General features: G+C 35.4%; 4 protein-coding genes across 5 annotated transcripts in view; all 4 read left to right on the top strand.

Moving 5' to 3' along the window:
• The first annotated feature begins 2,057 nt into the window (after positions 1–2,057).
• Positions 2,058–13,532, top strand: LOC138712143 (glutathione S-transferase 1-1-like). Its single transcript, XM_069843614.1, has 5 exons — positions 2,058–2,320; positions 7,475–7,533; positions 7,836–7,977; positions 8,900–9,061; positions 13,266–13,532. The coding sequence occupies exons 1-5, from the start codon at positions 2,180–2,182 to the stop codon at positions 13,428–13,430; spliced, it is 669 nt and encodes a 222-aa protein (XP_069699715.1). The 5' UTR covers positions 2,058–2,179; the 3' UTR covers positions 13,431–13,532.
• A 13,628-nt stretch (positions 13,533–27,160) lies between these two features.
• Positions 27,161–51,285, top strand: LOC138711647 (uncharacterized). The gene is made up of 10 exons (XM_069842778.1): positions 27,161–27,374; positions 29,298–29,356; positions 29,659–29,800; positions 32,839–33,000; positions 36,270–36,431; positions 38,296–38,571; positions 39,775–39,833; positions 43,325–43,466; positions 47,752–47,913; positions 51,018–51,285. The coding sequence occupies exons 1-10, from the start codon at positions 27,234–27,236 to the stop codon at positions 51,180–51,182; spliced, it is 1,470 nt and encodes a 489-aa protein (XP_069698879.1). The 5' UTR covers positions 27,161–27,233; the 3' UTR covers positions 51,183–51,285.
• Positions 51,286–54,031: 2,746 nt separating this feature from the next.
• Positions 54,032–97,906, top strand: LOC138711648 (uncharacterized). The gene is made up of 10 exons (XM_069842779.1): positions 54,032–54,277; positions 59,355–59,413; positions 60,612–60,753; positions 62,546–62,707; positions 64,572–64,719; positions 74,077–74,273; positions 78,081–78,139; positions 86,311–86,452; positions 93,197–93,358; positions 97,658–97,906. The coding sequence occupies exons 1-10, from the start codon at positions 54,047–54,049 to the stop codon at positions 97,805–97,807; spliced, it is 1,452 nt and encodes a 483-aa protein (XP_069698880.1). The 5' UTR covers positions 54,032–54,046; the 3' UTR covers positions 97,808–97,906.
• A 29,057-nt stretch (positions 97,907–126,963) lies between these two features.
• The window catches only part of LOC138712131 (maltase A1-like), an 18,078-nt gene continuing 862 nt past the window's right edge, over positions 126,964–144,179 (top strand). For both annotated transcript variants that reach the window (XM_069843590.1, XM_069843589.1), the window contains exons 1-9: positions 126,964–127,234; positions 130,361–130,540; positions 130,707–130,864; positions 133,684–133,809; positions 136,234–136,472; positions 137,573–137,771; positions 138,846–139,101; positions 142,327–142,522; positions 143,497–143,637. In XM_069843590.1, coding sequence (XP_069699691.1) covers positions 126,979–127,234; positions 130,361–130,540; positions 130,707–130,864; positions 133,684–133,809; positions 136,234–136,472; positions 137,573–137,771; positions 138,846–139,101; positions 142,327–142,522; positions 143,497–143,637 — 1,751 coding nt within the window. In that variant the 5' untranslated portion in view covers positions 126,964–126,978. The remainder of the gene's footprint in view (positions 127,235–130,360; positions 130,541–130,706; positions 130,865–133,683; positions 133,810–136,233; positions 136,473–137,572; positions 137,772–138,845; positions 139,102–142,326; positions 142,523–143,496; positions 143,638–144,179) is intronic.

A 144,179-nucleotide genomic window follows, 5' to 3' on the forward strand; every position in this document is an offset into this window, starting at 1 on the left:
AAACTCTTGTCACTGAAGTATCTATGTCTGCAGTGAAGGGATCTATAAAAATCCTAAGAAACCATCTCTACAGTTATATAGATTGATCTCTTTGCTATGGCGATCTGCTCACTTAAGTTGAGTTTTGCAACTAGTGCTAAATAGACGAATGTGATCACCCAATAGCTAATAGATACTACGAAATTTTATGTTTCTTCTGGAATTAATCATGTTTTGTTTAGTCTTTTCCAATTATTTCTAATTGTGCTATTTCTTATTCTCTTTCTTCTCCATTGTTTTCTTTTTTTTCCATTATAACAACAATTTTATGGTAAGCTTTGTCTTCTAGGTAGCCTTCACTTGGAGGAAGCTGAATAAAATTTATTCGAAATAAACTTAATCTAAGGACAGTGCTACCATCAGTAGCCTAACGTCATCACCCTTACACCGGGTTTCTTAATCTAGCTTATGACGTGAGTTGCTAAACAAATTCACATATCATGCGCCGTGAAGGAAGAATTGCAGAATTGCACGCATTGTATTCTTCACCTGACATAATTAGGAATATTAAATACAGACGTTTGAGATGAGCAGAGCATGTAGCAAGTATGGGCGAATCCAGAAAGGATGTCCTTTACCACCTGCACTATTTAACATCTACTTGGAGGATTTAATAAAGAACTGTTTTCAGAACATGGGAGGAGTGATAGTAGGAGGAAGAAGATTAAACTGTATAAGATTTGCTGATGATATGGCGTTGTTAGCAGAAGAGGAAATGATACTAAAGGATATGCTACTGGATGTAGCTATGACCAGTATGGGATGAAGATAAATGTCAACAAGACGAAGACAATGGTTCTAGGAAGAAAAATACAGAAGAAAAACTTGCGAATTTTTAATGAGACAGTAGAACAAGTGAATAGCTTCAAATAATTGGGGTGTATTACTATGAGAAGTAACATGAGCTGCTGCCAGGAAATCAAAAGAAGGATAGCAATGGCCAAGGAAGCTTTTAATAGAAAAAGGAGCAGCTTCTGTGGATCTCTGGAAAAAGAACTAAGGAAGAGACTAGTGAAGTGCTTTGTATGGAGTATGGCATTGTATGGGGCAGAAACATGGACAATACGACGAAATGAAGAGAAGCGAATAGAAGCATTTGAAATGTTGATATGAAGAATGGAACGTGTCAAGTGGACAGACAGAATAAGAAATGAAGCTGTGTTGGAAAGAGTGGATGAAGAAAGACTGATGCTGAAACTGATCTGGAAGAGGAAAAGGATTTAGTTGGGTCACTGGCTGAGAAGAAACTGCCTACTGAAGGATGCACTGGAAGGAATGGTGAACGGGAGAAGAGTTCCTGGTAGAAGAAAATATCAGATGATAGACGACATTAAGGTATATGGATCATATTACGAAGACACAAAGAGGAAGGTAGACAATAGGAAAGAATGGAGAATGCTGGGTTTGCAGTGAAAGACCTTCCCTTGGCCAGAACACTGAATGAATGAATGAATGAATGAATGAATGTGTTACACAAGAAGGTAATTCGACTGCTAATGAAGCAATTGAGATACATGTTTTTCCAAGAACAGAATGTGGAGATATTACGCCACTTTTTCTCAATAATTTTATTCAAATGAATATTTAAAAAAATATTGATGTACAATTTCAATCAGGAAGCGAGTGTTATGAGCGAGAAAGTCTCAAAACACGAGTCAAAAAATTACCTAGAATCAAGTCTAGTTTTCCTATTTCCCATATTTATTTATTTATTTTATTTATTTATATTGGGTACCTGTTTTCCCTAAATCAAGGAAAATTCCCTTAGGGTTGATAACACTAATTGAATATGATTCAAGAAAATGAAGTGAGAACTGCAACATCATTCACAGGATATGACACAACGTGTTCATGCACTGTATTTCTCAGCACGTAATAAGACGATAAACGTTATCACACCTTCTGAAAACGCACTTTCAGTTGTGTTGCCTGAAACGTAACTCTATTTGCTGTAGATAACATGCTTGTGGATTAGTTATCTAGCGATCGATGACATTACTTAAAGCTTTTTAGACTTATTTCGTTTCATCTTGTTTCGTTTTCTTTCTGTCATGCTCTGTCATCAATTAAACGCTACAAAAGAGCTCAAATTCAGAGATTTGAAACAGTCGTGGAAGCATCATCAGAGCAGCTGACCAAGATGAAAATTGATCTCTATTACTCACCTGGTAGCCCTCCTTGCCGGGTGGTGCTGCTGCTTGGAAAAGCACTTGGCTTGAATTTCAACTTGAAGTCGATCTCTGTTCAAGCCAAAGAAAATATGACGCCCGAATACCTCAAGGTAAGACACTACTTCACATTACGGAATATAGTGACAAGTATCTGCTACAAATCTGGTTAAAATTCAAACACAAAATATTCCGAAATATAATTTTCTTGTGCTATGTATGCTGCAAGTTTTTCAAACCTAGTGTGGAACAGCATAGTAAATGAAAACCGTATGGAAAATTACACTTATTTTGCTTCGTTATTTTTCATAAGCATGGAAAGGTCCCACCAACGCATTTGAAGCAGATTTTAAAGATGTAGGTTGTTCCTCCCCTCCGACTTCAGAGATCTTGTGAACAGGGTGTACCAGCGCGCATCTACCCTACACTCTTACTACAGTCGCCGCATTCATTTGTTAGGCAGGCGGGTTCCTTTGCTTTTTGATAAGTATTTTTTGGACTGCTAGGTATCCAAGTGAGGATGACAATGTACATGGTATTGGAAAACGCTGAACTATTAATGAGTAATAACCAGAGATGAAAGTGCAAACACCGAACCTATGAAGTCAACTATGTAGCGTGTTATACAGGGACATCATTTTATTTTTACTAAAATTTTTAATATTAACCTCGCTATATCTTTTGATTAAAGATCTAGAACCGGAAACACCGCTTGCTCCCCCTTCCAAGACTGGAGTTCGATGATACTGGCGTAAAATACAAATCACTTTACCAGGTATAAGAGGGAAGAAAAGTAGGTCATCCATTTACGTAAACTACAAATATCGTAATTTTGAGTTTGATAATTTTCATTAGGTTTTTGTTCAATCAAAATACAGTACTCTATTAACACTTAGTGTTTTTACTCACGAATTGAGCTATCCATTCGGACGTTATTATGCAGTGTATATTGTACTGTTACAGCACATTAGCGTACAACATAGAGAGTGAAGTTAAATTGAAAAATAATCATAATACGGATATTTAAACACATTTTTGAAAATGGTGGCCGTTCATTTCGATACAGGCTTCAGTTCTTTTGTGCATATTATCGCACTATAGATTATTGTACCTAATTACAATTACCAGTTTCGTCCTTCGTACGAGTAACTCATGTTGAAATAATTCCATACCTACTCTATAAAAGAGTACCTTCCGTACTGTAAATTTAATCTTCACTTCTGCCCGATCCGAAAAGATAAAATTACTCAGAAATGCTATCTACTGTCCGTTTAAGTGGTTTTGTCGCAGGGTCGTAGAAAGGGGGGCAGAATCACGTGACAGTTAATTACTTAACGAGGCCCTTGTATTTAAGTTATTTTAAACATTTGTATAATATTACGTAGACGTCCAATTCCTAACAGAAATTAATGTTTTCAGAAAGGAGCTAAGACAGCCCAGCTACTAGACTTTACAGAGAGGCGAACAGAAACAGGTGGGGGAAACCGGGATGCGACGTAGGCAAACGGACGACAGTACCTGTGCGAAAATATGAATCAATATTGGAAGCTCTTTCGTCACTGGAAAACGCATAGATATTTCTGGAACGTACTATACTCACTAACTCAGTACTGCATACGCGGCCTCGGTTCTGTGTGGAGAACGGTTGGAAGTTTAGTAGTAGAAGGGGTGGGAATGAACTACATTAAAAAACTCAGGTACAATAAAAATTGAAGTAAAAATAAAATGATGACCCTGTATAAGTCGTGTTGTTTACATCAACTCAGGGTGGTACAGTGACTTGTTCAGAGCACTGCTCTGCTTGAATCGAAACATTGCTCGGTATAATCAGGTGACCAAAACGAATACGATATAACACTCAATTAGTAAAGTGAGTTACCTCATTTTCTTCTTTGTACAAACTGGTAATACAGTTTAAATAAAAATAAATGTTGTACTTTAATGTCACTAATTTTGTTGCAATGTACAACCGTGTACATTTGTAAATGTCAATATAAATCTGTTTCGATTGTCGCTCAAACAAGAAAACATTCTTTCAATATCACACGAAGTTATTGGTGCGATTTTGAAATAGTTTTATTTATTGTAATGTAGTTGTGTTTTATCTTGTGCCTGTTTACTATGCAGTTCATAAAGCACTTAAGAGCGTTTCTAATATGCAGGATTTTTTTTCAAGAACACACTTCAGTTTCAGTTTAATCCTTTTATTGTTATCGACAGCTGATCGTATAGAATTTAAAGTTATTTCAGAACACGAGAGTAAGTATTATGTATGCATGGTTGTTTGAGTCTGCAATTTTCGAAACGTATACTTTGAAATCGAGTGTTTAAAATGTGGATTCTCACGTTTATGGAACGGAATATTCGCACATATCAGCATCAGGCAGACACAAGACGCTATAAAATTCGACTGGTGCCAAATCAAATCAATAAACAATTTCAGATGTTCAATGTTTTTGTAAATCATGACGCTTATTAACTTTTATATCTTACTTACACACTTTACACCATTCGTCCTTTACTGAAAAATAATAATCATCTCCAAAGTCTTTTACGAGCACAGGTAATAGCCCTTCGATTCCAACTGTCAAAGTACTGGAGGGAATACTTAAAGCCGGTTAGTCTGCCTGACCGTGGGACGAGCGGGAACCGGTTCAAATCCTGGTTAGGACACGATACCTAGTTGAGATTTTTCCAGGGTTTTCTCTCAACCCATTAAGAGCAAATGCTGGGTAACTTTCGGCGCTGGACTCATTTCGTCGGCATTATGACCTTCATTATCATACAGATGCTAGATGACAACAGCAGTTGATAAAGCGTCGTAAAATAACCCAGTTAAAAAAAAGAAATGCAATGAAACCAACAGTCTTTTACATGAAGGGTGATTCACGAGGATTCACCGTCCCTTATGGAGCTTATTTCCGAAGACATTCTGAGCAAAAAATATCATACAGTTCTGTCCTAATCTCAATATTTTCAAAGTTACGTTAATTTGAAGTTCTTAGCAAAATGCCTTTTTTCTTTAGTTTTAAGGGTAAAAATATTACAAATAGAGAATGAACTATTCAGAAGTGTCGTTTATTTAATTGGCTAGTGTTCTGAAGCTAAAAATGTGTCGTTAATTGTTTTGTACAAATTTCATTTTTCAATTTTTAACTAAAATTGACATCATTCTTACATATTTAGGCAATCAAAAAATTGTTACAAATCATACGACTTTAGGAACTTGATTCTTTACAGATTAATTATGCATCCTAATGTACAGTCTTAAAGAATTTACAAGAGTGGCGTGATTTGTAACAATTGTTGTGATAAATGCGTAAGAAAATATAATTTTGTGGAAAAAAAAAAAAATCGAAAAAAAATCTGTACGAAGCAACTATGGAATTCACAACACATTTTAATCTTCAGAATACTAGCTAATTAAAGAAATTATATTCCTGAATAATTCATTCTTTATCTGTAACATTATTTTATCTTTAAACTCAAGAATAATGGTATTTTACAAACAACTTCAAATTAGCGTCATTCTGAAAATATTGAGATTAGGGCACATGTTCATATGACAGTTTTTGTTCAGAATGTCTTCGGAAATAAGCTCCTTAAGGGACGGTAAATCCTCGTGAATCAGGCTGTATATGCACATTATTTAAATCTGAATTAAAAGCAAAAGGGCGAAAAATTGAAACGTCGACTTAAAAGAAAGCGTGAAACCACTAGTATTGCAGCTGATAAATTTAAAGACGATTTCGGCCTTGAATGGCATTACCAGTTATGCACAGATGGATATTATATTAAGACATTTTCCAAAATATAGAAATTTTGATGTTATCTTGTAAATACAGGTAGCATATATTCTTTTCGTGAGGATGTTTTATGTTAAAAACCAAGATATACTTATTACTAATAAAAACATTCCTGATTTTAATAATATCACTAATCAAACCTTCATCTATATTTTCTTAGCCTCTCAAGCAAACCTTCCAATGGGGATAGAAAAAGTTATTTTTTTTCCACTATGTTAATAATGCCAAAACAAATGCTTATACAGATTTTGGCCACTCGAGCGCAATTATGAGGGGATCCACAAAGTAAGTAACCTTGGGACCGTTTTGAGGAAGAAAACACAATTTCGTGGAAAGATTTATTGGAACAGGAACAAAACACAATTTCGTAGAAAGATTTATTGGAACAGATACAGCAAATGTTGAGCTATTTTTCAACATAATACCCACCGGAACTGAGACATTTGTCATAGTATGGGTTCAACAGAGAGGTACAGATTGCTGTCACACACTGGTTCCGATCCCAGGTGGGAGACTTCAACAACACAGAGATACAAAAGTTGATCTCATGGTATGACAAATGTCTCAATTCAGGTGAGTAATATGTTTAAAAAAATAGCTCAATAATTGCTGTATTTGTTCCAATAAATCTTTCCGTGAAATTGTTTTCTTTCTGTAAACGGCTCAAGGGTTACGTACTTTCTGGACGGACCTCGTAACTGCACTCGAGTTGCCAAAATTTTTATAAACACTTCTTTTGACGTTATTAATATGGTGGAAGAAAAAGAAATAACTTTTTATCTGTCCCCATGAGCGTGTTTGCTTGTCAGCTGTTATAGAAAAAGAGTTCACTCTTCATGCATTACGGTCTTAAATACATTGCCCTATTTTCTTAAAGCTTTTAAGGGACAAGAAAAAAGATTGAGAACATAATTAACAAAATTTCTCCACACTCATAAAATCTACTCAACTGATGAATAAAAGTTTTGATGCTTGTAAAATGAACTAATCTACTTCCTATGTATTTCATATTTTTGTATAACGTTTGACTTATTCCACATTTTAAAGCTATAATGCTGCTAGAAGTTCTATGGAATCTATAAATAAAATAATATAACATAAAAATTCATAATATGAAGAGTTCACTGCAAGAATGATGGATGCCATTTGGAATACATTTTTCAGGAGAAGCAATTGAAAGTTTGAAATGCTTAGCACTTAAAGCTTAACTGTGATTTTCCGATCATTACTGGACAATGACTATCAGTGTTAATGCCATATAACTCTCTATATACATTTTATATGTCTTAAGCTATGCATTGACAGTCTTGGTTCATTTTCGACAAGAAAGTGACATCCATCATTCTTGCAGTGGACTCTTCATATATTATTCACTGCGTCACTATAAGTTGTAACATTGTACCACCAACAGAATTTAAAATATTTTGTTACTGTTGATCCAAAAATTTACAACGGTTTCAGATTAACCCTCAACACTGCATTCCAACAATCGTTGACAACGGACTAATCCTTTGGGAAAGGTAATCAACTGTCTCTTATCTTAAATCTTATGTAAGATCTTCTGTATGTTATATTTATCTATTATACACTTCTTAAATATTAAACGATAACAAATATTATTTGTACTCATTTGTGGTTACTACCTTCGAATCGGAGATAACGTAACTAAAACGTGCAGATTTATTTCTTAGAACTTTAATGTCTTATCTAATGTGATGTCAGAATAAGAACTGATGTGTTATTCATACATGTGCTGGTTTGTCACGTCTAGGTCCATACTAAGTTACTGAAAAATTAAAATGGTTTATTCTGTGTATTTCAGTCGCGCCATCATCACATACCTCGCAGACCGATATGGAAAGGACGATTCATTGTATCCAAAGGATTTGAAGAAGCGCGCTCTTGTGGACCAGAGACTGTATTTCGATATGGGCACCCTCGTTTCCTCCATGAGGCAGTATTTCGTAAGTGTAAAACCATTGAGTGTAATAGATTGGAACTTTCAAAAACATATTTCTTAAATTAATATAAAACAAGAAAATATTTTCCTAAGGATTGTTTTTAACTTTCCAGACGCTTATCCCGAAAAAGAGAAAACGCTTTTGAATAGACGTTTCTTAGTTTGAAGGGGAAAAGAATGGCTTTCTTTATAGTAAAATCACACGATGATGGAAAAAGTTTCTGCTTTCAATTAAAACCAAAAATTTTGCCTGAAATATTTTTTTAGAAAACACTTATTTTGAAAAAGAAACAACAAAATATAAAGAAATAAAGAAAGAGAAATTAGTGCACCGTAAATCTTTGAAAGATTCTATCTTAGATTTACATTCTTACCTTTCCATGCTTTATTGGATGATTAAATTCAATGATGTAGGAGGACATTAAATCTAAATGTCAGCAAACTTTATAATTCCTACTGATTATTTATATTACCCATTCATAATCTGACACATTTTTCGCTGCAATTATGTATTGAGAGTCGTTGTTAATCGATAACAATGTCAATGTGGCTTTTCAAACAAATCTCGGAAGAATGGTTCAATTTGACCCAGTTATTAGTGGCAGCATAAACAAATGCTCAGATGAATCAGTACATTACTAATATCCGAATATCATATTGTCAGTGACAAACATATGCCTATATGTATAGATTTATTGCATATTATGTGAATATAAACTGATGAATTTTATATAATATTACAACATTATAATAGCAATAATAATATTTCTCTTTCCGAATTACCTGCTTTGATTTGAGTATTAGGTAAAAATATGCAAATTTTTACTTGGTGGCTTTGCACTGATTGGTATAAATGAACTACATTTATATTCCTGGGTTAGATTTCTAGATTTTGTTCACGTAATTGAATGGAATTTAATTTACAGACGAAAAAAATACTTGGAAGTAAACTTGAAGCAGACGACATTACAAAATTAGAGAACGCATTCGAGTTATTGGATAAATTCCTCGAAGGTGAAGAATGGGTTGCAGGAAGCAACATCACCGTAGCTGATTACGCAATCGTGGTGAATGTGTCGATTACGGAGGTAAGCTTCAATAAATTGTGTACATAATTTTCTTATTCAAGAAAAATATTTATTAAATTCAAAATCAATATTGACCTGCGATATCTGGTCAATTACGTTACAATTTGTGAGACAATTTTATAATATACGTAAAATGTAATATACGTAAAATATGCGTATGATTTCATAAGTTTAATTGCAAAAAAATGATTTAAAACATGTGCATGTTATAAGAGTTTAATCATTTTCCTATTTCGGCTAAACAAGTCATTGAAATGAGTTGGGATCTTTCCCTTCATCACATGTAAATCCTCCCATTTCAGAAAGTTTTCATACGTGTAAATAATGTAAAGATCACACTTTAATCTACAGCAGATTTGTGTGGTCTATAATTCACCATTTATCTAAGTGAGTATCTACAATGTTATGCTGTCTTTGAACACTAGCAAGGAATTTCGCACCTCATCTCTCGGTAGAAATCTGGTATGATGTAGATGCAAAATGGAAGAAATTGAGTTTATATTTGCTTTAAAACATATCTGATGAAATTTCTGGCTCACAGAGGACCATGTCCACCACGGGTATTCCAAAAATATGATAATGAAACTATGCAAATTGTTGGTTTAAGCTATTTTGAACCCTGTTTTTCTTTGGCCTCACATTTCCAATTTCCAGGTGATTCCTTAGTCGAAATTTCCCTATAGTATTCACCCATTTCGGGTTTTGAACTTAATGGCACTGGAAAGTTTCTTTCTCAATCACAAATTTACAAAGACGCTGTGGAGTAACGATTAGTATATCTGTCCGAAAAATGAGTGGGCCCGAGTTCAAATCCTGATTGAAGTAAGTTAACTGGTTGAGTTTTTTTCCGGAGGTTTCCCTCAACCCATTAAGAGCAAATGTTGGGCAACTTTCGTCGCAGGACCGTGGACTCATTTCGCAATATACTGGTTATCAGTTTTGGAAGGCTCTCTTTTCGGCCAAAATTGTATGCATAAGAAAACCCGCCGACCGGACGAGCAATGTTCCTGCGATGGACAGGCGTGTGTAATGTGTGTATCCAAGAACGACATTGTGAGAATTGATGTTTACTACATTTTTCTGCTAGAAATATGGACGTGTATTGGCGCTATTGACGTCAAAGACTTCCTCGAGTGACAAATAGTCATGACCAGAGCTAGGAAGTTGGTATCAAAACTATTAAGTTGTGTTTGCTTGGACTACATCTAATAATAATAATAATAATAATAATAATAATAATAATAATAATAATAATAATAATAATAATAATAATAATAAGAAATAATTGCAATTATTAAAAATCTAAAGTCAAAAAACTCCTCAGGGTATGATGAAATAAGTAGCAAAATATTAAAAGCAAGTTCACATATTATAGCTGGGCCATTAAGTTATTTATGCAACTATTCAATGTTCAATGGCGTATTTCCTGAGATATTAAAATATTCAGTGGTTATTCCTATCTTCAAAAAGGGAGAAACAACGTCTCCAGAAAATTACAGACCCATATCACTTCTACCAGCCTTCTCCAAAATCTTTGAAAAAGTAATGTAAAAAAGATTATATCATCATCTAGAAAGATATACCATTTTAGTCCCAGAACAATTTGGATTTAGAAACATTTAGTTTAACTGACAAAATTCTGGAGGCAGTTAATAAAAAATTACAAGTTGGAGGGATTTTCTGTGATTTATCCAAAACATTTGACTGTATAAATCATAAAATGCTGCTAGATAAATTAGATTATTATGGAATTAAAGGTGTTGCACACCAATGGTTTCACTCATATCTCATAGATAGGAAACAGAAAGTTGAAATCAATACAACTATGAAATCTGCATCGACATGGGGAACTATTAATAATGGAATTCCTCAAGGATCAATATTAGGTTCCCTACTTTTTCTAGTGTTCATAAATGATCTTTCCCCCCAATAAAAGATGTAGGTCATCCTATATTATTTGGAGATGACACAAGTATAGTAATTACAGCCAATAACTCCAACACATTCCAATCTTCAACAGAGGAAATTCTCTTTAAAATATGTGACTGGTTCTCAGTCAATAAATTAGTATTAAATTGTACCAAAACTAACATAATTCAATTTAAATCCTGTCCAAATTCAACGTCGAAAATTTCTAGCGCAATAATTAATAATAGATCCCTATTAGAAACAACAACAACCAAATTTCTTGGCTTAAAAATCGATATGTGTTAAATTGGAAAAATCATATTAAAGAAATTACCCCAAACTAAATTCAAATTGTTTTTTCTATTAGATCTATGCTAAAGATAGTAAATATCAATACCTTAAAAACAATATACTTTGCATACTTCCACTGGGTAATGAGTTTTAGAATAATATTCTGGGGAAATTCCACAGATAGTAACAATATATTTCTGTTACAAAAAAGAGTAATCAGAATAATAGTAGGTGCCAAATCTAGGGAATCGTGTAGGGCTATTTTCAAAAAACTACAAATAATGCCCATGGCTTGTGAGTATACCTTTTCATTAACAGTCTTCCTGATATGTAATCGTGAAAACGTTGTAACTAATTCAACAGTTCATAGCATAAATACACGTCAAAAATGACTCTCATACTCCATCGGCAAGTCTATCGTGCTATCAAAAAGGAGTGCGTTTTATGGCAGTAAAAATTTTTAATAGCCTCCCTATCGATATAAAAAATGAAACTCAAAACATAAAATTATTTAGGGCCAAATTAAAGAAGTACCTAATTTCTCACGCCTTCTATTCTGTAGGTGAATTCATAACAGTCAATAACGCTTCATGAAATTGATACTAAAACTATGTCTTGTACTAGTAGACTATATTGTAAATCTCTTCTGTATATATTCCAACTAGACTGTGACTATAAATTAAGATTTTATAATAGTATTAAGTTTTTTGACTTGTTCCATATTCTAGCTGTAAGCAATGTATGAATACCATGGAATGTTAATAAATACAATACAATACAATATAATACAATCTCTGCCGAATGAACAGTAGTAATGCAACATACCAACATTAATAGCAATATCGAAAAACATATGTATACTTGACTCAGGTTTTAAAAAGACGGTTTCCCTTCATTGCTGTATTTCCATGTAAATAGAGGTGTTCTGAGTGTTTTTTCATAGCACAATGTTCCTGAACTACAATTCCTTTTATAGATTAAGTCCGCATGATATAATTTTCAGTAAAATGTTTCTCAATTTGTTACTAAAGTTACCACCAAATTCTAGAAGTTTTGCATTCACATTCTTGGGATTGGAGGATTTAACGTTTGCCGCGTTGAGAACTGCTCATTAAACTGCACGACTCCATTGCGAACGTTAGTACATAATGAAACTGCTTTTTTTTTATTTGGTTATTTAACGACGCTGTATCAAATACTAGGTTATTTAGCGTCGATGAGATTGGTGATAGCGAGATGATATTTGGCGAGATGAGACCGAGAATTCGCCATAGATTACCTGGCATTCACCTTACGGTTGGGGAAAACCTCGGAAAAACCCAACCAGGTAATCAGCCCAAGCGGGGATCGAACCCGCGCCCGAACGCAACTTCAGACCGGCAGGCAAGCGCCTTAACCGACTGAGCCACGCCGGTGGCTCTAATGAAACTGCTTCTCCACTTGCGTATTATTGTAATGTAACGAGTCGTCCACCCATAGTTGCAGATATATTATGGGTTATTCATAAGAACAAAGTATAGTACCGTATGTTAGTGCAACAGATCTATGTACGTAGCTGCACTCAACCTGAAAACAATGTTTTTGTACCGAGTTCCAAAAACTTGTTACGACTGGAAATGTACTGATCCCTGTTAATATAGTACCACTGGCTGAGCTTTTTTTTGCATTGTTGCCATGTTCTGTCATAAATAAAATCGCAATTTCGCACACTATCAATAAATTCTATGCCTAATGTAAAGCTATGTTCCCATCTACGAACATTTCTTATCTAATGTAATTTCCGCATGGACGGACAACAATGACAAGTGCCATCTACATCAGTGACGAAAATGTTTCAGTTGAGATTCCCAATAAAAAAAGACCAAAATTATCCCTGCACCTTTGATCTTCCTTTCATAGACAATTAAAATGGGGAAATTCTGAGACAGCCACTGCCTATTATGTTAAATGGTAATGTGATTTGTAAGTTTTTAATACAAGTTCTTTTTTGTTCGGAATTTCGTAGGCCTTTGGATCACGGGGTTTGGACTTCGACATCAGTAAATATCACAACGTCACCAGATGGTTTTCGAATGCGAAGAAGACAATGGTTGGATTCAGCGAAATAGAGGGAAAAGGAATCGAAGAATCGATGAAAAGGATTGATGCTCTCAGAGCGCAAAGGAATTGAACACACTCTAAGAAATCCAAACTTCCACATAGGTGTAATATTTATGAATTATATATAAACTATGTACTCTTAATGATCAAAATAGATTGATACACATATCTACTAAGTCTTTTAATTTACCTTCCTAAAAAAATAAAAATAATGTTATCCAATGAACAACGTGACTTTGGAAATGGGCGCTCCACTGTAGACTGTGTTTTTATCCTCAAACAATTAATTGAAAAAAGGAGGGAATATATTTTACAAACCCATATGCTTTTTACAGATTATGAAAAAGTCTTCGACAAAGTGATTCGTCCTAAATTGTGAGATATTTCAATGAATAAAGGCTATCCTCACCATCTAATAACTGTAATAAGAAGTTTATATAGAAATGCGAAAATTAGCACAAATAAAGGAAAAGGTGTGGGAAATTTAAAAGCAGAAATTAATGGAGGAGTTAAACAGGGATGTCCACTGTCACCTGTTCTTTTTAATATTTATTTAGACGACGCCATTCAAGAATGGCAGGATAATTTGAGAAATAATTTTAATATACAGTGTATAAAATTAAATAGTTTGCGTTTTGCGGATGATGATAAAATAATAATTGCCAACTCAGAGAATAAATTACAACAAGCAGCACACACCAATTGTGGTCAGTGACGAAGAAATTCAATTTAAATATATCTATTCAAAAATCAAAGGTAATGGCTTTCAAGGTTCCCAGCATAGATGATCAAAAACTGTAATAAATTCCCAAATAATAGAACAAATATACGCAGCAAAATATCATATCAAAAGAATATGGACATTGAAGATAAATTAACAAAACACCAACATATGTGTGGGACAATCAGACGATGTTTGAGGAGCAAAACGAGACTAGATACTCAGTTGAAGTTTTACCAAACGATAGTCTCGACTCTCTTTTATGGTACAGAAACATGGACACTAACAAAGAAAGAGATAAGAATAATAGAGTCTACTAAAATGCGCTTTCTACGGTCCGTAGCTGGGATTTTACTCTTAGAATACCAAAGGAATGAAGATATAGGACGGAAACTAAATATATAATATAAATGACTGTAAATAACACATAGAAAGAATGGATGAGGAACGTTTTCCGAAGGTAACACTTCAATACAGACCAAGAGGAAGACGGAACATCGGTAGACCTAGACATAGATGAAAGGACCAATGAGAAAATACAAATTCAACGGGGTCGGAACAGGTCTAAGGCCTATACCACAGTCTAGTATATACAATCACGAAGCTCAATACGTAGTAAATATGCAAACATTAGGTAGTTGCTCACCATTAGGATTGCTAATATCGCCTCATTACAGGCAATGCAAAATATTACTGGCACAGTCTAGTGTTTCTAGCACCCTCAAAACTCAAACTTCGTGACTGTATATAGTAGACTGTGCCTATATCGTGATGATGATGATGGTGATGATGATGATGATGATGATGAAGATGAAAAAAGGGAGAGAGAACAATCTTGGAACCTCTTTTGTTTCTATTATACGTTAATGTTATGTTAAATATAAACTAATGAATCTACATTGCATATTCATATGCAGATGATACGGTAACTATATTCAATAGTTTGTCTGAACAAGAAGCATATAAAATTATCATGCAGGTCTCAAAATTGATTAAAAATGGCTTGGTCCCAACTTCTTTTCATTAAATAAACTTCGGTTCCTGTTTCCATTAATGACTACCGGTATTCTAGCATTAAACAATAATTACAAGTTTGTGATGAAGAAAAAGTATTATATATAGGCCTATATACATATAGGGTAAGGTTGCGTATATCGCACCACTTTAGCATTTATAATTTTTATTGAACAACACAGTTTTTATTTTCTGCATTCCTTTACATAAATACATTCCCAGAACATTTACCTTTCATGTAAAAAAGAATCCTTGAATTTAATTTAATATTTCTGAAGTAGAATGACATTTTCGAAACACTTGTCAGTGGTGCCATTAGGCAACTAGTTTCCTAAATAGCACCTGCGGTTTCTTAAATCGCACCTCTTTAACTGTAGGGAACAGGATGAAGGAAAGCTTTTAATATTGAACACATTGAACAGTATTTAATATGAATAATGTAATAAATGCAAATTACAAGTTTATTGAAATTAATGAAAGAGAGTAACGCATCTTCAAATGAAATTTAAAAAATAGAGCATAAATTATCGAACATTTAAACTTCCTGAATGCGTTTTTTTATTGTTACACATTTGCCATGTGCTTCACCATGCAGTTTAAACTGTAAACTGCGTCACCTTTTCTTCACGATTATCTCGAAGCCACCTAAGAACTGCTTCATGATTTAGCTGTCTGAAATGGTTTGAAGATAGAAACATCTAAAGGCTGGGCCTCTGAGTATTATGACGAGGAAGCTGAAATAGGAGCACATCATTTTCCCGAGATAATCTAGCTTCTAAATAAGCAGCACTTTTTTCTATGGCAGGTATGAGTGGCAAACAAAATGTTTGAGCTATTCGACAAATACATAGTTCACTGTTGATGTAACCTGAACCAGAGCAAACAAATAACGATCCTGGAATAACATCAGCTGATAATGTAGGATGCACTGTTTGACGTTTAAAAATTTTCATAGGTGGCACAAAATATCTGGTGCGCTTGTACAGCACACAGTTGTTGTATTAACGTCCTTTTCACCACTTGATATTGCACCCACCTGATGCATTCCTCGTTCAGTTAAAATTTTTGGGCCTTCTTTTTTACGGCTAGAATTGCTACAGTTGCTCATATCGCACCGGTGAGAATTAGGCACCTACAAAGTGGTGCGAATTAAGAAACTACGTCAAAAGTTATTATTTTCTTCATTCTAGTCTATAATCACCACATGTTCGAAAATCGTACCAAGTTAAATGTTCTTTAATATTTCTTTTAACCAATAACATCTTAAGATTATGGATTTCTTTGCCTACAAATCCGTTATTTAGTTGCAAAATGTTAGCTAAATATACATCCACCTGAGCGATTATATTAAATAGGCCTACTCTATTACCACGTTGCTAGCACAAAGAAGTGGCAGAAACCAAGTGACGTGGTGGAAGTTCATATGGTAGATTGTAACAATACCACTAGATGTTACACTACTACAGTAATTTGTTTTAACCTAGCAGTGGTGCCATTTAGGAAGCGGTGCGAGTTATGCTACTCTACCCTATATATTGGATTTATAAAATAAAACCATCTGCCCTTCAATAAGTGTGACCACAAGAATCCAGAAAACAAATACATATATAAAAGTTTACAATGAAAATGCATATATTAAATTTCAAAAGAAAATTAAAGTGAATCATATTACTTGAAATAGAGATGAAACTGCAAAAATTGAATTGAGTCCTTTAGAACTTCTCTAAGGATTTTCTCAACATTGTAAAGTGTGAATCCCTTTGATTTTAAAAAGTTTTAGTTGTATTTGGAAATGGTACCACGAACTCCAAAAAGAAGTCCGTGTACTGACCAACGATTAGGCGTGATGTTATACATACTTACTTACTTACAAATGGCTTTTAAGGTACCTGCAGGTTCATTGCCGCCCTCACATAAGCCCGCTAGAGACCGGCAAATCAGACACGTGCTTGCCGTCAGGCTTGGGTTCCGGTGAAGCTACAAAGCAAGTTAACTTCTAAGACTGAACCCATTGTCCCCAGGCGGGACCCAAGAAAGCCTGCCTGTTTGCTCGTATTATAAGGTAGAGTGACTTGCATTCACGGAAGCCAGTCTGCACTGGTTAAGATGAAACAGTACTAGTTTGAAATCTAAGTTCGTTGGCTATTTAGTTACTTCAAAAAATCTTTATCTTATAGTCCAACACGGCAGATAATTCTTGATTAAAGAAACACAGATTTACGATTTATTGCGCTACAGAATTCATACAATAATAAGACAATATTATAATTTCATATTCCTGCAAAGTGTATCTGACTCAACAAAATAGTAACATTTCATAATTTGTGACTAGTTGAGAAGAGAAGAGAAGAGAAGAGAAGAGAAGAGAAGAGAAGAGAAGAGAAGAGAAGAGAAGAGAAGAGAAGAGAAGAGAAGAGAAGAGAAGAGAAGAGAAGAGAAGAGAAGAGAAGAGAAGAGAAGAGAAGAGAAGAGAAGAGAAGAGAAGAGAAGAGAAGAGAAGAGAAGAGAAGAGAAGAGAAGAGAAGAGAAGAGAAGAGAAGAGAAGAGAAGAGAAGATATTACGTTGAAAAGATATTGGTAACAATTATTATGAATATCAACGACTATTATAGAAAAATATTTCATTTTAACTTCTTTCCTTATCAACAATTAAAAGCCTCATGAATACTTGTAAAATGTATAAAAGTTTTTCGTTCTTCAGAATATTGATTTGCTATTTAACTTCTGAGGGACAGATTTCTTTTTATTTATGAAGCTGAAAGTTTGAATGGTTTGCATTAAATTTATATTACTACGATGAAAAGGAAAGTGCCAGTAATTTATAACTGTTGGCATTTAATGGATATTATGTTGACGAGAAATAGTTTTCTTTGTCTTTATTAACGGTACATTTCAGAAGACAACAAATTAAGTTTTCAGTAGTTTGTATATATCTGTAGGTTTCTTGTCAGGTTTGAATGACTTGGTTCATATTTATCACGCATCTGAAAGCAGCACAGTCTGGCGCAGGTCGGCGGAACCCAACAGTCCTTTCGGGTCACTCTTAGGACTGTTTGGGAGTCACGTGCAACCACACTGCCTGCCAGCTTGTGACGGAAGTTTGTAGGCGGGCGAACGTTACGAAGCGTAAGCCCGCTCACGGACGTAAACAGTCATGGGCAAACCTGATAGACATTTTGCCTGTTTCTAAAGCGCGCCATCGGTCCCTATCCTGTGCAAGATTAATCCAGTCTCTATCATCATATTCCATCTCCCTCAAATCCATTTTAATATTATCCTTCCATCTACGTCTCGGCCTCCCCAAAGGTCTTCTTCCCTCCGGTCTCCTAACTAACACTCTATATGCAGTTCTGGATTCGCCTGTGATGTTATACTGCTTGCTAAAATAAGGAACGTAAGGTTCATTTAGATGATTCTCTTTTCATCATCAGTAAGTTTTGGCTATTGTGCATCTCTGTCAAACCTAATATTGTTCCTGTGTTGTTTTTTCTTTCAATGACAGTATCTGCTCCTCTTGTTCAATTATCTTCCGAGATACAATGCACTTCTTCATGGACTTCTAAATTTGTTGAATTCTTCTCTCTCTTATTATATCATCATCATCATCATCATCATCATCATCAACATCATCATCATCACCATCACCATCATCAATGTTTATGTTTCCCGTAAGTGATAAAGAAATTATAACTATTGCTAAAACTTTAAAAAATAATGTGGCTCCGGGTGTTGATGGCATCACTACTAGAGCACTCAAAATGATTATTGAACCCATATCGAAACCACTAACCCATGTCTTTAATTTGTGTTTATTACAAGGTGTATTTCCAACTGATCTTAAATGTGCTGTAGTAATACCTATATACAAATCTGGTGACAGAAACAATCTCAGTAACTACAGACCCATCTCACTCTTACCAAGTCTCTCTAAACTATTAGCAAAATGTATTAAAAGCAGGCTAATTAATTTCTTAGAAAAAACAGTCTATTAAGTCAAAAGCAGTTTGGCTTCCGTACTAACATGAGCACGGACGACGTAACATCAAGGATTATCAAAGAATTAGACTCGGGTAAAAAATGTTTGGGAGTTTTCCTAGATATTCAAGAAGCCTTTGATACTGTAGACCATAATATACTCACTTCTAAACTTCATGTCTACGGTATTAAAGGAATCGCTTTAAACTTATTTAAGTCATACTTAAGCAACAGATCCCAATTAACGAAATTTAACGACCAACACAGTGAAATTCGTAATATAAATATAGGTGTGCGACAAGGTACAGTTCTAGGCCTACTAATATTTTTAATATAATCAATGACTTGCTAAATATTGATATAGGAAACACATCTGGAGATATATTTGCATATGCCGATGATACAGCCGTAATTTTTAGTGGATCGAATTGGAATGATGCCTACCTAAATGCTAATAGAGGTATAAATGTAATTAAAAAATGGTTAGATGAAAATTTGCTCTCATTGAACATTTCAAAAACAACTGCAGTTCCTTTTACATTAACGGCTTTTAGTCTGAGAAAAATCAAACTCGATAAGGATACAAATTTAAAAATACACAATTGCAGTAACATAAACTTGATTGATTGTAATTGCTCTTCCTTGACAGAATCCACGCAAGTAAAATACTTAAGTGTTGTCATTGATCAACATTTAAGATGGAATAAACATGTAACATATTTATGTAATAGGTTACGGAAAACAATTCACAACTTTGTAACCCTTCGTGCATATATGCCTATCTATGTTCTCCGTGTAGTTTATCTAGCCTTGTTTCAATCAGTCATCCAATACGGAATAATAGGATGGGGTGGAATGACAAAGACTATCTTAACTCCATTAATATTACTACAAAAACGTATCATCAAAATTTGTCTGCATAAACCACTTGATTATCCGACACAATTTATTTATTCTGAATTTCAAGTACTAAAAATTGAGCAAATATATAAACATACATTACTAACTTATTTTCACAAAAATCGAATGAATTTTATAACTGAAAAACATATACATAACACCAAAAGAAATGTCCCAACTCTTTTGGCAGAACCTAAATGCCACACTACAGCTGGATTAAGACACAGTAGGAATTATGGACCAAGACTATACAATTCAGTATTGAAAAATAATCCAGACCTAAGCAATTTACACATTCCTAAGTTTAAAAATAAAGTGAAAATGTTTGTATGATATTTGATAAATTTCATTATTATTTTAAGTGTTACTAGCATTATATGTTACTAATATTTATTGTATTTATCTGATGCATGTACCCTATAAGATAAAACATTGTAATACATATAAATAGATCATTTTCTTAATTAATAACAGTGTATATCTCCAATAAATGATTCCTTAGCATCGCCACATATACACTTGATTGTACTTGTCACTATATCTTGTCACTAGTAAGTTATTTAAATTTATATTTTCCCCGCCATTCATAAAATATTTTGATATGATACCTCTTGCACAAAAGAAGAGTTCTATAACTGAAACTCGATTAATATATTTCAGTATTATTTATATTTATCCTGGTAATAATGAACAGTTTGACTCGTAGACATTTTGTTTTTTCAGCATTAACTTCCCATGATTTTACGAGAAGTTTAGAAGAGAACGGCAGTTACGTAGACTTTCAGCTCCCCACTACTACCATTAATGCACAACACAATGTCAATACGGCGGTTGCTGTCGTCTGCGATACAACGAACTTTTCTGTTGATTTTCGAGTTTGGCATTTTTTCCGGTTATTATATGCTTATTTAAGTTGTGTTAACTCTCGCTAGTGGTTTTATATTTTATTTTATCCGTCTTAGTATTTATTTTATTATTGTAAATATTTTTGTTTTATCACTATCACTATTATTATTATTATTATTATTATTATTATTATTATTATTATTATTATTATTATTGTTACTATTATTTATATCATCAGCATTATTATTTGAACCCTGTAAAATTTATGTAGACTACTGGACTGTACCCGAGCACGAGCATATGCTCATTTCGGGTATCTATTCATATGTATCTATTCATATGTATTCAATTCAAATTATGTGTGATATTTCATTTTTATTTTACTTCGTAATTTATTTCTCAATTGATAATAATTTTAAACTCAGATTGAACACAAGATCGAACTGTTCATTCGATCCTCTAATTGGTAAAAATTATTATATTCCCTATTTTCGTTATATTTATAATAATAATAATAATAATAATAATAATAATAATAATAATAATAATAATAATAATACTAATAATAATAATAATGTTATAATTTTCAATAAAACATATAATATTTTTAACTAGACAGTACACTTATGATATACAAATGCCGAAACTGCAGTGATGATAATCACGATAAAATGAATTCCTTTAATTTTGAAAAGCGGATTCTTGAAACGCTTGCACCTTATTTTCCTCCCTCATCTGCAGTAGTGTTGGACAATGCACCGTGCTAAAGGCGGATAAACCTTCCCCTCGATATGATCTCAAATCAACCATGATAACTTGCTTCGAAAATTAAGGTGTTCAGGTTGAAAAAAAGGAAGTGAAAGTAATAGAACTGTATACTTCGGTTGAGAAAATTAACTAAAAGAGAAAATATTCACAACTGACACTTATTTACGGTCATCGGGGCATTCTGTTGTTACCTTCCACCTTGTACAATGTTTGTGATCTAAAATCCATTGAACTGGCATGGAATAAAACAAAGCGGTTAGCTAGGAGAAGTACTGTAACGTGTTTTTTCTTTAAACAAATTACGTGACTTACACTGCGAGAAATTGGTTCAGTCACGAAAGTCGAAAATTATTGCAGGTATATGGTAAAATAGGGGATCAGGCCTACTGGAAAAAATATATAAAATTGCCCGATGTGAAGAACAGAATTGCCCAACAAGACGATAGTGGTTCTTCGTCGTCTGAAACTACAACAGCGAGTTAATTGGACTCTGCAACAGCGTCGGAATTAGAACCTCAACAAGATAAATCTAATGTTTAATGTTATAGTAGTTTAGTCTAAAGACGATCATCCAATCCTCAACGCCATCTCACTATCTAGTGGATGTCTTATCGGAACATACGACATATTTCCATGCGCTGTGATTATTTCTAATGGTATTTCCCTATTTAAGAAAATTTATTCTAAAATGATATAGATACTGTATTACAGCACATTAAGGATTTATAATGACGTTCTATGCACAAAGTTTCTTGGTTTAGAATTGGATAATCACTTGAACTGGAAAACGCATATAGAATGTATTACTCGTAAATTGAGCTCTGCCTGTTATGCATTAAGATCCTTATCTACTATTGGTGATATAAACTTACTTAAAATGTCATACTTTGCATATTTTCACTCTGTAATGAAATATGGATTAATACTCTGGGGTAACTCGTCTGAAGCTAAACACGTTTTTGTTTTACAAAAGAAAGCTATAAGAATAATGGCCGGTGTGCATAGAAGGACCTCATGTAAAAATATTTTCCGAAACTTAGAAATCTTGACTTTACCTTGTGAATACATTCTTTCCCTAATGATGCTGTATATTAAGAACCAAGATAAATTCAGTACTAATCAAGACATTCATCATTTTAATACAAGACATAAATCAGATCTTCATCTACCCTCTGTTAGTCTAAGCTGTTTTAAAAAAGGAGTTCGCTATTCATGTATAACAGTCTTCAATGCACTGCCTAATTATCTTAAAGATTTGAAGAACAACGAGAAAAGGTTCAGAAAAGAATTAACCAAATTTCTACATACTCATACCTTCTACACAATTGATGAATTGTTTATGCTTGTGAATTGAATTATTCTACTTAAATGACATGTACAATTTTATATAGCTCAACTAAAATATGTTTTTATATTGACTTAATCTGTTTACTATGTATTGTATTTTTTGTTTAGCATAACTGATGAATTGTATGTACTGTAAATTGAATAGTATACTGTATAGGTCAACTGATGAATTGTTTAAGCTTATAAATTGAATTAATCTACTTCATATGAATTGTATAGCTTAACGAAAATAAGTTTGTAAATTGAACTAATTTGATTGTATATGTTTGTATAGTTTGGCTGATGAATTGTATATGTTCTTAAAATGATTACTAGTCAGTGTAGCTCTACTGATGAATTGTATATAGACCTACTGTAAATTGAATGGTAATATGTATAGCTCAACTGATGAATTGTTTATGATTATAAATTGAATTAATCTACTTGATATTAATTGCACAAATTTGTATAGCTTAATGAAAGTATGCTACTTTGTACTGTATATATTTGTATAGATTTGGCCGATGAATTGTATATGCCTTAAATTGAATAGTAATCTATATAGCTCTACTGATAAATTGTTTGTGTTTGTAATTTGAAGTAGTTTGCATGATATGTATTATCAATTTCTGTATATCACAACTGGTTGAATTGTTTATGCCTTAAATTTAATTAAATTGTTTTGTATTATAATATAGCTCAACTTATGAATGATCGTTTGCGTTTGTAAATTTAATAATCTGATTGGCTATGTATTGTATACTTTTAGTAGAGCCATCGATGTTGGTCAGTCGACAGACTCGCTGGGCTGCTGATCCGGAGCTGCGTTCGGGCTTGGGTTGGATCCCCCTTTGGACTTTGGTTTCTTCGGAGGTTTTCCCCAGCCGTGGGACTGAAGCCGGATGGTCTATGGCGAGTCCTCGGCATCAACCCCTTTGATTTGATTACCCCCTTTGATTTGATTACCTGGTTGGGTTTTTCCGAGGTTTCCCCCACCGAAAAGGCAAATGCCGGGTAATATTTTGGCGAATCCTCGGACCTCATCTCATCTCACTACATCTCGCCAAAATGTAAAAAAATGTAAAAAAATTGTACAAAATTGTAAAAATTGTAGAAAATTACTAAATTGTAAAACTATAAAAATTTGTAAAAATTGTAATTGTAATATTGTAAAATGTTGACATGTTCCACATCTTAAAGCTTCATTGCTCATGTAAGATCTATGGAATAAAATAAATGAATGAATGAATGAATGAATGAATATTATCGTCTCTTTACGTAACATTAATGTCACTTTGATTAATCTTCATAACAATTACTACGCCTGCGTCTGTGCGAATTCACTCACGCATAACACATATTATTTTTGCTAAACTGTAACTAAATGATATTTACAGCTAGTGGTTATTTATCCTTAAAGAAGACGAGGAGGGACAAAATCTTAAACTTATATACTAACGGAAAATAAAAGTAACTCTATAAGTAATGAAAATGAATTTCTACTCCCCAGTTCCCGTTTGTGAATACATTATTTTCCATACAAAAGGTGTCCACTCAAATCTATTTTTAGAATTCCCTGCGATTTCCCTGTTTTCTAGACACAGTCATTTTGCACCTGACGTTACAATTATTTATAAAATGAAGCTAGAAGTAAAGTAGCTGCCCATTTTTTTTCCAATTTAATATTAAGAATATAATTATGACTCTTAAATGAACTACAATTAAATTATTGCAAAATGAAGCACGTGGAGAAGAATTGAAGCTACGAAACAAGAATAGACTATAGCGATATGACGGTTAGAACAAAATTTGGTTAATGCGCGCTCTGCCGCATTTACTAGAAGCTAGAATAACAGTCGCTCTCTAACGTGAAGTTATTTCCATGTTGCCAGATTGCGTCTTAACTAACCTACATCTTATACAGTATAAATGCAGACTGTCTCTTAACTACATAATATACCGAATGTTTATGCAATTTATTATATAGATTTTCAGGGATGATAAAGAAAGACAAAGGTATCAATTTTAGACAAGAAACCCCAATCCTGAAACGCCTCCATCTCAAGTTTCAAGCCAAAGCCGTTTTTCGTAGGTTGCAGACGATATAGGCCAGTCATGTCAATTGATGCCCATGGGTGCCAGCGCGCGCTTTAGCGCCTAGGAGAGCCTGAGCGCTTTACAGTGGAAAGGAAAGAGACAGACGAATGACGTAGTGTATGTCGCTTGGTCGAGCTATATTCAGGGATGGCCAGCATTGATTCAATGGACAAAAGGAAGAGAACTTATTAAAACTGTATCCATTTTAATTTTTAGATTTGTCTGAGAAGTATAAGTGCATTATTAGAATGTAAGTTTTAATTTTAATGCTCATTTTTCACAATTTTGTTTTTTTTATTCAAAAGGAATATATTTTTTCAATTTTTGTAGAAAAGTGAAATTTTCAGGTATAGGCCCATTTATTTAGTAATCCTACAGGTTCTGAAATAATGTTTTCGTAAATCTAATATACCGTAAATACGTATTACTGAAGATAGTGTATTAGAAATTTTGAAAATATTCGCATGGAAAATTAATGTTTGTAAGGAAATAAATTAACAAAGCAACTACTATGACATCATAAGCAAAAGATATGTGCCTATATGTTATAAAAACGTCAGTCCTATAGCTTCAGCAGATTTCGAGAAAATAATTTAATATTTGATGATAGGAAGTTACGCACCAATATCAACTTAAAAGCATAATGCGATAAGAGTTTTGTTATGGAATATTAGTTACCCTTAAAACATACTGCAGTGTCTAGGTAACTTTGCTTTGTACTATTATATATTTTTGATTAGTTCATTGATTACGTTTATAAGGCTAAAGATACCATCAATATCAATTCCAACTTATCATGTCATACTCAATCACTTTTTTTTGGATATCGCTTTCTTAATGAATTATGTGTTTCATTCACTTAGTACAGTATAGTTGTACTAATATGGATTTTATGTGGATATTCCTTCTTAACTCTTTATTATGTTGTTAAAATTTAAAACACAACTGCAATATTAAGAAATTGGTATTAGTACTTTTGTTTTACAGACAATATAGAAAATATCAAACACAAAGACGCCATATAAAAATAACGACATAAAATTTCATGTTCCGTTTGAAGTTTGTGCACCACTGTTTTCTTAATCCAGCAGGCTGCTTATTCCTCCTTCCATTCCTAGCGCTTGATGCCCGCACACAACGTCAAGGTCAGAAAAATGTGCTTGCTTTGACATCACTGATATAGGCTAACAATAATAAGGGTAGGCAACCCGACCAACATCATGACAGGTTGGGAAAGAACGTCAGGAATGCTATGCAGATGGTGTCAGTTTTTAACGTTAATACCGTAGTCCAATGAAGGCGGCATGATGTGGTCATTCCTAATGTACTAGCTATAAGTCATTAGACTGCAGTCTGTGTTTACACGTTGGAATGTACAGTACTTTGGATCAACCCTAATGAAATGGTGTTACAAACGTTCAGGGATGATGGCGGAGGGTACATGTATCAATTTGAGATAAGGAACCTTGGTCCGGAAATGACTAAGTCGAAAATTATAAGCAAAAATAGTTGTGTGGAAATGGAATTGTAATTTGGCCCCACGTGCCCTCCTTCCCTTAACTTTTGGAACAGTCGTGGAAAAATGGTATGGGCCGGATGTCTCCTACGTTGGTACTTGCCCCATACAATCTGCGAGCTTGACTACTGTTCCCATTGGCTCATCCGAATTCGAAAATCAGGTCTGCTTATTCCGCTCTCGTGTACTCCTCCATTTCACTAGGACTGATCGACTGGACACTGCGAGTGTTATGAGCGAGAAAATCTCAAAACACGAGCCAAAAAGAATACTTAGAATCAAGCCTAGTTTCCTTATTTCCCATAGTGCGTACCTATTTTCCCTAAATCTAGGAAAATTTCCTTAGGGTTGACAACAGAGATTGAATATGATTGAAGAAAATGAAGTGAGAACTGCATATGGCACAACGTGAGTCATGTTCATGCATTATTTTCCATAGCACGTAATATGAAGATAAACGTTATCACACCCACTGAAAACGTACTTGCTGTTCTGTTGCATGAAAAGTAACTCTATTTTCTGTAGATAAGATGCTTGTAGATTAGTTATCTAGCGATCGATAACATTACTTAAAGCTTTTTAGGCCTATTTCGTTTTATCTTGTTTCGTTTTCCTTCTGTCATGCTCTGTCATCAATTAAACTCTACAAAATAGCTCAAATTCAGAGACTTGAAACAGTCGTGGAAGCATCATCAGAGCAGCTGACCAAGATGAGAATTGATCTGTATTACGCACCTGGCAGCCCTCCTTGTCGGGTGGTGCTGCTGCTTGGAAAAGCACTTGGCTTGAATTTCAACTTGAAGCCGATCTCTGTTCAAGCCAAAGAAAATATGACGCCCGAATACCTTAAGGTAAGACACTACTTCACATTACGGAATATAGTGACAAGTACCTGATGCAAACTGGTTAAAATTCAAACACAAAATATTCCGAAATATAATTTTCTTGTGCTATGTATGCTGCAAGCTTTTCAAACCTAGTGTGGAACAGCATAATAAATGAAAACCGTATGGAAAATTACACTTATTTTGCTTCGTTATTATTCATAAGCATGGGAAGGTCCCACCAACGCATTTGAAACAGATTTTAAAGATGTAGGTTGTTCCTCCCCTCCGACTTCAGCGATCTTGTGAATAGGGTGTACCAGCGCGCTTCTACCCTACACTCTTACTATAGTCGCCGCATTCGTTTATTAGGCAGGCGGGTTCCCTCGAGCACAATTACGAGGGCATCCACAAAGTACTAAGTAACCTTTGGACCGTTTAGAGGAAGAAAACACAATTTCGTGGAAAGATTTATTGGAACAGGAACAAAACACAATTTCGTAGAAAGATTTATTGGAACAGATACAGCAATTGTTGTGCTATTTTTCAACATAATACCCGCCGGAATTGAAACATATGTCATAGTATGGGTTCAACAGAGAGGTGCAGACGGTTGTCACACACTGGTTCCGATCTCAGGTGCAGACTTAAACAACACAGAGATACAAAAGTTGATCCCATGGTGTGAAAAATGTCTCAATTCAGGTGAGTAATATGTTTTGAAAAATAGCTCAATAATTGCTATATTCGTTCCAATAAATCTTTCCATGAAATTGTTTTCTTTCTGTAAACGGCTCCAGGGTTACGTACTTTTTGGACGGACCTCGTAACTGGACCAAAATTTTTATAAGCACTTCTTTTGACGTTATTAATATGGTGGAAGAAAAAGAAATAACTTTTTATCTGTCCCCATGAGCATGTTAGCTTGTCAGCTGTTATAGAAAGAGTTCACTCTTCATGCATTACGGTCTTAAATGCATTGCCCTATTTTCTTAAAGCTTTTAAGGGACAAGAAAAAAGATTGAGAACATAATTAACAAAATTTCTCCACACTCATAAATTCTACACAACTGATGAATAAAGGTTTTGATGCTTGTAAAATGAAATAATCTACTTCCTATGTATTTCATATTTTTGTATAACGTTTGACTTATTCCACATTTTAAAGTTATAATGCTGGTATAAGTTATATGGAATCTATAAATGAAATAATAATAATAATACAATAAATGCGCACAAGTCGTGCATAAGGTAATTAAGCTACATAAGATACATATTGAACTTAGCACTCTGTTGCTCACATTACGTATTTGTTCTCAATGTTCTACCGGGGATTTCCCTCTAACTGTTCATCTTGTTCATTATTCACAGAATTCTACCAGGGATTTCATTCGTTTTTTGCACGTGGTAAATTAAATAATAGAACATAAAAATTCATAATATATTATTCACTGCATCAATATAGTCGGGACGCTGCTATTCCTGGCGTGGCTATTCCTCTTTGCTTACGTCTTAGGAAGTCAAGGCTCTATAAAGTCTAGGTAGGTAGTATCGTTCGCCATTTTTGTTCTTTCGTTGCCGAGTTACCAGACGAGGGATCTATTTGCCACGCCGTTAAACATTATCATGTCGTAACTCCTATGATAATAAATCAAACGCACTGTAATTCAGCAAATAATTGAACGGCAAATAACGTTCTCGTGTGCTTTCTGCGAACGCCAACGAAAGAGCCAAAATGGCGGGAAATTATATTAAGTATTTATCCAGCCTTAGGAAATGCTTAACATCATCATTAGCGAATCACAACACGCACACGTTTAAATGTAACCGACTTGCAACGTGATTGGCTGCCGGAAATTAGAGCGACGGGACTAAAGTTGTAACATTGTACCACCAACAGAATTTAAAATATTTTGTTATTGTTGATCCAAAATTTTACAACTGTTTCAGATTAACCCTCAACACTGCATTCCAACAATCGTTGACAACGGACTAAACCTTTGGGAAAGGTAATCAACTGTCTCTTATCTTAAACCTTATGTAAGATCTTCTGTACGTTATATTTACCTATTACACACTTCTTAAATATTAAACGATAACAAAAATATTATTTGTACTCATTTGTGGTTACTACCTCCGAATCGGAGATAACGTAACTTAATCGTGCAGATTTATTTCTTAGAACTTAAATATCTTATCTAATGTGATGTCAGAATAAGAGCTGATGTGTTATTCATACATGTGCTGGTTTGTCGCGTCTACGTCCATACTAAGTTACTGAAAAATTAAAATGGTTTATTCTGTATTTCAGTCGTGCTATCCTCACATACCTCGCAGACCGATATGGAAAGGACGATTCATTGTATCCAAAGAATCTGAAGAAGCGCGCTCTTGTGGACCAGAGACTGTATTTCGATATGGGCACCCTCGTTCCCTCCATAAAGGAGTATTTCGTAAGTATAAAACCGTTGAGTGTAACAGATTGGAACTTTCAAAAACACATTTCTTAAATTAATATTATAAAACAAGAAAATATTTTCCTAAGGATTGTTTTTAACTTTCCAGCAGCTTATCTCGAAAACGAGAAAACGCTTTTGAATAGACGTTTCTTAGTTTGAAGGGGAAAAGAATGGCTTTCTTTATAGTAAAATCAGACGCTGATGGAAAAGTTTCTGCTCTCAATTAAAACCAAATATTTTGCCTGAAATATTTTTTTTAGAAAACACTTATTTTGAAAAAAAAAATAACAAAATATAAAAAAATAAAGAAAGAGACATTAGTGCACCGTAAAACTTCGAAAGATTCTATCTTAGATTTAAATTCTTACCTTTCCATGCCTTATTAGATGATTAGATTCAATGATGTAAGAGGGCATTAAATCTAAATGTCAGCAAACTTTATAATTCATTCTTATTCTTTATATTACCCATTCATAATCTGACATATTTTTCGCTGCAATTCTGTATTTAGAATGCTTTTGAATCAATCATAATGGCAATGTGGCTTTCTAGACTAATGTCAAAAGAATGGTTCAATCCAATTCAGTTATTAGTCGCTGTATAAACAGGTGCTTACAAGGAAGGCTCACCAAGTGATAATGGATTTTCACAACGATTTTGTCCCCATACGTTCCATTTGAAATGAGAAGCCTCTATAAATTTCTACATCCGGAAAGAGCCTAGTTTTCGAGATATGATTTTTTCAAATTCTTTAATTCGGAGCTATAACAGCTAATGGAAACAGTGCAATGTGCTAGATATATCAGACAATAAATCTCATTTAGATGCATACTTAGGCTGCTGGCAAAATCTCATTGAATAATATGAGTTATGAAAATGACATATCAGATATATAATATTCATAAAATTGACTATAGAATAGTCTATGAAGAAATGGTAAGCAAAGGTGAGGATATCTGAAAATACTCACTGTAGTGATCATAGCAGTGGAAATCGTTGTAGAAATTCTCAAAACAGAGTGTGGACTTTGCACACGAACATTTTTCAGAAAAGTAAGCTTTTAGCAGACAACTTTAGAGCAGTACTGCACATCAACGTGAAAACCGAATTCTACAGGAATCACAAATTTATCAGGTTTGTTGTTATGGTGCCCTGTTTTATGACAGTCATAAGTTATTTAGGGGAGAGTCGGGAAGTATCGGACATCGGGTAGTATCGGAAAGTGCGTTTTTTTCATCTACCACGATATAGTACCTGAATGACATGGTTACGTTTCTCTATGCATCACAGAAACGTAACCACGTCAATCAGATACTATCATCGTGTGGTAGATGAAAGAAACTCACTGTCCGATATTACCCGATGTCCGATACTACCCGACTCTCCCCTAAACATATTCATTTATCTAGAATATGATAACTGATTATCTGTTAAGGATTGCAATTTCATGACATTATATCTCTGATGCAATATAATATGTGTGTCAAGAACAAAACACTGTCAGAGAACTTCTGAATGAAACTTTTCCAAGGCCTAAAGCCATAAAATTTCAAGAGGCTGAAAAATCTCAGTTGTGTGCTTTGGAATTGAAGAGTCCACTGCAAGAATGATAGATGTCACTTTCTTGTCGAAAATGAACCAAGACTGTCAATGCATAGCTTAAGACATATAGAATGTACATAGAGAGTTATATGGCATTAACACTGATAGTCATTGTCCAGTAATGATCGGAAAATCACAGTTAAGCTTTGAGCGCTAAGCATTCAAACTTTCAATTGCTTCTCCTGAAAAATGTATTCCAAATGACATCCATCATTCTTGCAGTGGACACTTCAATTGTTAACACTTCCACCGTTTTAACTTCTGGAGTTTTAAGCTTCTTTGATTTTTAGTGCAATGCTAAACATTTTGGGTCTTAAACATTTTCTTTTTTACGATGGGAATGGAGATATGAGACTTAAATGAGTGTCAAACGATTATTTTGAAAAATGATATCTCGAAGGCTAGGCCTTTTCCGGATGTAGAAATTTATATGGAGGTCTATTATTTCAAACAAAGCGTATGGGGGAAAAATCGTTGTGAAAATCTATTATCACTTGGTAAGCCTTCCTTGTCAGATGAATCAGTACGTTACTAATATCTGAATATCATAATTTTAGTGACAAACATGCCTATATGCTAGATTTATTACATATTAAGTAAATGTAAACCGATGATTTTTATATAATATTACAGTAGTATAATAATAGTACATTATGCAACGAGCCTATAATGATAGTAATTAAGACGCGAGTATGTTCGTTTATGAAACGAGCGCAAGCGAGTTTCATAATTTTCATACGAGCGTCTTAATTACCATTTTAGGCAAGTTTCATACGAATTTTTATGCTCGACCATATTTCTAACTTGAAATTATTCAGAAGTATTCATTTTATTTGTATCTAACTGAAGAGTGGAAGTGACCTTGTGCATAGTTCCTAAATTGTGAGATGTGCGCAGACGCGAAAGTATTGATTTTTTTCGAGGAACAATAATGTCATTGACCTTGTTATAATCTACAGAATAACATGAACTAATTTTGATATAACCTGGAAATTGATTTAGAATTGAAAAACAAGATGACAAATTGAATTTATTTGAATATTATTTACAATTAACGCTACTTATTATAGTAACAGAACATAAACTTCTGCGACAGTATTGGATTTCCAGCCTCCGTGACGTTTCCCTCTTTGTCTTTCGATTGGATATCCGAGAATAATCGAAAACCTGACCTTTAATGAATAGGTGTACTTTAATGACATGCATTAAAGGTCTGCTACCAGGTGTATAATTACTACATTTCGGCATGGTCGAGCATAAAAATAATAATACTTTTCTTTCTGAATTGCCTGTTCTGATTTGGGTAATACGTAAAAATTTGGAAATTTTTGCCTTGGTGGCTTACACTGATTGGAATAAATGAAAGACATTTATATTCCTCATTTGATTTCCAGATTTTGTTCGAGTATTGAATGTAATTTAATTTATAGGCAAAACAAATTCTTGGAAAGCAACTCGAAGCAGACGACCTTACAAAATTAGAGAACGCATACGAGCTGCTGGACAAATTCCTCGAAGGTGAAGAATGGGTTGCAGGAAGCAACATCACCGTAGCTGATTACGCAATCGTAGTGAATGTGTCGGTTACGGAGGCAAGTATCAATAAATTGTCTACATAATTTTCTTCTTCAAGAAAAGTATTTATTAAATTCAAAATCAATATTTACCTGCGATATTTGGCCAATTAAGTTACAATTTGTGAGGCAATTTTATAATATACCTATATGTATAGGCTTGTGTATGATTTCGTAAGTTTAATTACAAAAAATGATTTAAAACATTTGTATATTATATGAGTTTAATCATTGTTCTATTTCGGCTTAACAAATCATTAAAATTAGTTGGGATCTTTCCTTTCATCACATGGAGAGTTCACACGAGTAAATAATGCGAAGATCGCGCTTTAATCTACAGCAGATTTGTGTAGTCTATAATGCACCATTTATCTAAGTGAGTGTCTACAATGCTATGCTGTCTTTGAACACTAGCGAGGAATTTCGCACCATATCTCTGGGTAGAAATCTGGTATGATGCAGATGCAAAATGGAAGAAATTGAGTTTATATTTGCCTTAAAATGTATCTGATGAAATTTATTGCTCACAAAGAACCACGATCCACCACGGGTATTCCAAAAATATGACAATGAAACTACGCAAATTGTTGTTTTAACTTATTTCAAACCCTGTTTTTCCCTTTTGGTTTCACATTTCCAATTTCCAGGTGATTCCATGGTCGAAATTTCTTTATAGTACTCACCCATGTCAGGTTTTGAAATTGATGGCACCGAAAGTTCCTTTCTCAACCAAAAATTTACAAAGACGCTGTGGAGTAACGGTTAGTAGGGCTATATCTGACCGAAAAATGAGTGGTACCGAGTTCAACTCCTGGTTGGAGTAAGTTAACTGGTTGAATTTTTCCGGGGGTTTCCCCTCAACCCATTAAGAGCAAATGTTGGTCAACTTTCGGCGCCGGACCCTGGACTCATTTTGCTGATATTATCATCTTCATCACAGTCAGACACTAAATAACCATTGCAGTTGATAAGTGTCGTGAAATAAATAAATTAAAAAAATAATAAATATCCTGGTTATCAGTTTTGGAAGGCTCCCTTTTCGGCGAAAAATGTATGCATAAGAAAACCATCCGACCGGACGAGCAATGCTCCGAGATCAGTCTGCAGTGGACATGCGTGTGTAATGTGTGTATCCAAGAACGACATTATCAGAATTGATGTTTACTGCATATCGCTGTTATAAATATGGACGTGTATTGGCGCCATTCACGTCAAAGACTTCGTCGAGTGACAAATAGTCATGACCAGAGCTAGGAAATTGGTACCAAAACTATTAAGGTGTGTTTGCTTGGACTACATTTCTACCGAATGAACAGTAGTAACGCAGTTCTAAACGTCAATAAACCAGCACAACAAACATGTACAGTCGGGTGGTAACAAAGCTTGTCTTTGTGGCAATGGTCATGGCCATAGAACAAGAAACATTATAAGCAAGTGATATAAAATGGCACTAATTATTTATTGTAACATTAGAAAATTCGTAAATTTAAATCTAAAATAATTTACGGATACGTATAAAAGTAACAAATCAAATATATAATGATATCCTATATGTTTCTAGACATGGTAGAAAGCTTAATGTAGCCTTCTTTTTCAGTTTATCGAAAGAAAACCTCCTCCTACTGTAAGTTCAGAAAAACCCTTCTATTGTATGTTCAGAAAAACTATTTGTATGCGGAAAATGTTCCTTCTACATCATAATATGTGACTGGAGAAAATATATAATATGATACAGTAGTATTTCGTACTGTATCATCAGATGAACAATAGCTTTCTGAATCAAATACTACATGGCGTAAGCTGCACATTATATTAAACTCATAATTCTATTCAAGGACACTTTTAATATTTGCTTTAATAATTGTTAGAACTTAGATTAGTAGGCCTATATAGGCTATAATCCAGATGTCTCGCGGCTTCACTCATTTCCACAATTCTGGACTGCAGCAGAATGACTGTTATAGGCAGTTCAATTGGACGGAGTTACGCAATAAGAGACCAAGCGCCAAAAACCTGTTTCGAGATAGCCTATTCGCCATTGAAGTAAATCTGTCTTTTTTTATAAGACATTTTATGCAAGAAGTATTATAACATTCATACTGTTACAAAAAAATAGCACAAATAATACCAAAAAAGACTAACCGATTTTTGATAAGAGACCACCAGTTGAATTAATATTTTCAAAGCAAAGTAAATAAATTAATTTTATGCAATAAACGAATTTTTGCTTATAATAGCAACAAAATTCAGATATCGCATTCTTGATTTTTTTCCCAGTTAAATTAGTCTGCCATCAACAGATTTGCGCAAATACTTCATTTGTTTTTAAATTGTCGGTTGGTATATTATTGCGTCCAATTGTTTGGAGGGATATTGCAATATACCAACATTAAAAGCAATATCGAAGAAAAATGTGTACTTGACTCAGGTTTTCAAAAAGACGGTTTCCCTTCATTGCTGCATTTCCATGTAAATAGAGGTGTTCTGCGTGTTTTTTCATACCACAATGTTTCTGAACTACTATTTCTTTTATAGATTAATTCCACATTATATAATTTTCAGTAAAATGTTTCTCAATTTGTTACTAAAGTTACCACCAAGTTCTAGAAGTTTTGCATTCAACATCTTAGGATTGGAGGATTTAACGTCTGCCGCGTTGAAAACTGCTCATTAAACTCCACGACTCCACTGCGAACGTTAGTACATAATGAAACTGGTTCTTCACTTGCATATTAATGTAATGTGGTGACGATTCATCCACCCATAGTTGCGGATAATGTGAGTTGTTCATAAGAACAGAGTATAGTATCGTACGTTAGTGCAATAGATTTATGTACCTAGCTGCACTCAACTGAAAACAATGTTTTTGTACCAAGTTCCAAAAACTTGTTATGACTACAGATGTCTCTGATCACTGTTAATATACTACCACTGGCTGAGCTTTTTTTGCATTGTTGCCATGTTCTATCTTAAATAAAATCGCGATTTCGCACACCAACATTAAATTCTGTGCCTAATGTAAAGCTATGTTCCCATTTACGAACATTTCTTATCTAATGTAATTCCCGCGTGGACGGACAACAATGACAAGTGCCATCTACATCAGTGACGAAAATGTTTGAGTTGAGATTCCAATAAAAATACCAAAATTATCCCTGCGCCTTTGATCTTCCTTTCATAGACAATTAAAATCAGGAAATTCAGAGACAGCCACTGCCTATTATGTTAAATGGTAATGTGATTTGTAAGTTTTTAATACAAGTTCTTTTTTGTTCGGAATTTCGTAGGCCTATGGATCACAGGGTTTGGGCTTCGACATCAGTAAATATCACAACGTCACCAGATGGCTTTCGAATGCGAAGAAGACAATGGTCGGATTCAGCGAAATAGAGGGAAAAGGAAACGAAGAATTGAAGAAAAGGGTTGATGCCCTCAGAGCGCAGAAGAATTGAACACACTCTAAGAAATCCAAACTTCCACATAGATGTAATATTTATTAAATATGTATAAACTTTGTACTCTTATGATCAATATAGATTTATACACATATATACCAAGTCTTTTAATTTACCTTCCTAAAAAAATAAAAATAATGTTTTCCAATGAAGAACATGGTTTTAGAAAAGGGCGCTCCACTATAGACAGTGTTTTTACTCTGAAACAAATAACTGAAAAAAAGAGGGAATATAATTTAGAAACCCATGTAGGTATTTATCGTTTCAATCCATTACAAATACCATTATTAAATACAGCCATTCTACTTGCATCAGGAGTTACTAGGTTGGTTTCTATCTATAATTAATGTTATATCTTAGTACGAGAGGACCAGATATTTGGAATAATTTTTGTTTTGTGATTATTATTAATTTACTATTTCGGCAGATAAGTGCAATGGATTTAGAATCTTTAAACACAGATTGTTTTCTGCTATTTTTAGATTATGAAAAAGCCTTAACCAAAGTGATTCGCCCTAAATTATGGGATATTTTAAAGAAAAAAGGCTATCCTCACCATCTGATAACTGTAATAACTAGTTAATATAGAAATACGAAAACTAGCATAAATAAAGGAAAAGGCGTGGGAAATTTAAAAGCAGAAGTTAATAGAGGAGTTAGGCAGGGATGTCCACTGTCACCTGTTCTTTTTAATATTTATTTAGACGACGCAATTCAAGAATGGCAGAATAATTTGAGAAGTAATTTTAATATACAGGGTATAAAATTAAATAGTTTGCTTTTTGCGGATTAACTCATATGATAAATTACAACAAGCAGCACACCAATTGCGGTTAGTGACGAAGAAATTTAATTTAAATATATCTATTCAAAAATCGAAGGTAATGGCTTTCAAAGTTCCCAGCATAGATAAAAAACTGTAATAAATTACGAAATAATAGAACAAATCTACGCTGCAAAATATCATATCAAAAGAATATGGACATTGAAGATAAATTAACAAAATACCAACATATGTGTGGGATAATCAGACGATGTTTGAGGAACAAAACAAGACAAGATACTCAATTGAAGTTTTACAAAACAATGACAGTCTCGACTCTCTTGTATGGTACAGAAACATGGACACTAACAAAGAAAGAGAAAGGAATAATAGAGTCTACTAAAATGCGCTTTCTACGGTCCGTAGCTGGGATTTCACTTTTAGAATATCAGAGGAATGAAGGTATAAGACGGAAACTAAAGATATGTAATATAAATGACCGTTTAGAAAGTAATAGAAATAACTGTAAAGAACACATAGAAAGAATGGATGAGGAACAGTCGCGGAAAAATGGTATGGGCTGGATGTCTCCTACGTTGGTACTTGCCCCGATACAATCTGCGAGCTTGACTACTGTTCCCATTGGCTCATCCGAATTCGAAAATCAGGTCTGCTTATTCCGCTCTCGTGTACTCTTCCATTTCACTAGGACTGATCGACTGGACACTGTGAATGTTATGAGCGAGAAAATCTCAAAACACGAGCCAAAAAGAATACTTAGAATCAAGCCTAGTTTCCTTATTCCCCATATTGCATACCTATTTTCCCTAAATCTATGAAAATGTCCTTAGGGTTGACAACACTAATTGAATATGATTCAAGAAAACGGAGTGAGAACTACAACATCATTCACAGCATATGACACAACGTGAGTCATGTTCATGTATTATTTTCCATACCATGTAATATGAAGATAAACGATATTACACCCACTGAAAACGTACTTGCTGTTGTGTTGCCTGAAAAGTAACTCTATTTGCTGTAGATAACATGCTTGTAGATTAGTTATCTAGCGATCGATAACATTACTTAAAGTTTTTTAGGCTTATTTCGTTTTATCTTGTTTCGTTTTCCTTCTGTCATGCTCTGTCATCTATTAAATGCTACAAAATAGCTCAAATTCAGAGACTTGAAACAGTCGTGGGAGCATCATCAAAGCAGCTGACCAAGATGACAATTGATCTTTATTACGCACCTGGCAGCCCTCCTTGTCGGGTGGTGCTGCTGCTCGGAAAAGCACTTGGCTTGAATTTCAACTTGAAGGCGATCTCTGTTAGAGCCAAAGAAAATTTTACGCCCGAATACCTCAAGGTAAGACACTACTTCACATTACGGAATATAGTGACAAGTATCTGCTACAAATCTGGTTAAAATTCAAACACAAAATATTCCGAAATATAATTTTCTTGTGCTGTGTATGCTGCACGTTTTTCAAACCTAGTGTGGAACAGCATAGTAAATGAAAGCCGTATTGAAAATTACACACTTATTTTGCTCTGTTATTTTTAATAAGCATGGAAAGATGTTGCCAATACATTTGAAACAGATTTTAAAGAGGTAGGTCGTTATCTCCACCTATCCAACTTCAGGGATCTTGTGAACAGAGTGTACCAGCGGGCATCTACCTTATACTCTTATTGTAGTCGTCGCGTTCATTTATTAGACAAGCGGATTCTTTTGTTTTTTATGTATTTTTTGGACTGCTAGTTATGTACGTGAGGGTGACAAATAGATGGTACTGGGAAACGCTGAAATATTATTGGATGATGATTAGGGATATAAGTTCGGACATCGAACCTATGAAGTTAACTACTATTTCGCGTGTTATACTACTAAGATTTATTCCAAATAATCCGTCTTCAAGTGAGATTGACCACTGGGATCCGGAATTAACAAACATAAAAAAATAAAGGGAAATAAAACGAGCAAAATAATTATTCGATTTGTACATTAAAACAAAAATTTACGTGTTAAGATATAGATGATAGTGTAGAATGTGAAGAGAGGCCTTCAGAATTTCCATTACAATCTTCTGACCTCATAAAAGAAAATTTTAAAGGATTGAAGGATATTACATGTAAATTTTGGTAAACAACCCCTCGCTCATCTCAGGGTGGTATAGGGACTTGTACAGAGTACTGCTATGCTTGAATCAAAACATTGCATTGCCTTATTTTCTTAAAGTTTTTAAGGGCCAAGAAAAAAAATTGAGAACATAATTAATTAAATTTCCCCACACTCATATGTTTTATCCAACTGATGAATAAAATTTTTGATGCTTGTAAAATGAATTAATCTACGTCCTATGTATTCCATATTTTTGTATAACTTTTGACTTATTCCACATTTTAAGGCTGTAATGCTGCTGTAAGTTCTATGGAATATAATAAATGAAATAATAAAACATAGAAATTCATATATTATTCACTGTATCACTATAAGTTGAAACATTATGTCACCAACAGAATTCAAAATATTTCTTATTGCTGATCCAAATTTTTACAACTGTTTCAGATTAACCCTCAACACTGCATTCCAACAATCGTTGACAACGGACTAAACCTTTGGGAAAGGTAATCAACTGTCTCTTATCTTAAACCTTACGTAAGGCCTTCTGTATGTTACATTTATCTATTACACACTTCTTAAATATTAGACGATAACAAATGTCATTTGTACTCATTTGTAATTACTACCTTCGAATCGGGGATAAAGTAACTTAATCGTGCAGATTTATTTCTTAGAACTTAAATGTCTTATTTGGGATGTCAGAATAAGAACTGATGTGTTATTCATAAATGTGCTATTATTTTCTGTCCCTTATTGCACAGACAGAGGTTCCAACGTTTAAAGTGTGTTATCCGTATAATCTCATTTTATTCATCCCTCCTTTCGAAATTCAGATCTGAGCCATATGAATAGGCTGATGTGTTTGTAGCGTTTTTGGTCGTCATCGCTACACTGCGTTGTTAGGAGATTACTAAAGCACGGTCTTCGTTGCCCGCGTTCATAAGTTACCTGCGCTTGGATAGTGTGGTGTATGCCTAGCTTGATGTGTCATGGGAGGGGAAGATACGGACTTTCCCTCCGTTGTACAGGTTCAGTGCGGTGAAGGACAAAGTTGGACCTTCTTTACATGACAGCGTTGTTGTAAATAAATGCATTGTAACACATCCTTAGAACTTCAACAACATTATATTATTAATAGAATGCAATACTGTACAACAGTTTTTATTTATGATTTACTATTGATGCGCCCACAGTTCCATTACAATAAAGAACAATACATTTCCGTAAAGTGCCGAAAGAAAAACCTCTTCGCCTATCACTTAGAAACAGTTTGAACTGAGAAAATGTGCGTTCCACATCGCAAGACGTGAGTGGTGCGAAACGAAAATATGAGCTGTCACACGTATCATCTGAGGGCTCGCCATTAACCGACATAGCATCTCTTATTTCACACATTGCTGAAAATCCACAGTTCTTTTTCAACACGGCCCCAAATTTCGTCTTAACCGGTTCCAACTTGGATGTGGTTTGCTTCACACAGACTTTGGTACAAATGTTCTACGAGTTGGGGGCCACTGGACATTTCGAGGGTTGACGATTCTAGTTTTATTGTTATGGAAACATCTTTGTAAACATCTTTTATGTACAACAGATCTTCATAGAGTGCTTCCGAAAACAAAGACTTTGCAACCTTTATTGACGTACTCGCTTCATCATCAAATGTTTGTATTACACCACGGACTTCCTTGTAGTGTTCACAGTAGAACAATGCCGCCTTCAACCAAGTTCTCCACCGAGTTAAAATGGGCTGTGGTGGCAAAGAAATTCCTGATATCATATCTTTGAATTTCTGTTTTCGAGACGGGGACTTCAAAAAGATTTTCTTGGAGATTGGAGATTAAGCTGTCAATATCAGGGAATAACGACCTAATTTCTTCAGCTACCCTATGCAGACCATGGGCCAAGCAAGTTAAATGTAGCAGGTTTGGATATCTAGTCCGGATTTGGCGTGCTGCTTTTAACATGTATGCTGCAGCATCGGTCACAAAAAGAAGGACATTTTCTCTTTGTATTCCATCAGGCCACAAAAGATTCATAGCTGTCTCAAAGAGAGTATCAATTGTGGAACTGTTTACTGCAGTAAGCACCTCGGTTGTTAACAAGTATTTTTGTGAAGGTTTGTCCAGAGATAATATTCCAACAATAACATTGCCAATAGACCTTCCTTCCACATCTGCCGTTTCGTCTATAGAAACCCATATTTTATTATTTTCTACAGATTTCCTAATGCCGTTGATGACATGGTCATAGCACGGGAATAAATATCTTTTGCGTAGAGTTGACTCGCATGGAACGTTTCGCCCAGTATATTTCTGCAGAAATGATTTGAAAGTAGCATTTTGTAACTTGTGTAACGGAATATTGCAACTTACCTTCATATTGCGGAGGTCGTTACAAAATTCTCTTTGAGTAGGCTTACATGAATTTGAACTCGATGATGTATCATGTCTGCCAAACAGCGTTATACTTTTTTATGTTGTTTAGACTTACAGTGCTTCTGGATGAAAATTTTTCTGTGGCCTTTAAACTGTGTATGGCATACTTTTCAACATATATTTACTCCTTGTATATTGAAATACTCAAGGCCAAATTGCTCCACATATTGTAACAACTTCTGTTTCCTTACGTCTTGGCACTCTTGTTTACAACTCTGTACAGTCTACACATGCCCGACCGACTGCTGTACGTATTGAGAATGCGTCGAGACGCCGTACTCATCGCGAGTGATGTGGACGTGACGTCAGACTCTCGGTATAGCCTTTGTGCAGACAACTTGTATCGCGGCAGCAGGCAATGAAAAGGCAATGAGATCCGCACTTTAGAGATTTCATTTGTTATTTGGAGTATCGTGCTTGTAAATACGCCCTGAATTTTGCGGATTTGGAGAAAGTTTTTGCTATTCGTGAGGTAAAGATGGTGCAATATCAAATGGGTAAAAAAGAAAATTTCCGACATATTCTTCTCTTTGAGTTTAAATGAGAAGCAAAGGCAGCGGAGGCGGCTCGAAATATCTATGTCATGTACGGAGTGAATGCCGTTGCAGAAAGCACGCAAGAAAATGATTCTGTCATTTCAACAAACAAAACCCCGTAAAAAAGTTAGAGTTCATCCACAGATGGTGTTATTAACTTATCATTTTTTCTACGATAAAACATTCTTCGTGGAATATTTTGAATCTAAAAACTTCGAGCAAATTTCTTCTTGAAACATAATTTTCTCTTTGTGATATCTTAATTTTCTCTATCAGAAGTGATTCTGGTGTTGATGTGGTTAACTTAGGCCTTAAGTTTGTTCGATTTTCTCACAACTCTGAAAGCTCTTTCTGTAGGATATTTACTGCGAGGCACACTTAACACAGCAAATATAACATTATACTTCTTTGAAACAATGTGTCTTTTACAATCATCTCGGCCATCATCAGCTACAGAAAAAAAAAATGAAGAAGTGATGGCTAAGGGGAGGGGAATCATGCCTTATCCCTCAACCCTGCTTCCAAGTAAAGGGGTTGACTCGCGAGTGAAGAAATGTCGACTACTGCCCTATATAGTGCACATTATCTAGCTCACCTTCGCCTAGTTTCTAAGAATTCGCAATAGAAATAAATAATAATAATAATAATAATAATAATAATAATAATAATAATAATAATACCAATTAATTTTTAATAATTTCTTCTAATGAATTAAATTTCATTTTAAATAGTCTGCCCTTTCCTAAAGCTTTGCTATTTTCATCAGTGTTCTTAAGTTGAATTTTAACCTTTTGATTGTTAGCAACCAACCCTCAAAAGCCATTGCAGGTAATTGGTTCTAATATTTATTGTTCTATTTAAAAACTAAAAACTTTCCCTATACGATTCCTCTCTTTCCTTGCAGGCCTATTAATTTTAAGCTTGTGACCTTCCCTCAAGTAATATGTCGGTTTGTCAAGTCTACGTCGTATATCCCACCATACTAAGTTACTGAAAATTAAAACGGTTAATTCTGTATTTCAGTCGCGCCATCCTCACATACCTCGCAGACCGATATGGGAAGGATGACTCATTGTATCCAAAGGATTTGAAGAAGCGCGCTCTTGTGGACCAGAGGCTGTATTTCGATATCGGCACCCTCGTTCCCAGTATACGACAGTATTTCGTAAGTAGAAACCACAAAATCATCAAGTGTAATAAATTGGATCTTTCAGAAACACATTCTTTAAATTAATATTACACTACAAGAAAATGCTTTCCTAAGGACTTTCCCTTTCTCAAAAACAACTGGTTTGAGAGAAATCGGTTTTGAATAAACGTTTCTTAGTTTGAAGGAAAAAGAATGGCTTTCTTCCTAGTAAAATCAGAAGCTGATGGAAAAAGTTTCGACTTCCAATTAAAGCGGAACATTTTGTCTGAAAATTTTTTTAGCAAACACTTATTTTCAAGAATATGTAAAAAAAAAAAAAAGAAGAAAAAGAAACATTAGTGCAACGTGAAACTTTGAAAGAATCTATCTTAGTCAGATTTATATTTTTACCTTTCGATGCTGTATTAGATGATAAAATTCATTAATAAGAGGGAATTAAATATGAAGGGTGCTATTCATAGACATGTCGCTAGCCCGCGCTACGAGCGTGCTAAACTAGCCCCGGGTATCGATTGGTTACTTGTACAGGATTCATATCATATCATATCATATCATATCATATCATATCATATCATATCATATCATATCATATCATATCATATCATATCATATATCATATCATATCATATCATATCATATCATATCATATCATATCATATCATATCATATCATATCATATCATATCATATCATATCATATCATATATCACTAACTTCATGAATAGGAAAAACGCTAGTTCGCTGATCATCCACCGGAAGCCCGCGCTAAGAATGTCTATGAATACGGCCCGAAGAGTCCACTGCAAGAATGATGGATGTCACTTTCTTGTCGAAAATGAACCAAGACTGTCAATGCATAGTTTAAGAAATATAGAATGTACATACAGAGCTATATGGCATTAACACTGATAGTCATTGTCAGTAATGATCGGAAAATCACAGTTAAGCTTTGAGCACTAAGCATTTCAAACTTTCAATTGCTTCTCCTGCAAAATGTATTCCAAATGACATCCATCATTCTTGCAGTGGACTCTTCATATATCAGATACCATGATGAAAAATAAGGAAGTTTGTCAGAATGAAAGATAGTCAGGGAAAATTAGAGACAGAAGTTCAATAGTTGCCATTTGATATCAGACGTGTAAGAAACCCAATTCTTAAAAGAATAGAAAAAGAAACAACATTTTCTTAATTTATTTTTACAATCTTTATTCCTAGAGCTGAAATGATTATTTAAGATCTTTGAGTCCACACCTGTGGAGTAACGGTTAGCGCGTCTGGCTGCGAAACCAAGTGGCCCGGGTTCGATTTCCGGTCGTGGCAAGTTACATCGTTGAGGTTTTTTCCGGGGTTTTCCCTCAACCCAATATGAGCAAATGCTGGGCAACTTTCGGTTCTGGACCCCGGACTCATTTCACCGGCATTGTCACCATCTCATTCAGACGCTAAATAACCTAAGCTGTTGATAAAGCGTTGTAAAATAACCTACTGAGAGAAAAAAGAGATCTTTGAGTCGGATTAAGTTGTGAAGAATAATTTGCGATTTTTAACTGTCCTTTGACATTTACATCTCAGACGTTTCGTCATTAATTTCATGTTTCATTTTCATGTCCGTAACAACCAAAACCTGAAAATTTGCCTATTCTGAACCAGTATCTCTGGGTTGTAAGCAAAACTTAAACGAAAGACGGAACTGTAAGCAAATATAAAACGATGGAGATAATTATAAGAGCCCTACTCAAGAACGCAACTTCAACTTCACTTCGTTTTCACTTCAAGTCAGAAGGTAGATCATATAAAATACCGGAATTGTATTCAGATAAAGTCTAATGTAGATAAAAAAAAAAGGAAGTGAACCTGGTCTTCGACGTTATCATATAGGCTTAATGACGTAATTCTTCCTACCCACAACTATTCCATGTGGAAAGTGTGGATATCATTCATTCAATATTGCTACGTTTCGTTTCAAACCTGTTATTAAAAAAACATCCAAAAAAGGTAAGGAAGAGCAAGTGAAGTTGTAGGCCTACATCAAAGAATTTGCTTTCAAGTATAAAGATGTGGTGAAATATAAATCAGATGTCGTTTAGGTTTCGGCAAAGGAGAATAAATCCCGCAAAATTTAGAGCAAAAGAAATAATGATATTAATTACATAAAACTGAATTAAAATCTTAACATTATGTAGAATGGACGAAAAAGTTTGGACTGAAATTGAACTCAGAGAAATCACAGGCAATTATAATGGGACATCAACGACTTTTAAGTAAATTAAATACAGGTGACATATCTCCTGTTAAAATGAATGAAACTATTATCCCTTACAGTGATAGAGTAAAAAATCTAGGAATTTATATGGACAAAAACTTAAGTTGGAATACTCAAATCACATACATATGTAAAACAATTTTTTATGAAAATTCACACACTAAAAAGAATCCGAAATTTCCTTCCGTTGCTTCTCAAGAAGAATTTAGTGCAGTCGCTCTTGATGCCTCATTTTGATTACTGTGACACTCTCTACACTGACCTTAACATGAGACTGACTGACAGACTACAGCGTGTTCATAATGCATGCGTTCGATTTATTTGCAACGTCCGTAGATCTGACCGTATCACACCTTCACTAAATATGCTGTCCTGGGTCCGTCTCAAGGAGCGAAGAACTATTCACTCTCTCACTTTACTCTTCAATAATCTACAAACCTCTAACCCTAGCTACCTAGCTCCTCGTTTTCAACATTTGTCCTCATATCACGAAATAGATACTCGCTCACAACACCATATCACACCCTCCATTCCTAAACACAGAACATCCTTCTACTCTTCATCTTTCACCGTCTCTGCAGCTCATCTCTGGAACTCTCTACCACAACATGTCAGAGACTGTCGGACATTGTCTAGTTTCAAAAATAAATTAAAATTGCACTTTTTGAATTAGATTCCTTTCAGTTATAAGCCCTTTTCTCTGCCATACTATTGTAAAAATATAGGCTATATATTTCTTTTTCCTTCCTTTCCCCTTTTTGTTCTATTTATCAGCCGATGAATTTATTATCATAGCCTTTTTATCGTAAATTTTATTTAATTTTCGTATTTCTTTTCTTTTTTTATTATTTTATTACATTCCATTTTGATATATTCTTCCTTACGTTTTTCCATATTAACCATTTGTACTAAATGAGTTGCTTTTACTACATTCCAATGTATTTTACTTTCTTTTTTTTTATTATGGTATTATTTTCATGTTGTTTAGTGTCGATTTTATTATGCTGTTATTATTATTATTTTTTTGTAATATGTTAGTATTCTGTTCCTTAACTTTTTGTTAAATTTTAACTGCTTGTATACTTTGTGACCTGGTAGAGTGTAAGAGAAGGCCCAATGGCCTTAACTCTGCCAGTATAAATAAAGCATTATTATTTATTATTAGAATAACATATACTGTGGTGATACCCATGCACTGCCAGTCTTGTCACTGCACTGCAGATCTTGTTGTTTGGTCCAGTCCAGCTCCGATAGGTCATCGCGTCCGTTGCGTAGAAGTCGTTCAGTACTTCATTTCTCTTCTGTTGTCTTTCCTCTTTCAGTGCTGCTTCTTGTTTGGTAGAAACTTGGTGCGTAGATCTTCTACAAAGAAAGTTTCGCGTGCTAACTCATATGCTAGTCTAGATGGTGCGAATTTTGAGATCCCTATTGCGGCTTTTAGTAATCTTGCTTTCACTTTTTCTAAAGCGTTTAGATCTCTGTAGCTAAGGCTAGTCCATGTGATATGTATTCCATATGTTAAGATGGGGAGCACTTTTGCTTTAAACAATTTCATGGCTGTTTCAAGCGACAGTCGTGTGATATTCTGTATGTCATGGATAGCTATTTTTGCTGCTACCGCTCTTTCTTTCGTGTGTATTCTAAACGACTTTGCTGTTGTTAGGAGTGTTACTCCAAGATATTTGTAGACGTTTGTGATTTGAAGAGCGTTGTTCTGGAGTTGGATGCGGTCACCTTCAGCCTGTCGACCACCCTTTCTGAATACCATCTGCACAGTTTTTAATAGGTTGATTTCGAAACCATTTTTGTTGGCCCATGATGTGAGATTGTAGAAATAATAATAATACAGGTAATTCGGAAAGAGAAATAATAATACTTCTCTTTTCGAATTACCTATTTTGATTTGAGTAATACGTAAAAGTGTGGACATTTTTACATTGGTGGCTTACACTGATCGGTAAAAATAAAATACATTTATGTTCCTCATTTGATTTCCAGATTTTGTTCACGTAATTGAATGGAATTTAATTTACAGTTGAAACAAATCTTTGGAAGAAAACTTGAAGCAGACGACATTACAAAATTAGAGAACGCATTCGAGTTATTGGACAAATTTCTCGAAGGTGAAGAATGGGTTGCAGGAAGCAACATCACCGTAGCTGATTACGCAATCGTAGTGAATGTGTCGATTACGGAGGTAAGTATCAATAAATCGTCTGCATAATTTCCTTCTTCAAGAAAAATGTTTATTAAATTCAAAATCAACATTGACCTATGATATTTGGCCAGTTGCGTTACAATTTGTGAGAGAATTTTATAATATACGTGTATGTATAGGGCTGTATATGGTATCACAGGTTTCATAAAAAAATAATTTAAAACATTTGCATATTATAAGAGTTTAATCATTGTCCTATTTAGGCTAAACAAGTCATTGAAATGAGTTGGAATGTTTCCCTTCATCACATATAAACCCTCCCGCCCCCGCCCCCCACATCAGAAAGTTTTCACACGAGTGAATAATGTGAAGATCACACTTTAAACTACAGCAGATTTGTGTAGTCTATAATGCACCATTTATCTAAGTGAGTGTCTACAATGCTATGCTGTCTTTGAACACTAGCGAGGAATTTTGCACCATATCTTTCCGTAGAAATCTAGTATGATGCAGATGAAAAATAAAAAATAGTATTTATATTTTCCTTAAAATATATCTGATGAAATTTATGGTTCACAGAGAACCACGTCGACCACGGGTCTTCCAAAAATATGAAAATGAGACTATGCAAATTGTTGTTTTAACCTATTTTGAACCCTGTTTTTTGGCCCCACATTTTCAATTTCCAGGTGATTCCTTGGTCGAAATTTCCTTATAGTATTCACCCATGTCGGGTTTTGTACTTTATGGCACTGAAAAGTTCCTTTTTCAATCACAAATTTACAAAGACGCTATGGAGTAACGGTTAGTATATCTGACCGAAAAATGAGTGGGCCAGAGTTCAAATCCTGGTTGGAGTACGTTAAGTGGTTTATTTTTTTCCGGAGGTTTCCCTCAACCCATTAAGAGCAAATGCAGGGCAACTTTCGGCTCCGGACTCTGGACTCATTTCGCTGACATTATCATCTTCATCTCAGTCAGACGCTATATAACCATCACAGTGGATAAAGTTTCGTAAAATAAACTAATTAAAAAGAAGAAATATCCTGGTTATCAGTTTTGGAAGGTTCTCTTTTCGGCGAAAAATGTAAGCATAACAAAACCCGCCGACCGGACGAGCAATGTTCCGAGATCAGTCTGCAGTGGACATGCGTGTGTAATGTGTGTATCCAAGAACGACATTGTCAGAATGATGTTTACTGCATTTCGCTATTAGAAATATGGGCGTGTATTGGCACCATTCACGTCAAAGACTTCGTCGAGTGACAAATAGTCATGACCAGAGCGAGGAAGTTGTGTTTGCTTGGACTACATCTCTACCGAATGAACAGTAGTAACGCAGTTCTAAACGTCAATAAACCAGCACAATAAACATGTACAGTCGAGTGGTAACCAAGCTTGTCTTTGTGTCAATGGTGAGGGCCAGAACAAGAAACACTATAAGCGAGGAATATAATTGTAACATTAGAACATTCATAAATTTAAATCTGAAATAATTTACAGATACGTATAAAAGTAACAAATAAAATACATAATGATATGTTTCTAGATTTGTTACAAAGCTTAATGTACTTTTTCACTTTATCAAAAGAAATTCTCCTTCTACCGTATGTCCAGAAAAACCCTTCTACTGTATGTTCAGAAAAACTATTTGTATGCTGAAAATGTTCCTTCTACATTATAATATGTGATTGGAGCAAATATATAAAATGATAACTAAAATGCTCTCTCAATTAATATCACTCAATAAAAGAATTGTATTCCAATGGATACCATCCCATTGTGGAATCCTGGGAAACGAGAATGCGGATGCATTAGGAAAGAAGGGCAGCACTGCTACTTACAGACCTGTTACTAAATCTACATATTACTCTGTGAAAGGATTTATTAAATCTACATACTTAGACTTCAACAAACAAAATTTGATAACACAATCACAAGGGAAAAAAATGGAACTCTCTGCATCATAATCCACAGTTAATTCCTGATTTACCACGAAAATCGTCTGCAGCTTCATTTAGATTGGCAACAGGCCATGATTGTTTCCCCAAACACTTGCATAGAATTGGAATATATCAGTCCCCTAACTGCCCATTGTGCAACTCAAACCAAGAAATGGATTCGAAACACCTCAAAATCTGTGCTTCGTTGGCTGACCATGATAATATCTTTGAAAAATATTGGAGTGCAAGAGGTCAAATGACTTTATTGTCAAACGCCTGGCATTAGAAAACAACAACAACATATAATATGATACAATAGTATTTCGTACTGCAACATACCAACATTATACATACAATATCGGAAAACATATGACTCAGGTTTTCAAGAAGACTTCTTTCTTCATTGTTGTATTTCCATGTAAATAGAGGTGTTCTGCGTGTTTTTTCATAGCACAATGTTTCTGAACTACTATTCCTTTCATAGATTAAGTTCACATTATATAATTTTCAGTAAAATGTTTCTCAATTTGTTACTTTGGTTACCACCAAATTCTAGAAGTTTTGCATTCAACTCCTTGCGACTGGAGGATTTAACGTCTGCCGCGTTGAAACTGCTCATTAAACTTCACGACTCCACTGCGAACGTTAGTACATAATGAAACTGCTTCTCCACTTACATATTATTTTAATGTAGTGACGAATCATCCACCCATAGTTGCGGATATATTGTGAGTTTTTTTTAGAGTAATAGATCTGTAAACCTGGCTGCACTCAACCTGAAAACAATGTTTTTGTACTAAGTTCCCAAGACTTGTTACGACTGGATATGTCACTTATCTCTGTTAATATAGGGTACTAGCACTGCCTGAGCTCTGTTTTATGTTAACAAACAAAATCGCCATTTCGCACACCACTATTAAATTCTGTGCCTAATATAAAGCTATGTTCCCATTTACGAACATTTCTTATCTTATGTAATTTCCGCATCGGCGCAAAACAATCACAAGGTCCATCCACATCAGTGATGAAAATGTTTGAGTTGAGATGCCCAATAAAACACGAAAACTAACTGTAAGCCTTTGATCTTCCCTTCATAGACAATCAAAATCAGGAAATTCCGAGACAGCCACTACCTATTATGTTAAATGGTAATGTGATTTGTAAGTTTTTAATATGTTCTTATTTCTTCGGAATTTTTAGGCCTATGGATTACAGGGTTTGGGCTTTGACATCAGTAAATACCACAACGTCACCAGATGGCTTTCGAAAGCGAAGAAGACAATGGTCGGATTCAGCGAAATAGAGGGAAAAGGAAACGAAGAATTGAAGAAATGGATTGATTCTGTCAAAGCACAAAAGAATTGAACTTACTCTAAGAAATGCAACTTCCACATAGGTGTAATATTTATGTTTCTTAAATATAAACTATGTACTCTTAATGATCAATATAGATTTATACATATACCTACTAAGACTTCCAATTTACCTTCCTAAAAAAATACTGTTGTCCAATGAACAACATGGTTTTAGAAAAGGACGCTCCACTATAGACTGTTTTTTTATCCTCAAACAATTTATTGAAAAAAGAAGGGAATATATTTAAAACACCCATATGGTTTTTTTAATTTTTAGTTGGTTATTTAACGACGCTGTATCAACTACTAGGTTATTTAGCGTCGATGAGATTGGAGATAGCGAGATGGTATTTGGCGAGATGAGGCCGAGGATTCGCCATAGATTACTTTGCATTCAAATTACGGTTGGGGAAAACCTCGGAAAAACCCAACCAGGTAATCAGCCCAAGCGGGGATCGAACCCGCGCCCGAACGCAACTTCAGACCGGCAGGCAAGTGTCTTAACCGACTGAGCCACGCCGGTAGCTACACCCATATGATTTTTACAGATTATGAAATTGTCTTTTCAAAGTGATTCGCTCTAAATTGTCGGATATTTTAAAGAAGAAAAGCTATCGTCAGCATCTATTAAGTATAATAAGAAGTTTATATAGAAATACGAAAACTAGCATAGATAAAGGAAAATATGTGGGAAATTTAAAAGCAGAAATTAATGGAGGAGTTAGACAGGGATGTCCACTGTCACCTGTTCTTTTTAATATTTATTTAGACTACGCCATTCAAAAATGGCAGAATAATTTGAGAAGTAATTTTAATAGACAGGGAATAGAATTAAATACTATATTTTGCTTTTTGCGAATGATCGAATGATAATTGTCAACTCAGATGATAAATTACAACAAGCAGCACACCAAACGTGGTTTGTGACGAAAAAATTTAATTTAAATATATCTATTCAAAAATCAGTCCCGCGCCGTGGCGTCGCGGTTTAAGGCATCCTGCCTAGGACTCACGTTACGGAATGCGCGCTGGTTCGAGTCCTCGTGGGAGAAGAAATTTTCTCATGAAATTTCGGCCAGTGTATGGGACCGGTGCCCACCCAGCATCGTGATGCACTTGGGGAGCTACGATAGGTAGCGAAATCCGGTTGCGAATGCCAGCTACATATAACGGCTGGGAGGATCATCGTGCTAACCACACGATACCTCCATTATGGTTGGATGATCGTCCACCTCTGCTTCGGCATGTGGGCGTGAGGCCAGCAGCCGACTGGTCGGTCTAGGCCCTTCACGGGCTGTAGCGCCACGGATTATTATTATTATTCAAAAATCAAAGGGAATGGCATTTCAAAGTTCCCAGCATGGACGATAAAAAACTGTAATAAATTCCCAAATAATTTTATTTATTTATTTATTTATTTAACTAGCTAGCTAGTGAGCATAAATTAAATGTATAAAACAAAACTACCGTAAGAGCCAGGCTCGTGTACGTTAGAAAGTTCAGGATAACACAGAGGGTTTGGAATTGAACGGGTTACATCAGCTGCTTGTCTATGCGGATGACGTGAATATGTTAGGAAAAAATTCACAAACTGATACTCGGGAGGAAATTAAACACAGAATAAATATGGGAAATGGCCGTTATTATTGAGTTGAGAAGTTTTTGTCATCTAGTCTGATGTCAAAAAATTTTAAAGTTAGAATCTATAAAACAGTTATATTACCGGTTGCTCTGTATGGTTGTGAAACTTAGACTCTCACTTTGAGAGAGGAATAGAGAATAAGGGTGTTTGAGAATAAGGTTCTTAGGAAAATATTTGTGGCTAAGAAGACATACGTTTCTTTGGGGCAACGTCTGCTAATCAAACCATTGAAAACTCGTTTGCATTCTGAGTCTTGACATGCAAACACCTGATCAAAATACTGGGGTTTGTATACCTAAATAGATTTAACCCACTTCTTGGCGCAAGCAGCTGCGCATGAAGTATGGAAAAATTGAATTTCGTCCATTAATGTTGGGAAGACTAAACATGTTATATATGTTTAAAAACTAGAAGAATCGGGGTATAATATGAGAAAAAAGAACAAAATTTTCATTTTTTTAAGAAAAATTGCCGTTCTAGGAGTCGATGCATACCCTAAGGGAAGTGAATACTGTACTCCAACCACAAGAAAGTCTCCAGGGAATGAAACGAAGCGGGGTGATGCTGTGAATGAATGTTGATGTCATAAGATGTCATAAGGTCACACACGTGGGTACTCGTATCTCTATTGGCTATCTTTCAAAGCACAAACCATAACACTGATATAGACATTTTATACTAGGTACCCTAGTTACAAAATTATATCACTGTTAATCTCCTGGTCTTTTAATCCCTCCATACAGGAAATAACATATGCAGGAGAGCGCATGATTTTTAAACTGATGTTATAACTCTAATATCATTTATCTACTTCGCTCCAATAGATGACGCAATAGTAAGCACATTCCTTTCACGGTTTATCTAGTGGTTGTAGAACAGTATGTTACTTTTAAGATTATGCACAATCTGTGTTGGAAACAGAAAGTCCAGGTTTATTTTGTAGCTTTGGAGCAGATTAATGATATTACTCATGTACATCTATTATTATGATTCTAGAAACTGAAGTATAAACTGCATAATGTATGAAAAAATAGTGATTCATATACATGCATTGTTTCGCATGGTACATAATATTAAGATAAACGTAATGATAAGTACTCAAATCGTACTGATGTTGCTTAAATAGTAACCACATTTGCAATAGATAGTATGCTTCTAAATTAATTTACTAGCGGTGAGAACACTTCAGGTTTCTGGGATTCTCCATTATCTTGCTTCATTTTCCCACCGTCATGCGCTGTCATCGACAGAAGCGCTATAAGTATGCTGTAATTCAGAGACTTGAAATAGTCTTGAGAGCATCATCAGAGCAGCCCGTCAAGATGACAATTGATCTCTATTATTCACCTTCCGGCCCTCCTTCCAGGATGGTGCTACTCCTTGGCAAAGACCTTGGCTTGAATTTCAACTTGAAAAGAATCTCTGTTCGCGATAAAGAACATATGACGCCGGAGTTCCTCAAGGTAAGATAATAACATTATTACTCAACATCACGCAACGTGTAGGAATAGTATCCTCGGCAGAACTGGTTACAATGACGACAAAAAAATCCGTATTATAGCTGTACAATGCTGCAAGGTTTTTAAACGTAGAACTACTTGTGGGGCCGCACAGTCAGTGTTGCCAACACATTAATTGTATCCCCATCAGTCTAACATCTAGGAATCCGTCAGAATCCGTCAAAATCAAATAAAAATAATAAAACCCACTCAGTATATCTATATACAAATAAAAAGCAAATTTTAACACAGTTTACTTAATAATCATGATTAAAATAAAAATAAAATGGTACGGCACGGGGAGGGCTGTTAAAAGAAAAAGTAAAATCCCCCAAAAATTAAATAATTAAAAATGACAGCAGCCTAAAAAGTCAAAAGGTGATGTAAATCGTAATTTCCGCCAGAAAATCAAAGCCATTCTTTTCCCGTCCGCTACGTTGAAATTCCGTCAGTTTTGACGGAATTTCCGTCCAGTTGGCAACACTGTGCACAGTAACTTAAAGCCATGAGTACTGTAGATTATATACACGTTGAACCGTAAGCAATATCATTAATTTCTGGGGGTTATTCTTTGAGATATTTCAAACAAAAAAAGTATAATATAATTTTGCTCGTTTTTGCTTCCTTTTCGAGTTAAAAATTGTTTTATATGAAACATTTCATAGTCTGGTTTGGGAAAGCCATTAATTTAATTCCAGATATGCACAGCCAATTTAAGACAGCATTGTATTATGATAATAGATAACTGAAATAATTTTAGTTTTGTTCTTTAATTCTACAGAAATTTGATCCAAACAAATATAACATTATAACATTCCTTTTTAGAACAAAAAGTTTATTCAGATCAAATTTATGCACATTTTATTTATTTAACTAGCTAGCGAGTACAAATTAAATTTATAAAACAAAAATGTTTCTCGCCACAACCGTAAGAGCCAGGTTCGTGTACGGTGTGGTCTTAGCCAATAATAAAACATAAAATTTACAAGGACAGTTTACTAAATACAGTAAGTAATTTAGTTCAAACCAATAAATAACACACAAGAGCAAGAAAAAAAAAGAGAGAGAGGAGAAAAAGAGAGAAAAATACACATTTAATATAAACTGACAATCAGACAGAAACCAGTGATATTCAATAAAACATTAATACAGTCGACAGAAATAGAAGATAAAAAATACATTTGTTAATATTATATATAATGAATAATTTTATAAATTTCTTTTTTAAAAGCTTTAATTTTAAAATATTTCAAATTTGGAAAATGGTTTGTAATTTTAATATAAAGTCTTGGGCCGAAAGTAGCACCATGTTTAAGGATTTAAAGGATAAAACTAAAATTCTTCCTATAAATTTATTATAACAATACACTGTTCTCTTAAATCGACTGAGCATGGGGCCTATTGTGAATTATCAAAACATACTATGAACTATTTCATATAAAATAATTTTTATCTCGAAAAGGAAGCAAAAACTAAGAAAATTGTGAGGAACTTTTTTGTTTGAAATATCTCAAACTATAACCTCCAGAAATTAATTACATTACTTACGGTTCAGCCTATATTCATTGTGTTTCGTCTTTCTTTAAGTTTCTACAAGTATAGGTGAAATGAATTATACTGCGTGTTCAGTTCAATGTGTATCATAGCTCGCTGTATGCCGTCATGTGGCTAGCCGATGAGCCTAGAGAATTCAATCTTCCTACACTTCCGCAGAGGCGTGTTACCTATGTGCCAGAGAAGTTGCCTAGCAAGTACGGCGTTCATTCTGAAGAGTACTTACCGATACGTATGGTAACGGCAGTAGTGGCAGGAATGTGAACTGTTTGGAAACACGTACTGAGGCGAGTTTTTTTCTTTATGGGGAGAGGGTTAAGACGATTACTTAGGTACGTATTTGTTGACATTAACTTCGACGGTTAACATGGACACGGAGCATTTGATTTGTGTTGTGGAATGTTGCCGTTACCGATGATAATAAATACCCTGCGTACGATTTGCCCGCGCAAAATACAGTTCGAAAGAGGTTATGGTAGCACACAAGCCGTACAGACCGCCATCATTTGCTACGACGTTCAATTTATACCGTACACGTTTTCAAGTTCACATTGAACGCCTTGAATAAGAGGCAACTTATCTAACATAAGAGCTGAAACTCGCTTCAAATTGCTGACTCACAACAGTGACGTCATGACACACTTTGAAATGAACACCCAGTAGAACCGCGAATAATGGGCGATGACAGGAGAAGTATGAGATGAGGCGACTACATCTCAGTCCATTTAAATATCTCGCAAATCTATACAAGACCCGTTGAGAGTAGTTAGTTCTGTAGATGATAGGTTTTGCAGTACAAGTTTTCTCATGTAATTTAGAAATTGAATAATTTATCCGTTTTAACAGTAAAAACAAAACTATAGACAACAAATTCTGAATCACAGAAACATCTGAATATCCCTTCTTGCCAAACCCATTTATATTAACAGTATCTCTGTTTCCACTACACAATTAAGCGAATTTCCACTGTCGAGCGCGGCTTTCTACTGGGCCCTGTACTTTCGTTTTCGTTCGGCTTCCGGTATGTGTGGTCTTTTCTGAATTCTTATACTCTCTTAATGCATTTAGACGCTGGCGACAGAATTTTTGTTTACTGAATTAATTTGATATGTTTGAAATTGTCACTAGTATTAGGGCCTATCATAAAATGTGTCTCGTAATAATTCTCGTGAATTAACTCGCAAATAAATAGTTTTTACTTGCTGATAGCGCTGTCTTTAAGCTAAAGAACGAGATACTGCTCGCTTCCGTGTATCAAGTCACACTGAAGCAATCCCCTGAGTCACATCGCGGCACCGAGCTCGAGTCGCTAAAGACGGCCATTTTCGCAGTGTCCCTCTCACTCATCTAGTTGAATCGGATTTTATGTTATTAAGAAGCGACGAATGCCATTTATCCAACTGCAAATAAATGATTAATATAACTCTTATAGTTTCCGAGCAGTAAACGTTTCAAATTTGCACATTTTGGTACAACCGAAACACAACCGTACATACTCCCACCAACCACACTTGGAAAAAGACGTAGTTCTACGTCTAAAGTTTAGTTTTATAATATACGATGGTGTTGAACGGTTTTTGTCGAAAATTAGTCTCTTATGACTTCTTTCCGCGTTATATAGATAATTTTTCTGTTATAATTGATATGTATGCAGAAATCAATGTGATGTTTATTTACCTGTCATAGCCTAATCAGGAACACAAGCAGCATCTAATAATGGTTTTGTAGGATGCAGTACATCGATTACACAAGTAAACAATCACGTGAATGGAAAACTCACACACAGAATATACATAAACTCCTAAACTGAACTCTGTTATGTATTAAATCTTATCTTCTATTGGCGGAAGAAACGCACTTAAAATGCTATATTTTGCATATAACTTTCACTCTACAATGATTATGGATTAATATTCTGGACAACTTCACCTGAAGCCTAAAAGTGTAATTAATTCACAAAGGATAATGAGAAGTGCGCATAAAAGAACTTCACATTAAGATATATTCCGAAATATATAAATATTGCTTTTTCTTGCTGATACTAGGACACTTTTTCTCTGACGATGTTTTATATTAAAAACCAAGTTACATTTAGTTCTACTCAAACATTCAGAATTTTGTTACAAGACACAAGTCAGCTTTCCATAATTAGTCTCTATTAGCCTCAGAAAAGGACATGTATCGCTAATTATGGTCTTCAATACACCGCCTAATTTTTTCAAAGCTTTGAAGGGCAAAGAAAAAAAGGTTCAATGAAGAATTAATAAGATTTTTGTATATCTACGGTATACCTTCTTTCCAATTGATGAATTGTTTATGCTTGTAGTAGTAATAGTAGATGGATTTATTATGCAATATTATTCATACAGATGTACTATATTATCAGACTTTTCTCTTAAATACAAAGCACGGGTCATTTGACCGTACGTGCTGAGTTTATACTTGTAAATAATTGAATTAATCTGCTTACTATGTCTATATGCATGGCTATAAGTGATAATTTTGCTTCACCATAGCAGGGTGGGCCAAAGAAACGGGATATTTTTAAATAGTGAAATGAAACTTTAGATAATGTATTAAATTAACTTTTATTACATGAAAATATAGAATTATAGAATATAGTATACCATTTGGATGTAACCACTAATTACTGAAAATGACAACATTGAAATGCCCGCCACTAACGTGCATACAATCTTGTAATCGCTCTTTGAAGTTTCTCGTTAAGCTTTGGAACATTTCAACTGTTATGTTTGAAATTTCTTCACGATTTACTGTTTTCAGCTATTCAATGTTTCACGGCTTCTTTGCGTATAGGTCTACCTTAACTTTTAGATACCTCCATAGAAAGAAATCACTTGCACTTAATCGGGGGATCGTGCTGGCCAAGGAATGTCTCCATTTCTCGATATGACATAATTCCCAAACAAATTTCGCATTTCCATCATAGAAATGGCTACAGTATATGCTGTTACACAGTCTAACTGAAACCAAGTTGATATGTTGATACGAAAATTTATTCTTTTCAATTGACCCCTTAAAAAAATTGGAATCATCATATAACGAGGTACATTAACAGTTTGCGCACGACCACTGACACTTTTTTTCTTTACCTCGAGGTTTCTCCTTTATGATGAACATGTTTCTTCTAAATTGCGAACCCAGGTTTTAATCGTATGTGAAGAGGGCACAGGATCATGATGACGAAGTTGAAAATGGCAGTAAAGCTCCCTATGAGCAGCTTCTACTCATTGACCATTTAGATAATACGAGTAAGATTTTACAGCAAATCCTCGTTGCTCAACAGTCCAATGCTCCATGCTTAATAAATTGCAACAATCAGACTAAACAATGACAATGAATCTAAGCCTACTAAAATAATCCATGCACTACAAAACAACAAAATTAAAATCTCCTGTTTCTTTGGCCCGTCTTGTAGAATTCGTATTGTTTTCTATTGCTGAACTAAAATTTTACAACTTTTCAGATTAACCCTCAACACTGCATTCCAACAATCGTTGACAACGGATTCAGCCATTGGGAAAGGTACTGTAATCAACAGTCTCTTATCTTAAACCTTATGTAAGACCTTATATTTATATATTTAATATTTCTTAAATATAAATCTTTAACGAATGTCATTTATACTCATTTATACAGTAGTTCATATCTCCTAAGACTGAGATAGGCCTATGTATTTTAATCGTACACATTTACTGTATGGAACCATGATGTCTGATCTGATTTACTCAGAATAAAAACTGATGTGATATATAGATTCGCATATGCTATTATTTTTGTCACTTTTTGTATAAATACCTACGTTTGTAGTAATTACAGAATTGGTGAGCAATAAATACTATGAAAATTCTCGTATATAATAGATTTAATAACAAACATAATTAAATTGTATGAGCTAAGAATGGAAAATTTTGTCACGTATAATAAATAAAAAGGTCTGCCGACTTAGCTCTGTGGTAGAGAGTCTGCCTATAGTCTAGCCGGCCCGGGTTCGATAACGGCAGGGTTAGAGATTTTAGAGTAAAATTTCTATCTCGGAACTAGGAGAGATGGCGGTGCTCAACATCTAATCACTAAATTGTACACCAATATGCCTGGGTTAAATCTCAAATCTCTCCCCACTGCACTGTGCATGTAGAGAAAACATATGTAATTGTTAATAGTGATTCGTCCGTCGGACGGGGACGTTAGGCCTGGCAGCCCCATTGGTGCTATTCGACAGGAGTAGGCTACGTGCCGCTACCGAGTTACCCCTTCTCTCTTCCTCATATTGATAATTATCCTCATCCATCCCCTACACTACACTTCCTAATACACTCACCCTAGTACACGAAATAATTTCCCCAATGATAAACATCATGCATAGCTTAGTCCGCCGAAGTGGTGTGCAACTTGAAAAACAGGTCGCAGTCCTGCTATCTATCCGCAATATGCGGAACCCGAATCACGTAAGTGAAGTGGGTAGGCATTGAATACGCTTACATACATAAAAAAGCATCCCAATTTAAAGCAAAATCCCTTTCTACTCCTGACTATGCTTGAACAAGTAACTGTACATACTGTCTCTCTTGATTTTATTGATAATTAGGACGAACGTACAGATTGGTAATAACATTACATTAATAATAATAATAATAATAATAATAATAATAATAATAATGGGATTGTTATATTCATTACGCACTAAGTTACTGAAAATTGAAACTGTGATTCTGTATTTCAGTCGCGCCATCATCACATACCTCGCAAGCCAGTATGGAAAGGACGATTCATTGTATCCGAAGGATTTGAAGAAGCGCGCTATTGTGGACCAGAGGCTGTATTTCGATATAGCCACGTTCTTTCCCGGGATAAGGCAGTATTTCGTAAGTAACAACAAGAAAACTCTGGAATGTAATAGTTCGAACTTCCAAAAACATATTTCTTGAAATATAAAATATGAAATGCTACTCTGCGGGTGTCCTTGCAAACTGTCATTATTCATTTTCAATTTGTGGAGTTATCGATTGAATTTTAAAGTGAACTTATATTTTTATCACATTCTGATTTCACGCAAGATATAAATACATTTTGTAGAAAACGTTTTTATAAACTGTTTAACAGAATTAAAAAAAAAGATTAGTACACGATAATATTAACATACTGGGATTCTGCCAACATGGAACTCTTATTCGGGATACTAGACGCCATGCAATACGAGAACTTATTGCTAAAAGTCTTCCTTCCTTCTACGAGGTTCACCAAGAAGTCAACTGCCTTGCAAAAGATGGAAGTTCTCGGCGAGTTGACATCATTGCCATTGATAGAAGAAATGACAGAGCAATTATCATCGATCCCACCGTGCGCTTTGAAACTGCAGTTGAACAACCTGTAGCAGTACATGAAGAAAAGAAGACCATCTATGACCCTACAATTCAATACTATAGACAATCATATACAAGGACAGATTGAAGTATTTGGCCTATTGTTCGGAGCAAGTGGAACAATTCCATAATTCTCAGTTGAATGTTTTAAGTCTTTTGGAATTCCTTTAAATATTTTGAAAATTATTGCTATAGACGTAATGAAATATTCTGTTCAGATTTTACGGAATCACCTGTACACCTAAATTTCCTTATATTCTATTTGATTACTAATAATTATTCAATAAAAGCACTTTCCCAAGGGTAGCTTCCATTTGAAAATAAACATAGTAAATAGTGATAACGCAAATGTTTATTTTATTTTATTTGTTTAGTATGCTGTGTCTTTTGGCAACCCTAACTAAAGGGCAGCTACCCTTGTGGGATTTATATATATATATATATATATATATATATATATATATATATATATATATATATATATATATACACACACACATATACCTTAGTTTTATTCGTCTTTCACTTAAATACAGTTTATTCATACTGTAAGTGCAGAAGCCACATTTTTTGTTTACCTTTCACATACATGCTCTTGTCTGTTTATTTCATTGAGTGCTATTTCTAACTTACTCCTACATAATTATTATTTAGACTTAAACTTTCTGGCATCCCAGTTCCAAAGGAAAAGGAATATTGACGTTTGTGGATAAGTTACTTGTCTTGTAGATCCTTAAGAAATTCCTGTCTGCTGTGCTAGACAGCTAAAGATTTTTTAGGGCTATATTAAAATACAGTTCCTATTTCATCAAGTTTTTATTCTGTGAGCACATGACGTCTTCGTTTTCTTTTCCGGTTGGTCACAGAACTTATTTCATTAGAGTTATTGAAAGAAATAATAGAATCAAATCATTTCGCGAAAATAGTTAGCAGTTATAAAATATGTATTAGTATGCTGTTGAAATACATAGTCACAATGAATCAGTCTAAGTTACTAAAACTGAATTTCATATTTTCAGTGGCAAATTTAGGCTAATATGTGTGGATGTATTCCATAAAAAGAAAATACAAACTGATGATTTTTGTGTATAACTATAATAAAATAAGAGTAATGATACTTTCTCTCTAAATTGACACTTTTCAATTGAGTAAACCCTTAAAATTTTGGAAATTTTAAATCGGTGACTTACACTGACTCACATCTGTGCAGCTCAATAAGTGAATGACAAACATTTTTATTCTCCACTTGATATCCAGATTTTGTTAAAGTAATTAGATTGAATTTAAATTGCAGAAAATACAAATTGATGGAGGTAAACCTGACGCAGAAGATATTACGAAATTCGAGAATGTGTACGAAGTATTAGACAAAATCCTCGAAGGTCAAGAATGGGTTGCAGGAAGCAACATCACCGTAGCTGATTATTCAATCGTAGTGAGTGTATCGTGTACGGAGGTAAGTGCCAACCAACACGTGTATTTAGATTGTTTACATTAATTTTCTTCTTCAAGCAAATTATAAATTAAATTCAAATTAAATGTTAATCTGCATTATAGAAACTTTTGAAAACATTTTACAAACATTTGTATATGCCTATGTACGATTTCATTGGTATTATAGCAAAAACACTTTTTAATTTAACCCATTTGCATCCAAATATAATTGTTCTGTTTCGGCTAAACAGATCATTAAACATTTTGATTATAGAATTTTTAGGACTTATTCTGCTTAAGGTGAATTTAGGGAACTCCCCACTTCTCCAGCAGAAGTAGATTGGTGTAATCTGCACTCTGCAACGTTAATAAACAATCAGTTTCTTCTTAGTCACTGAGCAGCCAATTTATTTCCTCTTCCTTATGTCTCAGCATTATTCTATTTTCATCTGGGGGTTTAAATGTAGACGTTAGTACATGACCCTCTTTAGAGAAGTACGAGGTACTTCCAGTTCACGTGATACACTCCTGATAAATTTCTGCAGGATACGAACGAAGGTAACTTTCACTTCTTCTTCTCGCTCTTCGGAAATACGTCGAACTCCGTGTTGTTTCTTCACATTGGCTGTAGCTATAGAACATCCGACAAGGAAAACTCAGTGCACAGAAACCAGCGGGAGTGACTGTCTCGCGCAAATGACGTATGCTCCCGTTCCCACGCTCTCACGCCTACATTAGAAGGGTAAAAGGGGTATAGCATGCGCGTTGTATCCCCCATGCAAAGAAAAATATTCCATATACATATTTAGTAGCACAGCGTGCCTGAAACAATATTCCTTCTTTACATTATGTACACACATGACATAATTTCTACGTAATATGCATCTCCATATGCTGATAGGCTTTTATGATTACCAGTAAATCTTGAAGTTTTGCATTCAACTTCGTGTGATTGGAAGACTTGAATATTCTGCCATGTTAAAAACTTCTTACTAAACCGCACAACTCCGCTGCAAACGTTAGCACGTAATGAAACTGCTTCTCTACTGTGAATATTGCTGTAATGTAGTTTCGAAAGTCACCCATCCACAGTTATGGACATACTGTGAGCTGTTTATTTGAACGAGTATAGTACACACAGCAGACAACTAGTGAGATGATCTATATGAGTGGCTGCACACAACTTGAAATCTATGTTTTGTTACGAATATATATATATATATATATATATATATATATATATATATATATATATATATATATACTGGGTGTGTTCATTTCAAAGTGTGTCATGACGTCACTGTTGTGAGTCAGCGATTTGAAGCGAGTTTCAGCTTTTATGAGAACGTGTACGGTATAACTTGAACGTAGCAACAGATGGCGGTCTGTAAAGTCTGTGTGCTCTCATAACCTGTGTTTTGCGCGGGCAAGTCGTACGCAGGGTATTTGTTATCATTAGTTGCGTACGGTAACTTTCCGCAATACAAATCAAATGCTCTGTGTCCATGTTGACCGTCGAAGTTAATATCAGCAAATACGTAAGTAATCGTCTCAACCTTCTCCCCATATTCCGACAGTAAGAAAAAAATTCACCTCAGTACGTGTTTCCAAACAGTTCACATTCCTGCCACTACCGTACGTATCGGTAAGTACGCTTCAGAATGAACGTCGTATTTACTAGGCAACTTCTCTGGCACATAGGTAATACGCCTCTGCGGAAGTGTAGGAAGATGAATTCTCTAGGCTCATCAACTAGCCACATGACGGCATACAGCGAGCCATGACACACTTTGAACTGAACACGCAGTATATATATATATATATATATATATATATATACATATACAAATATTTCTATATGGCATTAATAAAAGTGTTCATCTTAGGCGATGGGCTACGACATCAGTAAATACCACAACGTCGCCAGATGGTTTTCGAAGGCGAAGAAGACAATGGTCGGATTCAGCGAAATAGAAGGGAAAGGAAACGAAGAAATGAAGAAAATGATAGAAGCTCGCATTGCGGAACGGAAGTGAACACACTAACAAATTCAAACTTCCACAAAAGTGTAATATTTATGTTTTTAATGTAAACTACTGTATGTACTTTTAATAATCAAAATAGATTCATAAACATACTTACTAAGCCTCTTAGTGTTTTTTTCAGTTGGTTATATAACGACGCTGTATCAACTACTAGGTTATTTAGCGTCGATGAAATTGGTGATAGCGAGATGGTATTTGGCGAGATGAGGCCGAGGTAATCTGCCCAAGCGGGAGATAAAAATTCACTGCAAATTTCCAATTTGATAATAACAAATGCAACTGATATAAATGTACGCACGATATCTCTCTGATTTCAAATTATACGAAATTTCGTTTTATTTCAGCATTATACTTCCCTTTAATGAAAGTAGGTACTCAAAACGATTCCCTTTCAGGATAAAAAGTACAAACTTTCTTTCAGAAAATGCGTGTTAGAATGCAGAATTTTATGAAAAAGCATAAATAATATCATTACTTTCTGTCATTGTGTTTCTTCTATTATACAGCCATTTCTCCTGAAGGATATATTTATTTATTCGCTTATTTATTTATTGACTTATTCTTTTATTTAAATATTTGTTTATTTAATTATTTATTTATTTACTATGACCCACAACGAAATTATACAGGTTATATGCTCATTAAAGCACTTTCACATAAATATAATTGAACATTTATATAATTTATATAATTTATTATTATTATTATTATTATTATTATTATTATTATTATTATTATTATTATTATTATTATTATTATTATTATTGATCATTTACATGAGGACTGTTATAAAATATGAATATGCAAATCATTAACAATATAAATAAAACAAATTAAAAAATTAAAGAAAGAGTCGACTTATAATGAATCAGTATAGACAAAAAGAATCAGAAATTTAGGAAAATAAAACGATTTGCTACGACATAGGCTACGAGTATATATTATAAATTTGGCTTCAGAATAACTTTCGTGTACAAAGTTTTGATAGCGATATTTTGTTAAGTATAGGCCTATACATTAGAAACCTGCAATAAACTCTATTCTAACTTTACTTTATTCAATTTACGCTACATGTATGGCGATTGCACCATTAAACATTTTTTCCTTGCTGAAAATACAAGGTGATTATAGGCCTAATTAAACTGACGGTGTTCAGAGTGGCACAGCAGGGACCGTAATGATCGTAGGAGTATGAAACCTCATAGATATGCTAATTAAGTAATGTGCTCGTAAATTATGCCAAAAATAATTAGTTAAACTTCTTGCCACCAGGTGAAAATATGGCGCTGTAAGCAGTCAGAACCACTGCTCTGGTCAGAACCATAGTCCGTCAGAACGTGGTATGGGCACATGAAAAAGGTAGGAAAAATGACTAATGGCATAATTCGCGAGCGCATTGCTTAATTAGCATATCTACGAGGTTTCACACTCCTACGATCATTACAGTCCGTGTTGTGTCACGCTGAACACCGTCAGTTTAATTTATAACCATCTGATATGTTTTTTTCTTATTAATATTCTTTCTCTATAAGCTACACTTATGAGCTCCTTATGTATTCTTTAAACTAGTAAAAACAACTAGTCGATATAAGAAACAGTCTAGGATATATTTAAGGTTATAATTTTAAGTTTCTCGCGGTAGGTTATTTGGCAAAATGAACCCACGAGTGATAACTGATAATACTATTTCATGAATTGAATATTCATGAAACAGTAATAGTAAAAATGACATAATTTTTATTCAGTTTCATTCACTTGCATATCATCAGTGCCATAGAATGGAATCTGAAATATGAAAACTAAGAGAGAGCGTCAATTTCCCTATTCTAGCAATGATAACCATGCGAGCGCTTTGGTCCAGGCACCGAACTTTGCGCTACTCTGTCTACACAGAGCTCTACCTATAGCCAGAATCTGGAGAGACAGATAAAAAGCCGTTGCCTATTTATCCTTACAAGACTGGTAAATCAGATTCTACAATATATGCACATCGAAATTTGATCCTACATGTTGTAAATCTCCGCACGGGTCGACGATACATTTATTTATAGTATTCAACATTACTATACCCTAGAGTGGCGTTCAAAGATACCTGACCCCCACTAATCGATAGGCCTACAGTCGAGCCGTTCTTATTTCCGGCAGCAAATCACACGACAGCTTCTGGTCAGCTGACACGCTGCTTCACTGGCAGTGGTTGTCGTCAAGGTTACGCAGACGACATACAGCTTCCCGCTCACGGTGGATGTTACTGCGTTGTCAAGTCTACCCTTGTACTCTTAACGAAGTTTTAGCACATGTCTAATCTTAAACATCGAACGAAAAATTATTTCCTACGATAAATAATTAGTAATATATGAATATATAATATTATATATTATTGTTATTGTTGATCCTAGCATCCCAGGACACAGAAGACTTACCATGTTGTGCTATAATTGGTTTTTCCGACCATTTGAAGTAACGATTTTCGTAAATACAGAAACAATATTAGAAATTACTAAAATGGGTGAAAGCTGTAAAATATAATAAATAAACATTTTTTATGTGAATGAATAACTAAAACCACACAACCTGTAAATTAAGTAAAATATGTTAGTATTAAAAATGTTGTCATGATAAGTCATTGCTACATAAAAAAAATTACACGAAGAACCTTGCCTAACGGTATTGTTCAATTCAGAGGTGCTACGCCTAGATCGCTACAATCATTGTTAGTACCTGCCGCCGACATAGTTCTCAGTTTATTTTCTTCTTTGCCGGATTGTCCGTACTTCTCTGTCGTTATTTGAGAAACCGTGAACTTGTTCACATCACACGCATCAGCTGTTCTTTGCACCACTTGCATTAAAGGCAATAAACTACTCTTATTTTACGTTCATTTTCGAAATAATCTCTAACGCTAAGAATCATTTCTCTGCTTTGCGAATTGATGGTCTTCCGACACTCCTCCGCGGCATTGTGATGCTGAAAACTCAGCGATAACACAGCACTAACAACAATACCGACTGATTGTTCGACAACCAGCTATTAGAACTGCGTCCGTTCACTATTGGCTTGACAGAGATTTAGCAACACCGCTATTGCCTACCTTCTTCGCGCCAAAAGTCGAGAAGGCGTGGCCACGCCGGAAATAAGAACGGCTCGACTGTAGTAATTGATAATTTGTTCGTGTAGGCTACATAAGTTAATTGTACGAATAGGTGGCGCGGATAAGTTCGTGTTGCCAATAGTAGGCCTATTTAAAGTAAATGTGCTAAAACAAACTTGAAAAAAACGCTGCTGGTAAGACTTGATCCACTTTTTACTGTCCTTTTTATATTAGGACTGCATGGCATGGCAGGCATGTCAGAAATCAGACACTGAAAGTGCAGTGTATGTGCGCGGAAGGCCGGTCTGTGCAGATTGCGTCATTCACGTGTTGCTCTTACCAGTTCTTAGCCAGAGGGATGTACAAGAATCTATTCTGCGCTTCTAGTGTTCAATTAAATTGACATTTGGACATTATAAACATACTTAGCAGAAGGAAAAAACACAATTATTGTCAGTGTCTATATTTGGCAATTATAACACAAGAAACAATAGACTTACTCAGTTACAATTTACGAAGCAGTCGTTTGTAAAGAATCATTTATTTACATGATTTGTATACAGTATTTGAAGAAAATATGAATATTGCAGTAATTTCGAAACAACAGAAAACGAACACAGTATTTCATTTTACGTAGTAGGTACTGATTATTTCAAAGTAATACTCTTTCATTGTTCCTCAAGCATTATTGGGACCATTGGTGCACAAATGTTACAGAAAATATTTTACTCCCAATTACATGCAATAGGACATTGTGAGGCTCTTACACTGGAATCATTTCCTTGCTGTATATTAATATAAATTCACATCATTATTATTAATAAATTGGATAAATTAAGCTTGAATTTAAATTTATATATAGTTTATTTGGGAAACGTTGAGAGAAAGTATCAGCAAGTTGGGAGCATTACTGAAATGAGTTAAAAGAGTAGTTCACAAGCTCTGAAGCGAGGACATTTTCTTTACGTCAGGTTTAAAGATTTATTAACGTAAGTATATTAAGATAATATAATAACGTGAGCTGGAAAATTCGCCATTATATATTTTTCCAGAAAATTTTCCGCCTTCCAAATAGTTGCTTTCTTCCTTCTCTTACAACCTCAAGACCCTCACATGTATTCTCCACTCAATATTCTCATCACTTATCAGCTTATCAAATAGAAGTTGTAAGTCATCTAAACATTGATGGCTGTGTTAGTACAGACTCCAAAACAACATCATTGTCATGTTTGTCTTGCCGTGAGAGTACTAATTAAGAAATAAAAGCTGGCGAATATCATATTTTGAGAACTTTACTAATCTGATTTAAATTATCACATCACTATTAGGTCCACATGATATGATGAATGCCTTTCATTTTAAAATAATTACTGTTGGCTGAGGAAAACATCATAACAGTTACGTTTTATGATTCGTGATTTCTCTTCTTCGTTATATCTGTGGACTCCTCACTTTATTTTTCATAACGCATTCACAATCACAGCTCAATGAGCACACCTGTACTGATCTGTGTTACTGAAACCAAAGCTGATCTGCTACTGCAGGTAATGTACAGCCCTGTCGCGTTCCCTTCCAAGCCGATTCACTCCCTCCAGGTAGGGGAATAGGAACTGCACATTGCACAGAGACAAGTGCACAATGTGCGTGACTGCACAATGTGCAGGGTTTTGACATGCCTGGCATATGGCGTCGACAAGACGCTCTGCCTCGTATATGCTCATAATGCGCCCTTGGGTTATTCCGCTAGTATAACTAGAATCCATAACGACAGATAGAGTAATGAAGAAGTATACGGCACATTCCACTTTTTGAAACACCCCTTACCTTTTTATACCCATCCCAAATCTTTACGTTAGTAGTTGTCTTGTGAGACATATGTATACAATGTATTATATTCAAAAGGAAAGCTATGTAGATAATGAATGAATGATTAAATAAACAAATAAATTATTAAATAAAGCAAGGAATTTCATGTTATTGGTTACACTCTATTATTTGATGTAAGTTATTTAAATATTTGACAGATGCAGAAAGTAGGAAAGATTGGATAATGCTGGGTTCCAGTTCCAGTGAAAAACCTGCCCTTGGGAAGAAAATTGTGAATGAATGAATGAATGAATGAATGAATGAATGAATGAATGAATGAATTTTCTTTATTACTTTCATTTTTTTCCTTCGGAGGAGAGTCCACAGACAAGCACCGCAGCCTTAGGCTTATTTTGCAACCTCCTTATGTTGAATGATTGTTGAAGTCCATTAGGATCGCTCTTGAAGCACATGATTCATTGCATGGTGTCATCGCATCTATTCAGCCACAGCTTTCAGATCGTACTGGAGACCTTATCCTACGCCTGCCTGTGATGTTATTTTGCGGCCTCTTTAGATAGATGACATCTGTTCGCAATTCATGTGCCTGAATCTGCTGCATCCTCAACCAGAAGAACATTCCGCCTAGATTCCACGACTTACCAAGGCGCCATCTATCAAAGGTAGCAACCGCAGTCCGCTTATTAAAGCCCCTGCGGCATCGCTGGATATGTGCAGCTCCCGCAGACAGATGCCGCCTATAGGTAGATAACGAAAACACATCCTCCATGTCCTCTTGCTCGATCAGTAAACTATTGAGATGATTAATGGAATGATACTAATGAAGGAGACATGAGCCCGAGGTCCAACACCGGAAGTTACCCAGCAATTCTGCTTCGAGTGTAGAGGGAAAACCTCAGAAAAATGCCGAACAAGGTGACCAGAATTTAAACCCGAACTCGCTCCTTCCACGGTCAAGAAGGCTAACCGTTACTCCACAGCGGTGGCTGTAATAGGTAAAACTACTGTATTCAACTACAGTGTGGTTGGGCGAGAGAGAGGTTGCTCGCCTTAGCGCTGCCAGATTGAATAATAATAATATATTATTATTATTATTATTATTATTATTATTATTATTATTATTATTATTATTATTATTATTATTATTATTATAAGAAACTTAATGCGCTGCTTTACAAAAGATTAAAAATATATAATTTATAAATAATTCACTCTCGGAAAAGCCAAAGTTTGTACTCAAGAGTGTTTTATAAAATGAAATGAGATTCATTATAACATAAAAATGCAGGCAATATTCTTAAGAATCTAATTTTCTGCTGGAGAAAAGTTTGTAAATATAGCCTAGTTTCTACACTTCCTTTTTAAAACCAAAACTATTCATTAAGTTCAGTGAGGATAATATTATTAATAAAAGAGCTGTGAAATAAATAAATAAATAAATAAATAAATAAATAAATAAATAAATAAATAAATAAATAAATAAATAAATAAATAAATAAATAAATAAATAAATAAATAAATAAATAAATAAATACATACATAAATGAACAAATGAACGAATAAACGAATAAATAAATAAATAAATAAGTAAATAAATAAATAAATAAGTACGTAAATAAATAAATAAATAAATAAATAAATAAATAAATAAATAAATAAATAAATAAATAAATAAGTAAATAACTAAGTAAGTAAATAAGTAAATAAGTAAAAAAGTATGTAACTAGGTAAGTAACTAGGTAACTCTAAGTAAATAAATAAATAAAATAAATAAATAAACAAATGAACGAATAAACGAATAAATAAATAAACGAATAAATAAATAAATAAATAAATAAGTAAATAACTATGTAAGTAAATAAGTAAGTAAATAAATAAGTAAATAAATAAATAAATAAACAAATAAACGAATAAATAAATAAACGAATAAATAAATAAATAAGTAAATAACTAAGTAAGTAAATAAATAAGTAAATAAATAACTAAATAAATAAGTAAATAAGTAAAAAAGTATGTAACTAGTAAGTAAGTAAATAAATAAATAAAATAAATAGATAAATAAATGAACAAATGAACGAATAAACGAATAAATAAATAAACGAATAAATAAATAAATAAATAAGTAAATAACTAAGTAAGTAAATGAATAAGTAAATAAATAAACAAATAAACAAATGAACGAATAAACGAATAAATAAATAAACAAATAATAAATAAGTAAATAACTAAGTAAGTAAATAACTAAGTAAGTAAATAAATAAATAAATAACTAAATAAATAAATAAGTAAATAATTAGAAAAGTATGTAACTAGGTAAGTAAGTAAATAAAAAAATAAAATAAATAAATAAATAAATAAATTAAGTAGATAAATAAGTTAGTATAGCAATATTCCAGATCAAGTTTGGAAACTGAGCAATATTATACAAAATCATAATCACTGATATATCTGAGTATCACTTCATCTGAAAGCCACCTGTAGGCCTATTAACAGTAGGGGAGACTGTTGTACCTTTAGCATAGTGTACCTTTGAACATTTTTTGTTTTTTAATTTTTGCTGCTGCCTAGATGACTCAAAATGAAGTAGATTGTAGGGAAAGCCGCTAAGTAGCTCTGGTCGTAGTTTCAGTTTGATTTATTGCAAAGTGTGAGTTCCGTGGACAAAAGAAGTTTTTTAGTACCAAAAGTAAATATTTCGTTCATTGATGTATGTTTTCTAAAACAAAACCAGATTGCATTTGTTAATATCTTTCAAGTACGGTGTGTTCCCTATCATCTGGTGAGTAATAACATATTTTAATTTCCATGATTTATTTGACTCTCTTAGTTTTCGGAGCCATGTTTGTTTAAACGTGCACCCTCTTGTACCTTTGAACACAAAACATTTTGTACCATGGAACATGTTCCAAATTACACGATACTATCGGTTTTTGTTTTTCTTTTATTTTAAGGTCATGTCACGAAGTAAGTCTGGAATTAAAGAGGTCCCCAATTGATCCGGATGTCTTGAAGAAAGCTGTTGAAGCAGTTATTGCTTCTCCAGGAAATAAAATATAAATCAGAGAAGCCTGCTCTGGTTTATGATTACAAATACATTTTAAATATGATTGTCAGTTTTTACAGCTATATTCCCTGCAATATTCCATGTGTTCCAACTTACAAGAGTGTATGTTCCAAGGTACATGATCCTGTTGTACCTTTGAACACATTACATATCCCTTCATTTTATTTTTTCCATCCTTAATAGATCTGTAGAACAGGAAAATACATACAGGAAGTTGTAAAGGAATCTTCAATAATTATTTCAAGCATTTTTTCATTTAAAAAATTTCATCTCCCAAAGTTAAAAAAAATAAAGTATGAAAAGTGTTTAAAGGTACAACACTCTCCCCTAAGTCTGTTTTCACTACATACTGAAGACAGTTTATACTGTCACGCGAGAAATTCTACAGGGCATGTAGGCCTACTCTTGAATGAAAAATTTACCTGGAGTAAAATAATAAATCCGATTTCTTAAATGCGCTTCTATAGTTAGACTAGTGAAATTTTTGCCCAATTCGTGAAAGACCATAATATGTTTAAAGCCCTGTCAATATTACAACATTTAAATAACTTTTCACACAATTAAAAGTTTCCAGCGCTGAAATGAAAGAAGATGCGTGGAACGGGACATGTTTCAGTTTAGCACTAGCACTTGTTTCAGATTCAGAGTGCTGTGTCATGTTGTAAGAAAAGAAACTAATATCATTTCAACGCCATTCTTGTTATACGTGAATGACTTTTAAAAGAACAAATTACTTATATAACATCCTGATATAGGTATTAGATGGTGCTTGCTGTTTGCTTGAAGAGAAAAGACTGTGCTTAACATTAATTCTCTATAAATTTATTGACAATGAAAATTAAATATTTAGTTTACAAACATAAAATAGAATTAGAAATGATTATAATAAAGAAATACCTATTGGAATTTGTGAAAATAAATCACACAAAATTACTTACACGGTACAATTTTAAGGGAAGTGAAATATGCTAATTTTAAGATTATGGTACAATTTGTGAAATCTAGAAGGTCCAAATTTATTTTCTTACTTTGGAGTAGTATAATGATATCACTCACGTATATCTACTGATTATGATTCTAGAAAATAAAGTATAAACTGCAGCATCATTGACAACGTTTAAAAAATTGTGCGTCATCTTCGTGCATTGTTTAAGATAGTAATCATGTAACATTAAGATAAACGTAATGACATAATCTCAAATCGTACTGGTATTGCTTAAACAGTAACTCCATTTGCAGTAGATAGCATGCTTCTAGATTCATTTACTAGCGATGACAGCACTTCAGGTTTCTTGGATTTTTTCTTATCTTGCTTCATTTTGCCACTGTCATGCATTGTCATCAACAGAAACGCTTTAAATAAGCTGTAATTCAGGGACTTGAGACAGTAGTAGGAACATCATCAGAGCAGCTCTTCAAGATGACAATTGATCTCTATTACGCACCTGCAAGCCCTCCTTGCAGGATAGTGATGCTCCTTGGCAAAGACCTTGGCTTGAATTTCAATTTGAAAAGCATCTCTGTTCGGGATAAAGAAAATATGACACCGGAGTTCCTCAAGGTAAGATATTATTATATTACTCCACATCAGGCAAAGTGTAGGAATAGTATGCTCTACAGCACAGGTGCCGAACTGAGGCTTCCGGCAGAGCCGCTAGTGTTGTAGTTGCTGTCAAAAAACAAGCAAGTGGATTAAATTATTTAGTTGGAAATTAAATGTATATTATATATGTAGGCCAATATTTTTATTTAAACTATGTAATACATTCATTTGCTCTCGAATAATTTTGTAATAAGTTGCGTGTAATTTTCCATGACTGAACTGAACTTACGCTTTATCAATGCAGTAACTAGGTTCCAGTTCACTAAACCTTGGGCTATACCATTACTTTATAGTGCTCAAAATCCCTTGCATAAATATTAAGAAGTAACATCTGTCAGTCGCCCTGGCTGGCAAGTTGGTATAGCGCTGGCCTTCTATGCCCAAGGTTGCGGGTTCGATCCCGGGCCAGGTCGATGGCATTTAAGTGTGCTTAAATGCGACAGGCTCATGTCAGTAGATTGACTGGCATGTAAAAGAACTCCTGCGGTACAAAATTCCGGCACATCCGGCGACGCTGATATAACCTCTGCAGTTGCGAGCGTCGTTAAATAAAACATAATATTAAAAAAAACATCTGTCATCTATCCAACTGCAATAGTACATTATGCAACGAGCCTATAATGATAGTAATTAAGAAGCGAGTAATGGATGTTTATGAAACGAGCGCAAGCGAGTTTCATAATTTTCATACGAGCTACTTAATTACCATTATAGGCGAGTTTCATACGACTTTTTATGCTCGATCATATTTCTAACTTGAAATTATTTATTTTAATTGTATCTAACTGACCTTGAGCAATACCTCGTAAATTGTGAGATGTGTGCAGACGCGAAAGTATTGATTTTTTCCGAGGAACAGATGTCCACATTGACCTTGATAGCCTAACTTATAAGAACTTACAGAGCGAACTAAATATTAACTTTGATATAACATTGAAATTAAATTAGACATTGAAAAACGAGATGACAAATTGAATTTATTTGAATATTATCTACAATTAACGCTAATTATTATAGTAACAGTACATAACCTTCTGCGACAGTATTGGATTTCCAGCCTCCGTGACTTTTCGTTAATTCTCTTTCGATTGCATATCCGAGAATAATCGATACTTGCGATTTTATAACTTTACAAAGCTGACTTGTCATTGGCTGCACACCTGTAAGCTAACTTGTCATTGGCTGAACACCTGTACTTTAATGAGTAGGTGTACTTTAATGACATGCATTAAAGGACTGCTACCAGGTGTATAATTACCACATTTCGGCCTGGTCGAGCATAAATAAATTATTAACATAGCTCTTACAGTTTCCGTGCAGAAAGCGTTTCAAATTGTGCAAATACTTAGGACTTAGATCGAATACCTCCTCCAGTCAGACTTGGGGAATGACGTAGTTCTATGTCAAAAGTTCAGTTTTGTCATATACGATGGTCTTGGACCTTTTTTTGTCGAGAATTAGTCTCTGATGGTTTCAATCCATTTTATTTACATTTTTTATGTTATATTTGACATGTATACACATAACAACGTGATGCCAATGTAAACTAAAATGTAATTAATTGAGAAAGGATAATGAAAGGTGTGCACAAGAGGATTTCACATTAAGATATGTTCCGAAATATAGAAATTTTTACTTTTTTGTGAATATGAGCACAGCTTTCTCTGATGATGTTTTATTTAAAAAACCAAGATACATTTAGTAGTACTATTAAAAATATTCATAATTTTATTACAAGACAAATCTATCAGATCACCATATTTAGGGGAGAGTCGGGTAGTATCGGACATCGGGTAATATCGGACAGTGAGTTTCTTTCATCTACCACACGATGTACCTGATTAACATGGTTACGTTTCTGTGATGTCGCGTAATCAAACGTAACCATGTCATTCAGGTACTACCATATGGTAGTAGATGAAAGAAACGCACTGTCCGATATTACCCGATGTCCGATACTACCCGACTCTCCCCTAACATCTATTAGTTTCAGCTGTTATACAGGGTGTCTCTAAATTAGACCGACAAAATTAGGGAGCAGATAGATAACCTTCGTGGAAGCATATTTTGTTAAGGAACCCATGGGCTGCGACGCTTCTTTTCATTGCAAGAAGGCGGGAACGGATAATCACTCTTTTCAGTCCAAGAGGGGTGTGTCATTACTAATATCACTCGATTTGTTTACGTCCGGAGCCCAGCATCATTTGGTATCGATTACAGCACCTTTGTTTACTTCCATTTGTACGACCTCTTGTTATCCGTGTTATTCGTCTACGTAGTTTAGTACTTGTACTGCACTCATTCTGTTGTAAAGTTCAGTACAGTTTAATGCGCCGTTGGTTTCGTTTTTCTGCACGTATTTTTTCTTTGTTTGGATTAACACACAGAATCATGTGACACAGAATCGCTTGTTATTTGCACATACCTACTTACTTTATTCCGACCTGTAATTCCTTCTTGCACTGAAACGAAGCGTCGCAACCCATGGGTTCCTTAAGAAAATATGCTTCCACGAAGGTTATCTATCTGCTCCTTAATTTTGTCGGTCTAATTTAGAGACACCCTGTAGAAAAGGAGTTGATTTTTCATGTAACACTAATTACAGTGTTTAATGCACTGCCTAATTTTTTAAAACTTTGAAGGCCCAAGAAAAAAGTTCAGTGAAGAATTAACAACATTTTTACATATCCATACTTCTTTCAAATGATGAATTGTTTATATTTTGTAAATAATTGAATTAATCTGCTTACTATGTCTATATGCATGGCGATAAGTGATAACTTTATTTCACCATTACAGGGTGAGCCAAAGAAACGGGAGATTTGTAATAAGTGAAATAAAACTTTAGCTGTTGTATTAAATTAACTTTTATTACATGAAAATATATAACATAGTATTCCATTTGCATGTAATCTCTACTTCTTGAAAATTATATCATTCAAATGACCTCCACCAACTTGCATACATTCTTGTAATCGCTCTTTGAAATTTCTCATTACACTTTGCAACATTTCGACTGTGATGTCTGAAATGTCTTTACGAATTGCTGTCTTCATTTGTTCAAAGTTTCGCGGTTTGTTTGCGTATACCTTACTTTTTAGATACTCCCATAAAAAGAAATCACATGTACTTAAATCGGGGGATCGTGTAGGCCATGATTGTCTCCAATTCTCGATATGACATAATAAATTATCAAACGAATTTCGCATTTCCATCATAGATATGGCTGCAGAAAGTGCTGTTGCACAGTCTTACTGAAACCAAGTTGATCTGTTGATACACAAATTTCTTCTTCTTCTTCTCAATTACCCAATTTAAAAAATTTGAATCATTATCACATAACGAGCTGCATTAACAGTTTGCTCACGACCACTGGCAGTTTTGCTTTACCTGGAGGTTTCTCCTATAGTATTGAGCCTGTTTCTTCTAAATTGCGAAGCCAGGTTTCAATCATAGGCTATGTGAAGAGGGCACAGGATCATGACTACGGAATTCAAAGTGGCGGAGAAATTCCCTACGAGAGGTTTCTGCTCATTGACCATTTAGATAATACGATTTTACAGCAAATCCTCGTTATTCACCAGTCCAATGCTCCATATTTAATAAATTGCAACACTCAGGCTAAACAATGACTGTGAATCTAAGTCTAGTAAAATAATTCATGTACTACGAACAACGAAATTAAAATCTCCAGTTTCTTTGGCCCCTCCGTATAGATTTCGTAATATTTTCTATTGCTGAACCTAAATTTTACAACTGTTTCAGATTAATCCTCAACACTGCATTCCAACAATCGTTGACAACGGATTAAACCTTTGGGAAAGGTAACCAACTGTCTTTTATCTTAATCCTTGTGTAAGACCTTAATATATTTCATGTTTTTTAAATATAAATTTTTAACGAATGTCATTTGTACTCATTTATAATTTATGTCTCCGAATCGGACATAACGTATTTTAATCCTACACACCTAGATCATACTGTTTGGAATCACGATGTCTAATCTGAATTACTCAGAATAAGAACTGATGTGTTATATACATTCATATATGCTATTATTTTTGTCACTTTTTGTAAAGACCTAAATTTATTATCATTAAAGAATTGGTGAGTAATGAATACTATGAAAATTCTCTTATAGACTATAAATGGTTTAATAACAAACGTAATGAAATTTTATGAGTTAAGAATGGACAATTTTCCCCACGTGTAACATATTCCTCATATGAAATAAATTATTTCTCACTCCTAGAGAAATGTTTCTCCAGTTGACAGTGCAGGATATAATATGATTTTCTACGTTGTTCGTTTGTAGGACGAGTATCCAATCATCTGCTTATTTCCCACTCTTTCTTTAGTCATTATTTCTCCAGAACTGATTAATAACATCCATCTTTCTTCTGCTCATATGAATGACTGCAGAGGATTCCCATGAATTTCTTATAGAATTTATAGCAATATATATATAAAAGTTTTGTAGGTTTGTGAAAAATGAAATTATATGAACACACAAGAATATATTTAATACAGAAAGTTAAAATAAACTGCTGGAGATAAGGGGTTACATACACCTACGAGGGATAAAACTGTTTTTTTTTTCATTTTTATATATTAATTTAATACGAACTCTTATCTTTATATCTCTAAAAGAAATTTTAAGATTTCTGTAAAATTGGCGAAGTTATGCATTAAAATGTCGTCTCATGTAAACCACGCAAACAGTTCCAGGCAGCAATCTTAAACATACGCCCAGACGCGTAAAAATTTCACTTTTCTTATATAAATTTAATATGTAATTTAATTTGAACTTCTAACTCTATGCGTGTAAAAGAAATTTTAAGATATCTATAAAACTGATGAACTTATATATTCAAATATTCTGCCACACAAACACAATATCAGCCAGCAATAGGTAATTTTATTGCACATCATATTTTCTCATAACTGCATTTTTAAAACTGTTGAAATCATTATGTTTCACAATTTTGTAGGCAATTGCATGAAATTTTACATGGCTCTTCTTCATAGTAAGTTATACAAAACTGAGCTCAAACTTCAAACTGTCTTTAATAGAAATAAAAAAAAAACAAATTCAGTGAGAAATGTCTTAAAATATAAACATATGAAGGAATTTTTCTTCCTCTTACTGTGCAGATATTCTGATCTCCGAGCTAGGTTTCTTAATATGAATGCTATCTTTAAGACGAAAATGGATTTACAAAAAATAAATAAAAAATCTTTTTTTAAATAGCAGTTTGGTACAAATCGTAAAACCAAAATTTTGGAGTTCATAATTCCAAAAGCTTTTTATATAGGCAAATAATTTTCTCTTACATCAAAGAACAATTTTCAGACGTTACCTAAGTATATAAAATTTTATTAATATAGGGCTTAAGAATATGTTGTTGTTTAGTTAACTGTTTGAAAACAGATCTGAATCTCTTAAATGACACTAATAAGGAATCACTCATGGGGCAACTAGGCCAGGAGATAATGGGTGTAGAATGGCCAGTTCCTTTTCTCCTCTATTGCATACATAACCGATTAGCTATATGTTACAATAATCAGACTTCAGATGTATGTAAGGATAGGAAGGAATAACATTTATAAAACACATATCCTAAACTTTTAAGACTGGAGGGTATATGTAACCCCTTTTAACCTTCCTATTGTGAATGGGTCTAATTGACCCATTGCATTTACTAAAATTAACACAAAACCTACAAAAACAGCGATAATGTGACAGGGCTTTGAGTAATCCTAAAAAACATCATTAGGAATATTTCCTATTACTTTTAGCCACAAAAATATAGTACTTCGTCATATTTTTCACTTTGACACATCTATTGTGTTTGGGTCATTTAGACCCAGTCACGGATTTTGATTTTAATTATGAGTTACGTACTGTTGTTGTGTTCCGATACACACTCACACACTCTCTCACACACACACTCTCACAATCTCGCACACTCTCACACTCTTGACACTCTCACACTCTTGCACACTCTCACAATCTCACTCACTCACACCGATATTAGCCGGTGTATACAGATCTGCTGGATAATCACTTCAGTATGTACTGTATAGTAGACCTGTTTTCTGTGCAACAGTATCACTTCAATTTTTTCATACTACTAGCAGGTTTCTCAGGTTTGACAACAAATCAGTCCGACCAGTTAGATGACGTCATGATAAATTGGCTGCTATTATATCTTTCTTCTACATGTCAAAATGTTCTTACCCTACCAAGATGTCATAGTATATGAGCAGTTGGTGCCATTTCGAGACAAATGTCCCTTCCGCCAGTACACACTTTCAAGATCCAGAGGCAAGTAATGGTATAAAATTGTGATATAAAAACAGCATAATATGTTTGCGCAGCAGAAGTGTGCAAAGCAAAGCCAGAAAGTGGACCACGAGAAACAAACCAAGGCAGAAATGTTGGTAGCATTGAAAAGATTGATCAAAACATCACCATGAACAGTTTTTTTTACCAATGTATGGGACAGGTGCCCACCCAGCATCGTGATACACTTGGGAAGCTATGATAGGTAGCGAAATCCGGTTACGCAAACCAGCTATAACGGCTGGGGGGCTCATCATGCTAACCACACGATACCTCCATTCTGGTTGGATGATCGTTCACTTCTGCTTAGGCATGTGGCCGTGAGGCCAGCAGTCGGCTGGTCGGTCTTGGCCCTTCGTGGGCTGTAGCACCACAGATTATTATATTTTGGCCGAGGAACTTCTCAAGAGGAATCTAACGTTAGTCAGAACTCTGAGAAAAAACAAACCATAAGATATGCAGCTGAACTGCACAAAACCAGGGTGTCCAACCACTTTCGGATTTCAGACCGACGTAACTTTGGTGTCATATGTGTCTTAGAAGATTAAATCAGTGATTTTGCTGTACACAGTGCATCACGACTGCAGTCTATCTTCAGAAGAACACAGAAAGCCTGAAATCATATTACATTACAACAAAACGAAGGGAGGAATTGACACCACGGATAAACGTGCCAGTACCTACTCTTGCAAAATTAGCAAAAGTAATGCGAGAAAAAAAAAAGATGACAAGAAGCCTGCCTCAGAAAAAACCAAGAAGAAAGTGCAACAAAAATAAATGTAGACTGAAGAAAGACCAAATTATTATAAAAATGCAATAGGTGCAAAGCGTTCCTCTGCCAAGATCATGCAAACATTTTAGGCCTATTGCAACATTTGCATAGAATAAATTGGTAATTATTTTGTGTTCAGACATTGGAAAATAGGATATTATATGCTTTTTTTTTAATCAAGGCTTAAATAAAAGAAGATGTTTTACTGTTATATCCATTTTTCAAATCCTGGGTCAAACTGACCCATTCACAACATGTGTGACAAAGTTTCGAACATAATAGGAAGGTTAAGAGAAAATATTGAAAGATTCAGCCAAGTAGGCGCACCAATTCCAATACTGCAGGTCGAATCATTAAAAAAATTCAGCAAGGTTACAAACAACTCTGTACAGAATTTGTCTCTTTGAAAAAAAAAAGTGCTAAGAATTTCATTTAATGATTTATTCAAAAACCTGTATATTTTTATATTATAATATATTATATTAAGAAAATAAGGAATTTCAAAGTTGAAAATTAAAACATTGCATTGAATTACTCTTTGTTCTGAAATCTACGAGTAATTAAATAACTGTCAGTATTAGATATATTTGCAGAGAAAGGAAAACATGGCTTCACAGAAGCTAATACTTGCGAAGAACGATAATATTATTGATAATTTTATTACGTTACGATCATAATAACTGCTATCATAATAATGATAATTATGGTAATAATAATAATAATAATAATAATAATAATAATGGGATTTATATATATATATATATATATATATATATATATATATATATATATATATATATATATTAACAATTTATTGATCGATCAGCGCATTTAGCGCTATACAGATCATTTCTAAAAAATATAAATACAATATATGACACTGAATTGAGGGCAGCCTAGATTGGGCTCCTCAATGAACAAAAATAATTGTTAATAAGTAATTGTTTACATAGGTTGGTGTGATGATAAATTTTGATTATAATATGAGGTCCATTGGAAGTCGGCTCTTGATTCTGGTGGGAAATGTGGACTTCTTTCCGAGAGAGTAATGGACGGCGCCTGGAACATTTTCTAGGTTGTCATAGAACTTCTTAGCTTGTGAATGAATAAACTGTTTGATTGTGTCAATACCAGTTTCTCTGTGTAGTTGGCTGTTACGGACAAACCAAGGAGAATTGAGTGAAATTCGTAGGACTTTATTTTGAAATGACTGGATGTGTTTAATTTCACTTATTGTAGCTCCTCCCCAGACAGGACAGGCATAAAGCAGTAAATGTCGTAATAGAGATGTGTAAAGTAGCATGCAATTTTGTAGCTTTAGAGATGATTTCTTGTTGAGGAGCGGATATAATTTAGCGAGTCTTGAGTAGGCCAATTTAAGTTTGTTGTTGATGTGATGTTTCCATGACAGACGGCGATCTAAGTGCACTCCAAGATATTTTACAGCTTCATCCTTTGGTTTCCACGGTATCACGTTGGTTGAAAGATTTATGCATGGAAGATTAGCAGGACGACACAAAGTAAATATCATTGCTTCGCATTTATTGTAGTTCAGTGCGATGCGCCAATTTTCAATCCAAGGGCATATGATGTTTAAGGCTTCCTGAAGGTGATTTGAGGCTATGTTAATGTTGCGATGGGTTGCATAAATAGCTGTATTGTCTGCATACATAGCAATTTGTGCAGTTGGTGTTGCAGGAATGTCCGAGGTATATATATTGAATAATATCGGACCTAAGATAGAGCCTTGTGGAACGCCAGCACTAATGGGTCTAACAGAGGAGTGAGTACAACCCACTCTGACTGAGAATGTGCGATTTGACAAGAAACTAGTCATTATGTTGCATAGGTAGTCTGGAACGCCGGACTTGTGTAATTTGTACCGAAGACCTTTATGCCAATCTCGATCAAATGCTTGAGTGAAGTCAAGAAATGCGACTGCAGTCTGTTCTTTGTTTTCAAAGCCCTGTGCAATTTTTTCAGTGATACGAAGCAGTTGATGGTTGGTAGAATGATTTGATATGGAGGTAGGATGGATGCTTGAAGTAGAAACGTATCCAAGCGTTTCAGCAAAACCTTTTCAAAGACTTTGGATATAGTTGATAAAAGACTTATGGGACGGTAACTTGTTGGATTTGAAGCAGGTTTTCCAGGTTTATGAATTACAATTATTACTGCATGTTTCCAAGTATCAGGGAAATATTCCAGACGAAGTAGAGCATTGAATAATGAAGCTAAGTTTGCTAGAGCTTTACGAGTAAGATACTTCATTACAAAGTTTGGGATGAGATCGTATCCAGGAGATTTCTTTGTTGGAAGTTTCTGAATTATTGAGTGGATCTCATTTGGCGAGGTGAAGTTTACGGGCAATGGTGCTGAAGGATAATTATTCGGAAAAAGTTCTATTTCTTCGTTGAATTCTTTATTCTTGACTGGGTTTGGTATGAAAGAAGCTTGAAAGGTGTCTGCGAAAATTTCATACTTTTCATTGTCACTTGCATATTGACAACCGTCTTGTTGTAAAGGTGGAATTATACATGGCTCTTTCAATACCCTCTTTGTCTCTTTCCAAAGGGAGGAATCTTCTGGAGATAAAGTGGCTAGATGGCGTTGATAAGATATGAATCGGTGTACGTCCAACAATTTTTTTACCTCTCTGGTTAGTTGATTTAGGCGGTGATGCCGCCATGGTTCTCTATGTTTTTGCCACAATCGACGGGTTTGATGTTTTTCCTTTATAAGCTGTTTTATGTTTGAGGGAAGAGTTTCGTGATAAGATTTTCTATGTACCCGTATTGTCGGAACCGTTGCTGCTCGAATAGATGAAGTAATAGCATCAGTGAAAGTACGAACTGCTGCATCAGCATCGGTGATTGTTTTCAAGTTATTGGTGGGCTGCAAAACATCGTGTAGGTTTAGTTGAAAGTTGTTCCAGTTTATAGTACCCTCGGTAAGTCGATTGGGAGGAGGGCGAAGCATAGGGTTGTCGTTAAATGAAATCAGAACAGGACAATGATCGGAGTCTAATTCATGTAATACACGCATGTTTGAGGTGTTCTGAATATATTTGTGCAAAGCTATGTCCAGTATATCAGGTAATATGTTAGGTCGATAGAACGTGGGTTCCAAAGGTGCATCGATATTAATAGAGTTTTCCTCTGAGATAGTAATCGTCTTCCGTTAGGTGTGGTTACACGACATCCCCATATTTGATGTTTACTATTTAAGTCTCCTAAAAGTATTGTTGGTGTAGTATTAGAAAAAAGATTAACAACATCTTGAGAATTCAAACGTACTTTTGGTGGTTCATATGCTGAAATTATAGTAAACTGTGGAAGGTTATGTGAAGTTATCTTATTAGCACAGGCTTCTAAACAGTTCAGTTCTGGCAGAAGTATTGAGTGATGCTGTATATTTTTCCTAATTATAATTGCCACACCACCAGAGGCTTCGGGAGCAACACGATCAGTTCTATAAATATTGTAACCAGGAACTGTTAACTTCTCTGGGTGAATAAGATGAGTCTCAGTAACACACGATACAGCTACATTGTGTCGAGAGAGAAATTTTAAGAAAGCTCCTCGCTTAGCTTTGATTCCATTTGCGTTCCAGCTTAAAATAATCATTTCAGAGAACGTTTTATTGACATTAATGTTCATTATTGAGAAGGCCTGTGACAAGTTAGAGGAGGAAAGTTTTAATCACAGGTAGGTGTGGTTTCAGGGAAGTTATCACTAACTGAATTAAGTTTCCAATAACATCTGTAGCAGGAGAGGTATCTTGAATTGAAGTATTGGTAAAATTTGTTTTAATAGGTACTGAGTGTGGCCAAGAAGGTGTAGATGGCGAGGCAGAAGGAGAATTTGCTGTAAGATTAGGAAAATTTTGCAAATTTAAGGTTGGCGGTGATGTTGAGAGATTTTGCTGTGGAGGATTTGAATCAGACTTTTTCTTTAAGCCAAGATAATAACTACAACCCTTAAAATTTGCTGAGTGAGCTCCTCCACAGTTTATACATGTTGGTTCGGCTTCTTTAGGTTTAGTGCATTCAGAAAAGTGATGATTTTGAGGACACTTGACACAGAGTGGTGTGAGATGGCAAAAGTTTTTAGCGTGACCATAACGCTGACATCTTATACACTGAGGAATGTTTCGGGGGTTTCGGCGATATTCTACTCTAATGAGAGCATGTTGAATTTGTTTTGTATCAAAAATCTTCTTACCCTGTTCATTGTTGTCTAATTCCAATGCGCAGAGCGGCATAGGTTGTCTGTCTCTATAGAAAAGCCTGGTAACTTTGATAACAGGCAGGTTGAGGGATTTAAGCTCCAAGATAATATCATTATCTGTTAGAGAATGAGGAACATTGCGTAAAACGACTTCCAGTCTCTTGGTATCTGGATTACGAAAAGTATTAAGGAAGCTGTGATTCTTCTAAGAATTTTGTAACTAAACGAAAGTCAGCAGCAGTAGTAGTGTTAATTTTTAAGACTTTGTTCTGTTGTTGTGTTGAATACTCATTGGAAACAACAGAATCTATGTCGCATATTATCTGCTGGTAATTATTTACTTCGTGAAGAAATATTGGTGGTACTCTGATTTTGTGAGTAGGCCTAGTAGAGGTTGATTCTTGTGTTGATGCTGGAGTCACATTATCAATTTCATCCATCTCCTCGAGAGGGGAGAACTTGTTGTGGACGGTAGTTAGATCGACTACATATTTAGAATTTATTTTAGAAGCTGAAATTGTTTGTTTTTTAATTGGTGTGAAAAAACTTTAATCAGAATTATTTTCAGTTATTTCGTCATATTGTCGTATTGTTATATTTATTGCATAATAAGTTACTGTAAACTGAAATTGTGATTCTGTATTTCAGTCGCGCCATCATCACATACCTCGCAAGCCAGTATGGAAAGGACGATTCATTGTATCCGAAGGATTTGAAGAAGCGCGCTCTTGTGGACCAGAGGCTGTATTTCGATATCGGCACGCTCTTTCCCGGCATAAGGCAGTATTTCGTAAGTAACAACCAGAAAACTATCGAGTAAAATAAATTGGAACTTCAAAAAACATATTTGTGAAATTATACAATATGAAATGTTACTCTCCGGCTGCACTTTTCTAAAACTTTCTAGCTGCTTATCTCAAAAACAACAAGTTTGGGAGAATATAATTTTAAATAAATGTTTCTTTGTTTGAAACGAAACAACTGTCATCATTCATTTTCAATTTGCGGAGTTATCGATGTTAGTTTAAAGTAAACTTGTTTTTCATCACATTCTGGTTTCACGCAAAATTTCAAGAAATTTTGTTCAAAACTTCTTTCATAAAACTCTTATTTTTATGAAATATTTAAAAAAAAAACTGTAATACAGTATAATATTTTGAAGGATTGTATTTGGGTCATTTACAAAATTTGTATAACAAATGGTGAATTGAGAACGTCAAAATTAAGGTAGTATTTAGTGCATATTCTGCAAGTATTACTATAATGCAATGTCTCTGCCATAGTATCAGTCACTGTACACTCACCTTGCTTTACAGCATTGTCTACAAGTATCAATGAATCTTTGATGGCACGACTAAATGTCATGTGTGTTACAGGACAAGACAATGGCTCTTTTAGAGAAATAGAATTCCGTTAATTTTTATATCAGATATTCTTTAAACAGTGCATAGGTCTTAGAATAGTAACAGAACTAACTTCAGATAAAAAATGAACAAATATCTTAAATATCTTACTATCAGATCTGTTACTTAATATAAAGATAACAATTTCTTCAGTAACTAACAGAAAATCATTCTTTCAGTAACAATTATCTTAGTAAATTGTCCTTAAGACGAAGATATTTGAACATTAGTTTCTTTAATGATAGATAGATAAATAGAAACAAAATAAGGCACTGTTTTTTATGATGTAACAGACATGACATGAACTAACATATCTGACAGATAACAGACATGACAAAGCAAACATAAGCATGTGCTAACCTAAAATTTGTTTGCTTAAAAATCTTCAAAGTAGCAACTTAACTATTGATCAGTGTACTATTATTTCCCCATGATCTTGATTTTATATGCAGTTATATGTGGGAAACACAACAGAAACAAATCTGACAGAGTAAAAATGCAAGCTTAGACTAAAACACAAATCAAGAGTATGAAACAAACTTGCCAAATCAAAATGGTTGAACATAGCAGTACAATCAAGTCGGCTCTTTGTGCATCATCCTGGCTTGTGCTGACACCTATGGGATTTCTTTTTCAACTGTGTATCAATAGGAACAGAATGATGTAACGTACTTGACTGATTTACTGGACTAGAGTAATTATGCAATTATATTTAAGGAAATATAAACTCAGACATAAATGAAGAAGTTTTGATAATATCAAATGTTTCTTTAATTTTTTTCTCAATTACATTGTTAAACAAACCTTTATCTGGACATAATCATGCTTTATTTTAAATACTTAACTAGTATTGACACGGCATTTTAGCTGTTACCAAGAGAATTTTATTTTATTCTCTTGAAATATTTCATATGAAGGAAATAATTCTTGTGACGTTCACTACATTAGTGTTGAAACTATTCACTGTTAGGAATTTATAACTCTATCGCTATAAATGCAATAATGGGAAGGGTAAGAATTGATGGACGTCATTTGTTATACAAATTCTGCCAACGACCCATTTGCATCTTAGATTGCTTTTGTCTCTCACATAAATACATTCATACTGTAAACACAGAAGTTATATTTTTGTTTACCTTTCACGTCATCCTCTTATCAACTTATTTCATAAGTACTAGGCCTAACTTTTAACTTAGTCCTGCAACGGTGCTGGAACTATTAATACTTAAAATGAATGTTTACGTTTCTGTAAAAGTAAAACAAAGGAAATCTAAAATAAAATCTTTTAAAGTATCACTGTTTATTTTATTTATTTATTTATTTAAATTCAAATATACAGAATAAAGAAATATAATTACAAAAACAAACAAAGATAAATACAAATAAAATAATACAAGCAATATAAAAAGAAGATACAGTAGTATTAACAAAATTTGAGACCGAATGAGCAGCGCTCGTGCTCGGTCGCAGTTCAGATATAATATTAAAATAAAAAATAATAATAATAATATAAATAAATAAGTAAAATAAAATAGGAACTAAAATATAATTACAGCGGCAATGGAATTAAGTATATACTATAATATTAACACTAGAGAAGAATAATATCGCACGTGAAAAGTAGGATTAATATATATTTCAAAATTATAGAATACAAATATAATATAGGTTGATTAATTCATACACATAGGCTATATCAATGTGTATCAATGTTTTTAAATTTGTTGAATATTTTGTAATGAAAAGAGATTTTATATAAAAAAGTTTCAGGCAAATTTGTTTTTATGCGTAAAATAACGATCTAATAAAGGGTGGTCCCAACAAGAACGCCGGATTTAATAATGTGAATAAATACAACAAAACAAATAACAGAATAGATATAAGATAACAGTCCCGCCAAACCAATAAGATAATGACGCAATGTCCCAGCAATATCTTGTTATTTTTAAGTCGGTGGCTTTGTTATCTGTTTTTGTTGCATTTATTCACATTATTAAATCCGACGTTCTTGTTAGGACACTCCATAGGAGAGAATAGGTTTTCCACTCAAAAATAAAGTTTACCTTAAAATGACCTTGATAATCTCCGCTAAATCAAGAAGAACCAATGACATAGTTTCTCCCCTGCAAAGAAAGAAATATTTACTCAAAATTGTATTCTCGGAAACACGTTCTTTTCGAAATAAGCACCAGGAAAGTCACCCTGTACATCTTTATCTGCTTCTTATTCTTCACCATCAAATTCAAGTCCACGAGTCTCTGACGGCATTTAATCTACTTTCTTTAGTTATTGGTTTAACATTATGAGGCCTTCCCATCTGGTGTGTTGTGCCCTCCTTTCATTATTAATTCCTTTCAATATATTAGTAAGTTATTTACTTCTACTATGATCTAACATAGGTTAAAAAAAAGAAAACATTATTCGGTGAACGCTCGGCTAGAACGCGAAGGAATCTTGTAACAGGGATCGGCGATATATGCCGTCTTGACAACATGTCCCTTCAGGAAGTTTCTGACATGATTAGCGCTAATGCACGTCCATATTTCTAACAGCGGTAAACATAAATCCTGGAATGTTGCTCCTTGATACACAATAATCTACTACAGACAGAGCAGTTTGAAATCCACCAAACATTGTTCGGCCGGTCAACAGCACGAGCCACTTACAATCGCTGGCATTCCCCTCCATGAAAGCACGACGATCTTCCCGCCTGCAGTAAGTTGTGAGTGAGATTTCTTCGGAATAGTACAGTTTTAATGTGAATTGTGATTGAGGTTTCATTAGAGAGTACAGTAGTGCTGTGCAATGGTGAGATATTCACTGCGTCTCCATACATTCATCTCAAAGACATGTATCAAGTGCAGGAAGTTGTACAGCAGAACAAAACAATCATTTAGACGTAAACGTTCTGGCAGTCCATTTTCAAAAACGAAAATGAATATTAGAATTAGCAGATAAGTTACTTACTTGTTTTGCAGATCCTTGAAAAATTGCTGTCTGCTGTGCTAGACATCTAAAGATTTTCGAGGATTACATTCCAGGATGGTTCCTATCTCATCAAGGTTTTATTCTGAAAACACATGACATCTTTATTCTCTTTGCCGGTTAGTCACAGAGTGTTAGTTGGAAGGCCGGACGTAAAAAGACCTTTGAAGAGGCTGAGACGTAGATGGAAGAATATTAAAATGGATTTGAGGGAGGTGGGATATGATTATACAGACTGGATTAATCTTGTACAGGATAGAGACCGATGACGGGATTATGTGAGGGCAGCAATGAACCTGCGGGTTCCTTAAAAGCCATTTGTAAGTAAGTAAAGTTAGTCACAAAACCTGTTTATATATCTTGTTATTTTATTTGTATTACATAAGTATTATAACTGAATTTCATCCGAGCGCGAGCTTTGCTCCTTCGAGTGTACTAATTTTAAACATCATCTTTATAATGGAAAGGAAATATATTATTATTATTATTATTATTATTATTATTATTATTATTATTATTATTAGGATGATCGAATGAAAACCGGCTATAATTTTTTCACCATAAATCTTTCAGTGGATATCCCCGTTCCTTCATTTAGATAAAATAGTTTACAGTTATATTAGTTATAACATTCAATAATTGTAAGTCACTAAACCTGAATTCCATATTTTCAGTGACAAACTTGAGCCTATATGCATGGAGAATTGCATATGAAGTAAATACAAACTGATGATTTTTATATATCACAATAATAAAATAAGAATAATAACACACAAAGAAGAATTTACGAGTAGAGTACGCCACACCGAGAATATATGGTCTTCCCAAAATCCACAAAGAAGGCGCTCCCCTCCGACCGATAGTGAGTGCCATCAATTCACCTACTCAGGCCCTAGCTCGTTTTCTGGCTACGAAGCTCCAACCCCTCACTGAAGAGATCAAATCCAACATCAAGGATTCAGGCCATTTCATCGAGATTATAAACAAAATTAAGCTAAAGGACGGAGATCTACTAGTCAGTTTTGACATAACTTCACTGTTCACCAATGTTCCTGTCAACGAAGCCACCTACATCATACACCAGAAACTCATAGCTCAAGATCAGCCGACAGAATGGGCAACACTAGCGGAGTTTTGTCTACAATCAACCTTTTTCCAGTTCCAAAACAATTTCTATGCTCAGAATGAAGGTCTGGCGATGGGCTCCCCATTATCACCTATAGCAGCCAACATTTTCATGGAAGCCTTCGAAATTGAAGCTTTAGCCAACATACAACCATCACCCTCACATTGGTACAGATACGTTGACGACACATTTGTGATATGGCCACACGGGGAAGCAACCTTGCACACGTTCCTGACCAACTTCAATGCACAGTATCCCAGCATACAATTCACCATGGAATTAGAACACGAAAATCAACTCCCGTTCCTGGACCTACTGGTTAAGAAGAGAAGTGATGGCTCTCTCGGCCACTCGGTTTTCAGGAAGTCTACCCACACCAATAGATACTTACACGCCTCGTCACACCACCACCCAGGAGTCAAGAGATCAGTCATCAAAACTCTCACCGAGCGCGCTCATAGAATTTGTGACTCTGACAACCTACGAGCAGAACTTCAGTTCCTACACAAAACTTAAAAAAACAACGGATATGACAACAACATTATAAGGCAGTCCACATACAATAACTCAAGACCGGAAGCACACGAACAAGATCCTGAACTTATGAACATGAAACAGAAGGCTTTTCTCCCATACATAGAAGGAACCACCGACAGAATTGGGAAATTACTTAGGAAATTCAATATCAAGACGGTACACAACGCCCCACACAAAATTTCCCACTCATTAGTCAGTCAAAGATAAACTTCCATACTTCCAATCAGCCGGAATATACATGATCCCTTGCTCCTGCGGTTTAAAATACATACGGCAAACTGGACGTACGGTGGAAGATAGAAGGAAGGAAATCATCCGACTCTGCAAATACGGACCATACGAAAAATCAGCAATAGCCTTATACTCAGCAGATTCAGGCCACGCCATCGAATTCGACAGTATCAAGATAATATATAAAGAAGAAAACTTATACAGAAGACTGGTTAAAGAAGCCTTCCACATCGAACAACATCTCAACATCAACAAGGATGACGGGTTACAACTCAGCAACTCATGGGGAAGTCTATTCCAAGATCATACACAGGAACGAGAAGTCAGGTCTCCACATGTACGCGGCGCCCCCCCTTCATTCGGACATCGGGCACGGTATCAAGGTCAATCTTTCGGACCTTATGAGGGCCAGTATTTAATATGAATACTCCCCTTCACACAGACTCCAACCGGATTAGTATCAAGGTCACTCTTTCGGACCTTATGAGGGCCATTATTTAATATGAATACTCCCCTTCACACATACTCCAACCGGATTGGTATCAAGGTCACTCTTTCGGACCTTATGAGGGCCAGTATTTAATATGAATACTCCCCTTCACAGAGACTCCAACCGGATTGGACCACGTAGGACCAAGCAGATGCCAGAAGGAGAACCTACGACCTATACTTAGGAACGAGAAACCAGGTCTCCACATGTACGCGGAGCCCCCCTTCATCCGGACATCGGGCATGGTATCAAGGTCACTCTTTCGGACATTATGTGGGCCAGTATTTAATATGAATACTCCGCTTCATACAGACCTCAACCGGATTGGACAACGTAGGACCAATCAGATGCCAGGAGAACCTACGACCTATCATAGCAAGTACTCCCCCATCGAGACTACTATATATATATATATATATATATATATATATATATATATATATATATATATAATAGCCTGCAGACTATTTCCTTATCCAACAACTGCTCTGAAGATGGCCACAACACAGCGGTCGAAACGTCAGCCAATAACACCAAGACAACGCGGTAGAAGCCCTGAAGCTTATCCACACAAGAATAATGATATTTTCTTTCTGAATTGACACTTATCAATTAAGTAAACCGTTAAAAATGAGGAAATTTTACATTAGTGACTTGAACTTACTGGTATCTCAGCAGCTCAATAAGTGAATGAAAAGCATTTGTATTCCTCGTTTTATTTCCAGATTTTGTTAAAGTAATTAGATTGAATTTAAATTGCAGATCAAACAAATTGATGGAGGAAAACCTGACGCAGAAGATATTACTAAATTCGAGAATGTGTACGAGTTATTAGACAAATTCCTCGAAGGTCAAGAATGGGTTGCAGGAAGCAACATCACTGTAGCTGATTATTCAATCGTAGTGAGTGTATCTATTACGGAGGTAAGTGCCAATCAGTACATACCTTATATTTAGATTGTGTACATTAATTTCCATTTTCAAGCAAATTATAAATTAAATTCAAATTCAATGTTAATCTGCGATATTTAGTGAATCATATAGAAACTTTGAGACCATTTTAAAACATTTCTGCATGGATATGTATGATTTCGTTAGTACTATAGCAAACACGCCTTTAATTTAAGCCTAACCCATTTGCAATGAAAATATAATTATTCTATTTCTGCTGAATAGATCATTAAACATTTCGATTAAAGAATTTCTGTTTCACTTAAGGTGAAGTTAGGGAATTCCCGAACATCAGGTCAGAATTCCTTCTTCTCAAAGTTTGCATACGCGTAAATAATGTAAATCTCAATACTTCAATCTAGAGGCAGATTGGTGTAGTCTGCAAGTCATAATTTATCTTGTTGAGTGCCTACAGTGTTATGCTCTCTCTCTCTGAATACTATTGAGGAATTTAATATCTTATTTTGTGTGATATAGGCACAAAATCGAAGACAGGGAGTACTATGTGCTTGACTTCTGTCTGTTGAAATTTATGACTCACGAAGAACGGTATCAACAATGTATACCCTAACAACCTGACAGGAAAGCTATACAAATTATCGTTTTATCCTTCAATGTATTAACTTAATATACAATAGGATACAACATTTTAATTAATTTTTAATCTTCAACTTGGTGAGGTTGCCAAAGACAAAGAACGTTAAACAGTAACATTTACGATGTGACATTAAAAATGTCTTACAGGAAGTTTGTTTACAATAAACTGAAATTTACAGTAGATAATGTTTTACAATAATGAAAATGTGCAGTAAAATAAAAAATAGATAATTGTAATTAAACCATAAGAAATTGTTAGGAAAATACAAATTTATGCAAAATAAAATTAAAGAATAATATACAACAATAATATAATCGATACATTGCGTTTGTTGTTTTCTTTACAGTCCGAGGCGTTTTAAGAAATAGAGAGTGAAAGAGATGTTACAAATTTAAGAGTTAAACTATCCTTCATGGCTTTGTTTATGACATTATGTACATTTCGAATTTCCGGCAGAAAAATATCCTCCACTTTTGTTAAATTTATTAGGAAGTACTACTCAATTTCACATACACAATCAGTTTGTTTCTACATGAGCCCTATTAGTATCACAAAAATATTCAAATGATTCTCAGTTTCAGTTCAGATCATTTGTGGCGAATCTGGTGTGATAATTGATATTGCTTCTATAATGCGAACACGTAAATTGTCGAAGTCATTCATCTTGGTGGAATACACAATACCCCTGCCATAGCTCCAAAGAAAATTCTCACAGAGCAAAGTCGGGAGAACAGGGAGGTCCTACTATTGTACAACCGCGTTGTACGCACAATGATGCTTCAGTGAGACGGTGCTCCGTTTTGTTGGAAGACTATTCTGAACTGTCTGTGTGCAATCTGTGGATTACGTATTCTTGTAGGTACGGAGATGATGTGCTAGTAGGCTCCATGAAAAAGAAAGTCCAATTATCATATCCGTTATAAGATCACACCACACATTTAGTTTAGCTTCGTGAGAGCATCATATTCGAACATTCTGTAGGTTAACTTTCCCAGACGAATGGAAATTGCCTCGTCACAAAACACAACAGAAATATTTGGTTTCCGTTAATGTGCTCTAGGATCTCAATTGAAAATTCTTATCGCTGAGGTTGATCGATTGCACTATGTCGTCCGTCCGCTTCGTCGTCCGGCATTCACGTGATTTCATAGGCCACGCCTTACTGCAAGACGGTACGGAAATTAGTTAACTATCCCTCCATCGTCTGCATAATTGATGTGAGTAAATACAATGAGAAAATATTTATGAACATTTGAATAATACAGTAATTAAATCACCGATTACAATAGTTACAATCGGTATATTTTTAAATTTATTCCAATTAACGTCAAGGGAAGCTTATTTGTCCCTCATGCATTGTAGCAAGCTAATTCAGTCACACGTTCTTTTTGGATTTTGAAACCAGGCGCAGTTTTGTATGATGTAGATTCTAAAGTTCTTTTCGGTAAACATTTGATATTTAAACCGGTTACGTCACAATTGTATATCTGCTGGAGAGATAATTCTAGTTTACTCACCAAATCTCGGAATGTAGTTTGATATTCTTCAGCTGCAACGGTATCAGCTGACATCCTCTCTCCAAAAATTGCAAGTGGACGAACACCATACTTTTGCCTTCACATTGACAACCACCCATCACTAGCAGAGAAATTATCGCCTCCATATTTCTTAAGCATATCAAGCACTTTCTCTTTCAGAATCGGACCAGATATTGGAGTACCTTTCCTTCTTTGTTCTTGAAACAATAGAAACAGTTCTTTATCGTATTTGGCAACACTAGGCAGCTTCAATGTACGGCGCTTGTCATTAGAGCTCGTGGATGCACAATATTCTTCCAATGCAGCCCGATTACGCTGCCAGTCATAAATTGTACTTCTTGGAATGGCAGAAATAGTTTCCCCTTCATCCAGCCGCTTCAAAATATCCAGTTTGTCTTTTAAAAAATAACTAAACTTCGAGTGTTTATCAGTAAATGTCTTAGAAAGCATAGTGAACTTCTTCCACACACAACCTGTGATTTCCTGAAAGCACGACGGGGTTGCAAATAGGGGGAGGAAAAAAGTACATGGCGGGGAGGAAGAAGGCATGTACTGTACTGTGAGTAGCCAATAATAATTACCTACCCTACTGTCCGGATGAGAGAGAAGTTACTGTAATTGTAAGTTTCAACTCATTCATTCGATACGAACGAAGGCAACTCTCACCTCTTCTACTCGCTCTTCAGAAACACGTCGAACTCCTCTATGTTGTTTTTGCACACTGCCTGTAGCTAACAATGCTGCAAACCATTGCCTTATCGACTTCGGATCAGGTGGATTTTTCTGGAATACAAGTCTAAATTGTCTTTTAACTGTGATACAGAATTTTGTATTTGCAAAGCACACCAATGCCTGAACGTTTGTTACAGTGTTGTCACGTTTTATCTCAATACGAAAAATTCGCAAGTACACCACCATTAAATTCTGTGTTTCTATTATTATGAACATATGTTATGCTACGTAATTCCGCATCGACAGACAAATCACCAGAGCCATTCAACATCACAGTGACAAAAATATTTGAGTTGAAGTTCCCAATAAAAACGATAAATATTTCCTTACACCTTTGCTTTTCTTACATAAACAAATTCAGGGAAGCTCGAGAGAGCCACTCGATAATATGTCAAATATTAATGTGGTTTGTAAATTTTAATATACATAATTTCCTGCCTGTTTTGATATATACAATGCATATAGGAAAACTTCGGGTATTATGGAGTACCATTTTGTTTTTGTTAAGCATCTAAACGTTATTGACACAAAGTTAATGATTGGTAAATGTTTGATTTACTTGAATTATTTTTGTTTTCATAGCATCAACTGAATAAATTAATTTTATGTTACGTAAATAACGATCAATATTAAAAAAGTAGATACATGTAATATAGAATACTATGATAATATGGAATACAAACATTTTTACCTGGTAATGTTGGGTTTTATTTAAAAAGTTACTAAAAATGTGTTAAATAGTCGGAAAAGTCTAAACTGTAAATGAATTCTTGAAATAACAAAGTGGACGGACATAATATAATCGAAAATAAATACAGTGTTTTAATGCCAACATAGTCGATATTAGTTTCCTTTAATCGAGAATCTGGTAACAGGAGCATTCCTGTATGTGCAAAAGTACCAATAATAACATTTCTTATTTCAACTTAATTATAATTTTCTTTTGGTTAATAGACCTATGAGATACACGGTTATAAGTGAAGGCAATATGGAATACTGGTATAGCCGCTTTGTAAAATAAACTTTTACTACATGATCGCGGAAAAACATAAACACGTAAAACCACTGAGATAAAAAGATTAACTAGGGCTATTTCATTATATGGAGCATTTCGTTAAATTATATATCACATGCATATTTAGTAACCACCTACTAATATCAAATTACCTCAAAAATTTTAGAAAACAACAGAACATAGAATTGATTACTAACAACTTGTCACTAGTTTAACTCAAGCGAGACTGCAACCCGTAGCACTAGGAGGATCATATGAAGTAGGTTTCGTGGTTTCCGGTAGGTTGTGACATTTTACAGGGATGAAACATCGCTATTTCATATTACCCGAATATTCCATAATACCCGAAGCTCCTCTATATATGGTGTTAATAAATGTGTGCATCTCAGGCGATGGGCTACGACATCAGTAAATACCACAACGTCGCCAGATGGTTCTCGAAGGCGAAGAAGACAATGGTCGGATTCAGCGAAATAGAGGGAAAAGGAAACGAAGAAATGAAGAAAATGATACAAGCTCGCATTGCAGAACAAAAGTGAACATATGCTAACAAATTAAAACTTACACAAACCTGTAATATTTATGTTTTTTAATGTGAACTATGTAATTTTAATAATCAATACGAATTCATAAACATACTTACTAAGCCTTTTAATTTAACTTCCTGCACAAATTCACTGCAAATTTCCCATTTAATAATAATAAATGTAACTGATATAAATGTACGCAAGATACCTCTCTGATTTCAAACTACATGCAATTTCGTGTTACGGCAATTTCGCTCATCTTTTATGAGAGTAGGTAGGCCTACTAAAAATTGTTCCTTTCTATCAGAAAATATATAGTGGAATGTAGAATTGTACGAGCAAGCGTAAATAACTATAAATATAAAGATACGTATGTATACTATATTCCTCATTGTTGTTGCAGTAAACAAAGAAGCATCATTAATTTATGTCAATGTTTTTTTTTCTTGTATTATACAGCCATCTAATCTGAAGGATTTATTTATTTACTTATTTGTTCACTTACATATTCATTTATTTATTTATTTACTATTTATTTATTTATTTATTTAATATAACGTACAATGAAATTACATAGGTTAGATACTCATTAAAGCACTTTCACATAAATATAATTGACTAATTATTTTATAATATATTAAATTTATAATTACTGATCATTTACATCAGCGACTGTTATAAAAAGGAATATACAAACTCATTAACAATAGAAATAAAATAATGGAAACATAAAAGAGAGAGATGGCTTATGACGAATTAGTATTGACAAAAATAATCAGAAATGTAATAAATTGATATAATAGATTATAGGCAGGGTGCGAATTAACGGGGGTGGGGGATTTCCCCCTCTGTTGGAACGTTATTCTCCTCTCATAAATTCATATTAATATTCCTGCCAGGAATACAGTAACTTCTCTTCCCCTCACAAATTTAATTGTTTTAATACAACTATACTTTAAAAAATACAGTATAAAGTAAGCAAAGAAAATAATATTGATGTATTATCATCACCGGAAACCTGACAACAATCAATAAATTAGGAATTACACATCTTATCTTAAGCCTGCTTATGGAATTATTATGATCAAGATGCAAGACAAGCAACTCAGTGCGACCAAGCGTTGAGCCGTATCGAATTAGGATAAAAATAATTTTATATACGGTATTCTCTATCTAGTATTCTATCTCCCTCTCATCAGAAATCTTCATTCGCACCCTGATTTTAGGACCAGAACAAGAAAGAATTTGAGTTATTCCAAGAACAAGTAAAACGATTTATTATGGCATAAATGATAGAGACAATTAAAAAAATAAATAAATAAATTTAGTTTCTGAAACATTTTTTATATAAAGTTTTTAGCGATATTTCATTAAGTATATGCATTAGAAACCTGCAGGAAACTCAATTGTTATTCTAATTTTAGCCTATTTATTTCGATTTATGCTCCATGAAGGGTGTGGATTTTGAACCATTAAAACATTTTTCCTTTTGCTGAAAATGTGCTTTTTTGTTATTAATATTCTTTCCCTGTAGGCTAGACTTATGTTCTCTCTCTAATTTTTTACTTGCTTATTTAACGACGCTGTATCAACTGAGTTATTTAGCATCGATGGAATTGGTCATAGCAAGATGGTATTTTGCGAGATGAGGTCGAGGATTCGCCGTAGATTACGGTTAGTAAAACCTTGGAAAAACCCAATCAGGTAATCAGCCTAAGCGGGAATCGAACCCATGCCCCGCACGCAACTCCGGATTAACATGCAAACGCACTACCGCCTGAGTTACGCCGATGATTTACGATCTCCTATGTACTCTTAAATCTAGCGAAAACAACTCGTCGATATGAATAATAGTATAGTATATATTTCTATAGCCTATTCTGTAGTACTACTTGCCATCAAGTGTTAAGAATCTGAATTACAGATGCAGTATTAATTTTTATTCAGTATTACCGGTACTTGCCATCTAGTGTTAAAAATTTCAGCTACAGGGGAATAAGTTAAGAGCGGAATAATGAAAAAAATATTGAATTTTATTTAACTGAATGTGATATAAACACAATGAAAGTTGTCATTTAACACATAATAATTCTAAATAAAATTTCGGACCTCAGTACAATATTTACTTATGTCTTCTAACTGAAAGTACAAATTATGGAATTGACAACCATTAAATGTAAAAATATTTGATGATGAGGATGTTGATAGTTTGTTTCTAATGAGGTTAGGATGTTTCTCGTTAATTTGTACATAGGGTAAAGGTTGGTAATATTGTGGTACTAATAATATTATGATAGTACGTTTTGAGAATTTTTTTACAATTTTACTGGGCGAGAGAAGGAGCGGTTTTGTGCAGAAACTTGTCCACGAACATTCCCTTAATACGTTGACGCAAAAATCCGACCTTCCTCTCGCTCAGTAAAATTGTAAAAAAATTCTCAAAAAGAACTATCATGATATTATTAGTATCAAAATATTACCAAACTTTACATAGTTTCACTGAGGATGAGCTGTCACGTGGCTGTCGATGTCCTCTAAATATTGTCCGTACTAACCAGGAATAATTGCCAATCAGTTGCGACAATAAGCAGACAATTGAAGCGATGAGAATTATAAGGGTAAACTGTCATTTTATCGAAATTCAGATAAGCGTGTTTTCCTATGTAATCTTGTGTGTAGAATATGATCCTCTCTTTTGTTTTCAGTTAGAGCACTTTCTAAGACTTTACTTGGAGAGAATATTATGCATAAGACTTAACATATTTAAAAATTGAATAAGATACAATATGTACAAACTTTCTTTTTCTTCCTGTGTAAAATGTAAAAATCACAGTTAGTACTCTTATTAATATCAACCCTTCAATTGCGAATCATGTGCGACAAAATTATTTCAATAATGTTACAGTCACAGATGATCGTGATTGATTGAAACTGAATAAATTATTATACTGCATTGGTCACTGATTTATATGAGCGTAGTAATCCATGGTATTTGAAAGGATGTTTAATTATGAAGAAAAATTATATATTAGCTATATTGGAGTACGTATGTGAATATGGAGTGTGAGTTTTTAATTATTATTTTACGACGTTTTATTAACTGCAATGGTTATCTAGCGTCTGAGTGATATGGACGTGATAATGCCAGCGAAATGAGTCTAGGGTCCAGCTCCGAAAGTTACCCAGCATTTGCTTTTAACGGGTTGAGGGAAAACCCCGGAAAAACCTCAACCAGGTAACTTGTCCCAACCAGGATTTGAACCTTGGCCCACTCGTTTCATGGTCAGACATGCTGATAATAATCCATAGCGGTGGACTGAGTGTGAATTAGATGAGATATTGAAACCAAGAATATTTTCTGGGTTGTAAAATCTCGCCGCATATTTCTCTCGGATACTTACAAAAATAGCTAATGAGAGAATGCCTAAAATCCTATTATGTTTCGGATACATGTTTCCAGGAAAAGAAGACTAGAAAGAAGATAGTTGCAGTAAAATGCCGCAGTTATCTTTCACAGGAGGTGAGCCTTTGTTGATGTAGAATCGTGAAACCCGGGGAGATGAATTTGCTACCTTTAAACGGGCATGTGGAACATTTTGTATTTGAAATTTTCCAGAAATCTTTCATTTAAGGGCAAAGGGTTACGAATGCATACAAAAATTATGGAAAAAACATGCAGTAACACTTTTGATAATATATACCACAAGATTTATGATAGCCACTTAATCTTGAAAGAATACTGAATTGGATGACTTATAGTTCACTTAATTTAGATTACTAATGTGTCCTTTACAATTTATTTAATTGTTGCAACAAATCGAGAATATACTTAAACATAAGAACATACAGGTACATTTTTTTGGTAAACTAATGATGCCATTGATCCCAAATTTTTACCAGATCTTCCATATTGCCTTGTGATAGTGAAACACAGTTTTTATTTTTATAACTTGAAAACTAAGTTGGTTTCATAATTTTATACATGCTGTGAAAATTATTTTTTCCAAACTCTAATACTTTAAAATATCATAAAACCAATAGATCTTTCTCTCAAATTAAGTAAAAGTGAATTACGTATAGCTGTATGTAAGATCAGATAAAAATTTAAGACTATTGAGACCATTAGTTTACTAAGAATTTGTATCTATGTGATATTATGTTTAAACGTATTTTCGATTTGTTGCAACAATTAAATGAATTATTTAGGACATATGAATAATCTAAATTAAGTGAACTCTATGTCATTCCATTCAGCTTTCTTTCGAGATTCAGTGATAAAATTTATGTCCAGTTATCATAAATATTGTGGCAGATATTGTCAAAAGTGTCAGTGCATAATTTTTGTAGGCATTCTTAGCTCGCTGCCCTTAAAATCATGCGTCAGGTCAACATTTTGACGCTGAAATAAAAGCGATAGTGGATTATAATTTTCATATTAAAGTCGCGTCGCTGTTATTTCCGGCGTGACTCCTCTTTAGCTACGCTTTAGGAAGAGAAGGCTCTATAAAGTCTAGGTAGGTAATATCGTTCGCCATTTTTGTTGTTTCGACCAAACGAGGAATCTATTTGCCGCACCGTTAAACATTATCATGTCGTAGCTCCTATGATAATAAACCAAACGCACTGTAATTGAGCAAATAACTGAGCGGCAAATAACGTCCTCGTGTACTTTCTGCGAACGCCAACGAAAGAACCAAAATGGCGGGCGATTATATTAAGTATTTATCGAGCCTTAGGAAGTGCATAACGTGAACAGCAGCGAATGAAAAGACGCACACGTTCAAACGTAGCCGACCTGCAACGTGATTGGCTGCCGGAAATAAGAGCGACGTGACTATAACATTTTTATTTTCTGACAAGCCCTCTTCACACCCACTCAATTGTTCGGAGATAACAGTCGCTTCGTAATCCTATTATTTGAGATAACAAGTCTATATTAAGATGTTGTGTTGTGACATTACTCGTACGATGACAATAAATAACAATTGCACTTGGTAAAACTGCTCAATCTGTTTGTTTTTGGTGATAAGGGATGCATAACAACACGATTATGTTGTGACCTCAGTAATTTGAGGTCGAAGTTTGCCATTATTTGAGTGCTTGTGGTAGTCATGCAACTTACTCTTGTGAAGTAATCGAATTTCTTTATCAACAGGTACAGGTAACATAGCAAAAATCATCTCCTTGGCTTGGCTTTTCGAAGGCCAGAACCGGGACGGATCCTTCAACTTACAAGAAAATATTCTCATGGGGGCAGTTGATTATTTTTTCTTAAATTACAACAAATGAAAATTCTTTATTGGGTAATAAATCTTAGAACCATGTCGCAAACAGCAGATATAAACAGAGAACTGAAACTGCATTGCACACGTCTCTAATAAAGACTGAATCATGCGTCATGCCGTGTTACCGCTGCCTGCCTACTCGATTTGTGCTTACATTTAACTCCGTATTTCGTAAAGCAGCGGGCCCAAGCAAAATAAACGTATTGCATATTGATTCATAATATGCGTTTAAGTAAGTTTATAACACGAGAATCTCTTCAAGATAGCCATGAATGTTTCGACTGCCTGAAGAGTTCGATCGCTGGTTCTTAGTTATTTCGCATTTTTTACTTGCGAACTCTGATTCTAGGTGACTATAAAACTTCGAATCCTGCCATTAGTAATCATTCCCTTTCGAATAACTGAAAGTCGTCACCGTAAAAGTGAAACATAGCGATAGAAGAATTGAATTTGAGATGTTCCAGCAAGCAGAATACTTCGACGCAGTCCAACCTAACACGGGTTCCCGTCGATATCGTATACCTTAGAACATATGGTCTGAATCCAACATTTTTAGGTCTTCCCAAATTGTGACCTCTCATGGTAGTATTTATACATCAGGGGCGGCTTTTGGGGCAGTGCCACTGTGCCATGGCACCACCAATGAAAGAAAAAAAGTAATATCCTAAAAGGAGTTGTAGTTGTTTATTTCTACACATTTTAATCGTATTTCATCGGAACGAGCGCGCGCACAGATCGGGACGCACTGTTGCAGCGTTTCTCCGAATGTTGGAGCCAGTTCGGTGTGGCACTATGTCCATATAGACTAACACTGTACAAAAGACTACTGATTCTAGTTTATATGCGTTTCTTATGGCAGACCAAAGAGTTTGTAATATATAACTAGAGACACCAACGGCGCTAGTTTCGCGTACAAAATTGAACCGCTGTTCGGCCGCCATTAAAGGGAGTTAATGCTTCGCCGGGAGTGCGAGCAGTTCATGCTTATTGGGGAGTACGAATAAATATAAGTACACTTGAAGGGAAATAATAAGAAAATGGTGGAATACTGCGCCGTAAATAATTGTTCGAACATAGCTACTATTGTAGAATGTCCAGGAAAGCATGCATACCTTAATATTTGGGAGAATGTTCCAAATGCAGTTCCTCCTTTGAATGTGTTTACAGAATGTCGGAATATTTCTTGGATAAAAGTTTTTCCAGAAACGCATTAATCAGGTTTATAAGACTGATTTCAACAATGTATGTAAGGGTTAGGTGCCATCACATTACAGTGGATTATAATAGCAGAGTGCATAAGAAAATCCGCGGACTATATCTGTCTAAAACTGTTTTGTTTCACAATAAATGAATTAATCATGTAATTTCCGTTTTGTACAGCATGTACTTCTAATTTTTGGTTATATTAAATGCAAAGAAATTAGTGAAAATATAGCTGGTGGCCTAGTTAGGCCTATTATTACCACTGCTACTAGGTCTACTATGACCACTACTAGGCCTACTATTACCACTACTACTAGGCCTTTTATTACCACTACTACTAGGCCTACTATTACCACAAAAACTAAGCCTACTACTACCACTAATACTAGGCCTACTATTACCACTACTACTAGGCCTATTATTCCACTACTACTAGGCCTACTATTACCGCTACTAATTGAATTAAAAAGTCTGTACTGACCTCTAACTTGTTGGTCATCAATTACACAATGAATAGATTGTTTTATGATAAAATTTATTCTCATATTTTAAATCAGTTTCAAGAATTTTTATGATCTCATGTTTCACCATTAAATATTTTCTAAGCACCATATACCTTCCTCTTCCTTTGCATGAAATATAGACCATATAGATATTTATTACAGTAAATATCCATTATTATGTCTTTAAAACAATACCAGTAATACTGAAAATTAATGTTGAAACTTCCATTATTCAATATCTCACATACTTATCCCGAGTGTATATGGTGATTTAATTTATTTTTTAGAATATCGCCGAAGATGAATCATTATAATACTTTAATAAATATAGCGCTCCTCTTCCATTCATGTTTATTTCATCACGACTTATCCTTTGTAAAAGATGTTTAAAACAATGTCTATCACCAGGCTACATCAATGTATTGTGGTACTGTTTTCGAATTTCCCGCCGCAAACACTCCCTTTAAAGGCGGATGCTAGCCGGTTCAATTTGTGACATTTTTCTTGCCTGCCACTCACGGGTATGTGTCTCTAGTGAGTATTACAAACTCTTTGTGGCAGACTTTGAGCCGAATTCATTTGACTCAGTAGTTAACATTCCGCCCGCTAGAGCGCAGTAATGCAGAACTTTCGCTAAATGGCAGTTAGGCAAGGAACCATCAAGCGCAGGCTTTTAGGAAAACACAAGTTAAAGTTCCGCGCCAAATCTTAATGTAATGCTACCAATTCAAAATGCACACAACTTGGATTTGAATGTGAAAAGATTATCCATTTAACTATATTGAACGCAAGAATAGTCAGTCATGGTTCTTTTTAGAAAGATAAATATTTTTTTCATATTATGTAACACTATTTGTTAATTTTGTGTAATATTTGTTTTATTTTGCGGCAACTAAATATCGCTATATTGTTGCTAGTATTGATGCTTTTGTTAACGATACATGAGATCTGTGCAGGACATGAACATGTTTTATTCAGGCTGCTGCCTTAGATTCATCGTCCTATTTAAATAAAGTGCAAATGTGTTCATTTATTATCTATATCATTGTTATTTTCTTGTGTTTTTGCCAGTTATTTTACTCGTTATAAAAGTAATTTGTATTTGACTTAACAATACTGAGAAAGTTTTGCATTATCTGTATATTTTGTAAATATCGTTATTAGGTTCGGAAATGTTATTGTAACTGTTACTAGATGCATTTTTAATTGCACACCTGGTAAAATAGCAAGTGTTCTGCCCGAGGGCAAATCTTTCACTGAAATCCCAGCTTTCTCCAATCTTTCCTATTTTCTGCCTTCCTCTTAGTCTGCGCATGTGATCCATATAAATCTTAACGTTGTCTATCATCTGATATCTTCTTTTGCCCCGAACTCTTCTCCCGTTCACCATTCTTTCCAGTGCATCCTTCAATAGACAGTTTCTTCTCAGCCAGTGACTCAACAAATTCATTTTTCTCTTTCTGATCAGTTTCAGCATCATTCTTTCTTCACCCACCCTTTCCAATACTGTTTCATTTCTTATTCTGTCTGCCCATTTCACATGCTCCATTCTTCTCCATATCCACATTTCAAATGCTTTTAGTCCTTTCTCTTCACTTAGTCGTAATGCCCACGTTTCTGCCCCATACAATGCTACACTCCACGCAAAGCACTTCATTGTCTCTTCCTCAGTTCTTTCTCAGGAAGCTATCTTTGCCATTGTCATTTTCCTTTTGACTTCCTGGCAGCATCTCATGTTACTGCTTATAGTACATCCGAAGTATCTGAAGCTGTCCACTTGCTCTACTGTCTCATTTATAATTCGTAAGCTTACCTACTTTACTTTTTTCCCTACGACCATGATCTTCATTTTGTTTGCATTTATCTTCATCCCATACTGCTCACAGACGTCATTTAACTTCAGTAGCATATCCTTTAGTATCATCTCCTCTTCTGCTAACAACGCCATATCACCAGCAAAACTTGTGCACTTTATTCTTCTTCCTCATACTATCACCCCTCCCATGTTCTGAAAACAGGTCTTCACAAAATCCTCCAAGTAGATGTTGAACAGGGTAGGTGATAAAAGGACGTTCTTGACGTACTCCTCTCCCTATTTCACTTCCTTTTGACATTCCTTCTGCTATCCTGACTTTGACTCGTCGTTTCATATAAAGGTTACTGAACAGCCTCCTCTATTTCCAATCCACGCCAATTTTCTTTAGGATCTCCATCAGTTTACTCCAATCCATTCTATCAAACACCTTTTCTAAATCCGCAAATACTATACTATACACTTTCTTCTCTAGGTATCTTTCGTCGATTGTTTATAGCAGTCCAACTGCATCTCTCGTACCTTTTTCCTTCCTGAAGCCAAACTGCTCTTATTCCAACTGTTCTTCCATTTTAGAATAATATATGAATCTTACAAATTACGGACTATGCTCCACTGATCGCTCGCTACGGCTGCTTTCTTCCTTTCCCTTCTGCATCACGGTGGATATTCCGATACACTCCTTACTTGATACTCATGTCAGCGAGTGCTGACTACCACTACCTTAGACCAACTTTTTTGGTCTTCCCACGTTGCGACGTTCTCATGGTAGTGTCAGTAAGAGTAACAGATTCAGAAGGTCTTGAAATAAATAAATAAATAAATAAATAAATAAATAAATAAATAAATAAATAAATAAATAAATAGTGTTAAAACTCTGCACTATATATTCTTTAAATAATCTTCTTATATACTTTGATTATTCCGAATGAAACAAAAATTAGGATTGGAGATAACGTACGTGTCAAGATATGATATTATCGGAACCATAAGAGCAAATGACATGATAAAACACATTCAAGGATGGACGTGACTAAAAGAAACAACTGTGGCTTTATTAGTTATTCTTTGCACGAATAGGTGGCGCAGATAAGTTAGTGTCGCCAACAGGCCTATTTAAAGTAAATGTGCTAAAACAGACCTGAAAAAAAGCTGCTGGCAAGGCTAGATCCTACTATATATTAGGACTGCATGGTATATGGCGTCGACAGGAAGCTCAGCCTCGTATATGCTCATAATACGTCCTCGGGTTATTTCACTAGTATAACTAGAGACCATAACGACAGATAGAATAGACAGATAGAATAATGAAGAAGCATACGGCACATTGCAGTTCTTGAAACATCCTTTACATTTCCTTACCCACCCAAACTCTTTACGTCAGTAGTTGTGCTGTGAGAAATATGTATATATTATATTCAACTGAAGAGCTATGTAGATCACGAATTAATGATTAAATAAACAAATACGTTATTAAATAAAGAAACCAACCAAGCAAGCAAACAAGCAATGCAATTTCATGTTATTGCTTCCACTCTATTATTTAATGTATTTAAATGTTTGAGAGGTGCAGAAAGTAAGAAAGATTGGGAAATGCTGGGTTTGCAGTGAAAGCTATGCCCTTGGGAAGAAAACTGTGAATGAATGAATATCTTTATTACTCTAATTTTTTTTCTTTCGGAGGAGAACCGCAGGCAAACACCGCAGTCTTAAGGCTCATTCATAATGAAAAATAAACATAATGTAAGCGTTAAATTAAGAATATAAACGTTACGGTAAAATCAAGAAGGCATACCATCATTCACGATGGCAGCATAAACATAACAGCAAACATACTTGGTAACCATGGAAACATAACGACGCCATTTCCTCATATTCTGTCGTATATTTCAGCGCTCCACGATTGTGTTCTGTTTGCAAATCATGTAAGCCTAAGCATGAAAGTTTGGAGCTTGCAAACTTTCATGTTAACGTCTTACGGTAATGTTTATGTCAATGCTTATGTGAGTCATTATAAATGATCCCATTTGGTAGTCTGGGCGCAAACTTCTGTGTTTATTTTACGGTTATGTTTAATTTTCACTGTGAATGGCTTTTAGGCTTGTTATGCAACCTCCTCATGTTGGAATGATTGTTGAAGTACATTAGGATCGCTCTTCAAGCGCATGATTCACTGCATGGTATAATCGCATCTATTCAACCACAGCATTCAGTTCTGACTGGAGACCTGATCCCCCGCTTGCCTGTGATGTTATTCTGCGGCCTCCTGAGATCGATGGCATCTGTTCGCAATTCATGTGCCTGAATCTACTACATCCTCAACCAGAAGAACATGCCGCCATAGATACCACGACTCACCAAGGCGCCATCTATCCAAGGGAGCTACACTTCCCCGGTCACCCGCAGTCCGTTTATTAAAGCCTGTGCGGCTTCGCTGGATACGTGCAGCTCCTACAGATAGATGGCGCCTATAAGCAGTTTCTGGAACCACGTCCGTCTATAAACTATTGAAATGGTTAGACTAATTAAATGATACATTGAAGGCGAAATGAGTCCGAGGTCCAACACCGAAAGTTACCCTGCAATTCTGCTTCGAGTAGTTGAGGAAAGAATTCAGAAAACCCCCCACCAGGTAACCAGGATTTGAACCCGGGTTCGTTTGTTTCACTGTCAAGAAGGCTAACCGTTAGTCCACAGCGGTGACTGTAATAAGTAAGACTACTGTATTCAATTACAGTGTGGTTGGGCGGGAGAGAGATTGATCGCCTTAGCTCTGCCAGATCGAATAAATAAATAATTATTATTGCTATGTTAATGTTCTTCAAACTTCTGACAGATATCACGGAGAAATATATAATTTCGTCTGATATCTTGTATTTACTATTTTTTGACCGAGTGAATTCAAGTTTGAAACATTTGCTTTTCTATATTAAATCCGTTACAAAATGTATCTAAAAATACCTCAAACGGAATTCGAAAGTCATGTGAATCTCTCATTTTAGTCGCAACAACATTTTGAAACTTATGGAAAAAAATCCTTGCAATGTGCTCAACAGATAAACCCATGGGCAACACTGATATGATAATGCACTCAACTGTTCGATTTGACACTAAATTACCCAGTGATATCAGTAATAGTAGTAGCAGTAGTAACAGAATTGTGTTGTTATCAAAGAACTTCTCGATGACCTTCTGTGTAATCTTCAACCAATCCAAGACAGAATACTCTCGAACATATAAGATATGTAGGACAATTGCTCTACTGAACACATTAAGATAAATGGTTCTATTGTACCAGGTAATAAATTATACAGACTACTAAATACTGCACATGAAGACCAGCACGTGATATATTGCATCAAAAAAGAATATACAGGGCAATTAAAAATTATTCATCAGGTTTTAATACAGTGGACTCTCCTAAGTTCGACAGAACAGAATTGAAAGTTCTGACCAATAAGGGTAGTGGGTGTGGCAGGTGAAATGAATACAAATTCTTATTGGTTATCCATCAACGAATTCAGTATTGTACTTGCATTTCCTGCCCGCCCCGAGACTTGTGTATGCGCATCTAGTAACACATCGGGTTTCGACAGTTCCGTCTCACAAACGGCACAATTCTCAAATAGAAAAAGAAGAGTTCATTAATTTAAAATCAGTGATCAATATGGATGTACTAAACAATAAAATATTCTGTTTTCCTTTAACAAAAGTATCACTACAAGACACAGGATCAATTTCTATTCAAATGGCAAACCAATTTCTTAGTGTTCGTATAGGGGCGTTTCTAATTCTCCTATGTAAGCAGTCGAAGTATAGGATGTCGAACTTGATTGCTGTCGAACTTAAGAGCTTTCACTGTATTTTTTTTCACTCTGTTAGGCTACATAATACAGGGTGTTTCAAAAATACTGGGCATAATTTCAGGTATGTATTTCCCACATGTAGACAATCAAAATAGTTCATTACAACATGTGTCCGGAAATGCTTCATTTCCGAGTTATGGCCTTCACAACATTGAAAATCACCAGAACGTTTTTCTTTCCGCAGGTCGTTGTCATTACAGAAGATGTTCAAAATGTCCACCTCCTGCTTGAATACAGACCTCACATCGATGTCTCATTGACCTGCGAACAAGATCCCAAACTCCAGGAGTATTGCGTATGTCCTCAGAACATGCCACAATTCGATTCCGAAGGGATTCCAAATCAGGCAACGGAGACGAATAAACCAATGATTTTAAATGGCCCCACAAGTAGAAATCGAAAGGGTTCAGATCAGGTGAGCGTGGAGGCCAAGCAACTGGGCCACCTCTACCTATCCATCGATCAGGAAACCTTCGATCCAAGTACCGGCGAGCCGTACGACTGAAGTGTGCAGGAGCGCCATCATGCAAAAAGTGAATGTGTTGACGATTGATCAGTGGAGTGTCTTCTAAAACATGAGGTATGGTGTTTTCCAGGAAGTTTGTGTACGTCTGCCCTGTAAGTCTGTTTACAAGTACATGGGGTCCAACTAATCGATCACCAATGATACCGGCCCACATGTTGAGGGAGAACCGCACCTGGTGATGAGATGGAACAGTTGCACGTGGGTTTTCATACGCCCATACATGCTGATTGTGGAAATTTGTTATGCCATCTCGTGTGAACTGTGCTTCATCTGTAAATAATACTAAGGCAGGAAAGTTCGGATTTACACCATACTGCTGCAAGAACCACTGACAGAACCTAACTCGTGCAGGGTAATCTGCTGGTGACAGGGCCTGTACGCGTTGCAAATGATAAGGATACAATTGATACTCTTTCAATAGTCTCCAGACAGTCGTATGAGGAACATTGACTTGCAACGCTACCCTTCGTGTGCTGATAGAAGGAGTCATGTTCACAGCCTCTAGAATCACCTCCTGTACTTCTGGAGTTGTAGATCTTGGTCGTCCCCTTCCCAAACCAGGAGAGTTAAATTTTCCATACTCGCACAGACGGTAATGGAGACGTACAAATGTCTCCCGATCTGGACATTATCGCTGTGGGTACCTCTCCTGGTACAAACGACGAGCCAGTGCAGCATTGCCGTCCGCCTTACCGTACATGAAGTGTATCTCTGCCAGCTCTTGATTTGAATACATGTCGCACAGTCTAATGCCTACACAACACTGAATGTAACCTTCGCCTCAGAATGAACTGTCGGAGTGCCCTCTTAATGTGTCCTTTGACGGAAACGACCTGCGGAAAGAAAAACGTTCCGGTGAATTTCAATGTTGTGAAGGCCATAACTCGGAAATAAAGCATTTCCGGACACATGTTGTAATGAACTGTTTTGATTGTCTACATGTGGGAAATACATACCTGAAATTATGCCCCGTATTTTTTAAACATCCTGTATAAACAGCCTATATCTTTTAAGTGTGCATATTTATAGCACGAATGGCCGTAGATGTTCGTGCGAAAGATCATGTGTACATGTCCTTGTATCTTTTATGAATAAATAAATACCACTCACTCACTCACTCACTCACTCACTCACTCACTCACTCACTCACTCATCCAAGTGGGGAAAATCGGTGGACTGTTTAAGTCTTACCGACTAGGTCTGATGGACCCATTGATCAAACAAAAGTGTGATCCTTCATTCATATTGATGGCTTTGAGGTGGTGATTTAGTCGCAAAATCGTTAAACTGGTGCCCATTTCAAACAGGTTACTGTTCTGCTCAAGAAAATGGTAAAACTTGTCGATGTAAAAAGGAGTATACGCTTAATTCCTGATCACATACAGGAGAAATGGTGTTTGGTTAGAAGGGTGATAATATTGTTGATTCTGAACAAAAAAAGTTTATATGAACATGTGTCCTGTTCTTAACGGTTTCGGAGAAAACTAATGGAAACAATGAGGAACCGGAAAAGTGCAGGTGATAGTAAATTAAAATATTGTTACCTTATATTCTGTTTAATCGCGTACTTTTCTTTACAGAACATGTTCTAAAAGTCCACGTCAACTTCAATGCACTTTGCAGCTCTTGTAAACAGATACTGTGTTGCTGATCTGAGCTGATTCGGACATTCCTTTATTTGAGCACAAACATGTAAAATGAGAGCGAGAAGTTCCTCCCTTGTTTCCACTTTGCACTTGTAGACTTCGCTCTTAAGCCAACCCCACACGCAGTAATCCAATGGAGTAAGGTCAGATGACCTCGGCGGCCAAGAAATCACTCCAACATGACCGATCCAACGCCAAGGATACGTTTCATTGATACTACTATAACCTGATGTCGGTTTGGTTGCGTCCGCATCTGTGTGCTGATGAAAGACGTGAAACTGACGCCCGTGATTTTCAAACAGCTGTATGTCAGGTACTGTTAAGAACAGGGAATATGTTCATATAAACTTTTTTGTTCAGAATCATCAATTTTATCACCCCTCACGGCATGTACCTTTCCTCCTGACTCATCCTGTATGTAACAGACTGGCCATTCCCATGTTTTATTTTATTGGGATATTTTACGACACTGTATCAACATCTAGGTTATTTAGCGTCTGAATGAAATGAAGGTGATAATGCCGGTGAAATGAGTCCGGGGTACAACACCGAAAGTTACCCAGCATTTGCTTATATTGGGTTGAGGGAAAACCCCGGAAAAAACCTCAACCAGGTAACTTGCCCCGACCGGGATTCAGGAATTTATTTTGGACCTGGTTTCGCGGCCAGACGCGCTAACCGTTACTCCACAGGTGTGGACATCCCCATGTTAAAAACGGTAACATGTGGAAGAGAAGAACCGCCAAGATCGTCACTGTCGGAGTACAGTTGCTCCATACAATTCAAATGACCGTTATAACGTGACTAGATGGTAGCATAATGAAATATATTGATAAACGTTGGTGCCGTCAAATGCTATAAGACTGAGCAACCTGTTATATGTTATCTGGGTTTAACAAAGAATCAATATAATGACGGCGTATTAATCATTTTACCACATTCTTTAAACCTTCCCCGGGGAAATTTCAACTGTACTGTCAGTGCAAACTCACGTGAGTAATTTGCAGATAAATACAACATGGTGTGATTTAAGATTAAGTAAATCGATAAGATTACACCACTAATTTTTATTCTTTGAGAGATCATTCATCATACAATTCTTTGTTTATCTACAGTCATACGCTGCACACGTTAATGTTGATATGTTTGTGATATGATTCAAAGGAAAAATTATGGTATGAGGTCAGCAGAGAAAGAAATCGAACAAAACCTATTGCACATCCAATACAACTTATGCCAGAAATTAACCTCCGGGTCTGTTTTTAACCATATTGTGACTACATGTCGCAGTTTAAGACTAGTAAGAAACTTGTTTGCATTATTTATTATGTGCTTATCCCGGTTCTGACGAAAGTCTTCTAGTAACAATAATGTCCAAAATAAATTCCTGAATTCCACTAACATGTGGCTTCATTAGGAGGTGCTCCCCCAAAATCCAAAGAGATGAAGTATAAGTTTTACAAAATCCTGTGGCTGAACCTATATTTCTATACGGAACTGCAACGTAGGAGTGAAAGAAAACAGGAGCTCTAATGTGGATTTTATTATCTTCCGGCAAATCGGCAACTTGACTTCGAGCCGATGCGCTTCCACGCGCTGGTTAGGGAGAGAGAATGTTATCAGTGATTCGAGTAACGTATGTTAACTTGTTATTCCAAGGAACGCCTTAATTACTAGAAGTAACGCGGTTGATTTTGTGGATAACATACATATTATTTATAATTTCTTTGTAAAATTTAGATTTAAATTCTGAGCACCACCGGCGTGATCTAAGGGAAGTAAACAGTATTCGAAGTCTGAGGATGGATTCCGTCATAGGCTGATTATCTGGTTGGGTATTTTCGCGGTCGCACTGTACAGTGAATATCAGATAATACCATAAAATCTCTCGACTCATCTCTCCAATGAATCAATAAGTGTAAACGAACAGAGGTAGGCCTAGTCAGGGCTCATGTTCCTGCGAGGGTTCTTGGAACTTTTGAAATATATTTATCTGAGACCATAGCCTGAAAGCCATTAATTATCTCATCCATTCCACACTGTCTACACTTAACGGAGTTCGGAATAATTTTACAGGGGGAAAATGCAGAAAAGTTGGTGTAAAAGTGTAACACGTTAAAATGAATGGGGATAAAAAGTCCAACACACACATGTGACGTGAAGGAAAGGAAATATTGCCAAGTTCAAGTGTCCATTACGAACCGAAGTGAAATAAACACAACAATTTGGAAATTCGAAAGAAATAGAGGGAGAGAAGTAGGTGGTGGAAAATCCCAATATTTTTTGTCAACGTCTAGGACAAGATATATAAGAATTAGCGCGCGAACGACCTTGGATTCTTTCGCGTGCTACCTGACAGCAGTATGTATGCTGTACGAATAGGAGCGACCAAACGACAAAGGTGAACAAAATGAACATTATAAAGTCGAGATGCAATGACACTACATACTTTTTGTTTATACCTCTGATTGAGGTTCTGGCTAATATGTAGGCCTACCCTATATCAAGCAGTACTTGACGATATGTGTCAGAGGAAGAACAATTGTTTGTATGTGTCTGGAATCTGATATTACTAGTCAGCGATGTATGCAATGGAGAGGGAAAGAAACTGGTCACCCTACCCCATTATCACCTGGCCTAGTTGCCTCATAAGTGGTATCTTGCTATCACTTGCGAGGTTCAGACCTGTCTTCGGACAGTTGACTAAACAACAATATTATATTAGTATATGTGATTTATAGTGAACTAACACATTTCTTTCTTTCTTTATTTCAAAACGAATGATGCTAGCCACAATTTGTTACGCCTCAAATGTAGAGTATCTTTGGGAGATTACTAACCTCTATAGCAAATGTTGAAAATTTACCCAATCTCCTGCGACAAACGTCTGAATGACTTGAGGGTTGACCGCTCTAGTCGCGCCCGGACGTCCGCAACAACCGTGGGCAACCACCAGAGATCCAGTTGTTTCCAATTTGTTTACCAGTCCCAGTATTGTCTTTCTTTGGGGGGGGGGGATTTACGAACACCAAATTCTCTCTGGTATGTCCTTTGAGTAGCTGTAATTGAATTCGTAATCCAGTATTGCTTCACAAGGAAGAGCCGTTGATTTAATGTGTACTGCATTTTCAGTGATTAAAACAAAGTGTCGAAAACAGCTGCCATCGATAAGGAATAAAGAATAAACATCGGCGCATCTCGTGACAGTGAATCGAAACTCCTGCTTAATTTGATGTTAAAAATTGGTTATTAAGTGAATTTCCGGCCAAATGAATAAAGAAGTTTCAACATTTGCTATAGAGGTTAGTAATCTCCCAAAGAGATACTCTACACTTGATACTCTTACCTAGCATCTCATTTTGTTTACCTTTTGACTACCTCGAACCCGGAACATGTACCTTCTCTCTATTCCTCTGCACAGAACACCCTTCTACTCATCATCTTTCAGCATATCTATTCCACGCCTCTGGAACTCTCTCCCTGACCATGTCAGAGACTGTCGGACAATATCAAAATTCAAATTTAAATTAAAAAATCACATTCTAGATCATGGAATTGCTTATTGAACACCTGTCAGGTTGCGCAACTTCGCCTTAACACATGACATGTAGTAAATATTATAACTATGCTGTTGTAAAATTGACAATTAATATATAATGTAGTTATTATTATTATTATTATTATTATTATTATTATTATTAGTCTATTATTATCAGTTATCACTATCATCATTTCTATCTCTGTTTTCTTTCTTTTTTCTTGTATTAGCTCGATGAGAGCTCTGTAGTGTTCTTTTGACTCTGTTGACACTCTATAGGGCTATAATTTAATATGTATTATTTTTATCAGTGTTTGTATTTCTCTTTTGTATTTATATGTGCTACCTGGTAGGATGGAAGAGAAGGTCTTATGGCCTTAATCTTGTCAGATTAAATAAATAAATAAATAAATAAATAAATAAATATATAAATAAATAAATAAATAAATAAATAAATAAATAAATAAATAAATAAATAAATAAATAAATAAATAAGTAAATAAATAAATAAATAAATATAAATAAGTAAATAAATAAATAAATAAATAAATAAATAAATAAATAAATAAATAAATAAATAAATAAATAAATAAATAAATAAATAAATAAATAAATAAATAAATAAATGGCTAGGATGATTCGTTTAGAACAAGGAAAGAAAGAAATGTGTTGCTTCTATATAAATCACTCTGTATAATATTGTGCAATAAGACATGTATTTTGATTTCACTAAATTACAACGTATATTCGTTGAAAACACTTTTCATTTGCTTTTACAATTTTATTCTTATAAATCGTGACTTCGCCGTTTTTGTGAGTTTGAAGTTAAAGACAATACTTATCGCAATAGAACAATGCATCTTAATATCGTATGGAGAGCTATTGCCCCACATTCAGTATCTCACGTGTTGAAGTAAAGTGTGTGCTGTATTGATTGGTTGAAGATTACAAGGATAACAACAAACTACTGTTACAACTATTACTGATAACAGTGGACCATTCAATGTCAAATCAAGCAGTGAAAACATATATCGCTATTGTCCGCGATTTTCATTTGTTATACAGATTTATAGGAAACAATATTTATTTTAGCTAGAACTGCAGTTACACAATATTAACAAATTTCAATATCGCCATTACAATAAGGTTTACGTTCTTTAACTTCCATTATGTCTTCAAGATTTGACATAAAACTGTTTCTCTACCTTGTAATATTTTCTTGTCCTTCTAGGTTTGTAATTAAAATAATACTTTAAGTGATAGTCTATTGATATCTATTCCTGTTAAAAATTAATTATTACATGGTAGCGTGCGGAAAGTACTTCTAATATTAGTGCGAGAAGTATTTTTAAAACTGACTTTCGACTGTTTGTGTCGATTGCAAATTGTTTCAAACAATATGTCACATGGATGAAATCGCAATCAATCAAAGACACTCAAACAATGCCGGGTTTCTTTTGATTAAGAAACGTCACAAAATAAATAAATTGCCTTAACAAATATTTCATTTTATAGATATATTAATTTGTCCTACAGAATTTATCTGTAATGTCGACACTTAATATTTTAGGAGAAAAATTCGCTCCGGCGCCGGGGATCGAATCCGGATTCTTTGTTCTACGTACCAAGCGCTTGACCATTGAGCTACGCCGAATTAAATCCACAGCAGCGGACCGAACCTTCCTCCTTCGATGTTTCCCTTTTTGGCCTGACTCCAAGTTAGGCATATATATGTTGACGTGTATCCAATGTCAACTGCCATTATACTAGGAGCGCACTGCGGATTCCCGGCCAACAAGTCACTCAGCTGAGTGCGCTCTTAGTATAATGGCAGTTGACATTGGACACGTCAACATATATATGCCTAACTTGGAGTCAGGCCACAAAGGGAAACATCGAAGGAGGAAGGTTCGGTTCGGTGCTGTGGATTGAATTCGGCGTAGCTCAGTGGTCAAGCGCTTGGTACGTAGAACCAAGGACCCGGATTCGATCCCCGGCGCCGGAGCGAATTTTTCTCCTAAAAAATTAAGTGTCAAATATTTCATTGTTAATTATGTAACAGTTAAAAATTAAAAGTAAATATGGAAATGAGGAGGCACTCGGGTTTGAACCGAGGACCTCTGGATCTGCAGTCGAAAGCTTTAACATTGAACCATAGAAGAGTTGTGAAAAAGTTTCACTATTACAATGAAAAAACGGAATACAGTAGTAGAGGAGCCAAGGGAATTGTCTCTAGTCAGAACGAACGAACGACAGTGACCTAACATAATGAATAGTGTACGACAGACATGTTAGAAAGATTTTTTATTTTGTTGGTAGTGTTTTCTCACTGGTCGTCGTTTGCAAGTATCTCTACTCACAAAAAAAAATGTGGTTAATAAATTATTTCAATAAAATTTCAGTAATAGAATTATGATAACGGAGATTGTTCATTACATTAGTGAAAAAGAGAAATGTGGGTATTGGGGTTCCACAAGGGGCGGTTTTAGGACCTATTTAATATACGTTAATGTTTTATCAAATTCAGATTTCAAAAACAGTAATGTCTCCACATATTTTTGTGCAGGTGTTACAGTGGTTATATTTAGTGGTTATTCGTGAGATGAAGTTTATGAAAATCTAACACAGAAATAAATATAGCCAAAGATTGGTTTGATTTTAATTTTCTTTTGTTAAGTATTAAAAAACATCATTAATCCCTTTCTTCGTTAACGTCTATTGGTCAACAATCTTTGAATCATCACAGTAATTTAAGTTTAGTAATACATAATTGTAGTCCTACTATTTTTTATTGTAAATGTCTTCCTTTGAAAGAAGCTGCAGTTGTGAAATATCTGGACGTCATCATCGATCGGCATCTGAAATGGTATTCTCATATTTCGTACCTCTGCAGCAGATTACGTAAAACTTATTTATACATATTCCATTCTTCGACGTATTTTTCCCGTCAATATTTGACGTACAGTTTATTTAGATCCTTTTGAGTCCACCCTTCAATATGACTTTATTGCCTAGGGTGGGACTTCAAACATATTTGTTAGATTCTTTTAAATTTTTACAGAAAATAGGCCTAATAATCAAAATATACTTAAAACCTATTGATTATCCTTCTAAATTCATATTTCTGAATTTGAAGTTCATAAGATTGCAAGATGTATGTATATATATATATATATATATATATCTTATTTTTTGTTTATTTTTATACAGTATTTCTGTGTATTAACTTCTGTATTTCTTGCACTGAATGGAACTACACCCGAAAACGAACTTCGAGATTTTTCTGGTATGCTGAATATCATGTAGATTCAGTTACTTGTAACGACAGAACACATGTTTAGCTGTTGTCACAAAGCCAATGCATGGACTCCAGAACCAACTACACAGTTTAGAAACACAGTGTACTTACAATTTATTACCATACAAAATTTTACCCCTAAACGCCCTATTTCTACAAAATCGATACTTAATTTCTGGACATTCTGTACAAACTTCTTCCTTTAGAGTCTGTCGTCCTTGTACCCAAGTATGGATTTCTTTTTGCATGCATGTATGAAAATTTTAATATTTTAATACGATTGTGTCATGAGGATAAATAGTTCAAAGAATAACAGTGAAAATTGTGTATCGGTTCTGCGTAATCTTTTAGTCCATTTCATCTTCATAAGAAATACGACCATATAGAATACTATCACGTTATGTAACTAATGATAAGAAAGTATGCGTCCTATGTTATCGACACGATGCTGAAATACTCATGAGTTATGACAGTAGACTGATTTAAAAAAGCTCAATCAGTTCCACTTTAACTGCTAGAAGACCAATACGAAAATTTATGTAAAGAAAATTGCAATTCTAGCAAAAAGCAAAAAATGCTCATGCAGTAAAAGGAGTCTAAAAATGTAGCAGTGCAACCAAAGTTCCTGTATATATTGACGTAAATACGTTTTTGTTCTTCAGTTAATTTAAGGAAGTTATTATTATTAAGGAAAGCCATGATAATATCTCCAAATAGGACGACGTAACATTCAAACTATTATTGTTAACAAACTGCGAGCAGCTCGGCGGTATTTGTGCAATTATACGTCTTTAATTTCCTTAGTATTTGGCGAACTTAGAATTCTAATTACCGGTAAGTATTTAAAAAAAATCCTGGTTTCTCACATATTTTGTAAACTGCACATATCTTACTTTCTTTTTGTTCCTGAGGAGAGCCTGAAGGTTTGCATCGCTGCCTGACGCTTATTGTGCAGTCCTCCTTATTATGGGATGACTGTTGATGTTCTTAGCATCGCATTCCTGTAGGTACGTTATTCGCTTCTTGGTGCCATATTACCTATTCAGCTACGGCATCCAGATCTGACGTAGTCTTCCTATTGATATTCTGCAGTCTCCTCAGGTCGATGTCAAATCATGTACTACGTCCTGCTGCATCCTATATTGACGTAAGGATCGCAGCACCGTAGGTATCGTGATTCACAGTGGTGCTATCTATCCGAGGGAGTCGCACATCTCCGGTAGCGCCCTTGTCTGCCGTAGTCCGCTGTGAAAGCCTCTACGCCTCCCAGGGATCTATTCAGCTCTCCCAGACAGATAACATCTATAGACGAATCACGGCACCACGTCTACTGGATCTCCTAATCGACCGTCACCAGAGGCATGGTTTACGGGATTGTTGACTCGAGATAAATGTGTGGTGTAATGGATGGAGGAAACGGCTTAGCATAGCAGCATAATTAACATGCAATTCATTCCGCAACGAGTGCACATAAAGCGAGCATAGGTTACATTGTTGTTACATTGTTGTTCCTCTCCCTCCCAGTAATAATTATCTACTATTATACCTTTAGCGAAATATGCGTAGCAGTCAACAAATTTTGAAAATATAAAACATAAAGATAAAGACAGCCTATTTTGTCCCATGAAGGCAAAGACCTCCTGCTAAGGGGAAAGCTCTAAGTTTTCTAACAAGGTGAGCTAATCGTCACTAGAAGTTGTACTTGATTTTGTATTGAACTTTATTTTTCATAGTGAATTTTTAGTTCATGGCAATCTGTCTCTGTATAGTTTTACAGTAGTATATTCACACACTGTTCAGATGACTCTCGAGGTGTTTCTATTCATTTCTTCATCTTGCTACTCGGGACCACTGTTGTCCTGGCCTGCTCGCTCCTTGAAGAAATCCGCCCATCTGCGTAGAGCTCTGCCTTGAAGCCGTTTGCCTGCACAGGGATTCCTCTTGGTAGTCTTATAAGTCCATCTGTCCTCCCTCAGTCCGGTGACTTGGCTTCTCCATTTCCATTTTATTCTGATGGCTAGTTGTGTGATGTCCGTATTTGATGATAACTGGCGCAGCGTCACATTTGATATTCTATCTCTCAGAGATACACCCAGGATCTTGCGTTGAATTTTTCGTTGACATATTTGAATTAAGTTCTTCTGTTTTTCGGTTAGTGACCATGTTTGACATCCATAGAGTAATCCGGTATATACATAAGTCTCAAATTTGATTCTCCTGTTTAGTGTTCTGTCTAATATAAATTGTAGGGCTCAGGATGCTTTCTAAGTTAGAGAGATTGTTATATTTATTTCCTTCTCCATTCTGTCCTCGAAGGAAATTTGTTGTCCTAGGTGTATATACTTCGTTACGTTCCATCTATTGATACTGGGCTTTCTGGACCGTTTGATATTAACTCTGTTTTGAGTTTGTTTATTGAGAGGCTTGCGGTTATACTGTGTGCACATAGTTGTTGGAGCCTTGTAGTTCTCTTGATGATTTGGCGAACAGAACCACGTCGTCAGTAAATCTCAGATTTGTTAGTTGGCTTCCGTTTAAGTTGATTCTGCAGTGTCAACCTAGTCTACCATTCGACAAGGAGGGTGGATGGGTCGAGCTGAGGATCAACTACGTTCACTGTCTCCCAATTTTTATACTAGGCTATGTTACGCTGTCAGAATCTGACACCACTGTCGTAGTAGGTCAGAACTGTAAGGGATAATTATAAACAAAACTATCATTTAGGTTATTCAGAAGTACATGTTCGAACTATTTAAAGTAGTATTAACTTGCATCTAACCAAGATTTATTAATCATGAAAGATACATTGTAATACAAGGATTGCAATGAAATTATTTACAATAAATGTTAAACCTTCTGTTACCATTTTGTAGTGGACTCTCGGTTGGTGTCATGAAAGTTGCAAAGTCGGAGTTTCTTCCTCGTGGAAAGAAAAAAGCCTCTCGTCGACTTCACGACATCTTGTCAGTAACGATTCAGCTGCCGAACTGATTCGGGGTGCCGCATCGCTTAACACACGACCGTTTTTGCGGTGCCGACCACACCACCTCATTCTAGTGCCGAGGTCATGGAAAGCATGGGGCTCTACCTCCATGCCCCCCAAATGCCTTCATGGCATGTTACGGGGATACCTTTACCTTTTTTTTTTTACAGATATATACAAATTGATGACTTGACAATGCTACGGAACCCGGAAAATTACGGTTAAGTCAGTTTTGCTCTCATAAAAGGTCTCAAGAACCTTTCTGACAATAGTGTGCAAATGGGTGCTTCCGGACGCCTTGAAAGGATAACTTTGTTAAGAGTTACAATAAGACTCGATCATGCGATTATGACGTATGCATTAATCTGTCTTTAATTCAGCCAATTAGATTCGCACAATGTACATTAGCACTTTCCTTGAATACGTGTATGTTCTCCCGTATCAGAGAGAAAACTCATGTGAACAATTGGTGACCAAATAAGGCAATGTCTCTGATAACTGGATTCGAAACAACTTGTCGCTGTAGCCATAAGAAACAGGTAATGGTCACCATAGCTAAGTACAATTGAATTTAAATGAAAATTATTTTTTCTAAACAATATTCCATAACTGATCGATATCCAAAATCGTTTACCATGTTGTCTCGAGGCGATATTGAATCTCGGGCACAACAATTCCATAATTCTTGTTAAAATTCATTTTTCGGAATATATCTTCCATTACACAAATTAAAAGTTTAGGAGAGACTGGATCTCCCCGGCGAATTCCACTTTCTTAGACGGAATGGTTTGCTTTCTTCTTTTGTTTTCACCTCCGCTGAATTCTGGCTGTATATTTTGTGTAGTATGTGAATAATTATATGGTGCGTCGATTCCTTGTGCGGATAGTGCCTGCAATATGCTTGGGTGTTGACTGAATCGAAAGCTTTACTACAATCCACGAATTCTTCCGCTTTCTCTATTATTTGGTTTAATAGCTTTTAGGTGGTCTATCGTGCTGAATCCAGTGCGGAAGCCCGCTTGTTCGTATGATTGGTCCTCATCTAGTGATTTTGTTAGCCGTGTGTTATAATTTTCGTGAATAATTTGTAAAGGTTGGACATCAGGCTTATGGCCCTATAGTTGTTTATGTCGTCTCTCTTATTCCAGACAATATCTCTATAGGAAAAAGGAATCATACATAGAAGAAATAGATGAGGTTTTACTTCAAACAAAGTACAAATTATATCAAAAATAGCAAACAAAAAGGAATTTGTTGACTTATGAAAAACTTCTGCACTTTTGCAATGAAAATCCTGCAAAGAAATCGACATATCTGAGCCAAATTATAGATAATAATAACAATAGTGGATTAAGGAAAATTACAGATCTTAGAAATGAAGTGCTTTTGAAAATCAGTATTACATCATGATATAACCTGATAGTACAACATAATGTATTAGAGATAACATTGCCACGCTTCGTATCTCGAGAGTCGCTGGAAGAATGGAATTACGCAATTTTTCAACATCGTGAATCATTCAGGGCGAAGAGTCCATGGATATGGTGGTAGCATTGCCTCCTATTTCATTTTTAAAAGACATATTTTTTTGTCTGTATATGGATAAATTATTTATCATTCACCTTTTCTTATATTTCGTTATTTTGTGTTTAAACTGTACAACGTTTGACTCGGGATGAATTTGAACGCGCGAGTCGATGTGAGACGTTAGCTTCAGACTGTACTCGTACCCGCTTGCGACAATGGGATGCTGGATAGAAAAGAGACACAAAAAGATACAGAAACATGGAAATGCTTTACTTTTCTTTAAACCTCTCACGGTATGTTTCAGATAAAAGGCGTTATGTTATTTTCTAACGTTTCTCTGCTGTATTGACGACAAGTATCAGCAAGCAGGATATGCTATCTGTTCTTCACAACGCGATAATGTCACAGTCTAGTACAGTCACGAAGCTTGAGTTATGAGGGTGCTAGGAACAATAGACTGTGCCGGTACTATTTCGCATTGTCTGTAATGAGGCGATATTAGCGATCCTAGTGGTTAACAACTATCTATGTATGCATATTTACTACATATTAAGCTTCGTGACTGTATATACTAGACTGTGATAATGAGCGTATTCCGAATCTCAGCGCTGAGCAATCTGGTGGCATCACGGTGTTCCGAATTTCACCGATGGAGTCACTGATGCTCCACCGGTGTCGCACCGGTGCCATCAGCTTGCACAGGTGGTGGCAGTCTCCATCAGCCGCCATCAGTGAATCTGATTGGTTCTTGTATAGGGCGGGAATTAGCAGACGAATGACATCGTGCACTGTTGTGTCATGGCGGTGTGTTCTGCTTTGGTTCTGCTGTATTGTTTGTAATGAGCACAACGTAAAAACAATATGTTAATGGCTTATGAGCGAACATGTCAACGGACCAGTTATTACTACTGGTTCAAGAAATAAATTGTTTATGCTCTCTTTTCTTTGAACGTGATGGCAGTACGAAAATTTCGCAAAATTCTGCTAGCGTAGCATAGACAACAACTTATACAGTCGCCATGACAGCCATCGATCCTTCCAGCAGTTTTGTCCCTATTGCGCTGCAACTAGACGTCACTGTTGTCCACCGTCCGGTGAGATTCGGAATAAGCTGAATGTGTAGCGTTTCAGATATTAACTTACTATGATGTCAAAGTGTACCGAAGTGTACAGACCCGTCCCAGTTCGAGTCCTTGTAAAGCCAGCCAATCAGTTAGTCAGCCAAAAACAAGAATGCAGTCCTCGAATATCCAAGCCAACATCAACATAACCTGTATTTTATTACTCTTTCAAAAGAAGTTCAGGTGTTCTCACACTCTTCAATCAGCGTAAAAGTGAACCTAAATTATTGTAAAGAAGCTATGCTAGACAGCCTAAATTGTATATTTGGGTTGCCTAGAATCAAACTCCACTTTCGCCAAATTATGAAATGTATGATTAAGGTATGTTTCAGGGCAGAATTTTTCAGTGAATGTGATAAGTAGAGTAGGATGACCCCGATTTCCGGGGAAAGTCCCCGGTTTTGATTTGCTGTGCCCGGGAAGCAAATGTCCCCGTTTATGTCCCCGAAAATTAATTTTGTCCCCAGAAGATTTGATTTTGTTTCAATAACATTTTTCACGTAAATATTTAAGGATCGTGTGCCATTTATTGTCTTCTCCACCTGAAGATGACTTTTTAAAAATAAGTCGAAAATATTTGTGGAAATATAACTTTGTAATATAATAAGTAGGCTTCGAGACTTCGGACCCAATAGAGCAGTTCAGTGGGAAATCCGCATAACGGCGTACTGAGTATAGTGGTAAAGCGTACAATGGGTGGGGGTACTGTAGAATGAATGCCAACAAATACGCAAAGGAAAACGCTCTGGATTTAAAAGTTCTGACGAATAATTTGGTTTTCATACAAACTGTGTCTGAAACTATTACACGGTTAGAAAAGTCAGAGCAAGAGATGCCGGAAGCCCTCAAATTAATTTAGAAAATGATGCAGAGAATTAACAAGACATCAAGTACACCGGTTACTGTACGTATAAAACATAAGTGGAAATCAATTTTATGTAAAATAACGGATATGGAACATTGTGTAACATAAACAGAAAATTAGTGGACATAGAGTCACCCGAGAATAAAGGATTGACTCTTAGAGAATGCAATGATGTTAGGTTTTTTCGTTTTGCTCCTATCACGTCATGCGACGTAGAGCGCAGCTTTCTACAGTACAGACTTTGGCAGATAACCGAAAAAGATTTACGCTTGAGACACTGAGAATGTATCTTGTAGTAGGTACATTGAAATTCGGTACTGTAACTGCACTTCCTAAAGACGACCGATAGGATAAATGAAAAAATTAAAATTACTACATGCTTATTTCCACCATTAACACTGTGTATAATTAAACACAAATGCTTATAAAAGACAAGAGAATAAATGCTTTTCACATTCTTTTGACATTATCATTGTGCAATGTATATTTACTTTCAGAATGTACATGTGTGTGTGTTTCCCCATACTACCGTACTCTACTCTAAACAGCAACGTTGTTACCTCAACATATCTCTATCTACCTGCAGCGAGTCAACAACCTATAGTGCATGCACAGTAAACTTATTGTATCGGGTCCAAAGTCTCGAAGCCTGGTAATAAGACAGAAAATTAATTCTGTATTAATACAGGTTGATAAGTTGTAGACTGAAACAACACAGCTGTAATTTAATATTTAGTAGTAAAATCACCGTGTGGAGCTTAACTGCACTAGTCCTTCGATTTTTCTGACAAATCAGATTTTTGTACAAAGTGCGAATCACTTCATCTCAGCGAAAATTTGAAATTGCAAAACCTCTAGCTGGTTTCTCGGATGTATAAATTGTACATATTCAAGCCATTGTCTCCCTTATCACCTCCACCAGATGGAAATTCTGGAAAACGATAAGGCTTTAGAGGACTTAAGATTTTTTTGTGATCGCCGTTTTTATCTCAGTTGAATCTGCCAAGTGATGGGGCAGTCACAGTGTTGGCGCGTGGATGTTCAGATAAGATATGGAGATGGACAATATATAATCCCCGGTCCGGCAAGCCCCCACAAGTTCAGTATCATGGCTGTAGTCTGGTTTGCTCTCTTGGCTTTCCTGTCCACCGCAGCGGCGGCCCCCGCCGCCGAGGCCCTGGACTGGTGGCAGACCACCGTCTTCTACCAGGTGTACCCTCGCTCCTTCATGGACGCCGATGGTGACGGTGTTGGAGACCTCGCAGGTAAAGCAAACAACTGCAATTTTCTCACAATGACATCAGTTTCTGTATAATAATTTCCACAGATGTATTTGCACCAAAAATTATAGTACTTAATTTCCAATAATAATAATAGCTTTTGTATTAACATCCACAGTAAACAGCTTAAAAGATAACCTTATTAGCATTTCACTCCAATCATACTGAATTAAACTACCACTGACTATATTTTTACTTCTTTCTTTAGACATTATCCTGATAGTGCTGTATTTCCAAAATTTCTCATAATAATCTCTTTCTATTATCTAATATTATTTGAAATATATTAACATTCTATGTATTTTAGCTTAATTCTGCTACACAGTTTATTTCAGTGTTTCATTAATAGTTCATAGTATTTTACTGTTTAATTCGTAAATAACTCTTGTATACATGTAAGTCTCATCTAAATCAAATTGTTGAATTCTTTGTAAGTTGATGCACATGTATATATACTTTTTGCTGGTTGAGTGGAAGAGAAGGCCTTACGGCCTTAACTCTGCCAGCTAAAATAAATTATTATTATTATTATTATTATTATTATTATTATTATTATTATTATTATTATTATAGTATGTCTTCTACGAATAGAGCGGAAAAGAGCGACGTTCTTCGAGTCGTCAAAGAAATGAAAAAAACAGTCAAATCAATTTTCAGTTTAAAATTTTCCAATTTTTTCACCGTCATTCATTCATAGTTTTCTGCCCAACTGTCTTTCTGTGTCTTTCACTGCAAAACTTACCATTCTCCAGTCTTCCCTATTTTCTGCCTTTCTCGTATTCCCAGCTTACGACCCATATATAAGCCACCAGCGTAGCTCAGTCGGCTAAGGCGCTTGCGCTCGGGAGCGGGTTCGATTTCTGCTTGGGCTGATTACCTGGTTTTGGTTTTTTCCGAGATTTTCTCCAATCATAAGGAAAAAGTCAGGTAATCTCTGGAGAGTCCTTAGCCTCATTTCTTTATCACCAATCCTACAACGCTAAATAACCTCGTAGTTCATACAGCGTCATTAAATAACCAAGTGTAATAAAACTATCCATATATATTTTAATGTTTATGTTCTGATATCTTATTATGTTCCGAACTTTTCTTCCGTTTACTATTCCTTCCAGTGCATCCTTCAGTAAGCAGTTCCGTCTCAGCCAATGATCCAGTCAATTTCTTTTCGTTTTCCTGATCACTTTCAGCAATGTTCTTTCTTCACCCACTCTTTCTAGCATAAATTCGTAAAAATAATGTAATGTAATATGAAGTCTAATGGCGTGTCTTCCTCTTGTTCTCCTTTTCTTTCTCTTGTTCTCCTTTTCTTTCCCTTGTTCTCCTCGTCTTCCCTTGTTCTCCTCGTCTTCCCCTTGTTCTCCTCGTCTTACTCTGGTTCTCATTTTTCCCTTGTTCTCCTTGTCTTCCTCTTGTTCTCCTCGTCTTCCTCTTGTTCTCCTTTTCTCTTCCTTGTTCTCCTTGTTTTCCTCTTGTTCTCCTCGTCTTCTCCTTTTCCTTTTTCTCCTTGTTTTCCTCTTGTTCTCCTTGTCTTCCTCTTGTTCTCCTTGTCTTCCCCTTGTTCTCCTTTTCTCTTCCTTGTTCTCCTTGTTTTCCTCTTGTTCTCCTCGTCTTCCCCTTCTTTTCCTTGTTCTCCTTGTTTTCCTCTTGTTCTCCTTGTCTTCCTCTTGTTCTCCTTTTCTTTCCCTTGTCCTCCTTGTCTTCACCTTGTTCTCCTTTTCTTCCTCTTGTTCTCATTTTCTTCCTCTTGTTCTCCTTTTCTTCATCTTGTTCTCCATGTCTTTCTCTTGTTCTCCTCGTCTTTCCCTTGTTCTCCTTTTCTTCCTCTTGTTCTCATTTTCTTCCTCTTGTTCTCCTTGTCTTCCTCTTGTTCTTTTCTTTCCCTTGATCTCCTTTTCTTTCTCTTATTCTCCTTTTCTTTCCCTTGTTCTCCTTGTCTTCCTCTTGTTCTCCTCGTCCTCCCCTTGTTCTCCTTTTCTTCCTCTTGTTCTCCTTTTCTTTCCTTTGTCCTCCTTGTCTTCACCTTGTTCTCCTTTTCTTCCTCTTGTTCTCATTTTCTTCCTCTTGTTCTCCATGTCTTTCTCTTGTTCTCCTCGTCTTTCCCTTGTTCTCCTTTTCTTCCTCTCGTTCTTTTCTTTCCCTTGTTCTCCTTGTGTTCCTCTTGTTCTCATTTTCTTCCTCTCGTTCTCCTTTTCTTCCTCTCGTTCTCCTTTGCTTTCTCTTGTCCTCCTTTTCTTTCTCTTGTTCTCCTTGTCTTCCTCTTCTTCTCCTTTCCTTCCCCTTGTTCTCCTTTTCTTTACCTTGTTCTCCTTGTCTTCCTCTTGGTCTCCTTGTCCTCTTGTTCTCCTTGCACTTCCATCCGCTTGTTCTCCTTATATTCTCCTTTTTTCTTCTTGTATTCTCTTAACTATTAACTTTTTATGCTTTGTTTACATAATGTTGCTTTTTATTGGCAACCTGATCTATTTGAATTTTGAGCCCTGTTTTTTTTATAAGATACCGGTACCTTTATTTCCTTTACTATTACACAACACTTGTAACATGGTCGCTATCTCGTGAAACGTTTCTGTGCGTCAGGGGAAGAAGAAAGTGGACTGAGGAGCTCCCCTCCCTACGCTCCTACTCGTAGCCAGCGAGCTTCCTTACTCCCATCATAAGATTCTTACTATATGCTACGGCGCATACTAAATTCTTTGAAGAGCACAGGGGAAAAACTTGATAAATGACCGATTTTCTGTTTTAGATGTTATGTAATAGCTCACTTAGTGTAGATTTGTGTAGTGTAACTGTACAGAATAACAACCTCATCAATCCAAAGAAATTTATCACCCAAAGACAATACAATATAATATGTCTCCTACAAAAACAGTAAAACGTGACATCAGGTTTTCCCTCTATACTCTTCATTTGGTTTTACGAGATAACGAATTACTTATACAAATCATTAAATTCGTCAATTCTTTCCGCGTTCAGTCACTATCTTCGTTACAATGATGATGTTAAACGTACATTTTATGCAGTGTATTATTACTACAGTATGACGTATTAAATAATTACAGTAAAGCTTTGAAAACCTTTAAAGTAAACCTGTAAAAACTGACAATTTCTCTACAGGAATAGCGCAGAAGTTGGACCACTTACAGGACGCCGGGGTAGGAGCAGTGTGGCTGTCTCCCATCTATAAATCTCCGATGGCGGACTTCGGATACGACATCGCCAACTTCACAGACGTCGACCCCATTTTTGGAACAATGAAGGACTTCGAAGACTTGAAGGCCAGAGCCCAGGAACTAGGTAAATGATCTTAATTTTTTTTTTTTCGCTTGCTTTCTGGTCTCCTATTCATACCGAAAAGTTTTCTCTCATACAATTTAACACAGAATATACATACCTGATTAAATTAGGACATGTTTTTCGTAGAGAATTCAAATGGTATTTTCGTCTCTTTTTCGTTCAACAGGCATCAAATTGGTTTTGGATTTCGTGCCGAATCACGCCAGTAATGAAAGTGAATGGTTTGCAAAATCACTGCAGAAGGTTGATCCGTACACCGACTACTTTGTGTGGGTAGACCCCAAGACCGACGAAGATGGAAACAGAATCCCCCCGAATAACTGGGTGAGTTAATGAATACCAATGAGAAAAAGAAACACAGCCTATACTTGGAAAGATTTCTTAATGCTAAAATAATCATAAAAAACGACCTCCAGAAATCTAGATTTGTCTCCATTATTGCACAAAAATGATAGTCGTTAAGTCCTGTAAATTAGATTAGCCACTGAAAATTATGAGCAATTAGTCCTGGCTTCATTCGTAAGAAAAGAAAAGAAAATTTCTTACACCATACATTTAGTTAAGTTATATTTTTATAGTCCCTTTCTTTCAGTTCTTGACTTCAAAATATTTTGTAGTTGAAATATTCTAAAAATGTTAACGCCACTCATTGATTTCTAGTGTATAAAGCCACAAGACTCCACAGAAGACATACAGCCTGAAAATAGCTCCACAACCACTAATTTATGCATGAACCGATTTATTTACGCGATAACATAGCAAGGTGCTCAATCCTGTAGCAAAAACATGCAAAGCCCTCCTAAATAGAATAACTCTTCTCGGGTTCTCAGCCAGGTGAGTTGGAGATTAGCTTCCAAGCTTTCGACGGCTAGCTCTGCCATCTTCTTCAGGGACGAAGTGATGTGGGACCACGTCTAGCCGGTATATATGCAAAAGTAGGGCTTCCCGCTGCGGGCCAATCAGGAGCTAGTTCCTAGTCCCGACCGCCAGGCGCATTCTGGTTGGTGGACACGTCAGCCAATCAGGAGCCACTTGCTGGTCCCGACTGTCTGCCGTGTGCTGGTGGTCTAAGCGTATTGATGGCAGGTTTCCATGCTGTACTCAGCTGTAGACTCCCGTCTCTGTTGAAATTATTGCCATCTAGCTGGATTTCGATGGCTTCCTTGATAACTAAGTCCCAGTAACCAGTAACCAGTAGCTTGGAAGCTAATCTCCAACTCACCTGGCTGAGAACCCGAGAAGAGTTATTCTACATCAAACGCCGGGAAATCCTCAAGTCATACACCTTCCTAAATAGTCCGTCACAGGATTTTGTTTCACTGCGGTCGACTTATGCCCTGCCTAAAGAAGTTTCATTCAAAAGATGCATTTTCCTTCAAAAAATTATAAACAGTTGCCTCCCACTTCAATTTTTAAAGTGGTTAACCGGTAAACTTATATAAGAGAAAGTAAATTTGTAGAGCTGTTTTTAAACGCAATTGTTTGTTTAGTTTTTTACAATTTTTGTTTACACTTTTGTTCTCTCCCCCATCGCTATAACGTACACGCGAACTTTGGTACATATCTGTTGACTCCAGAGAATAATCTTTCACTGCGTTGTTACGGTTACGTACAATTTGAAATTGTTTTGAGGAATGAAAATCTACATTTCTTTGGAATAAATTTCTGCAAGTTTAAGAGCACTGAAAAGCGATTAGGGCTAAAAAAAATTGAATTTTCATTTTTTTTAAATATCCAGAAATCTTCGCTTAACAAGTTTGTATTGCTTTTCCCTTGATTTTTGACATTTAAATGCTTGAAAAGATGTCTTAAAATTGGCGTCCTGGCTGCTATATCCATTGCCATGTTCTTTTATCCCCCCCTCAACTTATGACTTTTTTAAATTCAGGTAGGCCTACACTTTTCTAAAAAAATATTTAATATAGGCCTAGGAGGCTGATTTTTTGTGTATATGCATTTGTCTAGGAGTTAAAGGGAAGTTCAGAATTTTTAGCCAAATTTCATTATTCTTAAGAAAATTCATGTAAAATACATTCAATCAGATGAATTAAATTGATATTTTAAAAATTATATTAAATCAATCACATACAAAATCTTTGACCTCTAACGACAAGTAAGGTTTAGAAAAACTGAATAAATATGTTGAACGGGTTGTGATTACAGTAGAGCATCGATTATCCGAAATAATTGGGAATGGAAGGTGTTCGGATAACTGATTTTTCGGATAACCGATCATTTACGAAAACAAATTGTACCGATATGATAGGAGCAGTATGAAACAAAGAAACACTGATATTAAACACAAAACTGTACATACAGCATATATTTTGTATCACACGTCTTACAAATAACAGAGAACTGACTAGCGTAGATTGACAAGTTCAAAATGGCCAATAAAGTAGACCTACAGTTTAGGAAAAGAAGTCCAATTCTTTTTTCTTTAGAGCTGAGACTCGTTTTTTTGCTGCCAAATCTCATAGACAGCGCTAGCGGAACTTCTACATGGCGCGCGCGCAAATTTGAATTTGCCGACTGAACCGCTTTCGGTTAACCGATGTTTCGGTTGATCGGTATTCGGATAATCGATGCTCTGCTGTAGTAGTATTCTTTTTAGAAATTTTCACATATGAGAATCGTTGTGTTCTACTACGATTTTGAATATAATTAATTAATTAGCGATCAGAGCTATGACACACTACATTTTTAACTTTAGACACATTTAATAATAAATTGCTTATTCATAAAAGGTACAATTTAAGCGATGCTAGTTCAAAATATAATGGATATAGTTAATTTTGAAATTCTTATATGCTAACATTAAAAAAGCATGCAGCACTCCCCAATGTCCACAAGAGACAGAAGTAAAATTCGTTCCATCACCTTTTATCAGAACTGAATGCTCTCTTAAACTGACTGAGGATATAGGGAATTTAGGCCATGGTTTTCCTAAAATACACAATGGAATTTTCATTTCTTTTTCTCGAAATGTAAGCAAACCCGAGAAAAATCGTACTTAATTTTTTTGTTTAAAATATTTCAAAGATTAACCCTCTGAAATTGATGACACGACTTACGGTAATACCTGTACAGCTAAGATTTTAATACAGGTAGATATCACACAATAGTCTTCGTTTATATTGCAGCTCAGTGCATTCGGCGGCAGCGCATGGGAGTGGCGTGAGGAGAGACAACAATACTACCTGCACCAGTTCGCCATCCAGCAGGCAGATCTAAACTACAACAATCCAAACCTAGTGGAGGAAATGAAGGTAAGACTTTCACATTCTACTGGCATTTTCATCTACCGGACGGACGGTATCGTCACCATGATCATGTAGCCTAAGTAGCCTTTTTATGCACCGGTTATGGAACGAGTTGCATGCCATTTGTGCTGCCTGGGTAATCCGGCTCTACCATCCGCCGAACCACACATTCCTCTCCAGCTATCAACTCCGAATACAAATCCTCTGGTGGTTTTCTAAGTCGTCTAGTTCCTCGCCCTGGAGATCCAGAACTTCCATTAAATTTTTCTGTAGATTTTTGAGTCTTCTAGAATCCACCACCACTTGGACAAACCACAAAAAAAGCACTGGTACGGTGGACAGCATTTATCGATGATTAACAATAGATTTTACGAGTTTCTATGACAGTACGTATATGCTCAGAAACACTGTTCAGGGTTTTTACTTTACTGTTTCATTAATCCAATTACTATAAAATCAATATTCTATAAAGTAACATAATATGTACTTTCTTGTATAATAGTAATTTCACGTGAGAGTAGTTCAGCTAATATTGACCTCTTTTCAAGGTTGCAAATTGTTAACAGAAATCATCAGAACAGGTAAATTATAAATTAAAAAATGAATTGTAAACCAGGTAAAGTCATAATCCTATGCACTGAAATAATAATAATAATAATAATAATAATAATAATAATAATATAGAGGAGACGGCCTCCGGATATGGAGTGTAGCTGCGAATATATTGAATAAGCAGTCATTGACAGCCGATAAGGGGTGGTCCTCTAGCTTGGGGTTGGGAGAAGGGCTAACAACCCACCACCGTAAAAACGAGCTTGTTACGAATCCATACAATACAATGAAGTGTTAGTTGGGAGATCGGAGGGAAAAAGACCTTTGGAGAGGCCGAGAAGTAGATGGGAGGATAATATTAAAATAGATTTGAGGGAGGTGAGATATGACGATAGAGAGTGGATTAATCTTGCACAGGATAGGGACCGATGGCGGGCTTATGTAAGGGCGGCAATGAACCTGCGGGTTCCTTAAAAGCCATTTGTAAGTAAGTAAGTAGCAATAATAATAATAATAAAAATAATAATAATAATAATAATAACAATAATAATATATCTTATCCAGCTTATCTTACGTTGATATAGCCTATGTTAACTATTAATTACGTCAAAATTTTAGATAACACATCTTGTTAGTAACTTTCAATTCTTCAACGTGACAGCTTCTTCAAAGGAAAATAAAGCTGCCAACATAACAGTTAGAAAATTACTGATATTTGTGCTATCTGTCAATACCGAAGGTCGAAAAAAAAGTTGGCAAAAGAAAATTCAACTTGGCAACTAAGAAATCACTATAATCCACTAGCATATGTAATAATAGTGGGAAAATATTTAGGTTTTACTCTTAGGGTATAAAGTAAGAAAACCCGGATTGCAATAGACACTGCAAAGCTCGAAAGCACGGAGATTTCAAGGCTACTGTATTTCTCTCCAGTCCTTCAAGAAAGGGTGTAGCCTAAATGAAGTATGAATTAAAACATTTTTCTAATAATGGTTAGATATTTTTGTGTTTGTTCTCCGAAACTTACTAATTTAGTGAAGAATTCAAAAGACTGGGCTCAAACTAAAGGAGCTTATGTAGGATTTGGAATATAACAATATTGAAAGTCACGGTCTGGAAAGTAATTCTCTGAGTCAGTATAAGTCTGTGACTATCAGGAAATAAATTATGGACAACATCTATGAAGTAATAGTATTTTCCGAAAAATAAAAGTAGTTAAAGATATATTAACTTAAGGATTAATTTTGCATCACATCAAAAGTTGTTCGAATTGGCGATCATCACATTCAATGCAGGCATTACATCGTGGAAGAAAACTCTAACACACTCTTCAAATTACGCCAGGCACCTCCCGAACCACACAATATGCTGCAAGTATCCAGGCTAAAGATAATTCTAAATCTTACAAAGGTGTCTCGCAAACGATGCTTTTCATATACCCCCAGAACAAGTAATTAAGAGGAATCAAATCAGGGCAGCGGGGTGACCATTCACTCGAGGCTCCTCTTCCGATCCAACGCTCGGGATATGTAAAATTTACAAAGTCACATATAGCAAATATGAAGTGTGCTGGTGCTGCATCCTATTGCACCTACATCTGCTGATGTACGGTGAGTGGCACGTTTTCTAACAGCTCTGGACTAATTTGTTGCAAAAAGTTGTTAATATTTCAATTCATACGTGGTGACACGAGATAAAGTATGAAATGTGCTTACATTCGCAATGTAAGTCCTGACATTACGGGCTTTATCGACTGAGGATTGCTTCGAAGACCACAGGTTCCTAATTTAAAACTGTAGACTTATTGTGGACATTATGATTAACTATTAGCCTATACATAATTACTATTATGTGTTTACGTCATGGGTTTGTCTGCAGGATGTTCTGAGATTCTGGATGAACAAGGGAGTTGACGGATTCCGAGTAGACGCAGTTCCGTACCTCTTTGAGGATCCCGAACTGAAGGACGAACCCCTGTCAGGAGACCCCAACGCGCAGCCTGGAGAAGCTGCCTACCTCAGCCACATATACACCCAGAACCTGCCTGGAACTTACGACATGGTGGAGCAATGGAGAGAGGTCGCCGACGCCAAGAAAGCCGAAGACGGACAAACGAGGTAAAACATATCAATAATTATCTTTTAAGTCGTATTGGTTGTCCTGCTTCTAGGTCAAAATATCATGGATTCGAACGTTGCTGAGGGCGAATAATTTAAAAAGGAATAGATAAAAATATTTTTCCCGCTACTATGGTTTACTTTGGCAGTGAAGAATGTATACTTGAGTGTGTGAACCACTGTAACTGTGTACTTTGTTATTACAGTCGCCATAATCCTCATCGTAAAAATATTTAACTTGCAGAAATTTCAATTTAATGCATCGTACATCAATGAAGCTATAAAGACTGTATTAATTCTCTACCGTAATTCTTAAAAATAGGTACAGTGCGCGGCATACACAACTTGTTGGTGGTTGTGTTCAAAATTCATCCCTCCAACGTCGTTAAACCTCAACAACATTCTCCACTTTCCAATAACATTTCAGTATCCATTTACGGTCATCGTACGATACTTGAACCGCCATGTTTGTTTAAAAACAGATGAACATGTTTCCATGCTTTCCACTGCCTTCTGAATCATAAACCGCAAACACCGTATTTCTATCTCATTTCTTTGGTGTGAAATAGTATTTCAAAGAGTGTATACAGCAATTTGGGACACTCAGTATTTTATTTTGAGCAAAGCCATAGACATTCAGTTCAGCCAATTTCTTATTATTTGCCAGTATTATTTGTTTCTTTAATGCCAGGGGCCTTAACTTGCCCTTATTAGTCTCGCCTCTACGAGGGTTGCTCGTGGATGTGGCTAGTGTCGAGAAGCGTAGACCACTTAGTTCGTCAGAGACTCTCCAGAGTGCACCACAGACAGTAGGTCTATATTATGTCTTCTCATAACAGCTAGTGGGAACATTGTGCTAACTATATGATACCTCCATTCTGGTTGGATGATCGTCCACCTCTGCTTCGGCACGTGAACGTGAGGCCAGCAGCCGGCTGGTGGATCTGGGCCCTTCATGGGCTGTGGCACCAAGTATTATTTACTTTTATAACGCAGCAATCTTCGCCAATATTCACAATTACAGGAAATATGCGTTTTGTCCACACCCTGATTTATTTTTGAAGTTCATCTCCTCATCTCACTATTTTTCGCCCACACAGACTGCTGATGCTGGAGACTTATGCGTCCCTGGAGCAAGTGATGGCCTACTACGGCACTGACGAGCGACCTGGCGGTCACTTTCCCTTCAATTTCCTGCTCATCACGGACCTCAACAACGGATCGACGGCTCTGGACTTCGACGAGACCGTTCACAAGTGGATGGACAACATGCCGGCGGGGCGCTGGGCGAACTGGGTGGTGAGTTCACGTTTCACTATTATGAATGTAGCGTGTACTTGGTTACTACGGCGTAGACTCGGCAATGTGATTAGGTTATCACGATTGTGGGCTCGAATTCAGACAAGGACATGGGGGCTTTTCAATTGCTATGTCATATCCTGCACCGCATCTGTACTGGTATTCGATCCAGGTGGCCCAGGTTCGATTGGGCAGGTCGTGGACAAAACAGACTTTGCAGATGACTTTTCTTGGGGTACTCCCGTTTCCCTCTATCATTCCACCAACACACTTAATCTCCCTCCCATTTAATCTCTCATCTGCAACAGTAAAGGCAATCTGGGGTGAAGTCTTAGGGAAGTACTGAGTCTGCGGATGGAACCTCGTTTATTCAGAGATCAGGGACTGAGATAGGATGGCGTACCTGTCAGCGTCGGGTTCACGAATACTACCCCGTACAGCTGAATAGGACTTGGACAATCATCGCGTATACAAGCCACACAATAGGGCAAAGTATGCTCAGGCCTAAGCGCAACGATCCGTTCCGAGTCCAGTCCTCGAAAAGCCAAGCCATATCCTGTGCTATATTGATACAGTAACGTGCTAACTTTCCCATTATGGGTGACCAACAGTATGCTTATCTATTGTTGGATCAAAAATAAATTTTAAATAAGGAGTTGTAAAACTAGAGAAGATACGAAATGCTTTAAGGGGTTAGGTACAGCTTACAGCAGTAAAATTTTTGAAATATTCAAAATTTTTTCCTCCATTACTGTATCTTGTACAATAATGAAACTTGGTATTTGTAAAAGACGGTCCTTCCGCTATATGAAAAAAATATATATATATTTTTACGATTTAAAAAGCATTATTTATATATTTATTTTCAAAATGAAAAATGATGGCATTTCACTTACAAATAGATAACACAACAGTCGACAGGTGACAGCACGCATGCGAATTGGCCTGTGCACAATCTAGCGGAAAACTGTTGTACTTTGTGCTACGCTAGAAATATTATATTTTATTAATAGCACCTCCAACAAAGGCATATTCACGTCAGAAACTGTACATGCGTATGTTTTCTACTTTCAGATTGGTAACCATGACAATCACCGAGTCGCAACTCGCTACGGCCGGGAACTCGCCGATGGGCTCAACATGATAGCGCAGCTGCTGCCAGGATCAGGTGTAACGTATAACGGGGAGGAGATTGGCATGGAAGACACGTTCATCAGTTGGGAGGACACTGTGGATCCTGCGGGCGTTAATGCCGGACCAGACAGGTACCAGCTCTTCTCCAGGGATCCTGAGAGGACCCCATTCCAGTGGGATGACTCAGTCAGCGCAGGTTTGTGTGATGGTGAAGTAATTACGTGATAAATATATGAGCCATTCAGAGCAGAAGTGGTGTAAGTCAAGAATGGGTAATGAGGGTTGAAGTAAACATTCTGTAAAATACAGCGCAAAGTAGCAATTAATATTCACTTTATTTAAATTATTAGTAGTCAGTGGATATCAAGAACGACATATTAATTGCTACTTTGCGCTGTATTTTACAGAATTGTTATTTTAAACCTCATTATCCAATTTTGACTTACACCACTTTTGCTCTGAACGACTCATATATATTGCAGGCCACCATGTCCATCATAAAACTTACATGATTATTCGGGAATAGGCGTATAACTTAGAATTATATGCTAAATTGTCAGCTGACATTTTCGTCTCTGTTGGTAGAAAGTGTTACCCCAATGTGATGGATAAATTCAATCTATTTCATTTCCGTGTTAATTGTAAAATTTATTATTAGCTAATCATATGATATTATTTACAATTGCCGTTACCAACTTAACTTTTATAACGCGATCAACCCGGACCAATCAAAATAAAATAAGGCGCGACATTATTTTATAATTTGCGTTCTTGTGTCGGTTTCTCGCGAAAATAAAACAGTTCCAATTATTATTCAAGTACGTAACAGTGAACTTTAATAGTATTTAACTTAAAAATCATTACGCTTGACATTTAAGAGTTTGAAAATAAATTATAAGATAGGAAAAAATCTAATTCCTCAAAATTTTTCCTTCTGCAAGCTAAAGTTTATGAAAAATAAATCTTATCACAAAATTGAAGCTCCTAAATACGGTTATCGCGATCTCCGTACTGGATTAGCTGCCTAAAAGTGTACACAGTGGAAGTGAAATAACCTGGAAGACTGAAAGGGACGAGAGAGTATACCTAGATTACGTTTTGTAATTAAATACACGGCTAATTAGAAAATTAAATTTGAAGTTTCAGCAGTCCGGCAATATCGTCGCTAACACACTCTTCTCATGATACAGATGTAAGAGGTCAATCAACTCCTTGTGTTGCAACCAACTCGCATTGTATAGTGGTTTCAAATGAGAGGTTTTTAAAATTAAATTTACACGAAAACCGTCCACATTATTGAAATACGGCAGAGGGATAAATTATTCTTTATTAGTTTTCTTATCGATATGGACAAAAAATCACGAACATGTCATATTTGTTACCGAATGAGTGATTGTTAAACATTTGAGAAAAAAATCTTCTGATAAAAAGTAACTTTCCACCAATATGATATTATAGTTTTTTTTGTTACATACAACATGATCTATTCGCTATCAAAATCGCCAACTCTATTTCATTTCCACTCTGTATATCTTACTGTAATGTAAAAAGTAATGCAATTACTTTTCTTTAATAGGTGCATAGACTTGGTTACGGAAGTACTAGTAAAACATAACATTGTACCGTAATATTACGAACGTCGTTTGCCTTTTACTGCTAGCTGTAATAATTATGCACGCCACTTCTGGTTTAAGTATGTTATTCAGTTATTGTTTCAGCGTGACGCTTGGCAGGTGATTCTGAACTTTGAAGCGTTTTATTGTGTCTCTAAATTCAATAATTTACATAACTTACCTACATATTTTGACAATTTTGGCTACATATATTGCCAATTTGGCTACATATTTTTTGTAAATCAAATATTTTATATATTATAACGTATTTAACATATCATGAACAATTCACGACTGAAAGAAATTCATTAAACATACTGAACAATTAGCTACTGAAACATAAATTTAAGTTAAATAAATTCAACCGCATGTGAACAGTAATCGTGTTCGAGGGTTCAATTTTGCAGATAAATAAGAAAAAATAAACAAAAAATGTAAGTAAATTTAATAAATTAGTATAGGCTACATTAAAAATAATTATTATCAAATAATTAATTATAATTGAAATAACTTACAACTAATATTCATGAGTAAATAAAATTAATAATTAGAAATTAATTATCTACAGCAGTGTTAATTTTTCTCAATAATTTCTTCAATTACAAGTTTAAATTTCACTGTACTTACATTTTCTAAATCAGAATATTTAGAAATGAATTTATTGTATAGTTTTAAGCCATATTTAAAGCCACGTTTCATACCAGCAGCCTTAAACTTTTCGACTCTGTGAGAAGTAATATAATTTTCCACTTAGTGATCGATAAATTTGTGGATTACGAATTTCATATGTTTTTAATTTCTTACATACGACATATAATCCATCTTATACACAAGAAAATTCAGATTGATCTTCAGGGAAAAGTAATAATTTATGTATATCTCACGTTATATTAAACAGAATTGCTGACACAAAACATATATTTCAGTCCTTCCGAGACAGAGACAACAGCGCCAAATAAATACAAGTTCCTGGGGAAATTCACATAGGAATTGATTTACGAGTTCCGTACAAAACTTCTAGAAATGATTGCTCACAGCATTTTCGTAAATAAATTTATATCAACATGTGTCTTATTTCTAACCGTTACAAAGTTTTAATATTTTTAATGGAGAAAATAAATCTATTATTTTGGAAAATACAGTAATAATATCTATCATAATACATAATTATTTTGTACATTTATGAAAGTGATACACTTCTATTAACTTTCATTTCACTAACCTGTGTTTACAAGGTGTTTTCGAAGATGTCTCCCTCAGCTGCACTGGAACGCATCGCACATGTACGAACTGAGCTCGTAGCCTGCCGTAGCTGAAGGCTGTTGTCCCCGAATTGAAGCGCAGCGTTCAATTACTCTGAAATAGAAAATATAAACGGCATCTTGAACGCACTGTTAACTGTCAAACTACGATGAACGACTGATAAAGTGAAATGAACCTTGAAAGGGGGTGAATGAAACTACGTGTTCTCCAAATAACCCTGAGAAATCAAAGCCCTCGATGTCAGAGCACAGTGATGTCATATCAAAATACCTGTACAAGTGAACAGAGGCACGCTGGGTTCACAGTTGATCGCTTAATACAATTAAACGGAAAGGAAAACAGATGTAGCTATGTAACCATTGCGAATAGGACCCATAAACTTTTTTATGCCTGTGATCTCCACAATTACGTCCTGCATACATCATTTTACTGTTATCTTCCTTCTCCTATCCTCCCACCAAGCAACAGTTGAAAGATTTAAAGTTACAGTAACATATCACAATAAAATACTCGTATTTCTATACTAACATATGGGTAATTTCCAGGATTCTCCACTAACGCCACTACTTGGCTGCCAGTGAACGAAAATTACAAACAGCTTAACCTGGAAGCACAGAAGGCGGCTGATGTCAGCCACTACAAGGTGTACCAGCGGCTGCTGGAGGCCCGTACCCTGCCCGTAATACAGACTGGAGGCCTTCAGACGTATGCTGCTTCAGAGGAAGTGTTTGCTTTCAGCAGGTTAGTTAATGACTATGCACTGTAGCTTGACACGTGGGATTAACACCTTTTCTAATATTGCTGGTCTCGATGTAACCTCATAATTCAAATATTTCTCGCTACTCGTTAACAAATTTGGAAATAATTTTTTATTTGAAATTTATGAATTGAAGGTTTCAGAGCCATAGTGGGCCAAGCGCCATTTATTAAAAACGGAGAAATCAAGGGTTAAAGTTAAGTGAATACCATAGTTTAATGAAGATTGACATATCATTCAGTTTTAATGTGTATACTTTATATTACTTGCTATATGTTTCCATTGAATTATGGTAATTACTTCATTTTAATCCTTGTTTTCTACGATTTTAGTAAATGGCGCTTGGCCCACTATGGTTATGAACCCTTCAATTAAGAAAACATCTGTATACCTGTGAGAAAAAAATTGCTGTAAAAATGTTTGAAATGTTATGAGAGGCATTTCGGTAATGAATTGTGAAAAAATAATAGCCTACATTATTTATTTTACTTGCATTGCGTAAAGATAATCTCTGGCTGCTTACACAGAGAGTTTGAAGGTTTTATAAACCTAATTGTATCTATATGAAGAGTCCACTACAAGAATGATGGATGTCATTTGGAATACATTTTTCAGGAGAAGCAATTGAAAGTTTGAAATGCTTAGCGCTCAAAGCCTAGCTGTGGTTTTCCGATCATTACTGGATAGTGACTATCAGTGTTAATGCTATATAACTCTCTATGTACATTCTATATCTCTTAAGCTCTGCATTGATAGTCTTGATTCATTTTCGACAAGAAAGTGACATCCATCATTCTTGGAGTGGACTCTTCACATCAAATTTGTAGCTACAAAATGTTTTATATGGAAAACATCAAAGCATTACTGATTAATACACGTGAAATTATCTTTTGTCTTATAACACCAAAGGTTCGATAATACAATTGTACACGGTCTTGCTTTCTTGTTTGTAACATAGGACTCTGGAAGGAAGTTCCCCGTTTGTAGTAGTGGTCAACTTGGGTTCCAACCAGGAGGAAGTGAACCTTGCCACACTGGCTGATGTACCGGAAGATCTGGTCGTTTATGTAGCGAGCATAGGCTCAAATCGTCAAGCAGGGTAAGCTCTCAACTCATTTTATTTTTCACTCTGGTCCAGTGAATACATCATTCAATCCTGTACCTAATAAAACAAGCTAAACACCGTCCGTGAAGTACAGTTTCGCATTACGTCACTCGAGAGAGGGCGGAGCCTGCTCACTTTCTCCAAGCCCTCTCCCAGGCAATTTCTTTCGCAAAATTCATTGTGCAGTGATGAAGCATTTCCCACATAACTTAAAAACTATTCAACATTCTGTGATGGAAATTTTTGTGTGTATTTATGCATGCCATATCTACAATATGGTGCAAGACCACTTCTCTGCCTTTGATAGATTGTCTGATAAAAAATAAATTCTTTTTAAAAAATTGTCAAATATCAGTATTTTCTTCTAACACAAAAAAATATATATTATTTTTTAAGGAATGTAATTGAAAGAGCATGATATTGTAAACACGAGTTTAGCAATAAAATAAGAGAAGAGAGAGAACATGAAAAAGTTAATAAGTTTATGAGTTATGAGGGAAACGCTTCTTCACTGCACAGTGAACTGCCACAAGTTG

Source organism: Periplaneta americana, chromosome 13 (genome assembly GCF_040183065.1).
Source record: "Periplaneta americana isolate PAMFEO1 chromosome 13, P.americana_PAMFEO1_priV1, whole genome shotgun sequence".
NCBI lineage: Eukaryota > Metazoa > Arthropoda > Insecta > Blattodea > Blattidae > Periplaneta > Periplaneta americana.

What these genes read in the sequence shown, in the direction of transcription:
- LOC138711647 (XM_069842778.1), top strand. Translation starts at nt 27,234, where the DNA reads ATGAGAATTGATCTGTATTACGCACCTGGCAGCCCTCCTTGTCGGGTG. An exon ending in CCCTCAGAGCGCAGAAGAAT is followed by an intron (nt 36,432 to 38,295) that starts TGAACACACTCT and finishes CATTACTTAAAG; the next exon opens with TTTTTTAGGCTTATTTCGTT. An exon ending in GGACTAAACCTTTGGGAAAG is followed by an intron (nt 39,834 to 43,324) that starts GTAATCAACTGT and finishes TCTGTATTTCAG; the next exon opens with TCGCGCCATCCTCACATACC.
- LOC138712143 (XM_069843614.1), top strand. Translation starts at nt 2,180, where the DNA reads ATGAAAATTGATCTCTATTACTCACCTGGTAGCCCTCCTTGCCGGGTG. An exon ending in TGACGCCCGAATACCTCAAG is followed by an intron (nt 2,321 to 7,474) that starts GTAAGACACTAC and finishes CAACGGTTTCAG; the next exon opens with ATTAACCCTCAACACTGCAT. An exon ending in CCTCCATGAGGCAGTATTTC is followed by an intron (nt 7,978 to 8,899) that starts GTAAGTGTAAAA and finishes TTTAATTTACAG; the next exon opens with ACGAAAAAAATACTTGGAAG.
- LOC138711648 (XM_069842779.1), top strand. Translation starts at nt 54,047, where the DNA reads ATGCGCTGTCATCGACAGAAGCGCTATAAGTATGCTGTAATTCAGAGA. An exon ending in GGATTCAGCCATTGGGAAAG is followed by an intron (nt 59,414 to 60,611) that starts GTACTGTAATCA and finishes TCTGTATTTCAG; the next exon opens with TCGCGCCATCATCACATACC. An exon ending in TGACACCGGAGTTCCTCAAG is followed by an intron (nt 74,274 to 78,080) that starts GTAAGATATTAT and finishes CAACTGTTTCAG; the next exon opens with ATTAATCCTCAACACTGCAT.